Source organism: Peromyscus eremicus, chromosome 3, assembly GCF_949786415.1.
Source record: "Peromyscus eremicus chromosome 3, PerEre_H2_v1, whole genome shotgun sequence".
In the NCBI taxonomy this organism is placed as follows: domain Eukaryota; kingdom Metazoa; phylum Chordata; class Mammalia; order Rodentia; family Cricetidae; genus Peromyscus; species Peromyscus eremicus.
This window is the reverse complement of record NC_081418.1, coordinates 137159183-137302081: the sequence shown is the minus strand read 5'-3', so window position 1 is coordinate 137302081 and position 142899 is coordinate 137159183. Positions and strand designations below refer to the sequence as shown.

Below are 142899 nucleotides of genomic sequence, written 5' to 3'. Positions count from 1 at the left end.
CCTCAATCAATACCTTCTTTCCAGGCCTCCAAGGACCAGGTATCTTTGGTCTTCAACTTTACCTGTATAGTCTTGACACTCTGCAGGCCAGAGATGTGAGCCTTGCATTTATAGGTTTCTATTTTATCACCTGGCTTTAAAACTCAACCACCCAGGGAGGATAATCCAAGGTTTACAAGCCCTGAAGCTTATGTAGTTGGGAGACCATGTACAGCAAAGAAAGAACACAGTTAAGCGAGGGCTTGGAGGAAAGCCCATGGAGTAAGAGTCCTTTGGTTTCACACCATCACAGCAGAAAGGATAAAGCTGTGACTCCCTCTCTATGCATATGAAGATCCAAGTCCGGTCTGGTCACCCCTCTGTAAGTCCATCTGGGCTCGATGTGGAGCGTTCGTTCCACAGGCTTAGCTCCCTTGACTCTCAGGGCATTAGAGTCACGGAGCCTTATCTCCACTGTACATGTCAACTCTGCCCTACTGAATTGTAGGAGGCTTAACTTGTACTTCTTTCAGCACAGGAGTCTTGGCGATGGAACCCAAGACTTTGTGTATGCCAGGTAAGCACTCTTCCACTGAGGTACACCCCCAGCCTAAGAACTCAGCTTTCTATTAAGTGAAAGAACCCCCACTGAGCCCAACCCAATGCTGAGTTTGTGAATGTTTTATGGATGCATAGATGTTTGAACAAATGAATGAATAGAGTGCCCATTCAATTGCTGCTTGTGGAATTTATGGAGAAAATTTAATGGTCCTTATAATGACCATTTATTGGTTGCCTGTTATGATGCAGTCAACCCTCCTGCCTCACTGGTGTTCACAGCAGCCTTGCAGAGTGGGTGTCATTATCTCTAATTGATAGCTGAGGAAATGGAGGCTCTTAATGGTTAAGTCATTTGCCCAAGGTCAAGTAGTCAGTCAGGGGCAGGGCCAGATCCATTCCTTTTCACTTGAAACTCTATCTTAGAGACAAAGAACAGGACCCCCTCCCCAACGGGGGAAATGCAGCCTGGACCTGCTCTCTGCATGCCTCAACTGTGAGTGAGGAGGTGCAGAGAGTCCCTACTGCCTCCACAGGCCTCCTCCTGTCTCCCCTATTCCCAAGGAACTTTAAACATGCCCTATCCATGCAACTCACTAGCCAGATGGGTATGGACAGTCCTTCCAGTGGGTCTGCAGTGGGCAGCAGGATTAGCCAAAAGTCAGCTTGGCAAGTAGGATAAGCTGGCTGAAGGATCTGGAGTGTTGATGGTAACACTTAGGAAGCCTGCCTGGGCCAGAGCAGAGGGAGGAGGCACCTCAGATGCCTTCGCTTTCTACCAGACACTGTTGCAGATAGGGAGAAGAATGATGCCCTTTGTGGTCTCTTTGGACCAACAAGACTCTGTGATCATAGAGGAATGTGAGGATGGATGCCAGCTTCCCACCGAGGGCGCGTAATGACAAAGTCTCTCTTGGGCAATTTTTAGTTGATGAAAATATGATGGTGCTTTAAAGAGGTTTCAAGAGCCTGGGGCGAAAGATGCTTTGATAACAGACGAAAAGGTGCTCAAAGGCCCACACTGCCCGATCTCCTTGAAGTCTGTCAGAGCAATTCCCATTTTACAGAGAGAAAACTGGAGGATGGCATCTTGGATACTAAAAATTCAGGGTTTATTCTGTATTTGGCCTGATATAGGATCTCCCTGAGTATAAGAAGTGTCTAGAAGGCACTCATGTGGAATCTCGCCTTGTGCATTGTAATTCAATTGAGGAGCTGTTTTTTTTTTTTTTTTTTTAGAATGTCTCCTGATCACCTGACATGATAGCATTCAGCCCACTCCCCTTTCCTAAGTCCTTGAATTCTGAGGCTCAAAGACTGTTGAATCAACACAGTGGCAAATCACTTCTAACCTGGGAAGAACAGCAAGATGAAAAGAGTCTTCTGCTCAGGGTAAGCTAGGCACAGCCTCTCTACTCTATTGAGGCTGTGGTTCTGAATTCCAGGGTCTAGAATTCTTCAAGTCAAGCTGTCCTCAGAAGCTAGGCTTGGAGCACTAGACACAAATGCACTTTGAGTTTCTGCTGACACAGGTGGGGAGCAGGTGGGTGGGGAATACCGCCCCTTTGCTCAGATTCCACAGTGCACAGTTAAGAGGCAACTGCCATCACACAGTGCTGAGGGCCTGGTTTCTGACAAACTGATCCAATGGACTACACCATCTATGGCTGCGCAGACAGACACCAGTCCAGGCTTCTGAGAATCACTTGTCTGATCCCTAATACAAAGAGGACCAGGATACCTAAGGACTCTGGCTAATTCTGGCTCATTTCTTGCCCATTCTACTCTTAGCCACATCCTCTTGTGCTCTCCACATTCTTTTTTTCCCCCCAAGAAAGGGCAAAGGTTTCTCTGTGTAGCCCTGGCTGTACCGGAACTCACTCTGTGGATAGGGCTAGCCTCAAACTCATAGATTTACCTGCTTCTGTCTCACAAGTGCTGGGATTAAAGGCATGTGTCACCACCACCCATCTGCCCTCCATGCTCTTCAGAAGACTTTTCTGAACTCTGTGAAAGATCTCAAACATCTCCAAGGTCTGTAGCTTTGGCCTGGACAGGTTTAACTTCTTAAGGCTAGAAAATCTTTACACATCCTTCGATTCATTTCCTTGTCTCTGGGTGGCCACATCTGGAGCCTTCCAGGTTACTCAGCTACTTTCTTGCTTCTGTATCCACATCTGAAAGGCCATGTGAATCTTTCAGTCAAACCAACTAACCATCTCCAAGTCTCATTATATCCCATGGTATTCCATCCCATGGTAGCTTGGAGCAGACATAAGTAGTGACTCAGTGGCTCACATTTTCCTCCCTAGAAGGCTCAAAAAGCTCAATCCTTTTGACTCCAGATGAGCCACTTCTCCTGGTCCCTTGGAGAATTACCTGGGAAGAGTAGCAAGATGAAAAGAGTCTTCTGCTCAGGGTAGGCTAGGCACAGCCTCTCTATTCTATCGAGGCTGTGGTTCTGAATTCCAGGGTCTAGAATTCTTCAAGTCAAGCTATCCTTAGAAGCTAGGCTCCAAGTCCACCAGCCCTGGTTGTATGTTCTGCTCTTTCAACAGTCGCTTCTTGTAAGGTCTTACTAAATCCTCTAAGCAGGTGGTTCATTTTTCCCAACAACGTCTATTCACCTAAAGGAAGAAGGCCAGGCCTTAGTTTCCAGCCATTTGTGATGCCTGCCACTGAGCCCAGCAAACAGTGACAATCCCAACAGCTGAGTTAGGAGTGCCTGCTCAGACCCAGACTCTGTCAAAGGAATCTTAAATACATTCGTTTAGCTTGACAAGAATCCGAGGGGGCAGGGGACAACCCAGGTCTGACTCTGGCTTCATGTAACACCAACACCATGCCAACTTTCCCTCTTAGGCGTGTTCCCACCATGGTTTCCCTGACACTGTTTGATGTAGCCAAGGGGCTTTGTCAGCACCAAGCAGACCTGCATCGTGTTGCCTGAACATTTAGCTTCTGAGCCTGTGAACCGAACAAACTATTTTTTCCTTTATACAGATCCAGCCTTGGGTATTTCCTGCAGGAACAGATGGATGTGTGAACATCTTCAGAATGGGTGGCTGTAGTTGAATTTTTTGGGTCCTGCCTGGCCCACAGTTAGGACAAATCTCTCTCATCTGCCAGTCCCGCAGCCGCTCAGACCCGACCAAGTAAACACATAGAGACTTATATTACTTATGAACTGTATGGCCATGGTAGGCTTTTTGTTATTTAGTTTTTATATTTTAAATTAAGTTATTTTTATTAATCTATAAGTTGTCACGTGGCTTGTGGTTTACCGGTATATTTATATGTTGTTTTTTATCATGGCGGCTGGCAGCTTTTTTTTTTTTTTTTTGACTCAAGTCTTTTACTTTTCGGAATTCTTCTCTCTTTTTGTTCCACTTATACTTTTTGTCTGTCAATCAGTGTTTTATTTATTAACCAATTAGAGCAACACATTTAACCTACAGAACATCCCACAGCAGGTGGCTGTAAGCATTTATACACTCTAAGCAGTAGACAGCTGGCTGGTGAGCCCCAGGAACCCTCTAGTCTCCTTATCCTCAGTGCGGGGATTACAAGCCCACACCACCACACCAGTGCAATTATTGAATACAGTTTCTGCGGACGGAACTCAAATTCCACGCTGATGCAGAAGGCACTTTCCCAGTTACGCCATCCCCCAGCCTTTGGTTTTCTTTTTAACACTTGAACAAACAGAGAAGTCCCTCCTTCTGCCAATCCCGCCATCTCCTTACTCATCCAAGTTACAGACACATGGAGATGGGTTTTGGTTCCCTGTCTTACTCTATTGGTCCATGCATTCACATGATGACATTGCCATGCTGTCTAAATTTCTCAGTGGGTATGACAGTGGTCTTTCCAGTTTCTGCTTGCCCCTCAACCCATCAAGGACACTGTTATGCTCTAGAATCTTGTATACTTGTGATGGGTTTCCTTTCTCCTCAACCTATCCAAGTCAAGGTCTCATACTTGCCTGTCTGTCTGTAGATCTGTCTGTTTTTCAAGACGGTAATCATGCAGCCCATGCTGGCCTCAGACTATGTATCCAAGACTGGACTTAAATTATTATTATTATTATTATTATTATTACTATTATTAGTTTATGTGTATGAATGTTCACCTGCATGTGTGTGTGCATACCACAAGCATGTCTGGTACCCATGGAAATTCATTGGATCTCCTAGAGCTTGAGCTACAGATGGGTGTAAACCACCATGCAGGGGCTTAGAATGGAACCCAGGTATTCTGCAAAAGCAACAAGTACTCTTAGGCACTGAGCAGTCTCTCCAGCCCCAGGCCTTGAACCCTCGACTCTCCTACCTCCACCTCCTCGGTGCTGGGGTGACAGGTATGCACTGCCTTGCTTAGCCACGTTCTGATGCTAGTCACCCTCAGTCTGCACACAGCAGGAGTTGGCAGGCCATGAACTTGATTTCAACAGGTGACACTCATTTTGCCTGGCTTGTTCTCCAGTGGCTGGTGCCCAGGAAACAATACCTGTGTTCCTGCTGCCTGGCACTATCACCAGTGATTTCTGTTGCCTTTGAACACTCTCAATGTGTAGTGTCCCAGCTGTGTAGAGTCTCCTTCTACAGTCTCATTATAACCCAAAGACACATTGCAACAGAAACAGGGGAGCCACAGCCTTCAGGGCATCCCTGACTTGCTGATGCCTCCCTATCTGACCCAGCTCGAGCTATAGAACCGACTCTCAGAGCTATGCTTGGCTCTTTGTATACCCACTGGTAATGTCTGGGCTTAATGAACACTCCCCAGAGGGATTTGGAGATACACATGGGAAACAGAGCTCTGAGTGATGCTAAAGTTAAAAGCTGAGTGGTTTTCTCAGCAACCAAGGTATCTTAAAGTTAATGCAGGGTTGGGACCCATAAAAAGAGGTCATGGGACGAGAGTCTTTAGATAGGGTTCCCAGTTGCCTGGAGGGACTACTACACTCAGGGTAGGGTGGGGGTAACCAGTGAAAACCATTCTATGTCATGGAAGAGCCACGGAGTTTCTAGAAACAGTGGTGTCTGACCTTCGATGTGTTGATTTTTTTTTCCTTTCCTGTGCCACCAGCCAGTTATCCCAACCCTTGGGAAAGTCTGGTGAGCACAATAGCCTTGTGTTAGTGATGCTCTAGGGTGGGGGTTGGGGGCAGCTCTGAACTCCAGACAAGAGAGGGATGGGGAGAAACAGCTGCTCCGGGGCACTGGTGGGGTGGGGAGCGGAGCAAGATGTGAGAATCAAGACTTCTATAAGGGTAAAATTTAGGAGACAAATGTGACCTTGAGAATAGAGAGCCCCAGCGAATTCCTGGGAAGCTGACAGGGCTCCACACACCGCTCTGGGCTTGGCCCTGGGATGATGTTCGGCCTGGATCATCTGACTGTGAAGGCCAGAGAGTGGTACCAGAGGAGTTGCCATGGATGAGGTGACCACAAGCATTTATGATGCCTCCTTGAGTCTGGTCTGAGCCCCCGGGTCCCAGTTGCTTTTTTGAGAGAAGTGGAGGCAGCTGATTTGTTAGATAGATAGATAGATAGCTGGGACTAAAGGCATGTGCCACCACTTCCAGATTGATGGAGACTTTTGTTTGTTTCTGTCTCTCTGCTGTTACACACACACCATAATCAACACTAATGTACGAGGATCTAAGCTCCTGCTTTTGATTAGAAGTGGAACTGGCAGGTCCGTAATAATTGTTACTGTTTGAATGTGAAGTGCATCCCCCTCCAATCATATCTCATGTATTCAGTATGTGCTCCCATGTTGATAATACTCTTTGGAGCGGTTCTGGAAATTTGGAAGGCGGTGAGCTGTCAAGGGTAGACCATCTCCAGTCACTTGCTGGATCACTCTCTCCCTGTCCTGGCCCACCATGACAGAACTGCCCTGCTGCTCTGTCTCCCCCACTACGATGGACTGAACACACTGTTTCTGTGAACCGTAAGAAGCCTTGCCTCCCGTAAGTGATCTGTGCCAGCTAATCTGGTCAAACAGTAGGAAAACAGCACTGCAGGCCCTCGGTATTCTGCTTTTGGGGGAACCATGTAGTGACTTGTCTCCATAGCAACAGTACCATTCTAGTCTAGAGCAGTGCCCAAGTCTCCCAGTTCTCCACCACCTCCAACATCAGTGGTTTTCAGTGTGGGGTTGTTGTTCTCTACAACAGCTGTTACAAGGGGGCAAGGCAGCTCAAGGGCCAGTGCCGTCGAGCATCTTTGCAAGTGTTTGCTGACCCTCTGTCTCTACTGACCTCTGTCTATACTGTCTATATTGATCTCTGTCTATACTGACCTCTGTCTATACTGACCTCTGTCTATACTGACCCTCTGTCTATACTGACCCTCTGTCTATATTGATCCTCTGTCTATACTGACCCTCTGTCTATACTGACCTCTGTCTATACTGACCCTCTGTCTATACTCCTCGGACCCTTGGCTAAGCTTTACATTTGTCTTTACTTACGGTTGTGTGTATGACATTGGGGGTGGTGTATGTCCACGGCACACTTGTAGAAGTCGGAGGACAGCATTGTGGACTCAGGCTCTCCTTCCACCTTTGTGTGGGCTCTGGAGATTGAACTCAGATAGTTAGGGTTGTGTGGCAAGTGCTTTCAGCCGCCTGTGCCAACTTGTTGGCACATTGTCAAGTTTTTGATGGTGCTGTTTGATTGTTTGCCATTGTGCTGTGGGTGTTCTTTACATACTCTAGATATTAAGTCTCTATTGGATGTATAATTTCCTAGTTTTCTCCAATTCTGTGTGATTTTTAAATTTCTCAGAAAGATTTTTAATTATGTGCTTGCAGATGTGACTGTGTGCAGGTGCCTATGGATGCCAGCAGACGGTGCTAGAATCCCCGGAGTTGGAGTTACAGGTAGTTGCGAGCTGCATGATGGGGACACTGGAAACCAAACGTGGGTCCTCTGCAAGAACACAAATGGGCCATTGAGATAGCTCTTAATCACTGGCCATTTTGCCAGCCCTGTGTGTGGTTTTGTTTTGTAGTTTCATCCTCTTGAAAATGTGTTTTGATATACAAAAGCTTTTAATTTGTATATATCAGTTTATCTTTTCTTAAAATTATGCTTTCAGGGAAAAAATCACTGCTAAAACCAATGTCATAGAATGTCCTTTGATGTTTCCTCCAAAAAGATTTTTTATTTTTCACTTTTATGTTTTAGTTGCCTGGGTCCTTACGAGTCAGTCTATAGGGATGTTAGTGAGTTTTCCTACTTTAAAATGGTTACAATCTTAATAGGGCTCACCTGAATCTCTGGTTTGATTTGGGCAATATCTTCATATTAACAATATTATCTCCCAGTCTATAAATGTGGCATGCCTTCCATTTTTCATGTCTTCTTTAAGATGTCAGTGATATTTTCTAGTTTTTTATGTAAAGATCATTCAGATGTTTAAGTGAATTTATCCTTACCTTTCAGTTGCTATGGACTGCTGAATTATCTTGGAAGATTGTTAACTTTATGGAACGGAACTGTTTTTGTGAGTTGGCTAAGTTTGGTTGTTGACTGTAACATTTTCTAGTTGACTATCATACCGTATACAGACAGTGACAAAAAAATTCATCTTTTTTCCCTTTTTTGGGTAGAACTTCCAATACTGTAAAGAGGACATATATGTGTCATGTTCCCAATCCAAAGAATGAATTTCTTGTTTTAGCAGACATAGGATTTTCTTTCCACCCTCCCATCACAAATGGAACTTAAAACTTAAAATTTATCTGGAAAAAAAATTTGGGGTGAAAATTTACAATAACAAGTAAATGACTAATGTTAGATTTTCCCCTTGGGATAATCTTTAGACTGTTAGGTCTTGTAGGAAGCTTGAGAATCATTCCATCTAAAAGCCCAGAAGGTAATGCTGCTTGTTTAAGTACACAAAGCCAACTGGATAAGAAGCCAGGACTAAACCAGAGTTTCATCAAATGATATTTACATTAAAATGCACACACACACACACACACACACACACACACACACACACAAATAAATGAATGTAAAACACAGGACCTTGCAGCTCTGTAGCTGAGAGAAGGTTGTAAGAGAAGGGGAGAAGAACAGAGCAGGGTGACAGAAAGAAGAACTTGACTGGTCCTCACACCTCACAGTTTGGTAAGCCTGCACCCAGAGACGAATTCAAGCACACAATCTCTACCTATAAGATCTCAACTTCATTCATTCATTCATTCACTCAGAAAATATAGAGACCTACTATGTGCCTGGTGCTGGGAACCCAACACAGGGAGACTGGCAAGGCCCCTGCTCTCGGGGGCAGGGGGCTAGCATGCTGGGGCAGCTTACTCCTAACCCCATCTTTGATGCTATTTTTTTAAATTCTCCATGGGATGAAGCTAGACATGAAAAATGGGAATGGTCAGCTGAGGCCAGAGATCCTTGCTAAGGGCAGACCATGGAAAGACAAGCGATGGGAGCTGACAAGGACTCTGGGGAGTCCTTCAGGGATGAAAAGTCTTTGATGTCCCCCAAAGTTAGCAGAGAGTCAGTGCTGAGGAGTGGCTGGGAGGGTGGGAATGGGGTGGGGTGGGGTAGGGGAGCCCTTTGGCTCTGTCTCCACATTAGAAGTGTTACAGATCCTTCTCTAGCCCTGAGCCCTCTGCTAATTTCCAGTCTTGGCTGGAAAACTGGCTTGTTTTTCAGAAAGGCCTAGTATGGCCTGAAGGGCAAGAAAACCAGGCTGGGTTGCAGAGTCCAGTCCTCTGTGAGACAAGCACAGAATCTCAGGCTGGACACAGCCTTGGGTTATGTCTTTCTTATGACTGGAGTGCCCCGCTCTGCCTGCCTCTGCCTCCTACTCTACCCCCAGCCTCAGCCTTGGGAGAGACTTTCCACCTTGGGGTTCAAGGGAAGGCCAGAGGCCAGAGGTAGACGACGTGGGTTTTAGCCTTATCTCTTTGTTTAGCTTATTTTATATCCCTGGGGTGGGGAGGTCACTTCATAGTTCTTTTATTTTTGTTTTTTTGTGTGTGTATGAATGCTTTTCCTGCTCATATGTTTGTCTCGTGTATGCCTGGTGCCTGCTGTGGAGGTCAGAAGAGACATCAGAGTTACAGGAGGTTATCGGCAGCCATATGGATGCCGGGAATTGAACCCGGGTCCTCTGCAGGAGCAGCCAGTGTCCTTAACTGCTGAGCCACTGTTCCAGTCCACTTTATAGTTCTTTATAGTTCCTGCCCTGACCTCTTTTGTATGAAAGAGGGGAAGTGATATTGGTTATGGTGTTTAATTTTGTTTGTCTACTTGGCTGGTTTGAAAGACACCTTGACAAGTCTCTAGGATGTGCTTCTGTATCTATCAGGGTGTTTTCCGAGAGGACTGGTCCATGGGTTGTGGGCTCAGTGAGGGGAGTCTCAACCTAAATATGAGTGGCACCATCTGGATGGCACCAGCAGGAGGGGAAAGGATGCCTACTTGCACCCCAAGCTTGATTCCCCTGGAGCAGGTGTCTTGGCCCCCACCTTCACTCATGGACGTCCCACTTCAGCTTCATCAGCCTTTGAATGTGGTGACTCTCTAGAGAGTGTGGTCTTGTACCCAGTGACTCTCTAGAGAGCTCCTAAGTCTTCAGCCTTAGTCTGAGGTGGCATCCGGTCCCTTTTGTTCTCAGGAGCCCAGCTTCTTGTACAGAACAGTTGGTTTTATTGTTCTGGAGCCTACAGACAGCCATCAGGGGACAGCCCAGCATCTGACTGTGAAAGCCACTCTAGGAAGCTTCTTTACTATGATCCTTATAGTTTGGCCCCCTAGAGAATGGAAGTACTTTACAGTAGGCATCAAAACTCCAAATCTCAGTGGCTTCAGATGAGGGAAATTTTTCATTCAAGTCCACCTGACGTTAATGACGGGAGGTGCTCAAAGGGATGTGCTCACCTGGGAGCTTATCACATTTGTGCTATCCAAGTGGAAACATCCGGAAGGACACGGAAGTATGAACCTGGACTTAGGAGAAACATTGGGTTGGACACTCCGATGGTTAATCTTTTTGTTTGTTTGTTTGTTTGTTTTATTTTGTTTTGAGACAAGGTTTCTCTGTGTAACAGTCCTGGCTGTCTTGGAACCTACTTTGTAAACCAGGTTGGCCTGGAACTCACAAAAATCCACTTGCCTCTGCTTTCCAAATGCTGGGATTAAAGTCATATGCCAATACACCATGCTCTGATTTGTAGCTGAAGTTTTCCTGTGTCCCGGCTGGCTGGCAGCTTGGGACAAATCTCTCACCCGCCAGTCCTGCAGCCACTCAGATCCAAGTAAATGCACAGAGACTTATATTAATTATAACTGATTGGCCGTTAGCTCAGGCCTACCACTGACTAGCTCCTACACTTAAACTCAGCCCATTTCTATTAATCTATATGTCGCCACATTTTCTGTGGCTTTACCTGTGTGCCGTTACATGCTGCTCCCTAGAGGGTGGGCTGGTACCTCCTCACTCAGCCTTCCTCTTCCCAGAATTCTCCTTGTCTGCTTATCCCGCCTATACTTCCTGCCTGGCTACTGGCCAATCAGTGTTTTATTAAACCAGTGTACAAAGGCACTATCCCACAGCATCTGATGGTTAATTTGATTGTCACTTGAGAGGATTTAGACTTACCAGGAGACATCTCTGAATGTGCTTGTGGTGAGGTTTCCAGGGAGGTTTAGCTGAGGAAGGAAAGCACCTGAATACAGGCAGCACCATTCTGTGTGCTGAAGTCCTGGGCTGGAAAAAAAGGGGAACGGGGGTTGATGAGCAGCATCGTCTCTGCTTCTTGACTGTGAATGCAGTGGAACCAGACACTCTCCCACTTCCGTCTTGATGCTTCCTTACCGTGACAGACTGACTGTACCGCTTCAAACCATGAACCAGAAGGAACCCTCCTCCCTCAAGCTGCTTCTGCCAGATGATTTATCAGAGTAATGAGAAAAGTAACCAACACAGAGTCAGACCCAGACAACCTTGGGATCAAACACAACTGCTCACATGCACTGTGGTCACGTCTGCAGAGGCCACCGGATCCTGCCCAGCCCCAGACCACGACCCCCACTAAGACATAAATCTTCATTAGTCCAGGATAATCACAGACAGCCACATTTTTGCCAGTGTTTAAGCACTAGACAGTGACCTGGCAGGAGAAACTAGAAGGATATTCTAAAACAGATGTCTTTACCCTTAAAAAGAGAAGCTTCCTTTGGTCCACTTCTACTCATGGCTCTGTGAGGAGGTATGACCCGAAGTTGTTGCAGCCATCTTGTGACCATGAGACAACAAGCCCAAGAATGAAACCCAAGCTGCTAAAGATGGCAGGAAGGCAGAGTGCAAACCAGGTCACCACAGATACCACCACACCAATTGATGTTCTTGTTTAAGCCATCTTTCTTTCTTTTTCTTCCTTCCTTCCTTCCTTCCTTCCTTCCTTCCTTCCTTCCTTCCTTCCTTCCTTCCTCCCTCCCTCCCTCCCTCCCTCCCTCCCTCCCTCCCTCCCCCCCCCTCTCTCTCTTTCTTTTTTTTTTCAAGACAGGGTTTCTCAGTGTAGCCTTGGCTATACTCTGTAGACCAGGCTGGCCTCAAACTGACTGAGATTCACCTGCCTCTGCCTCCCCAGTGCTGGGATTAAAGGCATGCCCCGAATTTTAGACAATCTTACCCATTACTCTGAGACTTGCTGCAGAACCTACAGTTAGTCTAACTGAGATTTAACTATCTGAGCTTTCTCACAGTACCCAACAGAGATAACATCACCCCCTAAACAGCAGGAAACAATTCTAAGAAAATGATGCCCCTTCTCCCTAAGGTTTCATATTTCTCAGGGTTATGGATGATGGTTATAGGGTTGGGGATGGAAAAAAAATGTTAAACTCAGTATTCTCCTTAAGAGAAGAAAAAGTGTCTCAAAAAAAAAGAGAAAAGAAGAAATGGAATGGATAGGTATAAGATATTATGGTAGATTATTATATATACTAGTAAACAAATTTAGCAAAATAGCAGCCTTAGATAATTTGCACTGTTATGGATTCTTGCATGTTGATACAAATGTAAACTATTTTTATATTCCTGTTTAAGATAATTTGTATATTGATACAAATACAGAAATATATTTTTTATAATGTACATATATTTCTACTCTTATTTGAAATATTTGTATATTGATGCAAATGTAAATTTATATGTCATACTTTATGTATGTTCTACTTCTATTTAGGATATTATGTATATTGATATATATTTAAGATTATTGTCATATTGCATATCACACTATACATTCCTACCTCTGTTATAAATATCTTGTGTATTGTCACAATTTTGAAGTCATCATCCTTTACTGTAAATTTTCTTATAGACTGTTTACCTTATTTACATGAAGCCTTAGTCCTTAGGTTATTTAGGTAGATAAGACTTACAGATTTATAGTCACCTATGCCTGTCATCTCTATAGTTATGTTAGTTAGGTTATCCAGATTTACAGATACATAGGTCTGATGGACAGGTAATCTTCAAACACTTCATAGACCTAGAGAATATGGCGTTTAAATAACTCAGAATTCTGTTGACCTGAGACACAATTGCTCCTGGCAGCACCAATTTGATCCCGAGAGAACATTGGGCTTCTAAGACATTTACATTTGGAAGTTCATCTTCTTGGCACAAAATGGCCTATTGGGCAAAGAACTGCCCTTGCCTCAACTGCTGACAGTATGAATGCTGTCCTTTCTGGACAAGCGAGACACAAGGAAAAGTGACTACTGAACTCTGCCAAGACAGGGTAAGATGGTCTTTCAGAATTCCTGCTTCTGAAAATGGTCTGTCAGATACTCTAGGCCTGTAGCCAATTTGAATGCACCAACAATGCTGAGAAACATTAGGTGACTGTCCAGGCTGCCAGCTGTCTCTGTCTACTCTTGCAAGATTCCCGAAAGTTGCTTGCGTCTATCTACCATTTCTCAGGTATCATTATATTCCTTCTCAGGTCTTTGATGGGATTGAAGACTAGCAGTTATATTTACAACTTAGTAGATAGAACATATTAAGTATCAGATTCAGGTTCTTTAGGATAGGACACCTTTTGGAATGATCTTTGTAACTTGCCATTTACCTACACTCTAGACTTCTCTGGATTTTAGTATGTGTTTCTTGCTTGATATTGTTTGCATTGGTTGTAGTTCCATCTTATCTAGGTCATTATCCCTCATTATTCCTGGACAATATTTGATAACCATTCCTTTGTATATAGTCTTGTATTAGGTTAGAACCTTCTTATTTAGACAAAAGGGGGAGATGTAGTGGGTAGCCATTCCAACCTTGATCTGGAAGTTCCAACCCCCATTGAGGCTTCAGTAACTATCATGCCTACAAGGCGGGGCTGAGAGAGGACCCTGAAGACCCAAGATTCGGATGCGCCCCGCCTCTCTTGGTTCCTGGACCCTGGACACTGGAGGTAGACTGAGCAGAGTTCTCCAGAGAACACTGCTGGACTGCGCTACGTCTTTCCCAGACCCTACAACCTACCTATCCCTTCCTTTGTAAGTTACGCCGCTAAATAAACCTCCCTTTTAAGTACGTGGAGTGGCCTTAATAATTTCACCAATATCCGCCACTGCCCGGCATTTAAGACATTTTCTGCTGCTACAAGTATCTACTCCAGTCACCATTGGATTAGTTACTTCAGCGCTGTGAGGAAACACTGGCTAAAAGTAACTTGGGGGTTACTTGGCTTACAGGTTACAGTCTGTTATCAGGGGAAGCCAAGGCAGGCACCGGGAGGTGGGAACTAGGGCAGAGACTGTGGAGGAGCACGGCTTACTGACTCGCTCTCCAGGCTCACGCCCAAATACCTTTTTCACTCCTTCCAGGGGTGTGATGGTCCACACTGAGGATCCTCCCACACCGATCAAGAAAGTGGCCCCCTAGGACCTGCCCATGAGCCAGTCTTCAGTCAAGGTTCCCTCTTCCCAGGTCACTCTAATTTGTGCCAAGAAGATAAACTCTAACCAGCGACGGTGACTAATAATAACCATGCAGGGGAAGCGTGTAGAATGTACCAGAATGGGCCAACTGAGGTAAGAAGCAGCAGCGAAGCCTAACAGCGTGGAGCGAGAGAAGAAACGGGAAAGAGCGAAGGAGAAAGGCAGGGGCCGGGGAGAGAATTAGAACTGACTGCGTCAGGTAGGGAAGGGAATGAAGCTGGTCAACAAGAAGGGCCTGGAGAGCAGAAGGAAAGTGTGGTGAAATCACACTGAGTTCTGCGACAATGGAGTGGTGCAGGGGCGCGTGTGATGTGACGGCGTTCATTCCTCAGTCCTTTGTGGCCACTCTATGGTCACGAGAATGACCCGAGAGCTGCCCACTTGGTGCTTGCGGGGCGGTGGAGTGCACAGAAGGTGCCCCGTTGTCGGACCCGGTTCCAGACACCTGGTTCTGCCCCTATCTCCTGCAGACAGGGCATGAGACAGCTCCCTTTATCACTTGGAGAAAGCCACTTCACTGTGCTCTTGTTCCCAACCCAGGGCGCAGCCCCAGCTTCCTTCTCTCCCATCGTTCTTCCATGCTCCCGGCTGCTCTGCTATGTCGTTGATGCTGAGCATCCTCACCGTTGACCACAAGGTTCCCTGATCATGGGGGCCCTTCTCCTTCCTCCCGTCATCCCTTCCTACACTTAGAGATGGACACCTCTTCCAGGAAGCCCTCCCCAGCCTGCCAGGCAGAGACTATTGCTAGCCCTTCGCCTCCCGCTGACTTGACTCGAGCAGCTGTTTGTGTGAGCGCTGAGGAGGAAGTGTTGGAGTATGGTCCGGGAAGATGAATCCATGATGAATCCATGAATGGGGCCCAGAGCCTGCAGCACCTGTGAGGCAGACTGCAGAGGCAGGCACGGTGGGAAGAGGACTGAGGTGACCTCCCCTGCACCCCAGCTCAGCTCCTCTTCCTTTCTCCCATGGTTCCAGAGGAAATAACCTTGACAAAGCCGGCTGGGTAAGTCCCAGACACTGTCTGTGCCCGGCCCTCCCAGGTCGAGCTGTGTACTGCCACCTCCTGAGTATGGGTGACCTCACAGATACACACCCCCCCACCAACCACCCTCTGTCACTGTCCCTCCTGCTGGCCTCTGTCCTGGGCTCCAGGCCCAGTGTCTGGCCACTCCATCCTATCTCTCTTTCTCCTGCTCTATCTGCCATTGTTTCTTTCTCTGTCTGTCTGGCTTGCTCAGATGCTGTCCTTGCCCTTTTTGCCTCTCTTCCGCACTCCCAGTCTCCTTGACGAAAGCGAAGAGCCTGCCAAGAACACAGAAGCCTTCCCAGAGCCAAATACCCCCAGAGCAGAAGAGGCTGGAGGGTGCCCTGTTCTGTAGAGAACCCACAAATGGGCTGCAGACCAGGCTAGAACTCGGAGGGAACATCCATCAGGATCAGAGAAACTTGGGCTGGGGTCTTAAACTGGTGGCTTCAATGCTGTGATCATGTACCCCCATCAGTTAAAAAAAAAAAATGACTTAGCTGAGCATGGTGTCTCACATCTTTAATCCCAGTACTCAGCGATGGAAGGTTCGCCACAAGTTCAAAGCCAGCCTGGTCTACATAGAGAGTTCCAGGCCAGTTGGGCCTATGTGGTGAGACCCTATCTCAAAAGAGCAAGTCCAGACCAAACAGACAGACAGAGAACCATCTCAATACATGCATAGCTAGCTACATATTTATAAAACTATCATTGTGGCAGTATGCTAGCTGCCACCCAACGTCCCAATTCCCTTCTTCACATCGTAATTACCCCCAAATGTCACACACAGTGAACAACGCATGTTCCACAGCCTCCACCAGAGGCCATTCGAATGAGGTTCTGGGCGTGAGCAGAAATAGGATGTGAATGCTTGAATCTGCCCTTCTAGCTGGGTCCTGCTTCTGGAGCGTATGCATTGATGACAAGCCACCTCCGACTCTGTAGAGGAGGCCAAATCCAACAACAGAGGGAGAATAAGAGAGGAGGAGCTTGAGTCCCTGGGTGATTGACGGAGCAAAGACGTCACAGTAGCCTGGTAACAGGCCTCTGGACACTTCTGTCTGACTCGGGTCCCGCTTTCACACCCCCAGCCTGTGTTTTAGCTCTTCTGCCTCTTTACAAGAGTATCATCCGCAGCACAGAGCACAGGGAAAGACCGACCATGCCAAAGGCAGCACTGGGCTGTGGACACGGCTCAGTGGTTAAAGCGCTTGCTGAAGTTCAGATCCCTAGAACACACCGAACTGTGGGATGGCCACGACAGCCCACCTGCAACCCCAGTGCTTAGAAGATGGAAATGGGATGCCTGGACAAGTTGGTTCTGGTGAGGTCTGAGTTGGATTGAGGGACCTAACCTCAGTGATTCCTAACATGAACCTTGGGCCTCTACCACACCCATAAGCCTGTGCATGTGCACCCACACAAGTGCAAACGTGCATGCTCACCCACCCACACATGTGACCATGCATACATGTACCTACATCAGACACACACACAGATGAGAGAGATTTAAAAAATAAAGGATGGTATTTTGTGACAGTTTTGTTTTACAGTAAGTTTCTGTTTACAAGGTTTTAAGGATAGTCCAGGGGATTCCCATATGTCCTGAACCCAGTTTTCTCTGTTAATTCCTCCTATAACTGTGGCACATTGTTACGATTAATGAACCAGTGTCGATATACTCATAACTAAAGCCCTGTCTTACGGCTGTATTCTTTAAATAGTTATTTAACTGGACACGGCAGCTCTTCCTTGTAATCCCAGATTTTGGGAGGCTGAGGCAGGACTGCTGTGAGTTCAAGGCCAGCCTGGGTCACAGTGAAATTTGTCTCAAAATCAAATCAAGAAGTAACCAGTAGAAGCTTGCTTTTCCCCCTCCAGCCTCCATGCATGTTGATCACCCTCCATGGCATGTTCGGAGACCATGGTTTTGATGATCAAGCCCTGTACCGAGTCTTATGGTCTGCTTAGAGCCACAGAGCACAAGGTTGAGACACTGTGTGTGTGTGTGTGGGGGGTATGGGGTGAAAGGAGGGTGAACTTCCACATGCCAGTCCAAAGTATCTGATTCCTGAGCAGGTGCAGGGGGCTGGAGTGGCTGGTGTCACCAGGGAGGGCCACAGAAATCTTCTTGGAAGGGATGCTGGGGAAGGCAGGTGTCGCTAAGAGGCAGCTGGTGTGCAGCCTGTCTGGCTTGTCCGAGGTGGAGTCTAGCACATGTACCTAATCGAGGCTGCCAGGAAAGAGGGAAGGCAAGAGGTGGGTGGCAAGACTCGACTCTAAGGGGCCGAGAAGCATCATGGAATAAGGCTCGGGGGCAGGATGATGGGCCCTCAACATCTGCTCTGAGACCTGGGTACTTTCCTAGTGTAGAGCCCTTCTCTGTTCTCAAAGCCGACCATTCTGTCTGCCCTGCGGGACTCTGTGTGGGGTTTTCCTTGACGCCTGGGAGCCTGTGGATCTGGAGGACAGCCATCATGTTGGAGAAAACTCACAAGAACCCTTGTCTTGCCAGGCCGGGCCATGCAGTCAGAGCTCTTGGGAGAATCCAGACCTCCACCGCCCCTTCCTGTTAGCTTCATTCACATCCTGATTCCTGGCAAAGAGCAAGGAGTTCTTGCTGCCCCTGCAGGGGATGCCTGTGGCTGAGTGAGGCCTCTGGAACCGGGCTGGATCTCTAACATCACCTTTGCAGCATCTCTGGAATCCTCACTCTAAGCACACACCACACCCCAAACAGCCGTGGCTTGATACTCTTGGACATGACACTTCTTATTTCCACTCCTGTGCTCAAATCCTGTGCTCAAATCTTCCTATGCATAGGAATGCCATCCTCCTACCTCTCCTCATCAGTGTCTTCATGTCCCCCCAGTTTGGAATCAAGTCTTATCTTCTACAACCATTATTGGCTCCTCCCCACCTGCGCAGAAGTGATGATGATCCCCTATATATTCCCACAGTTGACTCCAATGTCATGTCCTTATTAGTTTTGTATAATTTTGTATGCCCCAGGAGACCTCATGTTGTGAGGGCACCATGGGTGCTGACCTCTGTATTCTCTCTCCTTCAGCCAGGATTCACCTGCCACATCTGATTCCCACGAAACCTGCTGTGACAGGGAAAAATGGTCAGCAGCACTCTGTTGGGGCTGGAAGGGTGGCTGTGTATGGCAGTTCACTTTTGGAATGAAAACAGTTCCAAATGGACATCTTTCCTCTAATTTGATGAGGCCACTGACACACAGGGAAGTGCTGTTGGATCTTGGAAGCCAGGAGACTAAGTAGGGACCATATAAATTAGTTTTTCAGTCTGTGGAAGCTTTTAGATCAAGGAAGAGGGAGCTGCTTAAATATTGGGCTGGTGAGACAGGGCTGAGGTCTCAGAGGCCTAAATGTGAAAACAGAGTAAAGATCTCACAGGTGGCTTTGATGGATGCTGGAGAGAGAGACAGAGACAGAGACAGAGACAGAGACAGAGACAGAGACAGAGACACAGAGACAGAGAGAGACAGAGACAGAGACACAGAGACAGAGACAGAGAGACACAGAGCACAAAGAGAGGCAGAGAGAGAAAGAAAGAGAGAGAGAGAGAGAGAGAGAGAGAGAGAGCGAGCAAGTCATCAGCCTCTTCCCTCTCCCTCTCATTCTGTATGGCACCACCCTGCTTTCTCCTATGCTCACAAAGATAAGTAAGTAGTAATGACAGAGTACAGGGCCTTCCATGGGCATCAGACCTTCCCTTTGTGGAGTCTTTGAAATCCCTTAAAGACAGAGCCCAAGTCTACTGAACTTCATCTTTAATCTAGGTGGGACTAAAACACAGAAAGCCACCACACTTGATAAGGCATCTCTGACAGAACACTGAGTGTCTGGAACTGTTTCCCCCATGGGAAAGTCTCCTTGTAGCAGCAGATCAGGAGGACTTTTGTCACACTCAGGGCCTCAGTCCAAGATCGGTACCTCTCACCTGTTTATCCCTTCTTCCTTGGAATGGTCTCTAGAAATGTTCCCTTGCCCCCTCACCACCCTAGAGAAAGTTTCAGAACTTCAGCAGAGCTCATTCCCATCAACAGCCTTCTCCCACTGTGCTCCATGGTACCCACCCACCCCACCCCCCATTTCCTCAGAATACCACTGGGATCCTGGGATGGAAGGCTCTTGGCAGCTTCCCGGTTTTCCCAGGCAGCCCCTTATCCCCTGACTCTGAGCACTGGCAACCTTTGCCCCATGCAACCATGACCCTTGGGTCTGAAACTAGTCTCTCTCGTTATCCAAAGGGGCGGTGCATAGGCTTCTGGGAAGTGGCTGGGCCCCTCGTTCTTGCTCCCATTCCTATGAATGGCTTCCTGCAGACTTTGGGCAAAAACCATAGATGAACCTGAGTTGGCACTGTGGCTTCCCTGAGAAGATGCTATCACTGCTTCTGACGTCTGCTCACCCACCCTTTCACAAGGAAGAATTGGCTCTCAAAACACAAACTCAGAAAGCACCCCAACCCACTTCTGTTTGTCTTTAGGGGACATGTGGTTTTGCTTTTAACGTATCCTGCGGCTGACTTTAATAGGTACTAAAGCCCACCTATCCCAGGCAGTGATGGAGAGAAGACGGTACTCCCCAAGACCCACTGCAGAGATGTTGGGAAACATATCCCATCCAGGTGTGGTGGTATATGCCTCCAACCCCAGCACATGAGGATGAAAGCGAGGATTAAGAGAGTCATGAGCAGAAGGGCAGCCTAGACTTTACACACACACACACACACACACACGTTGGAAGGGACTTTCCAGGCCCCCTCAGCAGCTCTGAAAGTCCATGTAAGGATGGACTTCTGTGCAGCTTCTGTGCAGCTTCTGTGCAGCACTGACTCAGTGTGTCATCTCTGAATGTATCATTATCATTTTAATAACTCGTTTCCCTCATTGACATAAAAGCTAGAAGAAATGCGGGCCTTTACATCCCTGCTCATAAACTCTGCATTAAAATGACTCACTAGTTAGTTGTACTAACTAATCTGTGATGAATGCCCCAAGGTGAGTAGTTCAGATGATGTCTCCGACCTGGGGTTCAAGTCCTGACTCTCTAGCTGTGTGACCTACCTCCCCCATAGAAGTGGGAGCAAGAGGTGCCTTGCCAAGAGAGGGTCTTTGTGCTTATCCAGAATGATTCCCCCAAATATCCCATGTGTAAAGTCAAAACAAGACATGACCAATCTCAACTTCTGGGCAAAAATCTCCAGGATCCCAGAAACCAGCTCAGAACCTGTCGCCTCTTCCTGCTGAGGAAAGCCAAGTGCATCTACCATCCCACTAGAGTGAGCATCCTCAGCTGGAAAACGAGCCAATAATAACTCAGCATTATTTAAGCTAATAAGGTGTCTGTTTGAAGCCCCCATCCTCTGAAAAATCTATTTGGCACATAGGTGAGCATCCAGTTCTGTAAATGCAGATAATGACAAATAACTTGATCACTGCCCTGGAGAGGCTCACAGATCCACAGAGGAGACAGAGGATGTCATACAAGGACCGTCTGATCCAACTGAAGAGAGGAGAGCATGCAGCGGAGGACAGAGCATTCACTGTGACAGAGGAGGGAATGATGGCCGATGGTCATGCTCTGTTTCAGGGTATCCAGGGCAATTTCAGAGAGGAGCTTGAGCAGGCATGCAGGGTCCGAGTGTATAAGGAGGACCGACGCCTAAGCAGGCATGTGAGAGCCACAGATGGAAGGCTTACTGTGCCGTGGGGGCCAGGGGAAGGAATGGAGCATTGGAACTGTGCCGCACCCTCAAGTTGCAGGAGCAGCTAGGACAGGAAAGTGGGAAACAATAAGCAATGAGGCTGCAAGATCCAGAAAGGCTGTGAGTTCTAGGGTGAGCAAAGCTTGGCTTCTCATCCTGATTCCTGACCAGCTGCTCCAGCAAGTCCCTTGACCTCCTCAAGGACCGCGTGGAAGGAACTTGTCACCATAGAAAGGATCATCCTGGGGCAGCAGCTCAGGCAAACAGTGCAGAGGGGCCCGGCCTCACTTGGAAACAGCAGGAATACAAAGCAAAGGAGAGAGGCCCAGGTCCAGGCTCCTGAGCCTGGGGGCTAAGCAGAGAGTTTCAGCTGGGTGAAGGATGGTGACAGGGATGGACAGTGGAGCCTTTACCTAGTAGAACTGTAAAGGGCTTTGGCGTGAGAGTTAAAAGCAAAGGAGCATGCATAGTTACATACACGACGGAAGCTCACAGTTGGTACTCTGGTTAATACTGAGTTTTCCATTGGGAAGAAACCTCACTCCTCCTCTCTGTCAGGGTGAGGAGGCTGAGGCTCTGGGATGGCACGACTGCGATCACTTCAAACTCATGTGTTGGAGACTTAGCCTCCAAGTTTGTATTTGGGGGTGAGGTCTTGCAGAGGGGATGTGATTAGGATGGGGTGAGGTCCTGAGGGTCATCTCTTTGGCCTGAGCTGGCTAGCTGGCTCTCAAAATAAACCTCCATCCTCTATGAGGTGCCCAGCCTGGGACATTCCATCACAGCACCAGGAAGCAGACTATGAACCAGGTTTGGGGTTCCTGCTTGTAATCTCAGCACTTGGGAGGCCAAAGCAAGAGGAGAGCCGTGCCTCTGAGGCCATCTCGGGTTGTACAAAGTGAGGTCCTGTCGAAGGAAGGAGGCAGAGGGCTAGAATAACACCAACAAAGAGACCAGACTAAACAGTCTTCCAAAACCATGGAAATGGGAAAGAGGTCGAAACAAATACTGGAGTTAGGCATGATGGTATGTGCTGAGGCAGGAGGACTGCAAGTTTGGGGCCCATATGGGCTCCATGGCAAGAGCCTGTCTCAAAGCCACGACAAAAGAAGAAAGGGCCACATGTCCATAGGGAAAAGAAGCCACCGTCGTAGTCCAATAGCTGTGTGTGGACACCTAGTTTTAAAACCATGCTGTGTGGTTGGAACTGGACTTAAAGTGTGTGCTACAGACGGTGACACGGGCCCCTTTATAAAAAGGCCACTCGAGGTTAGAAGCCAGGCCAGAGGGGGACGGGAGTGTCTAAGAGGATAAAGCCTTCCTGAGGGCTAACCGAGAGTGTGAAAGTGGCCACAGTCACCCCCCAAGACTTCTCTGTGGCCTCATTCCTGGTTGCCACCCTTTTGATTCAGGTGGTCAGGAAAAAGGGAGGCCTGAGGGAACAGGACACAGTAGGTGTTCACAGGAGAGACTGGAAAAGTCTCTGGAGAAGGAGCCCCACATGTACATCCAGGGGGCTAGAAGAAGAGGCGCTGTGGGGATGAGAAGACAGGCTGTGGTATGGGTGTGGCTTAACTTGGTACATCAGAAGCGCTGGGGTGACCCATGGTCTTGTCATAGAACGCTAGCAGGGTAAGGGGCCTCCTCCACAGAAGAGGCAGCCAGGGCCTGCCAGGCCCAACCCACTCCCTTCTGGTTTGGGTGGAGGGTGTGTACCTTCTGCCCTGCCTGATGGCCCCAGACCTCTCCGGCATCCCACCCACAGGCTTTCCAAACCTCGTCCAGCCCCCCACGAATTGTCTAAGCCGGGAGCAGGCGGCTGCCCCTGGGTCCAGCGCAGGCTGGCTGGAGCAAGGCTCCGACCACCTCCAGCTCCCTACCCTGCAGCTGTCGCCCCCCCTCCATGCCCATGTGGCCCACACCATGTGGCACAGGGCTGCCCCCACCCCTAGCCAGCCTGGTTCAGTAGGCATGGCTGGCTCCAGTTTCCACAGAAACTCTGCCCTTCCTGGGGCCTGGTGCAGGCCCGCCAAGAGGGTGGTGGGTGGTTTGTGTGGGCCGAAGGCTCAGCCGGCCATGTTCCACTCAGAGTTCCAACTGCTGCTGGCTTTGGAAGCCCCTCTCCTCCCACGCCTTCTGGCAGGGCACTGTCCCGACAACCGCAGAGGCAGAGCCTGGCAGCAGTCACAGCTACGTGTCCCTTTATCCTTGCAAACAACTTTCCAAACTTTATCTCATTTGGTTCTCTATGAAACAGGCAGACTAATTAAGATTAACCTTTTGGGGGCCAAGGTATAGTTCAATGGTAGTGCGCTTGCCTAGCACACATAAGGACCCTCCTCTCTCACCAAGAAAGCCACGGGAGGAGCCAAGAAGGGATGTGGGTGTCCTGTGGTTTGCTCAACTATGGTGGACACCTCAGAAGCTTCCCCCAGCCACACTGTTGCCACTACCACATAACCCTAGCATATGTCCAGAGACTGATGCAAAACACGTCTTTAAGAGGCTGAAGATGGGGTTGGGGATTTAGCTCAGTGGTAGAGTGCTTGCCTAGCAAGCGCAAGGCCCTGGGTTTGATCCTCAGCTCCAGAAAAAAAAAAAAAAAAGATGCTGAACATGTAGCTCAGTGGTAGGGAAATTGCCTACCATGTACACAGCCCCGGGGTCCATCCCCAGCACTGCAAAATTTAAGCAAATAACCAAAAACTGTAATAACAGAAATTCTTTTTTTTTAAAAAAAAAGTCTTCATTATCAACAGGAAAACCCCACAAAGGAAGGTGTTTCATCTGTGACTTTCCACAAAGCCAACAAGAAGCTTCAAAACTAAGGTGAAGGACGGCCACGCATGGCGACACATCCGTAACCCCAGAACTGGGAGGCAGAGATGCGAAGACCAGGAGTTCAAAGACATTTACAGCCATATATTGAGTTCCAGGCTAGCCTCAGCTATATGAGGCTGTGCCTCAAATTAAAAAAAAAAAAAACAACAAGATAAAAATAACCAAGATGAAGAAGAGCTGTCAATACGACTCAGCGGGTAAAGGTGTTTAACCCTCCGAAAGCCTAGTGATGGAGCTCAGTCTCCAGAAACCACGTAAAGGTAGAAGGAGAGGACCAACCCCACAGTCATCCATTGGCCTCCACATATGCTGTGGCAAGCATACACACACACACACACACACACACACACACCACACACACAAAACTAATATAACAATAACAATTTTAAAGAGGATGCAATATTAACAATTTTAAAGAGGATGGAGACATTCAGAAGATGGGGGAAGGTGTGATAGATGTGTGGGTGGTATGGAAGTCTCCAGCTTTTACTCCATAGACCTCTTCATGGTCCTGGTAAAGATTTAGTGACCCTACCCTAGTCTGCTTGCAATGAGAAAATCCTCCTGCACAGCCCATGGCCACCCACCCTGAGTAGACTGGGTACAAACTGTGGAAATGCCACTGCCTCCGTGCAGCCGAGTCCCTAAATTCCCCCAGATACAACCTGTCTGAGTGATCATCTGCAAATCTCTAGGGTGGCTGGTACCTGGGGCATCTCTCCTGTCTCTGGACTCAGGTTGCTTCTCCTCCGGGACGTTTCAAAGGTCTCTTCGTTGGGTATGGGTGAAGGAGGGCAGGCATGGTGCCAATGCGTAGGAAATGAGCCCTGCCCCCATGCCTGTCATTTCCCTTTTCTTCCCTCTCCTCTGCCCCTCCCCATCCTCCCTCCGATGCCCCCACCCTTGAGACTTTGAGTCAGATATTTTCACTGCAGTGAGTATGTGTTTGATTTCTTCTGTGAGCCTCCGAGCTTCTCCGTGAGGTCCCAACAAGGCAAATCCCATAAGGAAGGATTTCATGGAGCTCTGAGGGGCTGAGGGCCAGGGGAAACTTTTCTCCCCTTCTCTCAGCTCTGACCTTTCTGTTCCCACATGAGGCAGAACCACGAAGGGGCTCAAGTCGGACTGAGCTGTCAGCAAACTTTAGCAAGTAGCGTGGGAATCGGATGGCATGAAATCGACACATTCAGAAAAACGTGTTTGCTTCAGGGGTTCACAGAAGGCTGGATGGTAATGAGCAAGTTCTTAAATGAAGCCTCCCCCTGAGCGAGCTGGATGTGGCAGCCCACACCTGTAATACTAGTACCCAAGAGGCTGAAGCAGGAGGATTGCTATGAGTTCTAGTGTGAAACACTGTCTTAAGCAAAAAAAAAAAAAAAAAAAAAAAGTCAGATATGGTTGGACCCCAGCTTGGACCCCAGCTCTCAGGAGGTAGAGGCAAAGGATTACCACAAGTTCAGAGCTAACCTGGTCTACAAACCAAGTTTCAGGCTAGAGAACAGTAGGTTGGGGTTGGGATAGTAAGGTAGCTTAGCAGGTTAAGGTGATTGACTCTAAGTCTGACAACCTGAGTTCATCTTCCAGAACCCGCAAGAGAGAAGGAAAGAACTCTGTCACTCACGTTGGCCCCGGAGACGTAAGCACACGAACACATACTTGAGCATGCACGTGTGCACACACACTTAAAAAGTTAATTTTTAAAATTCAAACGTAAATAAAGGAAAACACAAGGCAAGCTCCATTGGCTTAGGAACTCCTATCTGGAAACTGGGAGGCAGAGAACCAGGAATCCTCTGTGCAGCCCCCTCGCCACGTGCTCAGAGGTTTCGTTTTTTACCCAAGAAGCCAGGGAAGATCCAGACAATGGAGATTTGAGTTCTGACTCCTCCAGTAGTCAACGCGCTGCAGTCACCTTGCACACAGACTTGGGAAGCCACTGCGGGCGAGCACCACGCTGTCTCCAGCTGTTTCTCCACTTGAAAGTCTAGGGTGGTGACACAGACTTTCACAGGACCGTGTTGCAGACAGGGAGCTGGGGACTCTGTCTCAGAGCCTGGGAGACTCCACTTCCAGAGTGGAGGGAGGGAGGCCTCCAGTCTGGGCACTGGCGTCCCTCTGAAGGATGAGGCAAGAGGCAAGAGCCGGCTCCAGTGACACCCTGTGCCCTCCGACCAGGACAAACAGCAGATGGGAAAGCAAGGCAGGGACTTTGATGCCTGCGCAGGGCCATCTTCAGACCAACTTTCCCAGGCCCGGCGAATAGGGAGGCTGAAGAAACAAGCGGGGTCTCCTAGACTCCGAGACAGTCCCCAGCAGGCCCAGCTCAGAAAGGGCACAGCCTTCGAGATTCACAAGGATTGCGATTGTTTGAAATCGTCCTAACATTTCATCTTCCCAAGACCTTGTTCATTTATCAGGGTTCTTAAACCCCTTTTGTCCACAGGCTTGTGTGGAGCACAGAAAAGGGTCTATCTAATATCTGAGCCCAGCTGTTCGGCGACCGAAGGACTTGGGGGGAAGTCCTTTAAAGGGGGGAAGAGGGGAAATACAAGGAGGACGCAGCCTGGGGATGTGGCAGGCGCCACCGCCGCCCGAAGGCCTCACAGGCCCCAGCTGCCTCGCAAGACTGTGCTGTTTGGGGAGTGTGAGAAAAAGAATCAGCTGGCTGACAGCAAGGCCTCTGCCAGGTCCTGCGAATGCACAGCCCAGGCAGGGCCTGAGAGCTGGCCTCCTCCTGACTGTGGGGTTCCTGGCAGTGGTACCCCAGGCCCTGCCAAGCCCCTAAAAATGTCTGAAGTAGGTGTGACGCCTTGAGGAGCTCTTATGAAGAGCTAGTGTGGTGGGAGGTGGGGTGGGAGGGAGGGGGGAGGGTGGGGGGGGTGAGAGTCCAAGGTGGGGTCTAGTGGAAAACTTTGTCCATCCCAGGGCACAGGAGACCAGCAAGCCTTTTCTAAAGAGGGCATTGATTGCTGTGAAAGCATAGGACAGTTTTCAGGGCCAGCAGGGCCCCGCCAACATGGGGACCATGCAGGGCAGGCCACTGGCCGTGAGGGATGAGGACAGACTGATCCAGAGTCTAGCCTGTCTTCTCCGCTCTGGGTTAGACCTGTGGGAGTGCACAGGCACAGGTATAGGAACACACATCTGTGTTTATGAAGTGTCTAAAGTAGAAAAGGCTTTAAATGTCATTTTACGTCACACTTAGAGACAATCTCAAACATCACAATGTCTCGTCAGCAGCGCTTCTGTATTACAGAAATGGTGACCTTCTGAACAAGAAGTGCTTGAGTGTAATACGAGTGCTGTGTGACCTTCAGAGAATTATTCAGCCTCTCTGTGCCAAGGACTTCCCATCAGTGTGATCAGACTAGAGGTCCTTCATAGCAGTGTTATGAAGGCCACATGAGCTGTGATTGATGAAGTATTTCGGAAAGGCTTGGAACTTAACCAGTCCCAAATATTAGAAGCTATAATTTTAAAAGGCGGGGTCCGTAATGAAATTTTGTAGCCATAGAGGAGCCAAGTCAGGAAACTTGGATGGTCTCGGCTTGGCCATGACTGGGTCTTGTAACACCAACTCAGTGTCCTCTGTTAGAGGTAAATGATACTTGTTCCCACTATGAGACATGCACATTCTAGGCAAGGAAACTTTGGAAGTACAGTCACTAAGAAGCCGGCCATGTAAGGGACTCATGTACACGTGCTCACCTGCAGTACCAGAAACCAGAGGCTAAGGCAAAAAGATTGCCTTAGGCTAGAGGCCAGCCTGGGCTACAGTGTGAAACCCTGTCTCAAAAGCAGCAAAGGCACTTCTGAACGCCATCCACAAATATCCTTGATTTGCAGCTCCGTGCATTCGACAGGCATTCTGAGACCAACACTTGGACTTCGAACACCAGCTGCTCCTCCCACTTGGTAAGCTGTGTGTGCAGACAGAGAGGAGAGGAGGGGAGACAGGGAGAGTAGGCGGGAGGCTCCATCAGGGCACGTCAACGAGACTGAAGAACTATTACTGACTTTCTCATTGTAGCCATTGACCCTGCATGTGGAGCAGCCAGAGACAAACTCCAGCGTTTGGATCGGCTTTAAAGGCATCTGGGCTGGAAAGGAACCAGGATTCAGAATAGATGACCTTGGGGGCCAAGTGAGGGAGCATGGATGTGGGGACTCACTCCTGTAATCCTATCCCAGCACTTGGGAGGCTGAGGCAGGAGGACTGCTATAAGTTTGAGGCCAGCCTGGGCTACAAAGTAAGATCTATCCAAAATCAATCAAACAAACAAAAACCCCCACAACAATCGAGACAGAAAAAAAAAAAATGGGGCTGGAGAAATGGTTCAGTGGTTAGAGAGCTGGCTGACAGGACCTAGAGTTGAGTCCCAGCACCCACATATCAAGGTGGGCACCTCAGAAATGTTAGTTCTCTGGCTCCAAGGGATGCCATGCTGCCTTCTGGCCTCTGCCTATGCACCTGAACACACCCACTCACACACAGACACAATCACACAGACACACTCACACACAGACACACACACAGACACACTCACATACAGATACACTCGCACACAGACACACACAGACACACTCACACAGACACACTCGCACACAGACACACTCACACACAGACACACTCACATACAGATATACTCACACACAGACACACTCACACACAGACACACTCACATACAGATATACTCACACACAGACACACTTACATACAGATACATTCACACACAGACTCACACACAGACACACACACTCACACAGACACACACTTACACACAGACACACTCACAGATACACTCACACACAGACACACTTACACATAGATACACTCACAACACTCACATACACAGACACTCTCTCTCTCTCTCTCTCTCTCTCTCTCTCTCTCTCTCTCTCTCTCTCTCTTAAAAATAAAAAAATCTAAATTTTTAATTAAAAAGCACAAAATGGGGGGTGGGTACCAAGTAGGTAGGGAACCTGAGAGTGCAGAGAACATGGAAACTGGACTGTGGGCTGCAGACAAACTGCTCCGGTTCTCCGTGGCATTCCCATCCTTATCTCAAGAAGGTGAGACGCAAATGCCTTTTGACATTCACATGATGTGACGGGGGGGGGGGGGGGGGTTTCCAGGGGCCAAGTGTGTCTTGACAGACTTTCTGGACAGATTATCACTTCTGAGGGACGAACTCATTCCAATGCACCAGCAGTTCACTCTTGTTATGGACCCAGTTGGAGAGAAGCGCCATGCTAAGCAGAATGCCTATCTGAGCTGTGTCTTTCTCCTGCTATTTTTATGGAGCCTCAGATTTTAGTTTTCATGGTAAAAGACCAACCAAGATAAACACATTCAGAGCCTGGAAATTTCTCCCAAACTCTACTCTCATGAACTGTGTGTGGATTTGTGGAGAGCATAACCAGTCCATCATATTTCTTTTAGCCAGGGCAGGAGATTTCTCTTGAAGTAGGAGTCTCTTTAGCACAGAATAAGACAGGCAGCCTTCCTCGGGGTACTGCAGATCTGAGGTCACCAAAGCAATAGCTCTTGCCATTGGGGCTGGAGGTATGGACACAGCTGGAGAAATCAAGTTGAACACTGATGCTTTGGGACCTTCCAGCAATGAAATCTCAGTACCAGTGGGTGCATTGTCCTGTGCATTGAAGGACAGCATAAAGAGGAGCTCCATCAATAATGTTAATGGGCTCCATCAATAAATCACAGTTCCATTGAAATGGGTTGTCTCTCAGTATCCCACAGCACCGACTGCTTCTCAAGACTTGGGGCTGGGCATGAAGACATTCATCCGTAGTCCCAGCTTTCATGAAGAGGTGGCCGGAGGAGCACTTGAACCTGGGAGTTCAAGGCTAGACTGGACATCATAGACTCTGTATGAGAAAAGGGACAGCTGGGAAGATGGCATAGTGGTTCAGTGGGTGAAGTGCCTGCTGCGCAAGCATGAGGACATGAGTTCGGATCCCCAGCCCCCAGGTAAAAGCCAGGGGGACACATCTGTAACACCAGAACTGGGGAGGAGATAGGTGGATGCCCGGGCAGCAAGACAGTCCAAAATGCTGAGTTCCAGTTCTACTAAGAGACCCTGCCTCAGAAAACAAGGTGAAGAGTGACAAAGAATAATGTCTGACCTTGACCTCTGACTACACAGGCACACACACACACACACACACACACACACACAGAGAGAGAGAGAGAGAGAGAGAGAGAGAGAGAGAGAGAGAGAGAGAGAGAGAGAGAGAGAGAGAGAGAGAATGCTATATGTCTCTTGTTTCTTCCCCAGCATACCTGGTTTCTCGGACATCGACTCCACATGACTTTATTGTCTCAAAATCATCCATCCTGCTGACCACCAGAAACATAGACTGGAAATGGTCTTTGAACCATCAGTAAGCCAGTTTTGTATTGAGTGGCTGCTTCACCCAGATACCCTTGTGAGGAGTTATGAGAGATCCAAGGAACTGTGACATTTCTTCTGAGACATAAATCAGAGGCACACTCCCAGACTCTGACACTTGGGGTTTTTAGCATGGTGCCCATCTCAACTTGCTCCTTGGCCCCTTCGCTACTCTGTAATATGGTGGCATAAACTATATTGACTCATGGAGTCAATGAGATGAGGAAGGAAGGAGAAGGGCAGAGGAAAAAGGACAAGGTGGGGGTGAAATGCAACAGAACTCTCCATACATCTAGAATCTGGAAGAAATCTCCAAATACAGCTGGGTGCACCTTTTGTCAAGTCTGCAGGCTCCCCCAGCATGGCTGCCACAGATGGATCACCCTCCACACACATTTGCTGTGCCCATCTGGGGTCTTGCAAGCAGTCACTGAAGCAAAGACAGGGGCTGGTCAGGACATTTCCACATGCCTTCCCACACCCCTAGGGGAATTTACTCTATATACAACACACCAAGTTCACCTAGGGTAGCTTTGGTGGGAATGGCCTGGATCACGTTCACTGATACCCTGGTTGTGTGGCAGAGTGCTTAATAGCCAGGCTTTTGGCTTTGGTAAGACTGTGGTTCACCTCATTCTGTAGTTACTAACTGTAGGATTCATATATATAAATATATATAAATATATATATATTATTCCCATATAGATACATACTCATACATACACACATTACACATAAATGTGTGTGTGTGTGTGTGTGTGTGTGTGTGTGTGTGTGTGTGTGTGTGTTTCTTTGCTTGCTATTTGAGACAGGGTCTCATGTCAGTCTGACTGGCCTTGAACTTGCTACATAGCTGGAAATGACCTTGAACTCTTGCTTCTCCGGCCCCTACCACCCCCAAACTACTGGGATTACAGGTGTGTGTTGCCATGCACCATGCCTGGCTTATTCAGTGCTAAGGGTCCAGCCCAGGGCTCTGTGCACATCAGGTAAGCACATTGCCAACTGAGTCACATCCCAGCCCATTCAGTACATGTCTTATCCCTTCCTAGCCTCAGCAAAAGTAAGAGAGACAGGAGCTAACTCTGTGGCGCAGGCTACCAAAGTCTAAGCCTTGGAGACCCTTCTGCCTCAGCCTCCCTGGTACTGAAATCACAGGCATGTGTCACCACACCCAGCTAGCCTCAGTTTCTTTCTTCATAAAATGGAAGTTGTGATTAAAAAAAAAAAAAGGCCCCACCATAAAGCTGGGAGAATGCAAGGATTGGTGTGAGCTGCTTGCTGTAGCACTAGGGAGGTGGAGGGGTCAATACATTCTGATCATTATCATCCACCTTGGGTCTCCAAGTCTTGATGTACAGCTGATATACATGGGTATTTACCTATTAGTGGTTGGGGGTCAGGAGGAGGGGGAGGTCCTGGTCTGTGTCCTGGAAGGCTTCTGTGCACTGGCCAGCATCATTGACAGGTGCTGTCCTGCTGAGAGGTCTCTGTAGTCCCCAGTTTGCGGGTCACCACGTTCCCCTTGCTATCACCACCCTCCCTCTGCATGCACAGTGAACACTCTGGCGTTGTTGCTCCCAGCCATTGACTTCTCCTTGGCCTGTGATTGGCACCCCGAGATTCCAGAGCAATCCAGGCATCCCAGCTATGTCAGCGTGACTCAGCCAGTGCGTGTCTGACATCCACATGGCCCTGTAGAAGGCTGGCTCCAAAGGAAGGTTATTTGGAACAGGGCTGAATGCTTGATGGCTGCCTGTTCTCTTTCTCGGGTCGAGCTATTAAAGGTGCATCTGATGTTTTGTAGAATTAATGAGATAGAGTGTGGAAATCTGTCAGTTGGTGAGAAGATGCTTATGGACATGGATAAAGTAACCAATGAAAGTAGGAGGGTCCTTCCCACTCCTGCAAAACCTTGCGTTTCTTCCACCCAAATCCAAAACAAAAACAGTTCCCCTAAAAGAAGCCTTGAAGCTGTCCTGGTAACAGCTCCAGCAAAACTTGGGGCTGCTGGGAAACCTCAATGGACTCAAAGCAGGGAGCTGCCCGACCCATCCTTAATTTCTCTACCCCACCTTCAGCACCCATCTCATGGACATTTCTTTTTCAGATAAACCTAAGTCTCTCCAGGGTGCTTTTAAAGTTCAACCTTCCCACATCCCTCTGTTTCCATGGACCTCCAGGTGTTGTGCTGATGAGGTTCTTGGGTGTCTAAGCACACTGTATGCTTTTCCACTTTCGTTCCTGGTCTTGCTCGGCTTTCCCTCAAAGCATCTTCCATTTCTCCCTTCATCCAGCCAAATGGTCCCACTGAGCTCAGTGCAGTGCCAGCACACCGCCATGCAGACAGACAGACAACCTGTCCCCTGAAGTCTAGGCTCAGGTGACACCTCCTTATGCAGGCTTCTTAGTCACCCACTCACTTGGACCCTTCAGCCTCCCTCTTCCTTTCTCCCCACAGTATCTAGTGTGCTGGTCAGTTTTGTGTCAACTTGACACAAGTTAAAGTCATGAGAGGAGGGAGCCTCAATCAAGAAGATGCCTCCATAAGATCAGGCTATAGGCAGGCCTATAGAACATCTTCTTAATTAGTGATTGACTGGCCCATTGAGGTGGTGCCATCCCTGGGCTGGTGGTTCTGGGGTCTAAAAGAAAGCAGGCTGAGCAAGCCATGAGGAACAAGCCAGTAAACAGCACCCCTCCATGGCCTCCGCATTGGCTCCTGCCTCCAGGTTCCTGCCCTGCTTGAGTTCCTGTCCTAACTTCCTTCAATGATGAACAGTAATAATAAAATGTAAGCCAAATAAAAACCTTTCTGTGGTGGTATTTTATTTGTACTGAAATGTGATTTTAATTGTATGTTAATAAATAAAGTTGCCTGGGTGTCAGAGCTGTTAGAGCCATAGCAAGTGCGTGGCGGCGGTGGCGCACGCCTTTAAGGACCTGGAGGGCGGTACATACAGGCAGTGACGAGGCAGTCACATGTTTGGGTTTACAACCAATGAGAAGGCAAAACAGCTATACTATATAAAGACATACACACAGGAAGTAGGCCCTTTTTGGAGAGCTCTCTTGACTGAAGAGGATTGCTAAAGCAAAAAGGGTGAGGCTCTTAGTTCTGACCTCTTGGCTTTCTTCTCTGAATCGGCTCTGTGTTTCTTATTTAATAAGACGGTTGGTTACATCTACACCTTTACTTCCCAACTTACTTTTTGATCATGGTGTTTCATCATAGCAACAGAAACCCTAACTAAGATATCCAGTCACATTCTATTTCCCTCTACATGATACTAAAGTCACAATTATGTATTTGCTATCTTTACTCCCCTATGGACTGTAAAGCTTTTGGAGACATATAGTGATGGCCAATCACGGCCAATTTGACTGGATTTAAAATCAGCTAGGAAACACACTTCCGGTTTGTATCTGTGAGGGTGTTTCCATAAAGGTTTAACTGTGAAGAGAAGACCTGCCCAGAATGTGATGGCCCGTCTCACGGGCTGTGGTCCTGGACCAAATGAAAGGATAAAGCAGAAAGTGGGCTTATGCTAGAGTTCCTGTCTCTGCTTCCTGGTCCTCCAAGAAGTGAGCAAGCAGCCCCACCCTGCTGCCACCATGTTCTTCCAGCCATGATGGACTGTCCCCTCAAACTGTGAGCACAAATTAACTCTGTGATGCTTTAACCAGGCTCTTTATCTAAGCAAAGAGAAAAGTAACTAGTCCACGACCTTAAGGTGTTCACGTTCTCTCTTGGACCATTTAATAAGTTGAATAAGGACCATGAGCTCTTTCTCTACCCACAGACCTTCAGATGCACAAGGAAGCAAGTACTGGAGGCTTGCTGGAATTGTATTTATTAAAAAAAAAAAAATTCAGCGTGAGGGCCCTCAAATGTCTATGAAATCCAAGAAGTTGTTATGTGGGAGGGCCCCCAACTGTCCACCAAGTCCAAGAAGTTGCTATGACACTTTCTCAATATTGAGAAACATCCCACACGGAATGAACGAAACACAGAAAGATGTCAAGAGCTATTGCTCACTTCGAGATGCCAATTTGCAGAATACATTTGGCAAGATCTCCTTTAGGTTTTTAAACTCTTACATTCAAAAACCAAGACCCATAAAGGTCCCTCTGATGTGATTGAGAAAGCAGTGGGTTATCTGAAAATGTCGGGAGAGTAAGATATCATCAAGAGTGAATCACACATACCTTAAGCATTTTATTTGAAGTTAATGTACATTTATTTACCAACTTCTTGATGCTAAGCCAAAGCCTATTTTTAAGTCTGGGCTGACTGATTAGAGCCCTAGATCATCCTTCATGTGTAAGCCACATTCATGGGGCATTGTGTAAGAGTTCTAGTTTAATTTTCTTTAAAGCAGAATTACTTGAATATATGGAGATAACACTTGTTTACTCTTATAACCCAGGCTGGCCTCGAACCCATTACGTAGACAAAGATGACCTTAAACTCATGATGGCACATATGACTGGATCTTATATTACAACATGTGAAAGCTGCATAATCTGCCTAGGTTTAATAACCTCTCTAGATACCAGTCTTAGTTACAGTTTTCCTCACTGTGACCAAAACACCCAAAAGAAATAGCCTAAAGGGGCTGGGCATGGTGACCCAAGCCTTTAATCGCAGCACCCAGATTTCAGACTATCACAGTGGAGAACACGGGGTAAAGTGGTTCTGTCCGTGGCAGCAGCAACACATGGCAGAGGCTGTTCACACAGTGCAAACCAGGAAGCAGTGTGCTCAGGGTGGAACCAGAGCTGAATAAAACCTTCAAAGGCCCTAGTGACCCACTTCCGTCAGCCAGACCCCACCTCAGTGGCTCCATAACCCTCCAAGTAGTGACACAAACTGGGGATCAAGTATTCAGAACGTGTCTGGAGGGGGGGCATTTGAGCCTGAAAGCATAACAACACTGATTCCTAATCCTAGACATGGGGCATAGTAACAGCATTCACAGGGACCAGGGGCTGTTTCTTAATGGGACAACACATACTTAACATGTAGAAGGCTGTAACAAGAATTTTAAAAGGTATTATAATAAAAAACCTAGAACCAGATATTGGGGTGAAAGCTGAAAGATCAGAGAAACAGAACAAGCCAGCCATGTTCTTACCTCTACAAAATCCTCAGCCTCAAAAGAGAGACTTCCTATTTATTCATGCCTTATATGCCTTTCTGTGCCCTGACATCTTACTTCCTGGGATGAAAGGCATCTATGCTTCCCAAGCAAAGGCATGAGATCTCAAGTGCTGGCATTAAAGGTGTGTGCGACCACTGCCTGGCTCTGTTTCTCTCTTATAGCCCAGTGTGGCCTTGTACTCACAAAATTCGTGTTACAGAGATTTGGGGTTCTAATTCCTGGTCCAAAGATATGGTGTGGGGTGGCGGTAGTGGTGGTGGTGGTGGTGGTGGTGGTGGTGGTGGTGTGTGTGTGTGTGTTTACAGTGTGTATGGTGTGTGTATGGAGGGATGTGGGTGGTGTGCAGTGGTGTGTGTGTGTGTGCACACACACACGCACACGCATCTACAGGCATGTCATGCTCACAGGTGACCGAGAGGAGAAAGATGGTGCACACATGCAATGCATGATGTGTCGTAAGGCTGATCTACTGTGGATTTAACTTTGTCACCACAGGACAGTGGGAAGACAAAGCAGCAATCGTGAGCCACCAGAACTCAGGCACCTCCCCTTTCTTCCTCAAGGATGCTCCAACTCCACAGGCTCCAGGGGGAAAGAGCCCTTGCCATACCATCTAAGAACAGGAGAACATGCTGGGCGGTGTGTCTGTAGGCAGGGGCAGAGCATCCCAGCTTAGCTGACTAGTTTCTGCTCCCAAGGCTCTGCATTACCTCTCTTTTTTATTTGTTTTCTGTTTTGGTTTTCCAGAGTTTCTCTGTGTAGCCCTGGCTGCCCTGGAACTCACAGAGATCCTTCTGCTTCTGCCTCCCAAGTGCTGGGATCAAAAACTTGTGCCACTAATGCCCAACTCACGCTGCGTTTCTCTATATAGATTATCACACTGATCACCAAAAGCCTATGCACTGAGAGAGGTGCTACTGAGTGTCTTTTCTTTATGACTGAGGAAACTCTGACCCAGAGAGGTTAAGCAACTTTACTAAGCCTGGCTTTATACCATTTATCCAGATTCAGCCAAGGCCTCGGTCCCAGGGAGGGTCCTGACATATTGAGCAGACTCTGAGGGGCTTGAGTTGGTCCCTGAGCAAGGGAAGCATGAGACCAACGGGGTTCCAAGGAGGGGATCATGGTGCAGCAGAAATGACAACACTGGGAACAGAACATCTACAGATGGCTATTATGGAGGTGAGGCGTTGCCCCCAAAGGCTTGTTGATGATGCTATTTTGAAAGGTTCTGGAAACTTTAGGAGCCGAGGAAGTCACTGGGAGGCATGGTCCCTCTTTGCTTCCTGTGTGCCATGAGGTAGGTCAATAGCCCCCTGCTCCAAAGGCTCCCATCACCCTGATGTTCTCCTGGCCAACCATGAGCCAAAATGAACCTTCCCCTTTTAAGTTATTCCATCCATTTGTTCCCACAGAAACACTAAGTCCAGAGGTGAGTTAAGACATCAGTGGAATGAATCAGAGGCCCGTGGAAGAAACAAAAGAGCAAAATGGGCTGAGGATTGGATCCTGGGGAGCAATAAAAGTTGAACCAAATCCCAGAGAAGTAGGAAATACAAAAAGCAGAGCCATGGATGCTCTAAGATGACACTTTTAGGAAGGATCCTCTGGCTCCTTTCCCACTGACAGTTCCAGAAATGAGAGAGGACTGCTACAGGCTTCCTAAGAACACAACAATAAAGCCGGCTCTTCACTGTTGCCCCCTCCAACTGGATGGGATGGTGGACCCATAATGAGCACCTACAATATTACTTAGATTCCCCTCACACCCTGAGCCTGGGTTCAGTCCCTTTAATGACTCCCATGGCCCTGAAAGGTGTGTGCAGGCAAACAGGGGATGGTGGAGATGCTCACTTGAAGATCTTGCCTTTATTGAAGACTTTGCCACGTGCTGGAAGGTGTTTTCCCAAGAGAAGTGCTCTAGAACCCGGGCCTGGGCTCCTTGCTGCCAGGATCCAGTTTCTGCACGTCTGAGACTTATCTACCTGCCAGTCTGGACTCAGCTGGCAAGGAGGTGTGTGGTCAGATTCCGGCAATTGCTTCACACCTGTGCCATTTCCAGCTCAGACAAATGGCACCAGGCCCCAGGGCTCACACTGTTGTGAACAGAACTTCTTCTGCACAGTCCAGAGGTGGGTCCCATGTCCACTGATCCACCCTAAGACCCAAACCCCTTCCTTGCCCCACCCTCAAGAGATCAGTTATTTCCCCAGTTATCTAGGATCTTTCTTACCGGAAAGACAAGCCTCCTGCTTCAGAAGACTTTCCAAATGAAGCTGCTGTTATTGGTTCCAAAAGGAACACTGGCAATGGTATTATTCCCCAATTGCTAGAACATTCTTGGGAAGAGATAAAGGGAGAATATTTAGTTTCTGGATGAGAGTGTAAATGGACATTTCCTGTCCTGACTGCTTGGTCCCAAATAACCACTCAGAGGCTTAATATTACTTATAAATGCACAGCCGATAGCTCAGGCTTGTTACTAGCTAACTGATACATTTTAAATTAACCCCTATTTCTATTTATGCTTTGCCACATCGTGGTACCTTTATTAGCATGGCACGTTCATGCCCTGCTCTCTTTGCATCTAGCTGACAACTCCTGACTCTGCTCTTCTCCTTTCCATCATCTTTAGTTTGTGTGTCCCACCTATACTTCCTGCCTAGCTACTGGTCAATCAGCATTTTATTAAACCAATTTGAGTGACAAGTCTTTACAGTGTACAAAAGGATTATTCCACAGCATGGGAGTCACCCACCTGATCTCTTTTCCCCTTCCAGAACCTGTATCCCTGGTCTTACCTGTGATGAGAGTACCACTCATGAAGGTCTAGATGGGTGAGTTTTTCAGAAAAGTGGCACTCTGCACACCACAGGGACCAGCCATCCTTATCAAAGTGATCTCCAAATATGCAGCATCCACAGAGATGGTGTGATGGTTTGAATAGAAATGGCCCCCATAGACTCATGTGTTTAAATGTTTGGCCCATAGGGAGTGGCACTATCAGGAGGTGTGGCCTTGTTGGAGGAAGGATGTCACTGTGGGGGTGGGCTCTGAGGTCTCCGATGCTCAAGCTAGGCCTAGTGTGGCATTCACTTCTGCTGCCTGTGGATCAAGATGTAGAACTATCAGTTCCTTCTCTAGCATCTTGTCTAACTGTGCACTGCCATGCTCCCCACTGTGACGATAATGTGCTAAATGTGAACTGTAAGCCAGATCCAGTGAAATGTTTTCTTTTATAAGAGTTGCCATGGTCATGGTGTCTCTTTACAGCAAAGAAATCCTAACCAAGACAGAAGACATCCCCACTGGAACACTTACTCTTAAACTCATCCAACATGAAGGTGAAGAAGGGGTCCAACCCTTTGGCTCAGTAGCCAGTGCCAGCTCACATTCATCGATCTCCTCCTCAGAAACTGGCACATCTGCCCCTTTCTCCTCTTTCTGCTCTGCCTGGGGCTGCTGCTCTTCCTTCTCATGGGGTACCCTTTTTAGACAGGCTTGCTGCAAACTTTTTAGCATCAAGCTGCAAACTTCATGGCATTTTTCTCACTGTTTTCACTTCCTCCAAGATAGCCTTACACCGGAGCTAGTTTGGATAGATGAGGAACCAGAAGTTGAAATTGGGAAACCCTAGTGAAAAAAAAGTCGTATAGGGACTGGAGCGAAGGCTAAGTGGTTAAGAGTGTTGGCTGCTTTTGCTGAGGACCTGAGCTGATTCCCAGCACCTCCATCAAGCAAATTGGCAACCATCTGTAACTCCAGTTCCAGGGGACTCAATGTCTTCTTCTGGCCTTCAGGGGCACACACATTTACATGGACACACCTAAGCACATACACATGATTAAAAAACAAAAATAAAATTAAAAAATAAGAAGGTTCCAAGACTTGTTTATAGACCTGTAACAGGGTGGAGATGGTGTAGTATCAGACAGAGTCATTGTCTGCCTACCAAATAAGTCCTTGTCATCAAGTAAGCATCCACCCAGTAGCCCCCGGATTCCCTTCATTTCCTCCTTTGTATTGCCAGTAGCCTGTTTGTTGTGGTCCATGATGCCCAAGATGGGGAACACCAGAGAACTGAGTCATATCAACAAAGCTCACCCACAGCATCAGCTGAGCTGTGCCCATGGCTCCTCATTCTCATTCACACAATAGGCCATGGCACCACTCTCAAAGACGCAAAATCCAGCATCATCCTTAAATGCTGGAACTCTGCCAACAGAGAATTTGTGGGAAACTTTAGGGGTGAAGCTGGTTTGGTCAAAGTGTAAGTGGGGTGTTGGGGAAAGCATTTAGACCTGAGCCCCACTAGACTTGTACTCAGCAGCGAGGAGATCCTTGAAGGCTCTCTAGTTTTCAGAGTATACATCCCAGCTGCCATGGAGACTGTGCAGGGAAGCTCCAAGTACTCTGGGAGTTAGTTTTTAGCTTGTGACCACAATCTGAGCTAATAACTTAATGGCAGAGTTAAGTTTTGGCTTCTGACTTCAGAGGTGCCTGTTCCTCATGCTAGGCCCGGCAGAGCAGAGCTGGTGACATGATAGTGACAGGGAATCATCGACAAAAGGGATTACAGGGAGGGGTCAGGGCAAGATGACCCACTTCCTCAACTAAGCCTTGCTTCCTACACTTCCCCACTTCCCCATAATGCCATCATTTTAGGAATCTCTGATGGACTCAATCCATTGCTGAGGTCAGAGCCTCTAGGATCATTATCCAAAAGACCATCAGCAGGCATCCAAATCCCCAATCCATCAAACTGTTGGGAAATTTCATAGTCAAAATACACTTACATAGAGAGGTTCATAGGTAACGCATGTAGTACAATACCTCATAGACTCTAGGTGCTCAATAGATAGTATATGGCGTCATGAGTACTACTTCTCACTGTTATTATTATTTGGTCGTGGGGGTGGATCTTGGACCTTTCACATGCTAAGCAAGCGCTCAACCACTGAGCTACATCCCCAAGGAGTCTTATTTTGAAGTGACTTATCCAAGAAGTTGATTACTGGTTCCAAAAGATGATCCAAACTTTCAATGTTCAACACAGCTCTTCTACTACTCTTAGCTTTTCTTATTCTGTGGCAAATTTGAGATAAAGTTGCCAATTCTAGGGCTGGAGAGATGGCTCATCAGTTAGAAGCACCTGCTGCTCTTCCAGAAGACCTGAGCTCAGTTCCCAGCACCCATTAGTTTCCAGTATCCATGTAGGGTGGCTCACAACTGCCTGTAACTCCAGCTCCAGGAGATCTGACATCTTCTCCTAGATCCTCGTGCACATGAACACATGTGGCATGCACTACTTACATGCACACACTCGTAAATAAAAAATAAATCCTAAAGAATGTCAGTGTAACTAAAATTAGGGCTCTCTCTCTCTCTGTCTCTCTCTCCCTCTCCCACCTCCCTTCTTCTCCTCCTAGTAAAATACACAAAAGAAAAAAATCCAGTATCTTTTTCATGGATAAAATCTGGACAAAGATAATGGCCTTTGGCTAAGCAGGAGAATGACTCAGCTAAGTCCCACCAAGCTAAGTATGGGACCCAGCCTGCTCATCCACAAAAGCAGAGATTTGAATAAGATCATCTCAGTTTCTGTCCAGTCCTGAGATTCTGAGTCTCCTCTTCTAATCAATGCCCCAGTAGTTCTCTTCACAGAAAAATGTAATTGTATCTTAGGGAAATGTCCATAGCGCCAGTGTAAGATGAAAATGGGAAGCAAGAAAAGATACGAGAGTTAGCTTCAAGCACATGAAACCCGGCTGGTCATATAGTAGTTGGATTATCTAGTGTAAGTTCCAGAGAATAGAATAAAATCAAGGAACAAAAATAACAGGCAAGATTTTACAATACACAAAAATGTTTTTCCATCTAATTTGTAGCTTTTTGTTCCTGTGTATATATGTTTACAATTGCTGGGTCTTCCAAGAGGATTTACCTTTCTATCATTGTAAAATGTTCTTTCTTATAGGAAAGTCTATTTTGTCTGGCATGAATATAGTCACTCCAGCTCTTCTCTGTTTGTATGTGTATGTTTTTACATCTTTTAACCTTTTTTTAAAAATGATACTGGGAATTGAGCCCACAGTCCCATGAATACATTCTAGCACTGCTGAGCTACATTCCCAGTCTCCAATGTTTTATTTTAAACTTAATTTTCTTCGCGTCTAAAGCATGTCATATATGGAGCATGTTTTCTTTACTTATCTGTTTTGTTTTGACTTGAATATTTAGTCCATTTACAGTTAATGTAATTATTACTAAGGCAGGATTTATGCTTGCCTTTTGTCCTATCATTCTTACAAATATTGAGATTTTTTCTTCTCCCCCACCAGTATTTTATGTTTAACAGATATTATATGGCATTTGAATTATTTTATTGTTTAATTTTGTAAATATATTTTTAATTGTTTTCTTACTGAATATTCTTGGTATTACAATGAAGATCCTTCTAGAGTATAGCGTGAAGTGATTCCAGCTTAACATTAGCATTTAAGAACTTTACACCAGTGCAACATGGTTCCTGTCTCCTCTGTGCTGTTAGTATACAAATTACATCTTTATACACCATACCATCAATGATTTTAAATAATAAGAAAAAGTTACATAAAAGAAAAAGTCTACATATATATCTTACTTTTTAATACCTACATAGTTACATCTTGGTACTTTGATTTATGTGTGTGGATTTGAGTGACTTCTAGTGTCCTTTCATTAAAGACACAAGAGTTCTCAATATTCTCCCCCTTTCCACCTTCCCACCTTCCTGTGCTAGACATTTAACACAGCACTTCTTTGTGTGTCAACTTCGCATATTATCATTGATCCACGCTTCCAGCTTCCAGTCAGTATTTTATGTAGGGAGATCTGCTAGCAACAAAAAATAGAATCTGTCAGTTTTTGTTTATCTGAAAACACCTACTGTCTCCTTTACTCTTTATTTGTATATATGTTTGTGTGTGGTGTGTGAGTTCAGGCACATGAGGGCACAGTTGTATGAGCAAGTGTCTGTTTGTGTATACGTGTGTGGAGACCAGAAATTGCTGTCCATTGTCTTCCTTGATCTCTCCCCACCTTCTATGCTGAGGTGGGATCTCTGACTCGGTACCCCTGCCCACCCTCTCACCTCACCCCCACAACAGGGTACTGTTGGTACTGTGCATTTCCTTAATTGACTTTCCTCTACCGATTGGGTGAAGTCTAGGTTCTTGACCATCTACTCTACTCCGAAGTTCATCTGCTTTCTTTGTGTGCAGGTAACGCTCAGACGGGCCATTCTTTAAAGAGTCTGAGCCAGTATGTCTCCCAACTTTTGCTGAGGGACTTTATGTGTCTGTTGCAGCAGGCCTTAGGCAATCTGTTTAAGGTCCTGGCTTCACAGTCATTGTGTCCTCCGCTGAAAAGTACCTTCTCAAGCTTTGCCACGGCATATATAGAACCATGCCTGATGACCTGAATTTGATCCCAGGACACACACAACGGAAGGTGAGAACCAACTCCCACAAGTTTCCTCCGACATACACACAGATTCCTTGGCATGCACTCCCCCAACACATGCATGCAACAAATGTGAAATATTTTGTAATAAATAAATGTAAAAACAAATAAATAAAATAAAATGTTTAATCTAAACTATAGCAGCTCATCCCACATATTTGCTTTTTAATAATAATAATAATAATAATAATAATAAAGTCTCCCTTCATATCAGTCCTAACTGGTGTTACCTGGGCAGTTGAAATTTTAACATCAGCCAATGACTATTTTGGACAAATGCATTGGTCCAGAGCTGTTTGCAGAGACCAAGAGCTGAATGAGACCAAATAACGAAATCCTCTAGAATGGAGCTCTTCCAGAGAACTGCCAGACAAAGTCAGTGGCTTTAAAACAGTTTGGAGAGGGGACAGGACACAGCACACAGAAAGGCGACAGTCACGGGCAGTGGGGGAAACACTGTGAAAGCAGAAGTGAGCAGCGAGAAGTAGGCACGGTCCACCAGGGAGGGTGACTCATTGGTAGAACAGATGCAGGAAGAAAGGAGAGAGATGAGAAAATTGTGGCAACACTGGTTAAATAAAGATGGCCTCCGTGAAGCCCGAACTTCCGAGTTTTCAGGAGGAGGTGGGCGGCCCTGCCTGCTCTGGTGCTGCTGGGAGGGAAGACATCTGCTGGAGCTGGCCTCCTAAGGGCTAGTGCTTGCTTGGTCTGGATTGTTTGCACACAACCTATCTAATTTTTCTTTTAAAAAATGTTGCTTCTTTGCCTTACATGCTGCAAAACAGATCCTTCTCTAAAAAACGTCAAAACCATAGAAACATCAGTGAAATGTGATGGTATCATCAAATACCATGATTTCTATGAATCATGAGTTTAATATGTTACTCCCCCAAAAAAATTTCATTAAAATAAATATCATGTCATTAAAATACAAAATGTTTCTCCACAAACTACTCACCTTGCTTCTGAGAACACTGGAGTGGGTATGTAAGGTTCTCTACTTCTAGAACGGTGTAGCTGGGTTTTCCCATCCCTTCTACTGAAGATAGGGGGCATCCCTCGGTACCTGTCAGTGAAGAGTGTGTGCTCAAGACTCTGTAAAGGACTAGTTTGAAATTAAACCATGTGGACCGTGGTCACTGGAACTCCCTCCATAGACCAGGCTGGCCTTAAACTCAGAGATCCTCCTGCCTCTGCCTCCTGAGTGCTGGGATTAAAGGCATGTGCCACCACCGCCCAGCAGAAGTATGACCTTTATTTTAAGCTTTAAAACAAATGTATATATTTTTCCCCAACATAATATTTTTATTAATTATTTGCGAATTTCATACAACACACCCCTATCTCACTTGCTTCCCATTCACCCAGGTCAACCCTCCACCCCTATGCCTCCCTCTCTCTGCCCACGCCCAAATAAAAAAACCACCAAGTACAATTTGTGATACCCATATTCTCAGTGGAGCATGGTCAAAGTCCCAGTGGCCAGCTCCTTAAAGAAAACTGAGTCCCTCCCCAGCCCACCCCCACCAGAAGCCGTCGACTGTGAAGAGCTACACCACCATCTTTCTCAATTTCTAAGGACCCTCTTCAGTGACTTCTGTTTGGACTGCTTCTTTGGGGGAGGGGTGTTGTCATGGAAACCTTCAATGTCTCTTATCCTTGGTTATGTATGCAGTCATCGATACCACTACAAAAGAAGCTTCATTGCCCATAGCAGTCAGTAGCAGCACTGATCACGGGCTCCCACATCAACAGGGATGGATCACAGACATCAGCATGGCCTCCAGAGGCAGCATGCATCATAGACATCAGCATGGCCTCCAGAGGCAGCATGCATCACAGATATCAGCATGGCCTCCAGAGGCAGCATGCATCACAGACATCACTACGGACCCCGGACACCAACATGGCCTCCAGCTGCAGCACAGACCACAGAAGTCTTTCAGGGAGACTTAATCCAGAAAATGAGCCATTCCATATCTCAGATATCTTGTTGCTCAGAGTCAGGATAATCATGCTGTTGGGCATCGTGTTTGGGGGCAGGGCCTGCACAAGCTTCAGGCTGCTGCACTCAGGTACTGGCCGCCCTGCCAGCGCCCTGGGTATGACCATTTTGCTCTCAGTTCAGGTATCACTGTGGCCCCTCCTCCCCCAAGCAGGGTGAGCAGAGAGAGTGGCAGCAGCAGCACTGGCTGAGTGCGTGGGGACAGATGAGGTGGGCCCAGTGGGGACCCAGGGCTCCTGGCAGGCCAGGGCTGGTCCTACTTACCAATGGCATGCTCCTTCATCGGCCACAGCAGCACTCCCACAGCTGTAGCCGATGCTGCATCCTTCTAGCTCAGCTTCTCTCTGCCGAGCATGCTGCTCCATCTCTTTTTCCCCCCTTTTTCAAGGCATCTTCCTGTAAGACCCGCCTTATTTTCGTTGTTCTGGAGCACTGCAGCACTCTGCAGTCTCCTCCTCCTCCTCCTCCTCCTCCTCCTCCTCCTCCTCCTCCTCCACGGCGTCTCCCTGCTAAGCCTCCATCAGAAGTATGGCTCTTAACAGGCCCCCAGTTCTGTTCCCTGGGGCAGCTGCACACAGATGATGGAAGACGACGCATAGTTGAGTTTAACCCGTTTATAATGAACAAGTAGGTGCGATCTTAGGTTTCATTTACGAAACCAGCCCGGACAAAATGGCAGAATCATTCCTCTCTTCATAGTAGTGTATTCAGTGGTACTGGAGGCTGAGTTGCTCAAGGAACCCTGGGCCAGGGAGGCAATGATGGCAGCTCATGCTTTTCTACCATTGTCTTCACGGTCTGTGGGTTCCAAGCATTGTCCCAGCTTCCTCCTTTTCACCAGCCACACAGTAGGAAGGGTACACACTAAGAGGACACCAGGGAAGACACAGAATGCTGAGGAGGGCAGCCTTAGGGCAAGGGGCTGATGTCCACAGAAAGAAAAGAAGAGGGCTTGAAGGGACAGACCCACAGGGGAATGTCTTGTTCTGCCATGTTTTCATGACGAAAGGCAGCATCTGGGGATAAAAACTGTCAGGAAGAGCCTGTGGGATGATGACACAGTGAGTGAAGATGCTTTCTGCCAAGTCTGACGGCCTGTGTTCAATCTCCAGGGCTCACATGGGGGAAGGAGAGAGCTGACTCCCACAAGTTGTTCTTGGATCTCCACTCACGTGCCATGGCAAGTGCATGCAGACATACACGCTCACATGTACACACATAAAATAAATAAATAAATAAATAAATAAATAAATAAATAAATAAATAAATAAATAAATAAATAAGTCATGTGTGGTGGTACTTCTTTAATCCCAGCACTTGAGAGGCAGAGGCAGGCTGATCTCTGTGAGTTCGAGGCCAGCCTGGTCTACAGAGTGAGTTCCAGGACAGCCAGAGCTACACAGAGAAACCTTGTCTCGAAAAACAAAGCCAAAAATAAATAAGTAAGTATAATTAAAGCATTTTTCTCGGCCGAGAGGTGGTGGCGCATGCCTTTACTCCCAGCACTCGGGAGGCAGAGACAGGCAGATCTCTGTGAGATCTTGGACAGCCTGGTCTACAGAGCAAGATCCAGGAAAGGCTCCAAAGCTACACAGAGAAACCCTGTCTCAAAAAAACAAAAAACAAAAAACAACAACAACAAAAAAACCAAAACAACAACAACAAAAAAAAGAAAACCAAAACCAAAAACCAAAAACAAAAAAAACATTTTTCTCAATTGTCAGGAAGTTGGAGGTTTCTATCTCTGGATAGCTGTGTGACCTTTAGTGAGTCACTCCCTGTTGGAATGCATGGCCATTGGCCACTCCCCCAGCTACATGCGCTGACAAAAACCATTAGTCATCCCAGGGCCTTACATTCCACGCAATGCGTGAGTTGTGTGATTGAGTATTTGCGCCCAGCGTGATCATGCAATCCATATGCATGTGTGGCATAGGTCCGTAAGCCCATGTGCGCATGTACAGGGGGGAGTCCTTAAAAAGCAAGTCACAGTCTCCTCCCCCTTCTTCTTCTTCCTCTCTCTCTGCACATGTCTTTCAAACAGGCCTGATCACATCTTTCCTGCCCCTCCCTCCTCCTAATAAAACTCTCATAGTGGGTTTTGTTGTACCTTGTGACTTTTCCTTGAAGGGTAAACAGCACCGCTGCATGAAACCAACATTCCCCTGCCTCAGTGTCTGAATGTCACACTGTTCTTGGGAAGAGGCTACAAAGCAAAGAGCTGGGGGTTCATCATGCAGTAAGCAAATGCACACTCGCATTCTAACGCTGGCTTTATAGGAAGTGTCACTGGGAGGCTCAGGCCACTTGGCCAGTGCCACCGCCAGACCCGCTGTGGAGCCTCAGCTGCTGCTGCCATTCACCCTGCTTGTCCTGCTTGGAGGAGGAGAGCATGGGTCCACAGCACTGCCTGCATGATCATGTCCAGGGCACCAAGAGCAGGGTAGGGTACAGCAGCCTGGGGCTTGAACAGGGACTACCCCTCCCCCTGAACAGGCCGTCCAACCACATGATCAAGTTGGTCCCAAGTCGCACAGAGCTGTAGCTTGGGTGAGATCTAAGGCTCCTGAGGCTGAGGCCCCTTTATGACTGAAGTCTTTGTCCCTACATGGGTGAATTACTAGGAGAATTCAGACCAGAAGGATGTTCTTAGATTATTAGGAGCACATCCTCAAAAGAGATTGTGAGGTTCATATTCATATCCTCACATTCCCCCCACCCCCACTTCCTCTAAGCCCTTCCACACACACTAGGCTCCCGAGGCCATGTTGCCACTAGCAAAGGCAATTCCAGTGGGGCTACCTAATCTGGGACTCTGAATGTCCAAAGCCATGCGCTGAACAGCCTCCTTCTCTACGTTCAAAGCAAGCTGCCTCTAGCATTTCGTTACAGTAATGAAGACCGAATTAATTACAGTGGCAGATTGGGAATTAGCTGACCTCTCCTGAACCCCGGGCCAACACTCTTTCCATGATTCTGTGAACTCGAAGAAATTGTATGGAGAACTGTCTAGGAACTATACCAAATGCAATGATTTATCTATCACATGTCTCTCTTTTTTAATAGCCACACTTGGAATGGGACATGGCAACACATAATTTCATAATTCTAGGGACGGGTATCTTTTTGGCTTTCACTAGAGTGCAGAAAACCCAAACAAATGGAGTTTCTGATACAGTCAAAGATTCAAAATGAATGAGGAAACACATGGGAACCAGCAGTTTCCACTGCACGCTGCTAGGTACTAAGGTTTGTCAGAAAGCAAGAAGAATCTGGTCTAAAATTGCAACTTGGAGTGGGGTGGGAGCACGAATCTGTCCATTCTTTTGCAACCAATGGACCTGATGCTATGTGAGTTCCATGCAGTTCAAAATGAGCCTCATTTAAAGAGGCTCACAAGGGTTATGAACTGCTTATGACTTCATCACCTGGAAGAGGATCGTTAGTTCAGAACCCACTTCAAACCAGGTGTGTGTGCTCTGACAGGTTCTGTCTGAATTAGCCAGGATTTCCTTAAACATCCTGGAGTATCATATATTCCATATTCCCATATTCCATATGTCTTTAAACTTTGATTTTATTTATTCTAGTGGACAATTTACACCATTGTCCATCGTCCATCAGCTGACAACAGGTGAAAATGAATTAAAATAGCCCAGATGCCAAATGAAGTAAATGTCTTCTAATTAGCAAGGGAGTGAGAACCTTACTACCATTTAAAATCTTTACATAAAAGATAGAATATACAAAAGATGTGTGTGTATTAGAACCCTGTTTTGACAATGATGATAACAAGTCCAAGGGCACTCCCAGAGATGCAGAACTGAAGAGGAACTTAAAGACCACTTATTATGGTCCACTGATTCTGTGGATGACCGAACTCAGTCTTTTGGGATTATAGACACCAAGCCTGGTCACAGTACTAGTCAAGGGCATACCAGGGACAAGAATAGGAGACCTCTGGCTTTCCAGGCTAGCATGGTTTCATTTGCAACGACAAGGTGCCAATGATAAGGAGCGCATTCTGGTTGCATGCAAGTTACTAAGACTATCTACAGGTCTAGGGAGATGGCTCAGTGGTTAAGAGCACTGGTTGCTCTTCCAGAGGACCCGAGTTCAATTCCCTGCACCTACATGACAGCTTATACAACTGTCTGTAAACTCTGGTTTCAGGGGCTCTGACATCCTCAGACAGACAGACATGCAGGCAAAACACCAATGCATGCGGGGCGGTGGTGGTGTACGCCTTTAATTCCAGCACTCAGGAGGCAGAGCCAAGTGGATCTCTGTGGGTTTGAGACCAGCCTGGGCTACAGAGTGAGTTTTAGGAAAGGCGCCAAAGCTACACAGATAAACCCTGTCTTGAAAAACAAAAACAAAAACACAAAACAAAACCACCAATGCACATGGAATAAAAAATAAATAAACTTCTAAAAAGACTGTCTACTGTAGATTTGGCTGTGTCAGGATAAGCTACTTTAACTTCAAATCATGCCCCCCCCCAAAAAAAAAGAACTGACACACTTATCCCTGTTCTGTCAGCTGCCAAGAGAAGCGGATCCTCTGAGACACACAGCCACTCACAGAAACAGATGCTCACAGAACGAGGGGCCAAGGACAGAGATCTATCTTGAATTAGTTTCAATGGACTCAGAAAACCAACTAGTTTCCAGTCTCCCATTCTGGTCCTTGCTGTCCCCCTAATAGATTACAAATTAAAAGTATAGCTAAGAACAGGTTTCCAGAGTGGAATCTTTTAAAACTCTGTGTAACCCAGGCAATAGTTACTGGACCCAGTCTGAAGAGCAGACGCTACGTCTCCCTGCAATGAGCTACTCAGGTCAGCACAGTATCTCATTCTAAGCCCTTTGACCTACAGTTTCGTTCTTATTTTTTTGTATTTATTTAGAGTCTCATGCATCTCACACTGGCCTGAAACTCCCAATGTAGCCAGGAATAACCATGAACTCCTGGTCCTCCTTCCTATACCTCCCAAGTGCTAGGATTACAGGCATGTACCCTTATGCCTAATTCTGCTGGGTGTTAGGGATTGAACCCAGGGTTCCTGCATGTCAGAAAAACACTCCAGGAAACAGAGCTACCTCCCACCCAGATCTTATTATTTTAGAATGCCAATCATTTATCTCACATATTAATTCTTTCCCACACTTAATCACTAGAGAATGTGCTTCTTGGGATCAGGAGCTCATGAATCAGTTCTTTTTCCTTCATATCTCCCAACACATTTATTGAGTGTCTAGCAGCTAAATGTCTGTTCTGTCACCGAGTTCAGCTTTCTGAAGGACGTAATCATGAGCAAATAAATGAAGTGCAAAAGCCAGATGCATGGAAATTGCAGCACAGTCTACGCATCCACTAAGACCACTCAAGTTTTACCTTACAAATCCAAATCATGCCCCTGACATGCCCCGCTGTATCTACACATAGATGTCGATGCTATCAGTTCAGCATACATGCAATCCCTCAGCATGAATAACCCTGACGGATGCTATATAGAGTTTCAACAGCAAACTCCTGAACACGGAGGCATATTTGATGACTGCCCAAAACCTCAGGAGGTCCAGCCTTAAGAAGATCTCATTTAATCTGTGGTTCAGCACAATGGGTGCCTAAAACTGAATCTTTAGCTGAGTGAAAAACACAGTCTGCAGTCTTTAGTGACTGGAGGGGAGGTCTGACTCTGGTTCCTCAAGGTAAGTATGGTTTTCATTTCAACTGTAGCAAATTTCATGAGCGTTTCATTCCCGACTCAGAGCATTTGCTAGATGACATAAAATCGCTGTTAATGACACTACAAAGAGTGATTATGTGAACGTCTCTTTACCGAAGCAAGTAAATGGGAGCCTTATTCAGTGTTCTGCTAAGGAAATTTTAAATTAAACACACTAGCTTATTCTCCAAAGAAAAGAGAAGAATTTTTTTTTTTTCAGAAGGGCAGAGGGGGTAGGAAAGCCAGTTCTTCATCCGTTTATCATCAGACAACCAGGATCACATGCCGCCCCTGCCAACTAAAGGTCCCCAATCAAATGATGTCATTGAAAGCCCCCACACACAGTGGCCTGCAGATTTGAGTTCTGATGGAAGCCTCTGCCCTCAAAAAACATTGGTTTGGGTTTGTTTGGGTTTTGTTATTATTATTTTTTAAACAATGAGGTTTCACGGTCCTGAAACAATTGGTGGCCATGGGATGCTAAGTGTAAGACATTTCACATGAAGCCTCCTGTAATGAACCCAAACCTTTGCTTCACAACATCCTTTTTGATACCAGGGTAGGGCTTGGGTCCTGATGCTGGCCTTCCCCCATGGTACTGACAGGCTGCTCGCAAGTAAACGGAAACATATATGGGCATGATGAAGGAACAAGGGTCTGGAAACAAGGCAAAGAAATTTTCTTATTCACTTTAAATTCTGTATGGCTTCTTCCTCCACCTCCTGCCCCCCCCCCCCTTTCATCTAGGTAGTGGGTGACTTAGGTTCAAAAAATGTGAGAACGGAATGATTTTAATGTTATGTCCCTGAATAAAAACCTAATCATCTGACAATGATTTTGAAAAAAAAGAAGAAAGTGAGGATTCTCAATGCAATACTGAGACTCACTACTGTCCCTCATCACCATGACTGACAGGAGTGCCACACATGGAGGCTTGGAGAACACCTCAACAAATTACCAAGAGTCATTTGATTGGCAGCTGATGGGACTACCATGAAGAGTGTGATTTGAGACAGCTGAGAGCAGAAACAACTTCGATTTTCTTTTTTCTTTTTTTTTTTTTGCTTTAATTTCATCCTCCATATAAACTCCTCTGCTCCAGAGTTCTTTGTACAGCACACAGACACTCACTGTGTCAAGGGCATGCAAAAGCAGAGTCTCAGACTTCATGCTGAGCAAAGAGGACATACATTCCTCATAGGGGTCCAAGCTAGTGTGGGCTGTTTAGCACCCTGACACAAACTGTACTCCTCCAGGACTGTTCTAAAGCACAGTGTCTCCTCTAAAGGTGCACATTTGAAGAATGTAAAACTTGAAAACAAACAGTTTCACAATGCCAAACTCTTTCTTTTTCTTTTCTTTTTTGCCAGCAAAACCTTATCAAGAAAATAATTTTAGAAATAAATTTCATCCTGCCTCTAGAAAAAAGGAGGAAAAAGTTAAGAGCTAAAGAAAAAAATCATTTCTCCATTTAAAAAAAAATGAATTAATTGTGGAAAATTTGGAGAATGAATCTGGTATGCTGTGGGATTGTGCATAAATCGTGCTAACAAATGCTAACAGTCCTTACATTTAATGACTGAAAAAACATGATAGAAAATAGAGAATATTGATGAGAATGTTTTATAAGGCTGCAACTTGGCTGATACATGACTCACCAAAGCAATCAAATCAAAAGTTTTCAACCACACTAAGAAAGTGTTTTTTAGAGGAGAAAAAAAATGTTTGAATTTGAACAAAAGTAAAAGGTTTTGAAAACAAATACAATTGACTTCTGCTTTAAAAAAAATTCTGGTAGGGGCAGTGTTAAAGCTGTACAGAGAATGCCCACAATTTAAAGTGTCAAATGAAGGTGAAGTAAAGTGTAAAGGATATTTGTCTTTTAGGTTCTTAAAACACTTCCTTCAGCTCTTTTCTTTAAAAATTGTTTAATAATTTATTGCTTTCCTACCTTGTACATACGAGGCAAATGTTCACCACATCAGTCATCTAAAAGAAGCCATTCTGCAATAAAGGTCCCTCACACTGAGCCTCAAAAGCAATTATTAACATTTTTATTAATTATAATTCCACCCCCTCCCCAGAAGAAACAAAACGAAGCTGTTTGGGTCAGACTAGTAATCATTAAACGAAAAAGAACTAAATAATAAGTTAAAAATAGAGAGAATGTGTTCAAACGGAGCAAGAAAGCATTGCTCATAACCACTCTGTCGTCTTCAAAATAGAAACCTTTCCAAGCTTCGCCTCTGATTCAAACTGAAAACTCCCCTACTTTTGAAACAAATAATTCCATATCAAGTCCATTTTAAAGAGGTCCCTGGCTCCTCCCACAAGCCCCTTTACCTCAGTAAAGTTGAAAAAAAAAAAAAAAGTCAGAGCCAGATGGTATTTTTCTCCCCAACACCCCCACTATAGCTCCTTGAATGTGAGCATCAACTCATCCTAATTACTGTGGGTTCAAAAGATAATGACACATTTTAGCTCTCGTGTTTCTAAACTGAAAGATTAGAGAGATTTTGCCTAAATTCAGGGGAAATGAAGGTGCGTGGGCTCACCCTGCAGCTTTCAACCCCTGCAGGTCTCTCTAAAAGGTTCTCCACAAGTACGGATGCCATGTGGGACTCCAGTGAGTGGGCGGGGAGTGGCCCTGCACTTTCGCTCATCTCTCTGTGCTTCTCACGGGCGGGCGTGTTTATAGAGAGGTTAGCTGTGGGTGCAGCAAAATCCGTGGGTGAATGTTTCCACGCTTCCGTGTGCCACCGTCCACAGTAACCAATTCAAAGGATGTTTAAATGGAATGTGGAGTGAGGCAAAGAGGAATCGGTCGCGCGTGGAAAAATCCCGCGTGTGAAAGTAAACACAGGGCTCTGTTCCCAAAGAGTAAAAAGACACAAGTTCGTCTTCCCGGGTGGAGACAGGCTCAGGAAGCCCCGGGCTGGCAATTGCCAGCAGCAATCACGATACTCGGTCGGATCTCAGGGACTAGAAGAACTGGACCGCAAACCAAAGAAACTAGCTTTTTCTGGAGCAAAGATCGGATCTCGATTTCAAAGTAAAAAAAAATAAAAAATAAAAAATAAAAATAAGTGCGGAAGGTGGTGGGGAGAGTCTTTGGGAGTGGAGGATGGCTGGGAGCGTGGAGCCGAGCTTTGCGGCCGGGGTGCAACTCTGACCGCCGCACCCAGCGAGTGCTTAAGGACCTGGGACCCTGTCCGCGGCTGGGCGGCCACCGGGCTACCGGCCGCGCCGCCCCCCTCCCCCGCCGTTTCCTCTCGCTCTCCCAGCCCCTTCCCCCACATGTGGGTGACGTCAAAATTCCGCGAAAAAGCCGCGTGGTGGCTCCCCAACCAGAGGCGTGGTTCCGTCTCCCCGCTGTCCCCTCCCGGGGGCGCCCCGGGGAGGAACCAGGACCCCCGACGCCGCCGACCAGACGCCCCCCCCACCCCCCCTAGGTCTTACTAGCAAATTCACTTTTAAAAAGCAAATGCGTTTCCAGGGCTATTTTCGGCCGGGTGAGGCGTGTCCTGAAGCTGAATCAGACAGGAAGACGGGGAAGTTTGGGTCTTTAATTTTTTTTTTTTTCCTTCCAAAGGAGAGGTGCGAGGTGGGTGAGGCAATTGCAGGCTGGCTTCTGAACCCACTCTCGGCTCATGTACCGCCACAAGGATCCTACCCAGGTCCACGCAGAAACCCACCGGAGGGTCGCTGGAGTGCACAGGACTGGTGACAGTGCTCATCAGGTCTGCTGTCGGGGAGGGTCGGGGTCTGCTTTCACACCTCCAGCCGCTTGGTCTCGGTGTGCGAGCCTCCAGTCCTGGGTCCTTGCACCCTCTTTCCCGGGCTCTCCACTTCCCAACTTTTCCCCACCCACCCCGCTTCTCACGTTTTAAACCTGTTTTTTTTTTTTTATGTCTCCCCCACTCCTCTTACTGAGCCTTTCCTCGCCTAGTTTTACATGAAGCAGCCATCGAGTGATGGAGTTTTGATTGACTGACCACCCATTTGTCGGTGGAGTAACCCAAACACAGCTCTACTCCTTGGGGGAGTCAGGGAGGAGGCGATGACCCCCATTCCTGGACCAGAATGTCGAGGTAGCAGGATTCGAACCAAGGACTCCCCAGCTTGTGGCCGACCACAGGATCACCTGGCTGGCTGGCATCCGCCAGGTGAGCTTATTAGAATGTGTGCCTAGGTGGCAGGTTCCTGCAGAAATATGCCTATAAACACCCAACACCCTGCTGCACCTTACACCTACAGGCTTTGTACACTTTCCAACCGAAACTGCTACATGCAAGAGGGAGGGGGTTGGGGGGGCACGTCCTGGAGGGACTAAAAAGTCCAGTAAAACTCGCGTTTGGTTCAGATTTATCACGATTCCTACCCAGTAAAGGATCTCTCCACCGTCAGGGGCTAAGAAGTGGGAGGAGGTGACCTCTTATTCTTTCTGCACCCCCTCCCAGCAGAGAAACTCGCGCTTCTTCTGCATACTCAAGTCCACATTCAAGAAAAATAGGTACATTTGCCCCTACGGCGGTATGCCCTTTCCCGCGTGTTAGCTGGAGCACTTTTTATACAAACAAACAAACAAAGCCCGCAAAAACAAGAAATTAAGTTGTTTTTTTTTTTTTTTTTTTTTTTTTTTAGCACGTGGTCAGAGTGGCGACCGAAAGAGAGAACGCAGTTTCCAGTCCCAACCTCTCAGAGACACGCTGCCAACCTCCGCACCCTCTCACGCCGCACCCCACGTGCTGGGGACGGATTTGGTGCGAGGTTCACCTTCGGGAACCCTCGGTAGTCGGAGGGGGAGGTGGATGGGGCGCTGAAGGAGAGAGCCTCTCAGGCGGGAAGCACTCTAACTTCCCAGTCTCCAGACGGTGGGGCCTCTGTTCCGAGACCCTCTCCTCCCCTCCTCCGCGGCCCTCCCCGCCGCAGGCCACCTCTCCCACCCCAGGATCCCCTCCCCGCTGGAATTTCACTGCAAAGCCAAGTGTGGGGGAGGGAAGAGGCGAGGGGCCCTCGGCTGGCTCTGGAGACGGGAGGACCCGCCACCCAGACTTTGTCCTCCGGGTGGGCGAGCCCTCGAAGACGACCACCCGCCTCTTCTCCGCCCCCGAGCTCCGGATGCTGTCTTCACTGGAGGGGCAGAGGAGACCCTGCAGGGCTGGCCTTCGAGGGATGTGGAGACACTGGATGTCCTCCAAGTCCTCCATCGGGGTAGATGGATACCTCAGTACACCTATGTCGCCCCGTACTTGGCTCCCCTGTCCGGGAGCTCTGTCAGATCCGTTCCTCCGAGGTGGCCCTGGGGAAGTTTTTAGTCATTGCTTTGTGAGGTCTTAAAATGTAAATTCACGTATCTGTCCGGGATGTCACCATAAACCTTCTATTCGGGAAGCCTGTGATTTAAATCAACAGGTGATGGACAGTGCACACTAGCCAAGTGTCATCTTGGGCGCGGGACCGTTTCATTTTGAGTTTGGGTTTTTCAATGAGGTTTTTTTTTTTTTTTTCCTTCCCGAAAGCTAATGGCTTCCACTGCAATTAGACATTTTCCTCGCCCGCCCCTTCCCTCCCCTTTCTTTACACACAGTAGATTGGATACTAATTCCCGCTGCCATTGATAAGGTCCGAGGCACCCGGGCCCCTCCGCAGCCCCAGCCCGCCCGGGTCCCGGCTCTCTCCGCCCTCCTCGGGCTTCCTTTTGATGTAGCGGGGAAGGCGTCCTACTTAAAAAAAAAAAAAAAGTAATCTGCCCGGTAACAATCAGCGCGCAGTAGCAGGAGCCCCAGAGCTATTGGCTATGCAAATAGAGGGAGGGAGACGGCGCCCCAAACTCTTACTCACCCTTTTAAAGTGATATCCCCCTCCCCCCGCCCACCCCTTCCGCCCCACCCTCGTTTAAAGGGGCTGGCCGGGCGGGAGTTAATCTCTTGCACCTCGGCTTTATTGCCCCCTCCCCTCTTGCGTTCTCCCTTTCACCTCCCTTCTCGGGCCTTTCTGGGAGCCCACGGGTGCAGCGCGCCACCCCCCCTGCCTCCGCTAGCTGTAGGCGCCCCTGCTCGGGCCCCCCGTTCTCAGGGTAGGAGGGACTCAGTGGCTCTCGTTGTGCCCAGAGAGCCGCAACCCACGCCATGCTATCTGCACGTGCCAGCGTGGCCGCCCTGCCGGGGGCCCTGAGTCCTTGCCCCTTCCTCCCCAAGAGGAATATGCTGAAAAGCATAGTGGGAGGAGGAAGGAGGTGAGGAAGCGCCCCCGTGTCCCCTCTACAAACAGCCTTGACCACAGGATGCGCCAGAGCACATGTCAGAGGGGACCCAAAGTCCGGGCTGACGAGTGAGGCGCGAGCCCCCGCGGGGTCTGAGATTGAGGGGTGCAGGACCCAGGAACCCCCGGGGAAAGGAAGGGTGGCCTCGCTGCGCACGGAGAGCCAAACCTAAACCCTCCCTCTTCCCCTCCCTGGCCCCTCCCGAGCCATTTCCTAGAAAGCTGTATCAGTGTGGCCACGCTAGGCGCAGACACCTAGGGCTGGCTCGTCAGCCCCTGCAGGGGCGAGGAAGCGGGTTTTTCCTGCGTGGCCGAGGGCCGTGGAGAACCAGCTGCTACCCTGCCCCCGGCCTGCGGCGGGCCCGAGCGGCTAGCCGCGTCGCCCAATGGCGCCCCCAAGAACACGAGGATTCTGCACGAGGGTCATAGTCTAACCAGGCCTGAGAAGCAGCCCCCTCCTTCCAGCACCCACCCTTTCCTCCTCTTCCTCTCCACAGATGTGGCTCTGGGCCGGGAAACAGCTCGAAAGTTATCAGGAGCCTAAGTTCAGGGGCGTTATAACCTTTATCCCTGGGTACGCAAAGTTGCAATTTTCTCAAATCAGCCTTCTCTTATTCTCCAGTTTGGGGATCTACTTCTAAGTTGTCTGAGCTCATCCACATGTTCACTCAGTCTACCTTCTACCGCTGGGCTGTGAATAGTGGGCAGTATTCCGATCACATTGCAAGCCGCCAAAGTTAGAGGGCAAACCCCCTCCCCATGGTATGGCTACAGAATGTAAGAAAGGATAGAGAATCAATAGGAATCGGTGGGTTTTGTGGGTTCCCCTATCCGGGGCCCCTAGCAGCGGGGCTGGATTGAGGGAGAGGGCCTTGGAGAACTGGGGGTGGGGGGGTGGGGGCGGGGGATCGTGTTTGAAGTTTGGTCGGGCCAGCTGCTGTGTTCCTTAATAACAAGAGGGAAGGGGGGGGGTAGGGAAGGGAAAGAGGGAGGGAGAGATTGAAAGGAGGGGAGGGACGCCAGGGGAGAGGAGGAAAGGGGAGGAGGAACCGGAGAGGGGGAGGAGATCTAACTGCCCTGCCAGCTTGCGTCACTGCCTCAGAGAGAGGAGAGCGAGCTGGGGAGAGCGAGGCAGTTGAGTGAAGGACCGGTGCGAGTCAGACAGCCCTTGAGGCTCTGCTCGCCCACCTTCCACTCTGCCTGCCCCCCCCCCCACCTCACTCTCTCTCTTTTCCTCTCTCTCTTCCACTTTTCCCCTCTGAAATCTCGAATTTAGCCAAAGGAAGGAGGTAAGGGGAGCGCCCCCTCCCTCCAAAATCTAATAAAACTTTCACAGTTGGGACCGAGTGGTCGCCGGCTGGCCATGGAGCTGCTTTGCTGCGAGGTGGACCCGGTCCGCAGGGCTGTGCCGGACCGCAACCTGCTGGAAGACCGCGTCCTGCAGAACCTGTTGACCATCGAGGAGCGCTACCTCCCGCAGTGCTCCTATTTCAAGTGCGTGCAGAAGGACATCCAGCCGTACATGCGCAGGATGGTGGCCACCTGGATGCTAGAGGTAGGTGTGCTGGCGACGCTCTCAGGGAGAAGCAGTCCTACCAGCTTCACCCCCCCCCCCGCATCCCCCAACACGCAGGGATCTTAAAACTGAGAGGGGACTACCCCTGCGCTGGCCTCCCTGCGCTCGTGCGCGAGGTGGCCCCGCACCCCTGAAGGAGACGCAATTCTGCCCCTTGCTATATTAACTGGGGGGAGAAAACGTGGGTGAGGCAACGATCGGGGGGGGGGTGCATCCCGCTAACTTGTGTCTGCATGTGGCTTCCTCGTCTTCCCATCCCCATTCTGACCTGTTTTGTGGAACCGCTGCCTTCAGTGAGGCCCCTCAAGGGTGTAGGGACCTGAAAATCCACACCAACAGTGGAAGACAGACGCCCCCCCCCCCCCCCGCACGCACCCCGAGGCTGGGGCAATGCCACCCTGGCCTCGGGTCCCTTGCGTGTGGTCGGGACTCCGCGTTGGCAGTTTGGAGGGGGAGTAGGGAGGAGAGAAACAGGGAATTCAGGAGAGCCCCGGAAGTCACACAGGGAAAACGTGCGTTTTAGGGGACTCTGAAAGAACCGCTGCTTTAGTCTTGCTTGCAATCTTTGCGGAGAGAGGAGGGTGCCCACGTATGCACAGCTCTGGACCTGCCGCGCTTTCGCCATGTTGCTTTGCAAACTCCAGTTGCAAGGACTGGGAACATTCGCTGGCTCCCCCAAGCACCCCATGATCGTGGTCACCCTCTTTCTGGTCGTGCCCTCTCTCCCAGCCCCCAGATCACCAAGGTTACTTACAGTTTGACTGCTTCTTCAGCGCGCAGATTTGGGTGGGGTAGGAAGCGAGGGAGGAGGTGTGTGTAGAGCGGGCTAGGGGACACCCCCAGATGAGAGATCAGAGTCCCGCGTGCCTCCTGGAGAGGGGTTCCCCGATTCCCTCTCCCCCAGCTCCCGGCTGGGTACAGCCTTCTTAGCTACTGCCCTTGTGGGCCGCAGCCGGACACTCCGCAAGTTTCCGCACGGGGATCCAGAGCCCCTGGGGTGGAGATAATGACCTTAATGACACCCGAAACCTCTATTCCGGGGAGCCTGGAGCCTCTCTGGGGTTTTCAGGCCCAAAGGAAGTTTCTAGGCTTTCCCCTCGATTTTTAATAATTTTTTTCGAAGCGGTCCCCCCTGCTCCGGCTCCAGCTGCGGCGGCTGCGGCGCGCTTCCTCCTCCTCCCTCCCCCTCTCTTCTCCACCCTCCCCCCCAACAGCGGCCCCTGGGCGGCCGAGACCACCCTGGACAATTTTTTCAATTGTCGGGAATGATAGAATAGGGTCTGGGGATCCGAATGAGACCAAGAAGTAGACCCTTGGAGCTTCCAGAATATTTTTATTGATTTTTTGAAAAGATGACGAAATCCAAAAAAGAGAGTGAGTGAGTTAGAGAGCGGAGAAGTGAGGAGGCAGAGGGAGCGGCAGGCGGCGGCCGCTGCTCTGGGCTTTGCCTGGGGGTTTGGGGGGACTTCAGTTAACCACTTTTTTCAGCTCTGGGGGAATATCTGAGGCCCAAGGGCTCTTCGGATTTACTCCAGTGTTCTCACCCCTGTTCTATTTGCCCTTTCTATTCCCCTCCCCCTCTCCACAAAAAAATTTAAAAAAAATTTTTTTTTTTGGTTGCCACGGGTTATACTTTTCTTTTCCTCTGTTTCTGATGCTACTTTTTCACTGTCGTCTCGGACCCTTTCCCACTCCGGTTGTAGGTCTGTGAGGAACAGAAGTGTGAAGAGGAAGTCTTTCCTTTGGCCATGAATTATCTGGACCGCTTCTTGGCCGGAGTCCCGACTCCTAAGACCCATCTTCAGCTCCTGGGCGCAGTGTGCATGTTCCTAGCCTCTAAGCTCAAAGAGACCATCCCGCTGACTGCGGAAAAGCTGTGTATTTACACCGACAACTCCGTGAAGCCCCAGGAGCTGCTGGTAATGCTGCTCTCCTTGCTCCTGACTCTGCCCTCCCCCAACCCCATCCACCAACCCCAGGTCCATCTTAGGATTCGGAATTGCCCAGGACTACTGGATCCTTTACACTAACTAGGTGACTCAGTAAGAGACAGCTAGTCTTCTCATGTCAGGGAGTGAACAAAGCTCAATACCTCGTGGAAATTTGTGAGGATGAAATTCAGTTGAGAATTTGAGTCGGGGGTGGGGGTGGGGGTGGGGAGGTATAGACTATTTTAGTTCATGATTTTAATGAAGGTCTATATTTCCACTGAACCTTGAGAACACAGTCTGATTTCTCACATGCTACCTGTGTTGTGTCTCCTAAGAGCCTGGAGGTGTCGCAGGTAATGTCTTACAGATCAATAAAATCTCACAATATCAACATACATACAAAGCTGATCACTAAGTGTCGATATATCAACTTGGACGCAAAGTCGTGGCCTGCTATTGGCAGCCTCTAGAGCATGAGTCCTTAGCTCCAGAAGGGACTGTGACTGATACAATTCCCAGAGGGCCCTGTCTTGGCTCGAATTTTCTGCCAAAAAGGTTTTCCCCACCACCTATCTTTTTTTTTTTTTTTTTTTTTTTTTTTAAAAAAAAAAAAACCTCCTGCCCCTTCCCTTCACATTGCAGCGACACACTGAAGGTTCTGCAGCTCTGTTTTGCATTTTCTGGGGTCCACCTTCAGTGATTTGCACACCTTTCTCTTGCACTGGTAGAAGAGGACCACCCCCTCTGCCTACTCCCCTTTGCTGGCATGGCCTGGGCCTGCACAAAGTCTTCCAAGGCTGAGAATGGCTTCTTGAACTGAGCCCTTTGTGAGGAGCCCTCCTTTCTGGGCTTGTGCTGCCACCTAGTGGCAGACATGTGCAAGGTTGGGGGAGGAATTGCCGAGAATGCAGAGGGGCATGAATGACTTCACCTTTGAACCACTGCCAGATTTCAGCTGCTTCTGGTTTGGGCTGAGAGGCCCCTAAAGGTGCTTTCTTCTGGAAGATCTGCTTCTTTTAATAATGATGCCAGAGGACGAGTTTATGTTCACATTGCCCTAGAAGAAGGAAGGGCTGGGATTCAAGCCATCTCTGTTTTTTTCGTAGTTAAGCGGGTTTTTATCCCAACTTCCTGCAAAAAGCCAGGGCGGACTTGAAAGCTTATGAATTAAAAAAAAAAAAAAAAAGATTAGAATTGGAGACCAGCTTGTTTTTCTCCCGAAACACATGAAAAAGAATCTTCCATGTGGCTGATGTACTGGAAGATTTGAGGTATTTTTCAAGACACCCTAATATTTCCAGGACCAGTGATGCTAACTTTAAGTCTTTCCAAATGAATAAAGCATGCCAGCTTCCCACCTCCTAGCCAGAAGTCACAGGGTCTGGAAGAGCCTTCCTATGTCATGGATGAAGAGAGCTTGCTCCAGGACACACCATAGCTAGCTGGTGCTTTGTAGCCTGTCCCTGAGCTTTGCAGATGGAGCCGGGTCATGGCCAGGCAATAGCTGTCTCGTGTGTTTCTGAAGAGGACTGGTTGGCAGTGACAGTTCCCTTTTGAATGAACCCCACGTTCAGGGTGGGGGGAAAAGCAAAACAAAAACAAAAGAAAGAAGGTCTTACATAATTTAAGCTCGCCTGAAACCTCCATTCTGCTTCAGAGAGGTGGAATCCCAGACACACACCGCTCAGGTACCCATTTTCTTGTGGTTTTATTTTATTTAGTCCAGTTCATTTGGACAGAATTCCCCTATATATTTCACAAAAAGAGAGACACAAGGCTGTTTACTAGTGTGACTGCAGTGAGAGGCCCATAAAAGAGACGGTTGCAGTGTCCCAGTTATGTGGGCTGAAGGAGTTTTAGGACCCTGTCTCAGCACCTCCACCTCACCTCAAATCACTGTCGGCCACATGGGGTTGCAAGTGACCACCTTGGGCCTCTTAGTCATGAAGACAAAGGCCAGTGAAGCTGAAGTGTCATATCCCCAAGACTTCTCCATGCTGTGTCAAAGGGGAAAGTGTTAGCAGCAGAGAGAAAAATACTTCCTCTCACAAGTAAAGGCCAGCTAATTGGCTGCCAATGAATTGGGCCAAGGAAGCTTATTTCGTTCCTAATCTGCAAGTAACTTTTTTTTTTCATGAGAAGTAAAGAGACTATTAGTCCTATGATAGAGACATATCCAATAAATTATTGCCACAGTGCCACCGTGACCTTGACTAGATCTTGCTATAGGTCCAACTTTCTGGGTGGGCAAGTATCAGCATTTGTGGACATCAGGGTCCTGTGGGTAGGGTTGGGAAGAAAACTGAAGAAAGTCGGATCTTGGCAATGGTTACCTGGCCTCTCATTATCTTCAGTGGAGCCTGACATTTTCATCACAAGAAGAGCTGTCAGCGACTGCAAAGCATGAAGGGCATGGTGACAAATGAGGCCCCCCTTAGGATCATGATCCGACAGCTGAGCCTTAATGAGCATCATTAAAGCTGGTCTGGAAGGCAGCCCCTAGCCCAGACCTGGAGTCAGCCTATGGATGTTTAGTACTCTGCCCTCTTCCTCCCGCCCTTTGCAGGAATGGGAACTGGTGGTGCTGGGCAAGCTGAAGTGGAACCTGGCTGCAGTCACCCCTCATGACTTCATTGAGCACATCCTGCGCAAGCTCCCCCAGCAGAAGGAGAAGCTGTCTCTGATCCGCAAGCATGCGCAGACCTTCATCGCTCTGTGTGCTACCGGTGAGAGGGAGCTCAGGGGCTCACACTAGGGGCGGGAGGAAGTCCTACCAACTCCTGCCACGTTGGGTGTCCTGGGCAAGTGGGCCTGAGTTAGCCAGTCTGGGGGTTCCGTTCTGGCTTGTTCCCTCTTTATCAGAACTCGAATATTTTCTTGCCCTGCTTCACTCATAAATGCTTTATAGGGACAGGTGTGGTCAGGGGAAAGAAATTAGTGCCTGCTAAAATATTGTTTATGATGTCTAAAGTGCTCTTTGAAGATTATATATACCGCTCACTGGTTGTGTCCAGATCTTTAATCTTTTGAGGAAAAGGACAGCTTGGAGATAAGCCTGAGAGGGAACGTAAGGTAGGCAGGGCAAATATAGGTTAAAGGAACGTGACAAGATAAATCCTCGGCCGCCCTGATGAGAGAGAAAGAATTCCTGTTCACTAATTCATTCATTGCCTTCTGGTGGCTCCCTCGGCTGATGAGGGAGCAAACCTTCTGAGCAAAGCCTGGTTTTCCAAGCTCTGGAAAAGATTTTGACACGTAGCTGTCACTGGCCCACAGGTGGGTAGAAGCCACTAGAAGTGTGGTTCTCAATCTGTGGGTCTCAGCTCCCACAGGGGTTGCATATCAGATATCCTGCATGTCAGATATTTACATTACGATTCATAACAGTAGCTAAATTGCAGTTATGAAGTAGCAACAAAATAGTTTTAAGGTTGGGGGGGTCACCACAACATGAGGAACTGTCTTAAAGGATCACAGCATTAGGAAGAAGGTTGAGAACCCTGCTCTAGGAGCTTGGGAATCCAGGGGAGATGTGTCAGGAGTTCATCTCCTCAGGGTCAGAAGGTAAAGAATAACCATGAGCGGGGTGCAGCTCAGTTCACCAGGGGTTCTTGAACTGTGGAGGTGTGATAGGGAGTCGGGGTGGAGTGTAACATTTTACTCCTTGTAATGCGTTAATTATGTGTTTGTGTACTGAACAATAGGGCCCGTGCTTTGTTCGAAGTTAAAAGGTCAGACAGACTTTGTTACTTATCACTGAGTGACCTTGCACAGACCGTTTCACCTCTCTGGAGTTCAACTCCATCTGCAAAACAAGCTTTTGGATACATCATTTCTCTAGCCTTTGCAGAATGCATAGGAAAACTACAACCCACAGCGAGACATGCCCTGGGCTTTATAAGGCTCATGCACAGTACTAATTGTGAAAGTACTCCAACAATAGTGAGCCCCAGTCTGAGACTTGAACTTCTTCACTTAAGGTGGATACGACTTTTCCTGCTACTAGACACGGGCTCCGACTGGCTTGTATGTGGGATTCCACCTCCCACTTTTAGGGGTGTGTGTGTGTGTGTGTGTGTGTGTGTGTGTGTGTGTGTGCATGTGTGTGCGTGTGTGTGCATGTTTCCTGTTGCTGGTTTAGCCCAGCCCTTGGGGACCTGCATCAGCCCTTATGGCACACGTGCCCCAGTTCCTTTGTGTAGTTACCTGTCCTTCCAGCAGCTGGGGGCTGGGGGCAGTGCACACAGAAGCCTCAGTCTTGGCTCCACCTTGGACAACAGTCCTCCTCTGCTCCCTGCTCTTCTCCTGCGGACTGGCCTGGGCTCTAGAGGTCAGCCTCACAGTGACCTGTTCTTTTGTCATCCAGGAACTCAGTCCCTTTCCTCTCTTGCAATGATTCAGTGTGTGTGTGTGTGTGTGTGGGTGAGACAACCTCTTCTCTCTGGCCCTAGGACAGCTGACCCCCCGACCTCAATTCCCCCACCACCCAGCTGCCAATGGCCACAGTCCTACTTTGACCTTGACTAACAGGTCTTTGGGGTGGAGAGTGTCCACCACTTCTTTCTCCCTGATCTTGCACTGGGGTGAGGGGGTGATAGGTGGAATTACCCAGGCTCCGATAGATTCTCCCAATCCTGTATAGACCACAGGCCCATTCTCTATTCTTGGGGATCCCATCCCCCACTCTTGGCTGTCTTGTCCAGATCCTTGGGGCAGCTGCCAACTTTGGGGCCAAAATTGGGATCCTGGGATTCAGGGACTGAGGACAGAGGTCCACTGGGAGGTGGAGGCAGTCAGGAAGACTGCCTTTGGGGGGCCTCAGCCTGGCTTTAGCCAAGAAGTGGGAAGGAAAGGGGAGAGTGTACCTCCAGTCAGGTCAGAGCTGTGTGCCAAGTACCAAGCCTGAGGCGCAGACCTCGTGAAAGTGAAGAAGAGAACCGCAAGCCTCCTGGGTGTGGAAAGGGTAGGCCTGACCACAGGGCCCTCGTCTCTCCCCTGGGCTGCACTTGGACCCCTGCAAGTGGATAAACTTTGGAACCCTGCTGGTGATGGCGGGGTGGGGGGGTGGGGGTGGAGGGCAGCAAGCAGGCCGGCAGTCGGCTGGACAGCCTAAACACCAAGGCCTGCTGCTCTTGAGTGACAGAGCTTCGGGGAGCCACGATCTAGTGGACCCAAGAAATGGCAGGGCCCTCAAATGGCAGACACGGAGTGACTCAAGGACCAAAGACAGGAGGCGCCTGCCCCCTCAGCCACAGCTGGTGCTCCCTGCCACGGTACCTCACAGCCTCACTCTAGCTCCAGCCCTGGAGCGGAGGAAGCGCCTGCAGCCAGGGTCCTGGGGGTTCACCATGGCACAGGAAGGGGGCAGTCCTGAAGAGATGGTAGGTAGCCAGCCCTGGGGCGATGTTGCTAGTTTATGGAAAAACCAGTTATGAAACACAGCTGCTGGCGGTTGCTCTCAGGGATGTACTAAGCGTATGTGTGTGTGAAAGGGGAAGAGAGCGTGGGGAGTCCGGGGGCCGAGGGAGGGAAGAGTGGCTGACCAGCAGCAGTCTGCCTTTATGGGACTCTGGGTTAAGGTTGGTGGCAAGGCAGAGGGGTGCCTTCCTCCCCTGTTCAGTTTACAGTGGCTTCTGGGAGCGAGGCGGCCTGAGACTACCTGGTTATTGCTCTCCCAGTTGGTCTTGGTGGAGGAGTCTGAGTGGTGTGAGAGGTTTTTCATAACTCCAGCTCCTGCCCAGAACGCGTGGCTTCAGGGAAGGCAGAAGTGGGCTCCGCAGCAGGGGCAAGAAGGCCCCCCTGAGATGACCAGGATCTCACTTGGGCACCAGCAACCTTGGCATGCTTAGCATGTAACATCGGTGGCATTGAGTTTAAACTTGGTACAGGTACCCCAGATTCCCTGCATCCGCTTCTTTTGGCACTGGGAGCCCACCTGTGACTGCTGTACCCAATTGCCCGTGTTAACCCCACCTCCACCCCAAGGCTTTCGCCTAGAGTTCACCCAGTCTTCTCCTAAAGGCGCTTATTGATTCCAGCCCCAAGTTGTAGCCAGACTGTGGCGGCTCTGAAAAGTCTGGGGACTTGACTCTTGTTCTAGAATGCAATCCAAGCCTCTCTGGTAGCCAGGAAGGAAGAGTGAAACCCACATATCCACCCGGGGGCCTCTGAACTGCCCTCAGAGGGCAGTCATGGGGCCAAAAGGAGGAAGTAGCATGTTGAACTGGAGTTCTGTGAGTGATACTGGTTATCTCACATCCCATCTGGCCGTGAGATGAATGGGTGCTTTTCTCCTCCCACCCAAGCTAGCAAGTCAGTAGCTAACTGTTACTGCCCTTGCACCTTAAGGACCGGTTGTGCTGAATCCTTTCTGGGGGTGGCAGATGAGTGTGTGCCGAATGACATCACGGGTGTCACTGACTGGCCAGTGAGCACCCTGGGTCTGAACTTGCACCACGCTCACTACAGGTTAAGGAAGAGGAAGAAGCAGAGAAAACAGTTTTTCTGGGTTTCCTCAGCCTCAATTTAAAAAAAAAAAAAAAAAAAAAAAAATCAACGCCGCTCCCCCTAGTGGTGAGTGAGAGTAGAGCAGCCCCGGGAGGCTTTGGTAGTCAGCACTGCTCAGGCTCCTACTTTGACTCGGCGTCAGGCTGTTTGAGCAGGACCACTCACAACCTCCCAGATTTAGACTCCGTTAGCGTAGAACAGTCTGGCCAGTGAAATCTCATCAAAAAGTGCAGATTCCACGTTGCTGGGTACCGAGTGCTTCCCCGGGTCCTTGCTCGGGTTCGGGAGCCACTCCTGACACCACCCAGCTGCTTCTGCGGCGTCCTTGGGATCTGGTACCACAGTCTCCGGCTGACCCTGCGGAGGGGGGGCCCGTGGAGTTGGGCTTCTGATGAAGAGCCCTGCTTTTGTGTTTTCCTTCACCGTGTGGGAGGTAACTCTGAGGGTTGTTCCAAACCCAGACTGGGTCGGAGTGCAAAGGCGTCCCTAGTCAGAGGTCCAACACCCCTAGTGAGTGACACTGAACGAATCACCTGACACCTCAAGATTTCCATTCGCCTGGTATGTGTCCTTGGCCTGCACCCACCAGGAGGGAGTGAGGAGGCCAGGCCTGGGGCTCCCCACATGGGCGTTGCTCCTGGGCTCTAGGTGAACCACATCAGAATAAATGTGGACTGCATGGGCAAAGATAACTACTGACTCAACAGCTGACAGGCAGTCCCAGGGGGGAGAGCAGTGGAGGGTGAGGACTAGGATCGAGAGTGACTGACGTCTGTCTTTGGTGGTTTACTAGGAGCCAGGTTCCATGCCTGGGTTAACAGCATCGGCTATTATAGTCAGTCCTCAGAATAGCACTGTGAAGAAGCTAAATTAGTACTTAAACTTTCTTTTTCTTTTTCAAGACAGGGTTTCTCTGAGTAACCCTGGCTGTCCTGGAACTGGCTCTGTAGACCAGGCAGGCTTTGAACTCAGAATTCTAGCTGCTTCTGCCTCCCAAGTGCTGGGATGAAAGGTGTGCACCACCACTTTGCCGAGCAAATGACTAACCCTTCTTAGGTCAGAAAAGTTTCCTTTGAAGATATCCGTGTAGTATATGTGAAGCCAAGCATAAGATACCAACTGGTGCCGGGCGGTGGTGGCGCACACCTTTCATCCCAGCACTTGGGAGGCAGAGCCAGACAGATTTCTGTGAGTTCAAGGCCAGCCTGGTCTACAGAGCGAGATCCAGGACAGGCTCCAAAACTACACAGAGAAACCTTATCTCGAAAAACCAAAAAAAAAAAAAAAGAAAAAGAAAAAAGAAAGAAAGAAAAGAAAAAAAAGACACCATACTAGGATGTATTGCTGTGTAATAAATTGGCTACCTAGCCATACGAAACTGCTGCTTCTTGGGAACACCTGTTTTACCACAGTGTGGGGTATGGGGTGACTAGTCGTGCATGTTGGAGCACGGTATAAAGAGTCAGTCAGACTCTGCCCAAGGAGGACTCCCTTCAGTACTTTTTTAGGGAAAGGGAAAAGGTAGAACCTTCCCTCATAAAGGTCTTGTACCTGTACCCCAGGTCAAGTCATATATCCCTTCTGGCTCCACGTGCTAACATTGAGTTGGTTTTGTTAGCAGTGTGGCTGCGAAGGTCTACGGGGATGATGCACATGCCTCCTGATCTGGAGCCTGGGCACAAGAAAAGGAACATTGAGGACAATTCCCTGCCCTGTCACTGCCAGGTGCTCTCACCCAGGGCCTCGATGGGCCCAGGGCCATGGGCTGACTGCCTCTTCTGTACTGTGAATGTCACAGAGAGGAGCTAACAAGGTGACTGGACAGAGAAACAGTCTCCTGTGGCCCGTATGGGAGAGACCTACAGCAGAGCAAGAGGCGAGGAGGTTGGCTCCGTCACTCCAGTTAGGCAGATAGAGAAAACCCAGGCAGGGCTTGGCGGCCAGCGGGAGTTGGGTGAAACCCCATAATATATGGGCCTCAGGGAGAAAATGGTGAATGGAAGAAAGCCAAGGAGAGAGACAGACAGACGGCCAGGCCTACCCAGTGTTCCTGGGATTGAGCCCAGGAGGGAGGGGACGCGTGCACGGTTCGCTGATTCGTAGAGTGTCTAAGAACAGTGGGGATTCAATGCTGAGGCACCGTGTTCTGTTGAAAAAGCCTCACAGTGCCACGCTGCTGCAGGAGGGCATTGCATTGGGAGAAGGGAAGAGCCTAGATTGCTCTGAGCGTTCATGTTCAGCCCAGTAGTCCCATATGATCTGAAGTGGGACTCATCTGTCCCTCTGTGCTCTGCCTTCTGTCCCCACTGGATGTATTGTGTCCTTGCTGCAACTGGTGATCATACACTGGAAAGTGGGCCCCATTTCACAACTGCTACTAGACTGAGTGATGGCGCTGTTACCTCTTTAGTTTGGGAGCCCAAGGCAGGGGCAAGGACAAGATCAACTTGACAATTCCCAGGTGTCCTTCCACCCATAAGGTCATTTTCCATGGTCGATATGTGTGTTAAACAGACATCATGTTCATGTTCAATGCATGCATGTTAGCAGTTGGCAGGTCCGGCAGTTAATGGATCATAGTCAGGAAGCCCCTTAGAGAATCACTCAGAAGGAACTAAATTTAGGGTCCCAAGCTGCCACTACTACTTATGGTGAATAACAGTATGATTGGAACGCAAATATTAGTCTTTGGTATTTGAGTAAAGTTCTGTCCTAATGTTCTGAAGATCCTTAACATATGGTTAGAAGTTGAGAATTAAGGGAATTTGGGCCAACTCACCTCATCTCCTACATTACTGCTTCTGTATTTTGTTTACATGCACACACATGTGAGCATGCACTCACACACACACACACACACACTCACACACAGGAGTGTTTTGCCTGCATGTATGTATGTGTGCTGTGCACATGCCTGGGGCCTGTGGAAGTCAGAAGAAGACATCAGATTCCTTGGGACTGGAGATACAGAGAGTTCATGTGGATGCTGAAATTGAACTTGGGTCTTCTGCGGGAGCAATAAGCTGAGTCAACTCTCCAGCCCCTCCGTAGTATTTCTTTATGCTTAGCCATAGACTAGGGCAAGGTCCTGTTGGGAATATCATTCTTCACCGAAGTCCTCATGATTGCCCATCTCCTTGTGCTTTGCCCTCCCTCCTTCAAATGTCAAAAGCCCGTAGTTATCCGACCTGCAGGGTAGATGGAGTACTGACCTGTACAATTACATGCCTCCTTGACTCTGTTCCACTATCTCCTGGGGAAGATGCCACATTTTATTCACCTCACTGGCCAGGCCAGAGCAAAGAACATGGTACCTGGCATGTACTGACTTCTTGAACGATTGTGGGGCATAGACTCCCCAGGACGTGGAGCCTTTGGTGACTTGCTGTGTTCACTCAGATAAGTGACCTTGCTCTCTGGCCTTGGTGTCCCTTTTAAGATTGAGAATGCCCATAGTTGGCAAAAGAGCTTCCTGTGGAAGGAGTCAAGGGAGAGAGTGGCTGTGGAGCCAGGGATCCCAGGCCAGTGGCCTCACACCTTCTGATGTGTGAGCATCTGCAGGCTGGCAAGCTCGGGCCCCATTTGGCTTCTGTGATTAACTTTCAGCCTCTTGTTCTTTCCAGACTTCAAGTTTGCCATGTACCCACCATCGATGATCGCAACCGGAAGTGTGGGAGCAGCCATCTGTGGGCTTCAGCAGGATGAAGAAGCAAACACACTCACGTGTGATGCACTGACCGAACTGCTGGCCAAGATCACCCACACTGATGTGGTAGGTACCCACCACCTTGGCTGAAACCTGATGTCTCTCCTCAAGTCCCGGGAAAAATGCTTGGTTTATGATGGTGGGTCAAAGTTTTTGTTGTTGTTTTCTTTTTTTCTTTTCTTCTTGGTGTTTGTCTTTGAAGATCAGCATTTAAGGCGGTGTAAGCTCTAGCAGAGTGACACCTCCCCATCAAGGTGTGTGTGTGTGTGTGTGTGTGTGTGTGTGTGTTACTGAGGATTGGGCTCTGGGCATGCCAGGCCATCACTCTACCACTGAGTCATGTCATCATCTCTTCTCTAACTTTCATTGAGAGACAATCTCACAAAGTTTCCAGGCTGGCCTTGAACTTGTGATCCTCCTCCCTCCACCTCCCTGGTAGCTGCAATGGCAGGTGTGCACCACTAACTACCTTCTGCTTCCTCTTGTGGGTTTGAAGGCCTGTGTGTGCCTTAAAATACAGACGGACCTCAGCAGACTGATGGGAGGGGAGGGCCGTTGACTGGTTTTCCTCTGTGGTATGGGGTTCATGTCCATTTATGTACACGTTGTCAGGCCTCTGCTCTGCCATGGAGAGCCTCCAGTTCTGCTACTCCCCTCTGAGGAGGTAAGGCTCAAAGGGGGCAGCTAAAGCTGGGCCGTGGCCGCAGTGGAGAGAGCACATTCAAGATGTGGCCCTGCGTGCATGCTGTCAAGCTTTCCACCATCCTGTCTCTGGCTTTGCTTTTGATCAAAGCGGTGACGGATGACCAGGCACACAAAGATCAAGTACGACACAAATTCAAGGAACTATTATTAGCTTTAGACTTTTTCCATTCTCTGTGGATGGCCCCAAGTCTGCTGCTGGCTGCCAGAATTCAGAGCTCTTAAACAAGAGAGGTTTTGAGATGGACCAGGATTCCATAAGGTCCTGGTTTCAGTGCCTAGGACATAGTAGTTGGAGAGGGTTCCATCTGGGATGGTTCACAGAGCCCAGATAGACAGTTCCCTGCGTTTCCCCAGGCAACAGAGAGGGTAAAGGAGGCAACCTGGAGGTAAGACAGGTAGTAGTGGAGCTGGGTCTTCACGCCTCTGAGCTCTGACTCCACCCTGGAGACTGTTCACCGCTGGGGCTCCCGGGAACCTGGTATTTGCAAAAGGCATTTGGTTGAAAGGCCGGGCTGGCTCTCAGGTCCTGGCGCTTCACCATGGAGAGGCTCAGGAATTAGAGTGCCCTGTGAAGGAATTTACTGGGTTCAAGGGTCATGTCATGTGATACACAGGCCTGTGGCTGGTGTCTCCCCAGGGTATGCTGAGCAGCGGCTGTTTAAACTCAGGGAGCTCAAGGCCACCCATCAACTCACCTGTATCGGGCCTTGACCACTAGCTCAGAGAGCTGGCAGGCCTTGAAGAGCTTGATACAACTAAGCCTAGGCTCTTCTCTGAACCAGTTTTCAGATGGGCTATGTTAAATGTTGGTGCCAAAATGTATGCTTTTCAGGAAGGGTTCCAAAATATAGATTGCAAAGCTCTCTGTCTCTAACCCCAGCACAGTGTGAAGAATACCTTTCTAATTCTCCAAGAGAAGTGTGTGTGTGTGGAGGGGCTCACCCCTTTCTTTCCTCTTCCTAATGTCTCCTGTTAAGGTTCCCTTTATAGATAGGATGCTAGCTAATTGCAAACAAGCCTTTCTTCAACTTCTGAACACACACAGAAAATGCCTACAACAGGGGATGGGGATTTAGCTCAGTGGTAGAGCGCTTGCCTAGCAAGCGCAAGGCCCTGGGTTCGGTCCTCAGCTCCGGGGGGGGGGGGGGGGGGGGGATGCCTACAATAGCGGTTTGACCCTCAGATGTCACTGCATTTTCAACATGATTTGCCTCCCTCTGTCTTGCCCCGCTCCTTACTGTTAATTATGGACAGAAACTGCTCGTATGGGCTACCACTGAGACTCTCTGTCTGTGCCCTGATTTACATGACTGCACACCAACCTGTCATTTCATACTGGAGATGCCACCTTCCCCTCTCAGAAAGCATGTAGCTAGTCAAGAAGTCCAAGTTTGCATGCATGCATGTGTGTATGTGTGTATGTGTGTGTGTGTGTGTGTGTGTGTGTGTGTGTGTGTGTGTAACACATGCCACAACTCGCATGTGGAGGCCAAAGAACAACCTGCTTTGGTAGTTGGCTCTTCTTCCACCATGTGGGTCCTGGGCATTGAACTTGGGGTCACTAGGTTTGGTGATAAGCACCTTTACCCACTGAGCCATCTCACTGACCCTGGCACTTTGTTTCTGCAAGGGACCAGTGTTTTGTCTTAATTTGGGGGTACAAGTCCATGCTTGATGCTCACAGTAGGCCCAAGAACAGACCTTGCAGTATTCAGATCCAAGCATGGACATAGGAACTAACGAGATCGACCTCACCTGTCCAGGTAAATGGCTGGTGCCTCAGTAAGTTCCATGTGATGTGTACCACTGACCCCTGAAGCTCACTCATCTGCTTCCCAGAAGTGTTTTCAGTGGAAAGGTTGGTGTGCCCGCAGCTTCCCAGTGCTGAATGTCCTCCCCCCATCAGCATGTGCTCTCTCTGAAGAGCTGAATTCCAGAGTGAAGGTCGATAAGGCTGCCATTTGGAATGCACTGGTGTTCAGAAGGAGAATTCTGCTTTCACGACCTCTGTTCACCATTTTGTAAATGAAGAAGTGGTGTGCTTGGATCACTCCCCGCCCCCCCCCCCCCACTCATTTCTGGAAGCACTTAGAATGCCCAGTTGTTGCAGACTGCTGCATTAGAAAGTAGAAATGGGCAAGACCTGGTCCCTAGGCACCATGCTAGAAGCTGGAATAGGCAGATGGAGCATAGAAAATCACTTGGCGATTAATCAAGAAATGTAAAGTAAGGGCTGGAGATGATTCAGTCATTAAGAGCACTGGCTGCTCTTCCAGAGCACCAGGATTTGATTCCCAGCTCCCATGGACAGCTCACAACAGTTTGTAACTCACACATGTGGTGCACAGACACATAGGCAGGCAAAACTCCGATGCACATAAAATAGATGAATTCAGTTTAAAAAGAGGAAAGTAAACCATGGAGAATCCTCACAAGATCTTGGATTAACAAATGCTAGCATGTTCCGAACTTTAAATGACAGAACTCATGAGACCGATTGTAATTTGAGCCAAATAACGTTTGTAAAACATGTCCTTGGACTAGAGAAACAAAATGTCATATGACCATGTGATGGGATATTGTGGACCCCTTCAAAAGAAACATCAGCCTGGGGTTAAGCTTAAAAACACTGTGCTAAGTAAAATAAGCCAGACACAGGTCGTATATGAAGAAGCTGGAGAGGTCAAATTGATAGAAACAAAAAGAGTAACTGAGGTTCCCAGGACCTGGGACGAGGAAAGAAAAGGGAGTCAATGGTAAATGCATATAGAGCTTCAGATTGGAGATGCAGCATCCTGGGCATCACACACAGTATGGATGTGCATAGCACTAAAATACACTAAAAGTGACTGATTTTATGTCATAATACTTTATCCATATATTTGGGTATATATATATATATATATATACATATATATATATATATACACATATATGAATATAAACACATATGCATTTTATATACATATATGGATATATATACACATGCATTATGTGTACAAATACATATGAAACATCCGGGACTACCCCTGTGAAATGCCAGCAGGTGTATTGGACTGTCCCATGGATAAGTTAAACCAACACCCAGGACCACATTCACCCCTTGTGACAGATAGCTGACCAGATAGTTCCTGAGTTCACCTTGTTCGTTACAATCTGTTCAGACCTACCATGTTCTACTCTCACCGTAAGTGGAAACTCACGGATGGTCTGAGGTCAAGGTTGAAAGTAGGTCCTCTTACTCATCGGCCACCTCTGGACTGCATTCCACACAGCTCACTGGCAGCAGATAGCTGGGATTGCAGGGACCCACTCAGCTCTGAGAAAATGGGTCTTTGTTTTTCCATCTTGTTGCCAAAATAAACCGGAACGCTTCATTCCAAAGAGAAATCTGAGTGAGAAGCCTGACAGACAGTTTTACAGGGAGAGAAGTCTCAGAGGGTGGTGTATTTTCGGTACTTTTTACTTCAGCTACAAGTTAAGAGTTGCTAAAAACAGCCCCTAGCCAGGGGGGCAGGCTCGCTCTCAGGGAACTTCTACCTACCCAGGCTTCTGTTGCCAAGGGTAAGTCTGAGAGCAGGGATGTGCCATCCCAGGTCCCTGGAGAATCGGGTTCCTTTTCCGTCCCCTCCACAGTGTGATCATGCTTTGGTCCAGCGTTTACCTCACTGTTCAGTTGACTGTGCGGTCTCTTGAATACGACCCAACTAGACTTGGCTTTTTATCCCAAGCCTCTGGCAGTCACGGGGTAGTGAGGCTGGGGAAAGGGAGGGAAGGAAGGAGGAAGGAAGGAAGGAAGGAAGGACAAAGGACAAGCAGATGGGTTTCAAGTGTGTCTCTCATTCATTCAGGACTTTTGGAAAGGTTTACCATCTATCTAGATCTACCTGTCTATATGTATGTGTGTAATTAAACGTTAGTTACATGTCAGAAGATTTATCTTAGTGCAAGCCATTTAATCTTCACACTCAGTCACACACTTCACGAATTATAGAGCGGAATTTAGGGCTGGTATGAAGCTCAGTGGTAGGATACTTGCCTAACATGGGCAAGGCTCTGGGTTCAATCTCCAACATTGTCAGAAAGGAAAAAAAATTGAATTGAGGCTTCCATGCTCTAAAGATATAAGGAAGTTTCTAGAAGATATTTAATAGAACAAATACAGGCTCTAGTAGCACAGCCAGCTCTACCTGGGTTACATCAGAACTCCTTGCCATGTTTTCAAGAACTGCCCAGAGTAAATTCTAGAATTTAGGGTTGTCTTGGCATTTTATGATACTGCTTGTAATTGTAAAACTGTATAACTTCAGTGCAAACGGCTCGTTTGGGGCCCCAGGTTTTCTGTGGGGTCCCTGGCATCTCTTCTGTTCCCCCGAGTGTTTTCTCAAGCGATCTCTGTGACCCATGCCATCTTCAGTGGGCTTCATAGGGTCAGGAATTCTGGGAAGCATGGCTGGAAGGCGGGCTGGGGGCGGGGGAGGGGGGGCTAGAGCCGGGGGCTGCCTGACTCCCTCCCTCCTCATTTCTTGTCAGCCTCATTTGGTATGCAAGGAAACGGGCCAAACAGCCTGCGAAGAAAGGAAGCATGAGATAGTTTCCTAAGTTGTCTCTGCCTGAGTTGGCCGCGGGTCTGGGGCTCATTCAGCCCTTTGTCCCCCTGTTGAGTGCAGTGCGTGTGTAGTGACAATGGATTGATGCAGTAACACTGAGGGCTGATGGTTGGAGTTCCGTGGGCCCATTCATGGAGGCGGTGGAGGGTGCAGGGCAGGGAGCTCGAGCCAGCAAGTGGAGGAAGTCGGGGCCGAGTAACGAGCTGGAGATCACAGCCGCTGCTGTCAGGGCTCTGAAGATGGGGGGCCGGGGCAGAGCAGGGAGGGGGCTGTCATCAGAGGAGTTGGAGGGGTGCCCGACCTCCAGCGCAGTGGAGTGCCACCTGTCCGGCTGACAGACTAGCATTATAGCTTTCCTTTTAATCAGCTTAATTTGGGGCATCTTAACACAATGCCTGCTGCTTTGGGAGGCTGCCGCAAAGCCGAGGTCCTGGAGTTCCCGCTTGTCACAGGGATGTAGCATCTTTTCATCAGGGGCCTTGTTGTCATCACCCCTACACACGCGCGCACACGCACACTCGGCCTGAGTCTTCCTTTCTGGAGGCTCTCTGTCCATTATGCCCTTCCGTGCATCCTGAAAGAAGCAGGGCCGTTGGAAAGAGGGAGTTCTCAAACTGGCGACTTGTGTGGATTTTCGGCAGTCATTCAGGGACAAGCCACACCATTCCCCAGCTCCAGTTCCCAGTTTGGTCTCTGTAGGCCTCTTACAGCTCCACATTTGCTGATACTCTGATTATTTATGAAGATATCATTTGTGAGTCCTGTCCCTTTGGAATTGCTCTGAACTCCACACTTCTCTCCTGCGGCCTCCTGGCACAAGCTGTGTGGCTGGGTTGGAGGCGGGGCTCTTCTGTCTTTCTAAGTCACCACCTACCCCCACCCCGGCAGCTAATAATCTGCTTATTGTAGATCACGACTCCCCTGTGTCTTCTTTGCTTTCCGCCAGCTCATAGGAAGCTCATTTGCCCTGTGAGGCCCAAGAAGGGCTCCTACAAAGAAGCGGAGGGAGGATCTTCCTATACCAGGACTGTTGACGTTGGAAGGGTACAGTGCAGATTTCTCCACCTGCAGGAAGTGGTGTATTCTCCATGGTTTCTGCAGGGCAGGCTCTTGCCCTTGAGATTTTCACCTGCCTGAGCCAGGACTGAGGGACCCTACCTAGTTAAAAGTAGAAATGGTAACGGACAACTTTGCAGGGGAGTGGAAACTGATGGCTAGTTGAGCAGAGAGCTCAGACTGGGTGAGCGAGCAGTCTACTGTGTGAGCAGCAGGTGGAGTTTCAGCTGTCCTTCCTCGGTTAACCACATTAGTCCTTGTTCTCTTCTCCAAGTGAAAGGGATCAAAGGTCAGGGGTCACCTAGTCGGTAATGATTTGGTTTTCAATTAACATTGGAAAGGGGAGTGTACATTTTATATGAAAATCTTGGCATCTTCATCCATTGCTTAGACTAGCCTGTGAGCCTGCCCTTGGCTGAAAGGTGTGTCACATCACACTTGAATCATTTTGAGCCTTTGGCTCTGAAAGTCCTGTAGAAGTGCCTGCCAGATGTCCTGTCTTCCCTGTAGGGGTTTCTCTACAGGGTTTTAAAGGGTTGTCCCTTTAAAGTCTCAGGCAGCTAGAAGGGAAGGCTTAGTAGGAAGAGTCGGGAAACTGCCCATCCTAAAGCCAAGTCCTTAAGCTCTCTGCGGGCTGATCTCCTCGGAGGACCATCTGGTGTGATTCATACACTGGTACCATGGAGATGTACATTGGTCATAATGATAGGGTAGATGTGCCAACCCAGATGATCTTGCCCACAGATCAGGATGATCCTCGGCATATGAGTTCCTCATTTGGCATTGTTGAAATTGGCTTGGTGACTCCCGGTGCTGGGCCACACTATCTCTAGGACCAAACCTGTGGCACATCCTTGTCTTAAACAATTGCTGATCCATACCTTCCTTTAAAGAAATCTAAGATGGGCATGTTTGTGTGCCTGCAGTCCCAGCTACTCAGAAGGCTGAGGCAGGAGGATCGCTTGATTAAAGCCGGCCTGAGAAACATCCAATCTCAAAGTCCAAAGGATTCTTTCAGGTTTCAGGACAGATAGAGCCATTATCACACACACACATAGTAAACAATGATGGTTTATTGATCTGCTGCTTAGCAGTTCATTTTTGCAGATGGAGAGACAGAGATCGGAGTTGACTAACAGAGCTGTGCCCTGCCAGTATGGAGTGAGGAGCAAACCCCACACTCCTTTTTCCCATCATGCTCAGGTTCAGGGAACATTTCACCTCTGACCTTTGCTCTTGGTCTGCTGTCGCTCCTCATCTCCAAGCTATAGTTTGAAATGTGGAGCAGATGAGAGATAGGAAAGGAAAAATGGATGGAGGTGGGAGGGAATGGAAACTTCGCTCCTTGGTAGCTAATGCCAACTTTATTTTAGGTCTTTGGAAAATAAAGATAATGCCTCTGTGCTTGGAAAAATAGCAGCCTCTAGGTGGTGAGATTTGCACAGTGAAATAAACAGAGGGGAAGTGTGTATTAAGCTGTGGGCAGGCAGGAGGAGCCTCAGGTTAGCACAGTTTCTATATGCATAGACTGCTCCGTAGCACAGGGAGGCAGAGCCAAGAGGCTAAGGGGGAAATCCCTGCTAGGAGCAGTTTCCTTAGCTTGCCCTGCACTCCCCCAAGCTTCTGGCTTGGGCCATAGTCCCATCCCAGTGACAGCATGACTTGCCCTCACATTCCATGTCTCCCAGCTAATAGAAGCTTCTGCCTGGGGCAGCTCGCTCTGGACTTTCCCTACCAAATATAGACTAATAAAGGCAGCAGTGCAAAATCTTGCTTATTCCCAAATTGGACAAGCTTAAGCGTCCCGAGGTTTGTAAACATTCTGCATTGTGTTTCTGTGAAAAGAGTTCAAGGGTGGTAAATGAGCGGAAAATGCGGAGAGTTTTAGTTTCTGAACACTTTGAACGGTTAGGCATCCCCCTTGTTACCTATTCATTGGTTGCTGGCTTGGTTAACAGTGTGGCACCTTGCAGGAACCAGGTCCTTCTGCGCCACCTCCAACCTTTCCCAGACAGAAAACCTCCAATTGGCCCCTTGATGTCCAGGCAAGGGCTTTTTTTTTTTTTTTTCTAAGCTGGATCACTCTCCGGTCCATATGTTTTAGGATAAGAAATGCCCAGGTTTCAGCTGAAATGTCAGCTCCTATTGGCTCGCTCTGGGATGGACTTCTAGCTCGTTGCCAGATGGTGCTGATGCTGCTGGCTCACATACCCCACTTCGTGTACTGAGCTTCCATGGCATTTGAGAGCATCTCTCCTCTCCTTCGTATTTACTTCTACAGAGAAATGAGTACAGGGTGATGTGAGTTGGATTGTGTCTGTCTCTGGGAGACGTTTTGTTGCAAGTGCAGTGCATATGCTAATAGCTCCCGTCTGGACATCCCTCCTCCAGGATTGTCTCAAAGCCTGCCAGGAGCAGATCGAGGCTGTGCTGCTCAACAGCCTGCAGCATTTCCGTCAAGAGCAGCACAATGGATCCAAGTCTGTGGAAGATCTGGACCAAGCCACCACACCTACAGATGTTCGGGATGTTGACCTGTGAGGATGCCGTTCGGGGCCTGCAAGAGAGAGGCGTGTTTTGTCATCTGCTCGCTCCTTCTCTCTCTAGTTATGTTTTGTTCTTTGTGTTTTAGGATGAAACTTTAAAAAAAAAAAATTCTGCCCCCACCTAGATCATATTTAAAGATCGTTTAGAAGTGAGAGGAAAAGGCCCTATAATTGAAATGCATGTGGTGCCTGCTCAAAGTACAGCGAAGTACCCTTGTATATGCAAACAGCTGTTGTTTGATGATGTAAAAGTCATAGTCAGATGCTTACAGGAAAACTCGCAGACTAGCTCGAGATTATGTACACCTGCAATATGGGAACAAATTAGAGGAGACTGTCTTTTGTGCTTGTGAACTAGTGCGTATGCCCCTTTTCGTAGAATTGGAAGGAGTTGTGGGTGCCAGAAAGGCATGACTAGATTGCAATGCCGTGAACCCAAGAAGGAATCAGAAGCAAGCAGGGACATGCTGGAGAGGTTGTACAGAACAACCTGTCCACGTGACTGAACCATTTTGGATGTAAGAAGCGCCTTGACGCCTCACCATGTGTTACCAAGACTTAGCATGGCGAGGTCTCTACGTTGTATACTCTCACTGTCTACAGTAGCTGCTATCTAAGGGATATGTCTTTTGCCAGTTGGACACAGGTGATTGGTTCCTAAGTCTCATATTTGGTGAGTTTGTGCTTCTTCCTCCAAACATGGTTCACTGTAGATGTATCCTACTGTTACCTAATGGAGGGAATTAGCTATGGGCCATGACCAAAATTCATCTAAATGGGAGCAGATGGAGACCACAAGCAGAATCCAAAACTAAGCTTTCCTATGTAACAGAAGAGGCCGAGGTGATCTTTAATCCCTTATTAGGAAAAAACGACAACTTAGCTTCTGGTGCTGACTGGCATGTCTGGTCCACAGTTTGATGCTGTTATAAACCATTCCATTAGAAAAGCACTTTGAAAAATTGTTCCGGGGTGAGGTGGGGTGGGGTGGGGTGGGGGTGGGGTAGATGGGATGGTTTATGCAATCGTGTTGAATACTCCTTCCTTCTTTGCCCCTCCTCTTCCTGTCCCCTTCCGGTTACTGCTCATTTCTGGAGTCTGATGTTCTGGTACCTAGCTCTGGTGTCCCTACCAGGACTAAGAGATCCTTCTGCTGACATTCCCATCCCAGCCTAAAAACAAAGGTCTAAACCATTCTGATGGCATAGAAGGATTGATCCCCGTCTGTATTTTTCTACTTTGAACATGGAAAAACATCAGGGTGTGGCATTTTATTCCCTTTTCCATTTTTCTGTTTGTTTGTTAATTTTACTGCCAAGTTATAGTATTCATTGTACTTGAATTTTTCCTCTCCCACTTCTTTGAGGCAGTCAGTAAACAGAAGTTGGAGCCACAGCTGTTGATTGACAGGTAATGAAGCTATTTGTTAGAATACTTGCCTTTTTTTTTTTTTTTTTTTTTTTGAGAAAAGATCAGAACAGGGCTGCTTTGAAGAATTAAGTTCATACACAGGCTCCGCCTTGTTTCATAGTATGAGGGTTGAAGATGGAGAAACATCTAAGGGTCTCTTATCTTTTGTTTTTCTTTTGTTCTGTTTATTATTATTTTTCGCTGCTAAGCTGAGGTCGTTCATTCTCTATTCACATTAACAGTACCTAGCTGTAATGTTTCACGGTGTGCTGCTATTTTAGAAACATTGTTATAATATATTATTTTACTGCTTAAATTTCAAGTCCTGAAGTAGACGGTTGAGATGAGTTCTTTGTACTGGAAAAGCTTTTCCTCAGTTCGTTTTCTTCTGGTAGTGTATTGAGTTCTATTTCATTTTGTTTGGTTCCTTTCTTTCATGGTTCTTCCCCCCCACACCTCCTCTGATCACATTCTTCAAAGTATTCTTTACCTCAGGTTTACTGGACAAAATCAATAATGATAACAATGTACGTTTTTGTTTTCATAATACCTCACAGCTATACAGTTTCTGTTGGGATGGCCGCTAGCAGGAGGCACAGGGCGGAGGGAGGGCAGAGGGCAGGCAGAAGCTGGGCAGCCTTACAGATAGAAGGCGGAAGGGATCTGACCCCAGGGTCTCAGGCACAGGGATCTTTCCTGTCTTGAAGGTCACCGGGCTCCCCCTACACCCAGGCTCCCTCCCCGTGATAAAACAGCACGTGGAAGGGCCCCTCCACACAAGGCAGACACAGGCAGTGGACTAGGTAAGCCTGATTTGCATGCAGTCACCAGGATCAGTAATCAAGAATTCTGGCAGACAGTTAGGAGACACCTACCCCCACCCCCATCTTGTAGCGCATTCAGAAACAGGACTTTCTTCTTCATAGGGTCCCTTCATCATGAAAGTTGACCAGTTTACTTCTCCTTGGCACTGACACCCCAACTTAGGATGGTCTTTGAAGTTTTCCTAGGACCGAGTCTTGGGTGCTGAGTCTGCAGCATACATTTCTCACCCCTGTCCTCCACAGTGGCAGGCAAGTGTTGTGCAGGGCCAGGGTGTCTGTTGGTGGCATTGAATGGCTTCAGGTTTTAAATCCCATTGAGTGGGCCAGATAGAAAGCACAGGTTGAATGAGTTTGGGACGCATGTTGAAAGGGAGTGAGAGGCCGTTCCTCTGGTCTCAAGTGTATTTAGGAAGGATCAGGACTCGGTGAGTTAGCAGGACCCTAAAATTCTAGGGAGTTTGTGGTGGGATGGTGGGTGATGACTTGGGAAGTATGAGGGGGGAAAAAGAGCAGCCTGCATCTAGCCAGTGTTTATCCAGCACTCACAATGCACAGCACACTCTGCTGGTCTTTAAGAGCCTGACAGACACAGTCCCTTGAGTTCTTGGGCAACTGGGGTGCCTGATGAGTTACCCAAGGCACACGTGACCTTGGAGTTTAACAGAAACACAGAATGAAGGAAGCGGACGCACCAGGGAAGAAGCAGGCTACTGTCTGCCTCGAGTCCTCTTGTCTCAGATGGAGAAGACACTTCCTGACTGCCATCCTCAGAGCCTGCGTGATGAGGTATGCGGAGTGGCTCTTCTGCCTGCTCTTTGCTTACACGAGGAAAGGGAGCCTGGATCCCTTGGTGCCCAATACCCTCTGCTTAGATCTGAGTCTCCTTGGTAGTATTTTTGTCCCAGAGGGGTATAAATCACCCCGTGGATTCCAGCTTGCTCCCCGTGTCCCCTTCACATCCTACAAAAGGGATTGCAGACTCTGGTCTTTTCCTGCCTTGTTAATGAACTTTTCTTTGTTTTTTTTTTTTTTTTTTTTCTTTGTCATCATTGTTGTTTGTACTTTCTCCATCCGTGGGGGCTAAGATGTTCCCCCAGCTTGCCAAATTTTGATCCTTCCCTGTTTTGACCAAATCCTAGCGGGGAGGAAACCCTAGTATGCCAAAAATGATATGTAAGCATTAGATTCAGAACAGTTCCTAATAGCCAGGCAGCCGGCGAGGGGATGAAGGCTGACCATCTGCCAGTGCTATGTAGCGAGCTCCTTCTAGAAGGGACAGCTTTTAGAGGTTGCTTTGGTTTGACAGGATGCCATCGAAGAGCAGGGCACATCTGGGAGGCAGCCAGCCTTGAGGTGTGTGCCTCCCAAGACAGACTCCTCTCTCGCAGCTAGCCAGGTTGGGGGTATATGTAGCTGCCTTGGATCCCATCCTGTTGCTAGTAAGATAAGCGACCCCTCAGAGGGAGCTTAGTAGCTTTCTTATAGTCTAGCTCTTTGGGGACCTGCCAATCTGTGCCTTGAGAGCTGTAGTACCAACAGACTAGGATTGGATGGCTTTCACAAAGAGGGCAGATGAGCTTTCTCTGCATGGGCTATGGGGACAGGACTGGGAAGATCACGCTTGTGCCTTATGTCCTGCAAACACCGATTGTCTAGTTCAAGAGGGTATACTGGTGGTGTGGAAACTGGAGGTAGCAATAAGAAGTCTAAGTAAGCCAGCTGACGTCAAAGCCCAAAGGATTCCTCTTTGCTTATCTTAGACAGTCCAACCTTGGGAATAGCTTTAAAAGGGAAATTAATATCGAGACAGTGAAGTCCCCTTAAGTCAACAAGGCCCTCCATAGGTACACATTGCACACAGGCTTTTGTCGGTGCAGACTCCGGGGGTGGGGGGTTGTGAACAGCTGCAGCACACTCATCCATTTGTACTCAATCGGGTAGGAAGATCCAGGAGGTGTGACTTCCTTACCCCACGTGGCCTTTGACGATTCTAGAGTCTCAACAGCACAGAAGAGGCGCTTGGAGCCGGAACCTGTGCCCCTCTGCCTTTAAACCTGGCTGGGCTATCAGACCCATTCTTGGCTCTAGTTTGAAGACGCCAACAACAAATACACACACTTGATGGAGCTGCAGATCCACCACTTGGCCTGCAGCCCACTTGTGGGGGAGAAGTGCCTTACTGACCGTAGCCGTTACAGTAGCCACTCGATTTCAACAGGTGCCTATCTTTGCAAACACACACACACACACACACACACACACACACACACACACACACACACACACATTAAAAGGGTCTCTTAATTTTTGTTGGCTGTCATTTTTTTTCCGAGACAGGGTTTCTTTATGTAGCTTTGGAGCCTGCCCTGGATCTCACTCTGTAGCCCAGGCTGGCCTCAAACTCACAGAGACCCACCTGCCTCTGCCTCCCGAGTGCTGGGATCAAAGGCGTGCGCCACCACCACCCGGCTGGCTGTCATTCTTATGCTGATCATCTTGTATGTCCCCAGCAAGTCACCAGGCCGTCGAATTGTCTCCATTATGTTTATTATCCTTCTGCCGTGTACCTCAGATCTATCAGTTATGATCTCTTGTCTTGGATTATTTTTTTCTTTTTTCTTTTTTAATTTGCTTTAAGAGTGTGATGCCATATCAAATCAATGTTATTCTCTCACAGTGTACTCTATAACAGGTGTGGGTGGTTTTTATGGTTGGGATACTAGAATATGCTAAAGTAGCATGATCAGTGTGAACAAAAAAAAGGTCTGTAGGAAATTTTGGGGAAACACATTGTATTGACTATGACGGTGGTGACATAGTCAGCTGTTAAGTTTTAAGTGATTTAAAAAAATAACTTGTTCTTCTGACTAGTTTGAAGTTGGATTTGAGGATGGAGTTGTAAGTGGTTTTGAATGCAATTAGGTTATGCTATTTGGACAATAAACTCACCTTGACCTAAAATGTCTGGCCATTGTTGACTTATTTCCAGACTGGTGGTCCTGAGACTGGAATACACCTGTCCTGACTCAGAACTCTGCTGGCAACAGTTGGTAACGATATAAAATACAAATCATAAGCCAGAAGTGAAACCACATCTTTACAATGCAGAATTGCTGACCCCCGCCCTCCTTTGGACCACAAATATAACCGGATACAAGTAGAAATATCCCAGTCTCTTCATGAGGTGGCCGAGTCACTCCTGTTAAGATTTTGCTAAATACTCACTCCTCACTCTCTTGGCTATGAGTGAGTGTCTTATGGTGTGGGTGCCAGAAACCCACAGTGCCATCTCCAAATTTTGGGGTGTCTCCATGGATCCCCACCCTCAGCCAGGTGACTTTCGCCTCATGTTCCTAGAAGTTCCCATACAAAACCTGACCCTCTCTGCATATCATGCGAGTCCCAGTCCTTAAATGCCCCAGTGAAGGCTGGTGAGGTAAGGGCCTGGCAGATGGGACAGCCAGTTATCACCTTAACACAAATGATTTCTAGGTCCTGGTCCTCACCACTCTTGGGTATCACGGTACTCTCCAAGCCAGCTAGGAGAGTAACGTCCTAGGAACGATGGGCATGTAGAGCACAAAGCCTTAACAACTATTTTGATGTTACCATAGGAATTCATTTTCCCTTTCATTGCCGCCTCTTTCAAAGGAAGAGGATTTCCCAGTTTCTTTCTGACCTGAGTTGTAAACAGTAAGATTAAAACTGGTCATTGGACAAGTCCTGGTTCAGATGTTCCTTACTGATGTCTAGAACTTACATTTACATGTGGTCTAGCCCAGATCCCACTGCTATAACAAAAGACTTGAGTCTGGGTTCTGAAGAAGAGAAAATGGACCTCTGTGAGTATGTGCTCACCACTGGCTGAGGGCTGCCTTTGCTGTCAGGTACCACATGGTAAGACAGCAAGCCGTCCAGTTTGGGCCTCCTGAAGAGCCCTACACTCAGGATTTAATTAGATTCCAAAATTTCCCCATGGCCCACATCTCCAAATAGCACACATGTATCAGTTTGGGAATTTAAGCTTTTGACCCAGGAATTTTATGGAGACACACTAAACTCACAACAGTGGGATGGCTGCAAGGGTGCTCCAAGTCCTCTTCTGTCCCATTTCCCTTGACACATACTCTTTTCTAGAGATACGCAGGGATAATGGTCTTAGGTCTGTTGACATCTGGGGGTTTCTACAGTCTTATGTTAGCACTCATAACCATCCTTGGAATTCACTTCTGCATGCCCCATGGTGAGGTGATTTCCCCCTCTCGCCTCTCCCGTCTGCTGCTCAGAGGTCCTGGTGTGGTGTCTGCCCATGGCTCTCTATTCTATGGGCCATCCAGTAGCATAGTTGGCTTTCTTTCAGAACAACAGGTGTGTAGAGAGAGACAAGAGCCAACAAAGCAAGTGCAACGTTCTGCATAGCTCTTGGGAATGAGCTACGAACCACCCACTGTCACGAACACTCCACACAGCTGCTAGGGAAGCCTCCCATTGCCCCAGACAAGTTCGTTGCAGCCAAACGACTGGAAAACCTCAGGCTTATGACCGAGGTGAAGACTAGAATCTCCATTCTTATCAGCAAGTGCTCTTGCATTCTTTCTTTAAAAAAAAATTGCCAGGAGGTGGTGGTGCATGCTTTTAATCCCAGCGCTTGGGAGGCAGAGCCAGGCGTATCTCTGTGAGTTCGAGGCCAGCCTGGTCTACAGAGCAAGATCCAGGACAGGCACCAAAACTACACTGAGAAACCCTGTCTCGAAAAACAAAAACAAAAACAAACAAAAAAATTAATTTATATTAATGTATATGGGGTTTTGTTTGCACCACATACATGCAGTGCCTACAGAGGCCAGAAGAGGGCATATGATCCCCTGGAGTTGGAGTTGCAGATGGTTGTGAGCCACCATGTGTGAGCTGAGAACCTAACCCAGGTCCTCTGGAAGAGAAACCAGTGCAATCAACCACTGAGCCATCTCTTCAGCCCCACACTTTTGTATTTCTTTTTTGTTTTGTGTGTGTGTTTGTTTTTGAGTCAGGACCTTTATTATTTATCCCTGACTGTCCTGAAACTCACAATGTAGACCAGGTTGGCTTCAAACTCACAGCTTTGCCTGCTTCTGCCTCCTGGTACCGTGATGAAAGGTGTGTGCTACTACACAAGGCTTGCTTTTGTATTTCAAAAACCTTTCTGGAGACCTGAAACTTTCATGAGTACATAGGGGTAGCAGCAAAATAAGAACTACAGTCCGCTTAGCAGTGGTCTTCCCCACATCCTTTCATGAAGCCGGTGTCCCAAAGCTTCATACTAGGCCATGATTTTCCTTCTGGGGCTGTGGGGTGGACAATGGCAAAAATGCTGCTGAGGGTGCTGGAGAGATGGCTCAGCAGTTAGGAGCGCTTGCTGCTCCTATGAAAGATCAGGTTTGGTCACTTGCACCCAGATTGGGTGGCTCACAACTGTTCTGGGGATACAACGCCCTCTTCTGGCTTCTGCAGGCACTGCACACATGGTGCACATACATACATACATGCATGCAGGCACATATATACACACAAATAAGATAAGTAATAATAATAATAATAATAATAATAATAAAATAAGCCAAGCAGTGGTGGCACATGCCTTTAATCCCAGCACTCGGAAGGCAGAGGCAGGTGAATCTCTGAGTTTGAGGCCAGCCTGGTCTACAGAGTGAGTTCCAGGACAGCCAGGGCTGTAGAAGTAACTGTCTTATTCAATAAAAAACACAGAACCAATGCAAAGATGAAAGCCCAAGAGGTCAGACCTAAGAGCCTTACCCTTCACTGCTGCAGCTAGCCTCTTCAGCCAAGAGAGCTACTTCCTGTGTGTTTGTCTTTATATAGACTTTCTGTTCTGCCTTCTCATTGGTTGTAAACCCAACCACATGACCTCCTCGTCACTGCCTGTCTGTACAGACCTCCAGGTCTTCTATGGTTGGTATTGAGATTAAAGGCGTGTGTCTCCATGCTGGCTGTATCCTTGAACACACAAAGATCAGCCTGGCTCTGCCTCCCAAGAACTGGGATTAAAGGCGTGCACCACCACCGCCCAGCTTCTGCAATGGCTTGCTATTAGCTCTGACCCCCAGGCAACTTTATTTATTAACATACAAATAAAATCACATTTCAGTACAAATAAAATATCACCACAGGGCTACATAGAAAAACCCTGTCTCAAAAAACAAACAACAGCAAAAAAAAAAAAAAAACACCAACCAGCATGTATATATTTTCAGTGGACATGAGGGTTCAAGGCACCAACGAGTTGAATGTTCATGGCCAGCACATGTGTAAGGCCTACACCTGGCCTTCAGGAAGCCCCGTGAAGCCCTCCCAGGCTGTGTGACTTAAGAAGTTCTCTTTGGAGACAAAGTGCGCAGGCCTGCATGTGACTAGGAGGTGGGTGGGTCAGCAACTGGGCTCGAATGTGGCACTGCCTGGTGCTGGCAGGGGAGCCGGGCTGAGACCCGAGGGGTTTTCTCAGAGCTGTGAATAATAGAAGAAAACACTCGTTAGAATGTCTGTGATGCTTTCGAAACAGTAGAAGTGGACCTTGACTTTTTCCAAAAATAAAGGGATGGGAAGTGATTTTTTTTCTTTTCAGCGAAGGAGGAGATACTCACTCAAACAGGCAGCTTTCAGAGCACACAGCACAACGGACTTTAAACCCCATAAATGAGCGTGGCCCTGGAAAGTGGGATAAATTCAGCCACAAACACGGACTGAACAACCACCTGCCTGATTTCTCAGGAGGCCTGAAGGCCTAGGGTTGGAAGTTTCCAGATAAAAGACTGGCCGCTCGTGCATTCTGGGCTTTGAGGGCTTTTCTGGAGGTGGTAACCACAGGCTTGAGCCACCAGAATTGACTGCCAGAGAGAAGAGTGTGACAAAGCCCACCTTACCTTCCTTCCCCCTCTACCTCGTTATTGCCACCTCGTTACCCCTTCAAGGCTTTGCTCACTGTCAACACCACTTCTGTCTCACTAGGAATGGCAGTTACCCGCAGCTCCCATCACTTGGTAGATTTGCAGGTATCACTTGTTTAAGTATGAGGCCCTTCCCATATTGTACACAAGGGGGTGCTGGTGTCACAGATAGAACCAATTTACAAAAGCCACCCAGCATGGGTCTCTATAGAGACTAGGCTTTTAGAGACTAGACTTGGCCCAGGAGAGGGCAGCCTGCAGAGACCAACCTCAGGCCTGTCCCACACACACAGGGCCTCACAGGCCCATGGACCAGTCTCTCCCTTTGGACCAGCTGGGACCAGATTTGTCATGCTCTTCAGTGCCTAGGCCAGAGGTGGCAACCTGGCAGACCGAATCTGGCCTGCACGTACAGTGAGACCGACTCCCACAGGCACTAAAATAAGACAAAAGATCTCTCTGGTGAAAGTCAAGGTCTTTGCTACTCTTTGGAAATCTAGGTCTTGGAGACCACAGGCCTGCAAGGCATGCAGGGCTGTAGGGGGAGTCTGCTCAGCCCCTTCTCCCTCTTCTTACTGCCCCCAATCTGAGAAACCGTTTCTCTGTGGCTTAGGCTCTGCCCTTCCGTGGATGTGCAGCAGCATGGCCCAAGGTCTGATGAAGCATTCTGAAGCCTTCTCAGAACATGCTTCTAGTACCCACCCCCGCCACGTCGAGCACCAGCTCTCCTTCGCAGAAGACAAGAGGCCCCTGGATGAAGCTTTGCTCACCTCCCTTCTGCCTTTGGGTTTTAGTCATCAGATAACCCAGAAGCAGGGCCAGAGTTTAGAAATTCTTTACAGACCCCAGGACGAGAGCAGGGCAATCCAAGCCAATGTGCACTAAGTACGAGCTTTTCCCATTTTGATTTGGTGGGGGAGGGTCATTTTAATTTTATGTGTATGAGGGCTTTGTCTGCATGTATGTATGTTAACCACATGCATGCCTGGTGCCCGAGGAGGTAAGAAGAGGCCATCAGATCCCCTGGGACTGGAGTTACAGATGGTTGTAAGCCACCAAGTGGGTCCTGGGAATTGAACTCAGGTCCTCTGCAAGAGCAACAAATGCTCTTAACATCTGAGCCAACTCTCCAGGGCCTTGAAAGTCATTTCCCTTTTGTGTATATGATTTTTGGGTTTGTTTATTTGTTTGTTTGCTTTGTTTTGACTGCAAATCTGCTGGATATGGTAGCTTATGGAGGCAGTAGAGGCCGATCCCTGAGAGTTAGAGGCCAACCTGGTCTTCATAGGGAGCTCTAGGCTAGCCAGGGCTGAATAGTGAGATGCTGACTAAAACTAAGTAAGTAAGTAAGTAAATAATAATAATAATAATAATAATAATAATAATAATAATAATAATGCCATTTGGCCATTGAGATGGTTCAGCAACAAAATCACAACTCTCCAAGCCCTTTCACAGAGGTCTTTCTTGGTACTGCTGGTCCACTGCACAGATGAGGGCTGGTTACAGTAAGGGATGGCAGGGAACTCCTCCATCAACAAGTGCGTGATTGGTGGCTCCTTTGCCAGTGACCAGGTCCCTGTATACATTGATCTTTGTGGCTAGTGGCAGAGCCATATGGGGAGTCCCAGTCCAACTGTGTTGGTAGAGAACACATAAGCTCCAGTGTACTGCCTGCCCTGAAATCCCCGCCAGTCCTCCGCTAGCCAGGGAACCATGGGGACAGTTGTGTGGTAATTTGCAGTAAACTCAGCTCATTTTTTTTTTCCACCTGTGAAACCAAGCTTCGTAATAACAGTGCCTTCCTTGAAGAGTGCGGTCTGAATGGGGTTGACCCAATGTAAAGCTCAGAGTCTGCTCAGCCAGCATGTGAGCCGTGTTCGCTATCACCCTAGGCTAGAACAGCATGCAAAACAAGCCAACTAATGCAGTCTTTTTTAAAAAGACCATTTTGGGACTGACCTAGGTGCTCTGCGTATGTTACAGCTGTGTAGCTTGGTCCTCTTGGGCAACTCCTAACAGTGGGAGCAGGGTGTAAAAGGTCTTATAATAAAAAACAACCCAGAGCCAGATATTGAGATGAAAGCTAAAGATCAGAGAGCAAGCCACAGCCAACCTCACCTCGCCAACTCCTCAGCCGATCCTGTTTCCATGAATCCTCAGACTGAAAGCCTCTGAGTCCTCACCCCTGAGGGTCTCAGTTGAACTGCTGCTTGGTTCCTGTCTCCTCATGCTGTATATACCGTTCTCCACACAGCCATGTCACTTCCTGGGATTAAAGGCGTGTGGGCTTTCCAAGCAAAGGCATGAGATCTCAAGTGCTGGGATTAAAGGTGTGTGTCACCACTGCCTGTCTCTCTTCCCAGTGTGACCTGAAACTCACAGAGATCCAGATGGATTTCTGTCTCCCGAATGATAGGATTAAAGGTGTGTGCCACCACTGTCTGGCCTCTATGTCTAATCTAGTGGCTGGCTCTGTCCTCTGATCCCCAGATAAGTTTATTAGGGTACACAATATATTGGAGTACACAATATATCACCACACTCTTTTACAGGCTTTTGGGATCCTACTCCTCATACAGGTTGCCTTGCCCAGCCTTAATACATGAGGAGGTGCTCAGTCTTACTACAACTTGATATGCCATGCTTTGTTGATATCCATGGGAGACCTGCCCCTTTCCTGAACAGAAACCGAGGAGGAGTGGGTTGGGGGTTGGGTGCTGTGGGATGTATGGCAAATGTGTTGCTGATTAATCAATAAAACACTGATTGGCCGTTGGCTAGGCAGGAAGTGTAGGCGGGGCAAGGAGGAGAATAAAGCTCATAAGTGGAAGGCTGAGTCAGAGAGACACTGCCAGCCGCCACGATGAGAAACAGCATGTGAAGATGCCGGTAAGCCACGAGCCATGTGGCAAGGCATAGATTAATGGAAATGGATTAATTTAAGCTGTAAGAACAGTTAGCAAGAAGCCTGCCACAGCCATACAGTTTGTAAGCAATATAAGTCTCTGTGTTTACTTGGTCGGGTCTGAGTGGCTGTGGGACTGATGGGTGACAGAGATTTGCCCTGACTGTGGGCCAGGCAGGAAAACTGTAGCTACAGTTGGGTATGGGGGGCAGGGGTCTGGGAGGAGAAGAGGGAGTCAAAGCTTTGGATGGGATGTAAAATAGATGAATAAATAGAAAAAGATCATTCCACAGACAGGTACTTAGGTTTCCAACACATGTCACTGAGATAAGGGACTTTGAGACAATCACCATCTGAGTGTCTTGAGGACCTATAGGAACTTACTTTCACAAGTGGAAAGTGCAGCTCAGTGGTAGAGCACATTCCTGGTGTGCACAAGGCTCCGGGTTCCAGGCCCACCACTTAACAGGGAAGGTTGGGCATGGTGTCATCTTTAACCCCCAGACTTTGAAGTCAGAGGCAGGAAAGTCTCTGTGAATTCAAGGCCAGCTGGGTCTACATAGTGAGTTCCAGGCCAGCCAGGGCTACACAGAAAAAACCTATCTCAGAAACAAAGAAGGAGGAATTACCCTGTTCACAGCCTAAGATTCTTTTGGTGAATTGGACTTCGTTTTGGAGCTAAATTAAGAGTCATATTGTTCACTCACCTAAATATAATGGACCCCTACTAGTTGCTATCCTTGTCATGCCATGGAGGAGGGATTTATTGGAGCTTGTGGTGAGGGTGCCATCAGGGCCAGGAGGAGCCTGCAGAGTATGGGTGGTTTATATATAGCTTGGTGAATCAGGGAACTCCTTCAAGGCCCATCCCCGACAACCCCCTTCTGCTAGCTAGGGCACATTTCCCAAAGGTTCCATAACTGCCCAAAGAGCATCACCAGCTGGGGACCCAGTCTTCAGACACACAAACCTGTAGGGGACATTTTAAATTTAGCTAAGACAGTCTCTGCTTGGAGTCAGAAAAACAGATGTGGCCAACTTAAAATATCACACACACTGCACTATACAGGCTACTTGATTTAGATTTTGCCTGAGGATTGAGAGGAGTGAGAATTTTAGTGCAGTGGATTGAATAGGCTAATATCTCCTGCTGAAGTCTATGGTAGATAGAATGTCACCTTTCACAGGAACGACATCTAAGAACAAAGAAAGAACCTTCCAATTGAAAACACCTTCATAGGATATTCTTGAGAAGTAGTAGCCTTTCCCAGCAGGTGTGCCTTGTACCCCAGTTCATTGTCACAGTGATTCTGTCTAGGTTCCTCCAGGATATGTGGTTTGCAAATGTGTGGCCACCATGCTCCCAAATTTCTTAACTTGGATTAACTTTGCAATAATCTATTCTTTTCTTCAAACATTACCTTTTGGCCTAGGGAAGCTGCCTTTCTGCTCATTCAATTCTATCCTCCTTTGCCAGTTCAGGCTTGCTCAGCTCTGGCAATCTGGGTGGAGACGATGGCCCAGGGTGGGAATGGAGGCCGTAGGATTCCACTTGGTGCCTACAAAATCCCTATAGGATCAAAGAAATTTACATACCTTATTGGCATAAGAAAATTCTTTAATTCTTTTGGCTGATATTTGTAGCCACTAGAGATGTTAACATGTGGGCTGGAGAGATGACTCTGCTGTTAAAGGCTAGGCTCACAACCCCAAATATAAGAGATGTTAACATCGATGGATTTTGGCCACTCTCCTCCAGCTTGGGCATCAGCTTACTTAAAAAGCAAGCCTTAAACTAAGGTGTGCAGCACACCTATGGAGACACAGCAGAGCCTAAGCACCATCTGTCTGGGAGCCTGGGACGTTGAATGCTCTGCATCCAGTACCACCTTGCAAAAAAGCTCCCCTCTTTCAGACAGATGTTCCCAAGGCAACAGTGTCTTCCTGCCACAGTAAGCAACAACCATCCAGAAGCTGATCTTGTGGCCATGTATGGGAAAGAAGGTTTAGACTCATCAGCAGGACTAAAACACAGCCCGCAGACTCAGCTCAAGTGACACAAGCCACAGTCTGCTCGCCTTCTTCATTCTGGTCCCTCAAAAGTGAGACTTGTCCCAAAGCTGCCAAGTGAGACAACCTACCCACCTTTCAATGAGGCCAGTCACTGTCCTCAAGAAAACTCTGATTTTCAGATATTTAAGATACAAGTTAATAAGCAGGGCATAGTGCCACATGTCTTTAATCCCAGCACTCAGGAGGCAGAGACAGGCAGACCTCTGAGTTCCAGGCCAGCCTGGTCTACAGAGTAAGTTCTGGGACAACCAGAGCTACACAGAGAAATTACCTCAAAAAACAAAACAAAATAAAACAAAGGTAACAGTTAATAAAGCATTAATTACTGACCAAGATACAGCTGACATTGTATGGACTGTAGCCTCCAGTTAATAAAGCATTAATTATTGACCAAGATACAGCTGACATTGTATGGACTGTAGCCTCCAGTTGAAAATCAGTTGACTATTGGAGACAGTGCATCTTCTTGTTCTTTCCTTCTTTGTTGTTTTGCTCTGAGATAGGCTACTGCTGTGTAGCCCAAGCTAGCCTGGAACTATGTAGCCGAGGCCAGCCTTGAGTTCATGATTGTCTTGCCTCAGCCTCTCAAGTGGGATTACAGGCACACACCACAACCATGCCTGGCTTCTTAGACTGTGCACTTTTGGATGGACTATGTTGTGTCCCCCTTCCAAAATTCTTACGTTGAGATCTTTGCATTTAGTGTAAGGCCTTTGAATGGCAGTTGGGTTAAGAGGGTAGCAGCCTCATGAATGGGATCAGGGCCTTCATTAGGGAACCCCAGAGAGTCCTTCTGTTGGGAGATATTTGTACACTGTGTGAAGATGTATTGTTGTGAGTGGTGTAATTAAAAAGCTGAACTGTCAATAGCTAGGCAGGAGAGTAGAGGTGGGACTTCTGGACAGAGAGAGGACTCTGGGAAGAAGAAAGGTGGAGTTGCCAGCCAGACGAGGAGGAAGCAGGATGGGCAGTGCAGAGAGATTCAGTAACGAACCTCATGGGAGAGCATAGACTAAAAAATATGGGTTAATGTAAGTTATAAGAACTAGTTAGAAACAAGCCTAAGCCAAGGCCAAGCTTGTATAATTAATAATAAGTCTCCATGTCATTATTTGCAAGCTGGTGGTCCCGATGAGAAAGTACTGCTACATCCTTCCTGCCCCTTTCCATCCATGTGAGAGTACGGGCAGAAGCTGTCCTGCCTAGAATCCCACCAGTGCCGACTCCTTAATCTCAGACAGGAGCCCTCCTGAATTGTGAGAAATGAATGTGGATTGTGGAAGCCACCCGCCTAGCTGATAACCAGAGCTGATCAAGATTCACTGCTTGTGGAATCTGTATGCTAATTTATCGATATCTATATCATACGCACACTGATCCTGAACATGGTAAAAATGCTTCAGAGAAAATCGCAGACCTTGGGACTGCAGCTCTCTCTGTGACGCTGTTGCTACTCTTGAATGCAAAAGAAACATTCCACCACCCCCCAACACTACTCGGGAGCTAGGGATCAAACTGCCGTCCCAAGTCCCAAGTATCCTGCACTGTCACACATCTCTAGAATCTTGCTGACTCCCAGGGCTCTGTCTGGGGAAAGGCAATGGTTATTGCTTTACTCCCAAACACCCAAATTTTGTTACCTTTAAAATGTCACATCTTGGGGTTAGAGAGATGGTTCCAGGGTTCTGCTCCTTCAGAGGACCCAAGTTCAATCCCAAGCATCCACATGACAGTTCTCAACTGTCTCTAACTCCAGCTCCAGGGGATCCAATGTCCTCTTCTGGCTTCTTCTGGCCACTACACATGTGTAGCATATACTCATGTAAACATGTGGAAAATGAGTATGGTGGCAAACACCTTTAATCTTAGCGCTCACAGACAAAGGCAGGTAGATCTCTCTGAGTTTCCTGCCAGCCAGGGCTACATAGTGAGATTCTGCCAAAAATTTTAAAATAAAATTTTTTCAAAAAATAAAAATCAACCAATAATTAATTATTTTAAAAAACCTCACATCTCTGAGCTGGAAAGATGCCTCAGTTAGTAAAATGTTTGCCCCCCAACCATAAGGACCTGAGTTTGATCCATGGATCCCATGTTAAGAAAAAAAGAAATCTGGGCATAGTGGTACACATTTGTAATCCACACGTTGTGGAGGCAGAGGCTTTAGAGCTCACTGGCCAGCCAAACTAGTCTAGTTGATGAGCTTCAGGCCAGGGACATGCCCTGTCTCAAAAACAAACAAGTGTCTGGAGAAATGGCTCAGTGGTTAAGAGCACTGGCTGCTCTTCTGGAAGATGATCTGTAACTCCAGTCCAGGGTTTCTGACACCCTCTTCTGTCCCCTTCAGGCACCAGGTACAAAAATGATCCACAGACATATCTACAGGCAAACACATATGTAAAATAAAATAATAATTTTTTTTAACAGACAGAAGGCTCCTGGGGAATGACACTCAGAGTTGACCTGGTCTCCACATGCATGCTCTCACATGTACACACACACACACACACACACACACACACACACCTGCCCATACACAGCCAGTCACACTCCCCACTCTGTCCCTGTTCCTCAGTGACCCACCAAAGTACATGCTTTTTTCCTCTTTCCTCCAGCATTCTCTTCCTCCCTCACTTAGCCTGGGAACTCTCACAGAGTATACAGATACTCCTCACTGTATCTGTAAACCCAGATTCTGTCACCCCCCTTTTTTGGGGTCTCTCTACATAGCTCTGGCTGTCCTGGAACTCATTCTGTAGACCAGGCTGGCCTCGAACTCAGAGATCCACCTGCCTCTGCTTCCCAAGAGCTGGGATCAAGGGCATGTGCCACCACTGCCAGGCTAGGATTCCTTCTTATCTCCAACCGGCAGCAGAAAGACCGATTCTTTTCCTGAATCTTCTGTGCTCCTTTCCCTGCCTGCAAATCAAACACGGAGATGAAGGTCCCCAGATGTTGGGAACATTGCCTTCTCTAACGGACACACCGGACTAAGGACTGGTGATGGTGACTGTGTTACAACCACCCAGCAATGTAGGTGGGACTAAAAGGTGAGCTCTGGGTTTACACACATTTCCATTTGTGGTCAGGCATTGTAAGGAGACCAGGGTTGTGCTTAAGCTGTAAGAGCCGGGTTAGGCCCCACAGCTAACACACACTGTTTGAGCTTTGAATTTCTTCTTGTGCCTTTTAAGGTAGGAGAACTTGCTTGATTATCGGGAGGATTAAAGGAGGTAGTCTTTCTAAAGTTGGGGACATAAAAAACTTCCCCAGGAATCCAGATATGCTATCACACGCATTTAATTCCACTACTCAGGAGGCAGAAGTAGGCAGATCTCTGTGAGTTCAAGGCCAGCCTGGTCTACATAAGAAAGAGATCTACGACAGCCAGAGCTACACAAAGAAACCCTGTCTCAGGGGGAAAAAAAAAAAAAGGACTCAGCTAATCTTGAACATAAATAAACCCATGAAGCACGGGCTTACTTTTCTTCAACAGTGTCATAAACACAAATGTTATTTCCCCCAAAGATGAGGCCAGGCGGGGAATGAAGAAGATGTTTCTGAGGCCCTTTGGCAGAAACTCCTAATAACGTCAGCCATGCCCCTCAGCACTATGACTTTCATAATATCCTTTCATGCGGCTGCCATTCTTCCAGACAGCAGTGAACTTGGCTTCGGAGAGAGTTCTTTCCCCCATGAAGCGACAGGCTAAACGGCAAGGCATGAAAAGGGATTACCGGATGCGTGTCTTCAAATAACAGTGAGGTCCCCAGAAGCATGTCAGGCTGAGAAGGCGTCCTTCGAGCGGCCGTCGGTGAAAAGGCTGGCAGATAGGAGCATCACTGGGAGCTCCTGGTGACAGATGTCAGGTGTTGGCAGACCAACTGCCAAAACCAATCTTCCTCCACCCCCAGATATCAAGCTGATGGAGAGCCGGGCACAGTGGGTCTGGCAGGCCCCTCATGCTTGGATCATTGGTCGCATTATTATTTCTCAATGGCTGGATAAAACAGATGGTTTACCGTGTAGTCCTGATTCTCCGTTGGTTTCAGGATCTTATTCTTCCCTCAGGGTCCGGCATGCAATCAGTTATGACAGTGATGGAGCAAGAAGGTTCCTGCCAGTAAATCCCAGCATCCCTCTTTATTATGCTGGGATAAACCATTGCAAGCTCCAACTTCAAAACCCTGAAAACATCTAGCAGTGCAACACAGTCGAAGATGCTTGTCCTATCACAGAACTGCAGTTCTCTGGCCCCCCAAAACCCCCACTCCCTACTTGAATGTCAATTGCCTGTTTGTTATGCTTTTTGTTTTGGAGAGTGTCTTCCTAGCTACCCCAGGCCTGGAACTCTGAACCCATGTGTGTGCCCCGGGTTGGTCTCCAATCTGAGACTCCCCACCTCACACTCTGGAGCACTAGGATTATCTGTGGGTGTCACTGTGCCCAGCCTGGTCTTTTTCAGTCATAGACTTACCATCCTGCTTGTACTCGGATGAGTCCTTTAATGTAACAGATTGTTTTATAATTGGTATATAAAAACTGCACAGAGTGCCAGGTGTGGTGGCACATGCCTTTAATCTCAGCACTCAGGAGGCAGAGGCAGGTGGATCTCTGTGAGTTCCAGGCCAGCCTGGTCTACAGAGTGAGTTCCAGGACAGCTAGTGCTGTTACATAGAGATACCTTGTCTCAAAAAAATAAAAAAACACTCACCCAAAACAACAACAAAAACAAACCTGCACATATTTATGGGGTAATAGTTTTGTCTTCATTCACTGTGTAAGGACATGTCATGATAATTAGCCTGAAATTTGTATTTCTATCCATCAGTTACTTTAGATTCTACATGTTTCAGTGAATCTTCAGTAAGTCTCTGTTTAGATTAATAAAATGACTTCATTTAAAAGCTGTGAAGTGCTTGCCACACAAACATGAGTACCAGAGTTTGGTCCCTAGCACCTACGTGAAAAGCCACTGAAGCGTGTGAATCCCAGGGCTGGGGAGTGCGTGCGGGTGGAGACAGGAGGATCCTGGGGCCTGTGGCCAGCCGGTCTAGATGAACCAGGGAGTTTCAAGTTCACTGAGAAATATTGGTTGTAGTATTAAGGCCACTCCACGTAGTTAAAAGGGAGGTTTATTTCGTGGGGTAACTCACAAGTAAAGGGATAGGTTACAGGGTCTGGGAAAGGGGTAGCACAGTCCAGCGGTGTTCTCTGGAGAACTCTGCTCTATCTCCTCCAGCATCCAGGATCCAGGAACCAAGAGAGCTGGCACATCCAGATCTTGGGTCTTAAGGGCTCCTCTCTCGGCCCCACCTTGTAGGTGCGACAGTTACTAAAGCCTCAATGGGGGTGGTACTTCCAGATCAAAGCTGGAACAGCTACCCACTACAGAGAAACACATAAACAAAGTGGAGGGGCAGGTGGGGTGGCTTATGCTTTATTCCAGCACTCCAGAGGCTGAGGCAGGTGGATTTCTAAGTTTGAGGCCAGCCTGGTCTACAGAGCGAGTTCCAGGACAGGGCTACACAGAGAAACCCTGTCTCAAAACAACAACAACAACAAAATCTAAAAATAAGTAAATAAAATGGAGGGTCATGAAAGTAAGAGAAGAAACCTTTTGGGAAGAAAAGGGTTTCAAGCAGCTAGCTCTCCAGACCTCAAATAACGGGATATTACAAACACTAGTGCCTCAAGCTTTCCCTCACAGGTTCAGCCGGATTTAGTTTCCTGGAGCCCAGCCTGGCACTGGAAAGGCCTCAGGGGGATCCACTGGGAATGAAGTTTGAGGGTCTGAGCTAGTCCTGTGATGACTAGCTCTATGAGCCTAGACAAACCGCCTTAGCTCCTTGCGAGGCCACATTTCTATCGCTGTACTGAAGATCAGGAAGCCTACCTGTCCTGTCTTCCTCCCAGTTGCTACAAGGTCAAAGGCCATGATACATGGGGTGCAGTTTTAAATCAGTTTCATACATTTCTTATCTAAAATATAACTGGGGAATCACCCCAACACCTGGACTGTCAAATGCAAGGATTTAGCTAAGAATGCAAGAAGACAACACAATCCAGCGTTAACACTGACCTGTGACATGTTTGAGTCTATAGTTAACCAGCCTGCCTGGCAAAAATAAGTAGATTATTATTACTATCATTAGTCTCAGTTAGGGTTCATATTGCTGTGATGAAACACCATGACCAAAAGCAAATTGGGGAGGAAAGGGTTTATTTGGCTTTCACTTCCACATCTTAGTCCATCATTGAAGGAAGTCAGAGCAGGAACTCAAACAGGGAAGGAACCTGAAGGCAGGAGCTGAGGCAGAGGCCGTGGAGGAGTGCTGCTTACAGGCTTGCTCATCTTGGCTTGCTCAGCCCAAGGATAGCACCACCCCTCTAATAGGCTGGGCCCTCCTCCATCAACCACCAATTAAGAAAATGTCATAAAGCCAAATTTTATGGAGGCATTTTCTTTTTTTTATTATTTTATTTTTTTTATTTTTTATTTATTTTTTTTGGAGGCATTTTCTTAACTGATGTCCCCTCCTTTCAGACAACAATAACTTGTGTCAAGTTGACATAAAACTACCCATTACATTATTATTATCCATTATTATTTATTATTATTTCTTTGAGGTAGGGGATAATTGTGTAGCCCCAGTGTAGACCAGGCTGTCCTCAAACTCAAAAGATTCTCCTGCCTCTGCTTCCTGAGTGCTGGGGTTAATGTTGTGTGCCTCCACACTTGGCAAGAATGAATATATTCTAAAGAGACTCTGTGCCCTTCTCTTTGGTTATGAGATGGTTGAAACAATAGATCCCAAGAAAATAGGAATCTTCTCAGAAATCCCCTGCTGGAGGAAAAGAAGGCAGTCTGGGGAGGAACTTTCTCCGGGAGGAAAATTACTTTTTAGAGACACTCAGAGCTGAGACAATTCTCTGGGGGTGACTGGTCTTGGCTGTATAGGCTTGGTTGTGCTTATCTCTTAACTTTCACTTATAGGGAAATTTTAGGATCCCACAGATGGACTGAGGTGAGGAAGGTGGCTACATTGAATATCTCATTTCTCTGCCTTTGTATTTATTTGGCTCTTTCAATTGACGTATAGAGTCTGGCTGTTTGGGGCACAGACTCTAACCCTCAACTCCGGTCACACCGTTATCCCCATTTTCCTATCACTTGGCTGAAGACTATAGGCTTCAGTCTCAGGGTTTTGAAAACTTTCGTTTTTTTAGATTTATTTTTATTTTATGTGTATAGATGTTTTGCCTGCATGTATGTCTGTGCAAAACATGAGCAGGAGACCAGGAGAGGGCGCCAGACACCCTGGAACTGGAGTTGCAGCTGCTCGGTAGCCTCCGTGAGGGTACTGAGAATCTGGATGCTCTAGGTGAGCGAGCAATCAGTGCTCTTAACTGGCTGAGTGATGTCTCCAGTCGCTCTTGGAGGTTTTTATACAGAATCTAGGTAGCTACATTTGTTTGCAAGGAAAGGACTTTATTCTAGTCACTGCAATAGAGACCACATTCATCACAATAGGGACTATCTTAAGGAGTGGTTGAATTCAACTCTTATTACAACGGATATCAGTGGTGACTTCTGGAGGACTGGATGGAAGAGTGACTTGATTATGAATGGAAGCAGCACTAGCGATTAACTGGCTTGGTAAGATCAGACTCAGCAAAGCAGAAGGCAAGAAAGGGGCCTGAGTGAAGTTTTGGGTTAAGAAGTTGAGAGCGAAACTGGGTTGCCGGGTTGGTCTAGATCTACACACCCAACCTGATTTTATTTGCCAGGTAAAGGATTACAGCTAACCCTCACAGGATGCAACCCCTGGCTCTGTACACCGTGAGAGAGTCATCGCTTTGGCACGCTATAATCCCTATACACCTTGCACGCCTTCCTCAAATCAGTTGTAGCAAAAAAAAAAAAAAAAAAATCAAAGCGTCCTTATCTGCCCCTGGCGCAGACGGCGGTCTGGAGCTGGCAGGACTCCCAGGGCGTTATCCTAGGGCGGGGCCCCGCGCACCTGCCAGGCGCCAATCACAGGCAGGCTTACAGGGGCGCAAGCGCCACTGGCCTGGGCGGGGTCTCGTCGGGTTCCAATCTCCGCTCCTATTGGTAGACTTGTAATGACGTTAGTGACTGCTTCGACCAATGGCTACGGAGCCGGTCCGCAGGGCAGACGGAAGTAGTGCCGGCAAGGCGGCCCCGCAGTGCGGGCGCAGAGTGGTGCAGGCGAGCGGGGTCGTGGCTCCTGCGCCTTGGGTTCCTAGCCAAGATGCCGCGCTTCGCCTTGACCATCATCCGCCAGTGAGTATCGCAGTCCCCAGGAGCTTCTTGGCCTGGGTCTCTTCTGGTCCCTGCGTGCTCCAAGCCCAGGAGGGTGGGCTTCCCATGTACTTAACCTTTGCGACCGCTCAGGTCCACTTCCCTTCCTTTTCTCCGCACCACCCTGAGTGAGGAAGGCAGGTCTTAAATGTCAGCAGCCCTGCGTTTTCCCGGGAAAACTAGTGTGGAGAAGCACATGATCAAGGTTCCCAGCCACTGAGTGAGGACAGGACCCCGTCTACCGACTTCTCAGCATGACCTTTCTGCTCCCTAAAAGGTCGCAGAGTTTGCGAAATTGCTGGCCCACGCCTCATCTTTCCAATGCTGGTGGCCTTCTTCCCCACCCCACCCCTGTTTCTCTTCGCATCGGGGATACTTTTGAAATTTACTTCCCTTCGAAGGTTACAGTTCTGAGAGAGAAGAGAGGGCCCCAGCCCTCTTCTCTGTCGACGGCACCACCCTGAACAAACGATTTTTTTTTTTTTTTGGTTTTTTAAAATCTTGACAGATTACATGGAACAGAATCTGGCTTTAGGTCACTTACGGTTTTCCTTCTCCGCACGTGTTTGCCCCGTGAAGATGGGAGGTGCCTTCGGGGTGGATAACGGGAGGGAATTTTCAGGGCAAAGAGACGTTGGTTAGGATTGGGGCTGGGGCTCCAGCTAGGAGCAGCCTCGTAGCCTAGGCATCTGAGGACAGATTTAATCTTTCTGACCTGTGTCAGGATAAGCAGATTGGTGATTGCAGTCTCTCTAATCGCGCTGGGTTACCGCGAGAATTAAATGGAGAAGATGGAGCGCCTGGCAGCAGAGAGGAAGAAATATACCCGAGAATTAATAACTTGTTCTTCTGTAAGCAAAGCCCAGCTAAAATGCAGTTGATTCTCACCCGTGTAGGCCAGGCTTATCAGAACTGTCTTCTGGGTGAGCTCTGTGTTTGTCAAGGGACTAGGTTACCCCTTGCCTTCATAGGACTCATAAGAGCGCGCTCACAGCATCTGAACCTCGTCAGACGCCTTCCTCTTCTTCAATGACGCCTTCTCTGCCCAGTTCCTCCTTTATAGGGAAATAATCTCGGGCATCATGTGGAGCTGGCCTTTAGGATTCAGGGATTTTAATGACCAAATTAGAAATCTTCTTCCTCCATCTCTTCTGCATCACCATCTGTTTTCTAGAATGTTCTGGGAGGGTTCTTAACTTTCTTAGGGTAAAACAGCTTTATTGGGAGCACTGTCGGAACTTGAGCCCCCATTGCCCTCTTTTCAACCCGAGGAAGGCCCTTTGAAGTCATAGGAAGTCTGTGCTGGAGAAACCCCTCAGAAAGTAAGGTGACCCCTATTTAAAACTCTCACTGGGCAGTCTTTGTGTGAATAGGGAGCTTCTTATTTTGACATCTGTGATTCACAGGTGAGTAAGGGGAGGCAGACTCCAAGTAATTTGCTTAAGGTCATGTGGCAAGTTGGCTAGGTGAGATTTGAACCAGAGCAAATTAAAGTGCTGTTCTCTGCCTCTCACTTACATTAAAGCCTGGTGTTTGAGTGTCATTTGAATATCACCAGCTTTGGGGCTATTTTTTATCCTCCTGATAGAATTTTAAGGGGTGGTAAGAGTAGTTTTATTTGAGAGCCGTGGTGGTACATGCCTGTAATCCCAGCAGTCAGGAGGCGGAGGCATTCAAGGCCAACCTTATGTACATAGCAGTGCCTGGCCAGCCAGAGGTACATAGTGAGGTCCTGTCTCAAAAAAAGGAAAAAAAAATTTTATTCTCCTTTAGACACAGGAAGATGGACATGTCAAAATAAAGACAGGGCTGTGATTAGCTGCTTTCCTGTCATGGCCATCCCAGCTGTCCTCTCTCTGGTATAGTTGTGACAGCTAGAAGCCTTGTGGTTCAGGAACAGACATGCTTTCAAATTTGACTTCTAGTCGCCAGAGAGTTGCCTAACTATATTGAACTGTACTATAATGCACGAGAAATTTAAAGCAGTTTCCTTGTGACTAACCAAACCCTTCATGAAATTTTATGTGTTTATGTTAATTCATTATGTTTTTAATTTTTTATTAATTAATTTATCTTATGTGTATAGGTGTTTTGTCTATGTGTAAGTCTGTGTAGCATGTGTGCACTTGGAGCCCACAGAGGCCAAAAGACAGCATCAGATCCTCTGGAATTGGAATTATGGACAGTTGTTAGTTAGCCCTGCCTTGTGGATGCGCGGAATTGAACCTGGGTCCTCTGGAAGAGCAGACAGTGCTCTTAGGCCCCGAGTCATCTCACCAGCTTCCAATTTTCTTCATATTTAGAAATGGAAATGTGTTGTTTTGGACTAGAACACCCTGGGTTCCAAACTTCACATCTCTCATTTGTATTGAACTGTAATTTCTCAGGACAGTTAGAACATTGTAACCCCAGCATGAGGAGGCTGGTGTCAGTCTTCCTACACCATGGCCTCAGAGCCTACCTTGATTCCCTTCAGCATCGTTTGTGTTGACAGTCACATGCAAAACCATTTCACTTCCTTTTTGAGCCAGCTCTTACAACTTTCAATATATTTTTACAAACTGAATTTAATTTACTTCTTGTATTTTTTCCTCTCAAGCTAGCCTTTCAAATCTGTATTTGCAAATGAATTAATTGGTAAAAGGGAGTTAGGATCGAGTTACATTCATGACTGAGCATCAGGTGACATCAGGTGAGGCTGTAATTTACATTCTCATACACGTGGGAGTAAACGTGTTGTGAAAACTCTGTATGTGTGCTAATTTCCCACAACGATTGGCTTCTCTGTTGTGGCCAGCTGGCAGCTGTCTGTTGAATCTGAATCCTTTATAAGGGTCTAACAAGGGATTGAGCATGAAAACTTGTGCTAAGGAACTCACTTTTAAGTAAGAGCAAGTGGTACAGCCTGAGTGGGGCCTGTGTGGGGCCCATCATGTCCCATGCAACCCCTACCTCCCCACCCCCACCCCCCGCGTGCACACCCACGGAGCCTATAAATGGCTGGTCATGAGACTACAGTTCTTGGCATAAGTGTCTAGACTCGTGTGGAGCCGAGTGTTCTGTTTTAGAAATGGCTCACCCTGCAGAAGTTGAAAATGAGTGCTGTACTCCTGACTCCTTCCAAATACATCCATCCCTCTGACCTTTCCGCAGCCTCTGCCTTCTCTCTGTCACAAGCCAAAATCTGGGTTAGGGAAGGGTATCCCTAGCAAAGGGCTTGCTTAGCCTTGCCCACCCCATAAACTAACTTTAAACACCTGTCTCAAGGATTTATAGAAACCCTTTAAAGCTGCTAAAAGCTATAATACTAAATATTTACACAGGTTTTGGGGAGGCATTTCTATTTTGGGATACCTGGTCTTGGAATATTTATACAGTGGCTTGAGTACAAAACTGCTGTCTAGCAACTAAAAGGGACCTGTGTGTGTGTGTGTGTGTGTGTGTGTGTGTGTGTGTGTGTGTCGGGGCATATGCACATTTGGAGGGTGGGACACTAAAAGAGACTTCAGTAACTGAACCTGGAGCTAAGCTGGCAGCCAGCAAACTCCGGGGAATCCTCCTGTCTCTCCCCCACCCCCCAGCACTTGGGTTACAGGCACATACTCTGCTGTTTATGTGAGTGCCAGGACCTAAACTCAGTTCTTTCTGCTTACAAAGCACACACTCTTTCCTACTGAGCATCTCTCTCCAGCCCCAGCAGAGATCTTGATCAACCCACAGCTAAAGGAAGTGATTCACTATACCACAGCTATGTTTTTTCTTTTTCCTGAAAAAAAAAAAAATCACTAGATGAGGGGCAGTGCCTTTGCAAAACTATAAAGTCACTGGGAGTGTTTTCAGTGAGTGTTCAAAAGAATGGCCGCTGCCATTGACTATAGAAAGACCTCAGACTCTCGGTGCCACTCCCGATTTTGGAGTGGCCAAACTAGCAGATTTCTCTCTCTCTCTCTCTCTCTCTCTCTCTCTCTCTCTCTCTCTCTCTCTCTCTCCTGCATTTGTGTGTGTGTGTGTGTGTGTGTGTGTGTGTGTGTGTGTGTGAGTGTGATCACTCTCCGTCTTTTTAAAAAAACAAAGATTTTCTTATTTTTATTTCATGTGTTCTGCCTGTCTGAATGTCTGGGCACCATGTGCATGCAGTTCCCACAGAGGCCAGAAGAGGGCAGCAGACACCCTCCCCCCCCCCCCCCCCCCCAACTGGAGTTACAGCTGGTTATGAGTCATTGTAGGTCTTCTGGAAAAGCAGACAGTGCTCTTAACCACTGAGCCACTTCTCTGGCCCCTCCACCTAATTTTTTAAGACAGGGTCTTTCATTGATCCTGGAGTTTTTCTGATTGTGTTAGATTGGCTGGTCAGGGAGCCCCAGGAATCCTCCTGTCTCTAGCTCCCCAGTGCTGGGATTATGGGCCCACCCAGTTTTTTACAGGTATGGAGCTTAGGTGCTCATGTTTGTATGGGGAGCAGTTTACTTATCATCTGAGTCGTCTCCTTTGCCCCATCCTTGATTTTAAATGTATGCAGTGAGGGTGCTTCTTTGGCTCTTGCTGGGAGTAATTGGGAAGATGGTACTTCGATTTAAAAGCAGTTCTGTTTTATTTCTTTAAGTTTTTGAGACAGGTCTTCTGTAGCCCAGGCTGGCCTCAGAGGAAATGAATAACTTTGGATGACCTCGAACTCCTGACCCTCCAATTACAGGCTTGTGTCACCGAACCCAGCTTTTGGTTCTTTGAGAGTTTTGCTTTGTATCCTGAGATAGCCTGGAACTCAATATTTAGCCCAGGCTGGCCTTGAGCTCAAGCAGTCTTCTTTCCATACCCTCTCAAGTGCTGGAATTAAAGGCATAAGTCACTAGGAGGCAGTTTCCCATGACCTCAGAAGGATTATTGGTCTGAGAGAGGAAGTGAGCTAGGCCACAGTTCCTTTTTCTAGATTAGGAACGACAGTGTGCCCAGTCCTGCCTTTGTGCTCCTGAACTGTCAGCGTGTTAGAGGGTAATGTCCTTTTCTGTGGCCATTTCTTAAGATGCTGCAAGAACTTGGACTCTAGGACGTCCTCCGTTAATAGTAGTCCCTCAATAGTGGCAAACCAAGACCTGGATAGTTCTATACACAGTCATTTCATTTAGGTAGTCGTGCATTTCTTTTTGTGTCTACATGTTTAGGAACCAAACCAGTTCTCTGTTCTTATTCCTCTGCCCACATGAGACCACACTGATTTACCTATTTATATTGTAGTTACTTATTAATTTTGCAGTTCTGGGTATTGAACCCGAGGCCTTGCATGGTAAGCAAGTATTCTACCACTGAGGTACATCCCTTACACTTTTCTTTTTGCTTAAAAAGCAAAACAAAACTTTATTTTTGAGACAGATACTCACTGTGTAGCCCTGGCTGGAACTCACTATGTAGTCCAGGCTGGCCTTGAACTCACAAAGTTCCTCTTGCCTCTGCCTCCTGAGTGCTGGAATTAAAGGCGTGCGCCACCGTGTCTGGATCTATTACTTTTTTAATGTATTCTTTCAGTGTTTGTTTATGTGAATCCAGGTATTAACCATTTCTCTCATTTCTGAGAAGTTGGCACTTTACTATTATTTCAGCCTTGCCCTGTAGTCCTTTACTGTGGAGGTTCTCTTCCCATACAAGTTGTGTGGGTTTTGTTTTTTTTTATAATGTATGTGAGTGTTTTGCCTGTATATATGTACGTATCATATGTGTGCCTGATAACTGTTGAGGTCAGAAGAGAGGGAATTGGATCCTCTGGGACTGAGTTTTTGAGAGCCACCATGTGGGTGCTGGGGATGGAACCCTGGTCCTCTGCAAGAGCATCAACTCCTTTTATCCCCTGAGTCATCTCTCTAGTTCCTCTTGAAGTCTTGCAGACAGAATCTATGTTCTGTGTTTGTTTGTAAGGAATGAACTTTGCTCAAGGTCACTGCGTGATGTGGAGGCCAGAGATGGATGTTAGGTGTCTTTGACTATTGCTCTCCACACTTAAGTTTTGAGGCAGGGTCTCTTCTGACTTGGCCAGCAAGCCCCCTGGATCCCTCAGTCTCCACTCTCCAGTATGCATGTCACCATGCCCAACTTTTTCTGTAGTGCAAGGGCCCCACCTCAGTCCTTATGCTTGTGTGGTAATTAATCACTTTACCAGCCGAGCCATCCCCCAGCCTCACTTGGTGACTTTTGTTGTAAGTCTACTTTGCCATCTAGGCTTGCCCTGTGGCTCCCTCTCACCTCCCTCTGCCAGCCTCAGTTTACCCAGTTATTTCCTGGAAATGGTTCCATCCCTGTTGGTCTTCTGATTGCTTTCAGATTGGGATTGTTTTGAGTTTTTAATTCCTAAAAGTGTAGCCATGCCTCAGTCGGGTGCACCGTCCATAGGCAAGGTGGCTCTAGCTCCCTCACAATGTGACTGCCTCAGCTCGGGAGCCTGAGTCAATTCTGTGTATGTGACAAGGGCCCTAGAATTTCTTTCTCTTCCCATTGTCACACCCAGTCATGTGCTCCTTCAGGACAGCAACCTACAGACTGCCATCCTGGTGGCAGGCAGTCCTGCTGCCCTGACGTTTTGATCAATCAATATACTTACTTTTAACAAGGATACCTTCTAAAACTAATGTGTATACACCTGCCCTTTGAATAGCTTTTTCTTCCAGCAGTTCATTTAACATTGGTCTCCTGATCCATGTACATTTGCTTTAAGGGATGTCTTGACTTGGAATTCCTGAGTTGGGATAGATGATTGGAAAGAAAATATTTAGATTTGAAAGTTTAAGATTTGTTATGAACATCATTACAAAATTTGTTGTTCTCTTTCCCGTTTTCAAAAATAATTTGGTAATGGTATTTTCTTTCTTTTTTATTTTAGTGGCGAAACAAGATTTAATAAGGAGAAAATCATTCAAGGTTAGTCTAATCAGATTGTTGCCTACATAGCTCCCTTTCAGTGTTAATGTGATGTGTGAACTAATCAGATTTATTAGGGGAGGACCAGGCAGGGGTTAAACTGGACTGGGGTTAGGGATGAGAGTACCATGGTAACCACAGACTTGGACCAAAACAGTAGGTCACCAGGAGGAACAGAAGTCTCTGAAGTGGACATGGTATGCAGGGGGTTCTCCAGTAGTCTATGCAGAACTCCAAGGGGCCCAGTCACTGATTGAAAAGTCATGTTGAAATACCACAGTTGAGATTTAAAGCCAGGTGACGAGTGCCAGTAATCCCTGCAGGTAGGTGCCTGAAGCAGGAGGATCTCTGTGAGTTTGAGGAGTTCAAGACTGGCTTAGGCAGTAAAAAATTATTTCATATTAGGAAATGACATTTACAAACTAGTATTAACAGTTTCTAAACAGTTCACTGATTTCTGTACTAACAGTGAAGTTCACCATGTTCTGCCATGGTCCTTGTCTTCTTATTGCGTGCTGGGCTCTTGTATTCTGTGCTAAGATCCAATAGTCTAGCCTTTTAAGGAGCATCTTGGCAAATTTCTAGGCAGATACTCTTTCTATGCTGTGGTTGATTCTAAAAGCTTTTGGGTTTAGTTTTGGGGTAGGAACTTCTGGGCTGTGCAGAAGTTGGTTTTCCTTCTCAGTGTGTCTGGCTCCCTTCTGGAGATGAACTAGTTGTGTGTCTTTGCTTCTAAGTGCAGTGTGTGCCCGCCTGAGTTGTCCTTGGGCCTGGGTCTCTCACTACCCTGACCCTTGCCACCCTGGCTGCTCATTTGCTCAAAGCTGAGCCCTCCAAAACATGAATAACCATGATTGCATTCACATTCACTTTTAGGCTGTCTGTTTCCTCCCGACTTTGTGAGTTGGATGCTCAGTTTTCTCCCCCTCCTCCCCCTTTTAAAAATAAACAAAGCCCCACACAGTCCTTGTGGGGCTGATGAGATAGCTTAGTGGTTGAGAGTGGGTATTGCTTTTTTCAGAGAACTCCAATTTGGTTCCCAGCACCCATAGTGGGTGCCTTACAACCACCTTTAACTCTAGCTCCAGGGGATCTGACACCCTCTTCTGGCCTCTACAGGCACTGCAGTCACATGCACATACCCCCACACAGACCCACATCATTTACAAAAATAGTAAAAAGAAGTCTTTAAACACAGTCTTTCTCCGCAGCAGTCTGTGAACCTTTACCCTGCCTCCTGGTGTGTTTAGACTTTTTATTGTTTTTCCTTCTGCTCCTGCTTCCCCCTCTTTTTCTAGTCTGTCTTCTTCTTTGCTTTACTTTTTCTTCTTCCTGACTGCATCAGTTCGTCCCTAACCTCCTCCTACCCTCGTGCTGTGTATCATCTCATATCTTCTCATACAGACCTTTGAATTTTTTGTGCTTCTGACCTCTGTGTTCAGCCTAGGCTGCTGTAACAGGTTACCGTAGACTGGGTGGCTCAAAACACATTCTCTCTCTCTTTCTCTTTTTTCTCTTCACACACTTCTGAAGGTCACAAGTCCAGTCTAAGATCAGGGTGCCTGTGCCAGTTTTTTGTTGCCAATGTGACATAAACTAGAGTCATCTGGGAAGAGACACCCTCAGTCGAGATTGCCACCCTCAGGTTGACCTGTGGGCATGTCCGTGGGGGCATTTTCTTGATTAATGATTGATGTGGAGGGCCCAACCCACTATGGGTGGAGCCTTCATGGAGCAGGCGGGCCTGAGTGGTATAAGGAAGCAGGCTGAGCAAGCCGGGAAGCAGCATTCTTTTTGTGGCCTCTGATTCAGTTCCCGCCTCCAGGTTTCTGCTTCCAGGGCCTGCCCTGACTTTCCTCAGTGATAGTCTGTAACCTGGGGGCTATAAGAGGAAATAAACTCTTCGCCCCACCCCAAGTTGCTTTTGGTCAGTGTTTTGTCTCAGCAGTAGAAACCTAACTAAGACAGTACCTCAGTTAGTCTGGAACAGCCCGCCTCCCACTTCGCAGACTGTGGTCCTCTGGGTGTGTTGTCCAGTGGAGAGAGAGTAGAACCTTGTCTCATCTCATAGTCACTGGGACCATATCACGGGGCCCACCCTAACATCCTGCCATCATCACTTTGGGGGTTAGGGTTTCAACAGACCACCTTTAGAGGGACAAAAACATCCCTTCTAGCATCTAGTGTCATAGTAACATCTCCTCCATCTTGGAAAAATGCATTGCATTTAGGGTGATCTGGTAACTTAGTCCTCCTTAATTTTTTTTTTTTTTTTTTACATTATTGTATTTATTTGTTCGGTTCCATTTACATGTGTGTTTAGTTTCCTTGGTGCTCATTCCTTTTTCACGTCAGATCTTCCTTCATTCTGAGGCACATTCTCTGAGAGGCCCTGTAGTGTGCGTAGGTGGCCGACGGATGGAAAAGACAGTCTCAGTCAGCGCACACTTGGACTGACAGTTCCCTCAGCGCCCAGAGGATACCCTCTCTCGGCTTTGTCTTGTTGAGCTGAGCTCGTAGCTCAGGAGCAAGGCTCTTAGGCTGGCAGGTGCCGGAGCCTGGTCTCATTCCCAGCACTGGAGGATCGGCACAGTTGGTAAAGGGGGTTTTTCATCGGTTGTGGATGTTAACATGGATTATCATCTTGACAGGATCTAAAATTGTGGAGCTGACCGTCAGGGAACCCCTGATTGCCTGGAAGGGATTATCTGGTTGGGAAGACCCATCCTGAAAGTGGGCAGCTCCATTCCATGTCCCCTGATGACGGGAGCAACTCCTAATTGGTCACAGTGTAACCAGCTGCTTCCTCGGTTCTTCCGCATGGCTCCCCTACCATTGTGGACTATCCTCTTGAACTCTGAGCCAGAATAACCCCCCTTTATTGTTTTATTTTATGTGTGGGAGTGGCTTACCTACACATAAGTCTATTAAGCACATTTTTAGTGCCCTTGGAGACCAGAAGAGGGCATTGGATTCTCTGGAGCTATAGTTACAGATGGTTGCCTGGAAGAGTGACGGATTCTCTTACCTGCTTAGCCATCTCTCCAGCCCCTCCCTCCCTTCCTTAAATTGCTTTGTCAGAGCGTTGAGGTAAGTGGCCAACATCTCCCATCTCATGCTAGGCTGGCTGTTTAGATCTTCTTATTGATTCTGCTGTTCTTCATTTTCTCTCAGTGTATCTAGAAGGACTTTTTAAAGATTTATTTGCTTTTGTTTATACATATACGTAAGTGTTTTGCCTACATGTATGTACGTGCACCACATTCAGGGCCCCAGAAGGCCAGAAGAAGGAGTCGGGACCTATAAAGCAGGTAGCTAGCTCTTGGTCACCAGCCAGTGCTAACCACTGAGTGATCTCCAGCCCAGGAGTTTCCGTTTTTCATTTATCCGGCTTCCTGTCCACTGTGTTTTCCTCATCTCTAGATTTGCCCTTCCCCCCAGCTTCAGAAAGCAATCTGTCTCAGTCTCTTCATGTTTACACCCCCCCAACCCCCAACCCCCGCCCCTACCCCCCCCCCCCCCTGCTTCCTGCCGCCCACACACACACTTTCGCTACTCATCCTCTGGAATTCCAGTTACGTGTATGCTGTAGACTAATGCTTGTGTCCCTCCAAATCCCTGTGTTGAAATTCTGAACGCCAGGGTCTTTGGGAGATGATTAGGTCACAAGGGACATCTCTCACAAAGGCGTGATACCCCAGAGAGTTCTGTTCTCTTTCTGTAATTTGAACTTTACCCTGGCAGAAGACATCCCTAGAAAGAACCCCAGCTGGCGTCTTGACACGGAACTTCGGCCTCCAGAGCAGTGAGAAATAGGTGTCTGCGGTTTATGAGCCGTCTTTTCCGGGGTGCTTTGTCATAGTAGCTTAAACTAGGAGATGCACGTTGGGAATTCTCTTTTCCTTTCTATCCACAACACGCCTGTGGAATGGTCCGGCTCCACCCAGGGCCCGTGTTACCTTCTGAATCGTGTCTTCAGCTCTGTGTCTGTGTCCTCACACCTCCTCCTGCCAAATTGCTGCCCAGGGAGGGATTTTCCTCATTTAAAAAAAGAAAAGATTTGATTCTTTAGAAGACTGTCATATTATTTTTGTTTATCAGTTATTCTGAATCTATTTTCCTTTCTAATCTCTACTGCTGATTTTAACATCTGAAGTCTCAGTGGTTCTAAATCCCTTAGAGGGTGTTCCTCCTAGCCTTCATTCATGAGGGGTATGTATGTGTGTGTGTGTGTGTGTGTGTGTGTGTGTGTGTGTGAGAGAGAGAGAGAGAGAGAGAAAGAGAGAGAGAAAGAGAGAGCGCTTGAGCATGTTGAATCTTTGTGTTGACCTTTCGTTTGCTTTAAGTGAGTGAGAGCTTGTTACCCCTTATTGAGAGTGATTTTCTTTGAAGGGATGTTTGTGTTTGATTTTCCTCCTGACCTGAGACTCCATTAGCCTCCCTCCAGGGTCTGTTTGGTTTTCCAGCTCTCGGTTGCACACGGCAGCTCCCATCCCCTGCCTGCCAGCATGTGCTGATAACATCATGCTTCCATCTTCTCCTCAGAGGTTTAGCTCGGAGGCTTGCTTCACCTCCTGGAGGCCAGCAATGGACAGCATGTGCGTGTAGTTCCCTGTAGGAGGACGATGGTCCTCCACCGCCTGCTTGGCTGCCCCGGCTTCGTAGGGTTTCAATTTAAAAATCGGTTATAGTCTGTTTTAGCTTTCCTTTTCTTTTTTTTTTTTTTTTTTTTTTTTTTGGTTTTTCGAGGCAGGGTTTCTCTGTATAGCTTTGCGCCTTTCCTGGAACTCACTTTGGAGACCAGGCTGGCCTTGAACTCACAGAGATCCACCTGCCTCTGCCTCCCGAGTGCTGGGATTAAAGGCATGCGCCGCCGCCGCCGCCGCCGCCGCCGCCGCCGCCGCCACCACCACCACCACCACCACCCCCCGGCTAGCTTTTCTTTTTTGAGACAGCACTGCCCTGTAGTGCCCTGTAGGCCAGGCTGGCCTGCAGCTTACTGTGTAGGCCAGGAAGGCCTCTAATTCACTGCAGTCCTCCTGCCTCAGCCTCACAAGTGCTGAGGTGGTAGGTGTGAGGCATCCTGTCTGGTTTTCCACCATTTCCCCCCAGGGGTGAGACAGAAAGAAAAGGAGAGAGGAAGAGAAGTCACATCCATCAGTGCCGACCCTTTAGACGACACCGTCGCCTGACGCAGCCCGCAGGAGCACAGCCTGCTTGGGTGCAGGACATCCGGTGGAGAAATGGACAGGCATAAAAGAGGGAGGAGTCCAGATGGCTCAGAACCAGATGGCTCAGTACCCCAGATGATGGCTCAGTACCCCCAGATGGCTCAGTACCCCAGATGATGGCTCAGTACCCCAGATGATGGCTCAGTACCCCAGATGATGGCTCAGTACCCCAGATGATGGCTCAGTACCCCAGATGATGGCTCAGTACCCCAGATGGCTCAGTACCCCAGATGGCTCAGTACTCCAGATGGCTCAGAACCAGATGGCTCAGTACCCCAGATGATGGCTCAGTACCCCAGATGATGGCTCAGTACTCCAGATGGCTCAGTACCCCAGATGATGGCTCAGTACCCCAGATGGCTCAGTACTCCAGATGATGGCTCAGTACCCCAGATGGCTCAGTACTCCAGATGGCTCAGTACCCCAGATGATGGCTCAGTACCCCAGATGATGGCTCAGTACCCCAGATGATGGCTCAGTACCCCAGATGGCTCAGTACCCCAGATGATGGCTCAGTACCCCAGATGGCTCAGTACCCCAAATGGCTCAGTACCCCAGATGATGGCTCAGTACCCCAGATGGCTCAGTATCCCAGATGGCTCAGTACCCCAGATGATGGCTCAGTACCCCAGATGGCTCAGTATCCCAGATGGCTCAGTACCCCAGATGATGGCTCAGTACCCCAGATGATGGCTCAGTACTCCAGATGGCTCAGTACTCCAGATGGCTCAGTACCCCAGATGGCTCAGTACCCCAGATGATGGCTCAGTACCCCAGATGGCTCAGTACCCCAGATGGCTCAGTACCCCAGATGATGGCTCAGTACCCCAGATGATGGCTCAGTACTCCAGATGGCTCAGTACCCCAGATGGCTCAGTACCCCAGATGATGGCTCAGTACCCCAGATGATGGCTCAGTACTCCAGATGGCTCAGTACCCCAGATGGCTCAGTACTCCAGATGGCTCAGTACCCCAGATGGCTCAGTACCCCAGATGATGGCTCAGTACTCCAGATGGCTCAGTACCCCAGATGGCTCAGTACCCCAGATGATGGCTCAGTACCCCAGATGATGGCTCAGTACCCCAGATGGCTCAGTACTCCAGATGGCTCAGTACCCCAGATGGCTCAGTACCCCAGATGATGGCTCAGTACCCCAGATGATGGCTCAGTACCCCAGATGATGGCTCAGTACTCCAGATGGCTCAGTACCCCAGATGGCTCAGTACCCCAGATGATGGCTCAGTACCCCAGATGATGGCTCAGTACCCCAGATGGCTCAGTACTCCAGATGGCTCAGTACCCCAGATGGCTCAGTACCCCAGATGATGGTTCAGTACCCCAGATAATGGCTCAGTACCCCAGATGATGGCTCAGTACCCCAGATGGCTCAGTACCCCAGATGATGGCTCAGTACCCCAGATGGCTCAGTACAATGGAATTCCCATGAGACCAGCAGCCTTGGGGAAACATATGAGTAGGCGCGTCTTTGTCGAGTTATGGCTCCATGTCATGGTGTTTAGAATCAGTTTTCTAAGAAGTCAGGTGGTCTGGTACCCAAGGAAATGACATAGTGTCACAGTAATCACCGTAGCTTCTGTCTCTTCCCTGTGACTTCACTTAGGTATGTTTTTTGTGGTTCTGTCCCACCACAGGCCAAGGAGTAGACGAGCCCCTTTCGGAGACTGGGTTTAGGCAAGCAGCCACCACTGGTCGGTTTCTGAACAACGTGCAGTTTACGCACGCTTTCTCCAGCGATCTCACGAGGACTAAGCAGGTGAGTTCAGGCTCAGTGTCTAGGCCAGAAGCTCAGCGACAGTGAGCTTCAAAAACCCGCTTCCAAAGCCCGGTGAGAGGGCTCAGTGGGTACAGGTTCCTGCTACCAAGCCTGATGACCAGTTCAGTTCCTGGGACCCACGTGAGAGAAGGCACAAACTGACTCTTTCAGGTTGTGCTCTGACCTCCACATGCATGTCACAATGCACACATGCCCATACACACTCACACAAAACACATGAAACACCAAAACCACAAGGCATATGGAGGGGAGAAGGGAGGTCTTCAACGATTTTTGGTATCTCATGTCCATCAAAACCAGTTAGACATGAAAAAGGAAATGAACAAAATCGAGCAAAATAACACAGCCCAGCCAGCCTCAGGAGTTAGCAGATACAGACTTCATTATTTTTATGTTTTGAAACAGTGTATTGTTGTGTAGCCCAGACTAGCCTTGAACTTGCCATTCCCCTGCCTCGGCTTCCTAAGTGCTCAGATATCAAGCCTGGGTTACCATGTCCATCATCAGCTATAGAACGTCAAATATTCCCTTATGCCTTGGGGGAAGAGAACTGAGAGATAGAGCAGAGAACCCGACACAGATAAACAGGAATGGGTGCAAATGGGCGAGACTGAGGCTTAAGGAATCCGTGACAGCTTCTCGGAGAGTTAGAACCGGAGTGGGGAGTGAGAAGATGGCTCAGTGGGTCAAGGGCTTGCCAGGTAAAAGATGGGTATGTGCAGCAGCCACCAGCAATCCCAGCAACTGGGAGATGGGGAGAACCCTGGAGCAGGCTGGCTAACTAGGTCAGTCAGAACTGGTGAACTCTGGGGCTAGCAAGAGACTGACTCTGTAAGTAAAGTGCAGAGTGATCCAGAAGCATACTCCAGGTCAACTCAGAGCCTCCAGGAGCACACTAGCCCAAATGTGCATACACACATGCATATCACACACACACACACACACACACACACACACACACACACACACACACATGAAGAGCCATGATGAAGGTTGGCATATCTTTTCTGTAAGGAACTTGATAATGTCTGTGACAGCTCTTTATTTCTGTTCAGACTGATATGGTATGAATGCAGTTGCACAGGAAATGGTCATGTGGTTGGGTTCTAATAAATCTTTATTTATAAAAACAGGTGATAGTCTGAATTGGCCCTGTGGACTAGATGTACATAGCAATAAACACCAGAGTCAGGCGTGAAGAGAACCCCGGGTGTCAATGTGTGCTGGGCAGGTGCTCTGGGCAGCCAGAGAAACAGTTTTTGCACAGGAAAACTATAGCTAGTAATTTATAAAAACTAAGTGGCATGCTTTTGAAACTTCATGGTAACCCATTCTTATTAAAAGGAAGAAGAAAGAAAGAAACATTTTTCTTTTGGTTTTCAGACCATACATGGCATTTTGGAGCAAAGCAGATTTTGCAAAGACATGACTGTGAAGTATGACTCCAGACTTCGAGAAAGGGTAACTTGCTTTACCTTCTGCAAATTTCAGTGAGCTACAGCACAGATGCTGTCCTCTTGGGAAGTTATTTTTAATTGATATATTGTATGTATGGATGTCTTACCTGCATATATATATATATCTGTGTACACAGGCATGCCTGGTTTTCAAGGAGACTAGAAAAGGATGTTGGATCTCCTGAGACTAGAGTTGTGAGCTGCCATGTGGGTGCTGGGAATTGAACCAGGGTCCTCTGGAAGAGCAGCCAGTGCTCTTCACCTCTGAGCCACCTCTCTAGCTCTTTCATGGGAATTTAGAATCAACTAATGTATGTTAAGGATCCGTGTAGCTAGGCATGGTAACACACATCTGTAATCCCATCACTTGGAAAGTGAAGGCAGGAGGATGATGCGCTTGAGGCCAGCCTGAGCTACACAGACCCTATCTAAAAAAAAAAGAGCCAAGATGTAGAGATGATAGGTCAGTGGTAGAGTACTTGGCTAGAATGTTTGAGGTCCTGGGTTTAATTCTCAGACGGGGGGAGGAACGAGGAGAAGGTGAATGGGGGTCTGCTCAGCTGTCATGTCATGCTGCGTATTACATAGAGCACCTTATTGAACTGTGTGAGGTGAGTGTCTTGAGTTACAGAAGAAAATCACACTGGGGAAGTTTAAGGGCACAGTGTTCTCCCTCCCTCTCCTACCCAGTGTGTATACCAGAAACGGGTCTTTGTAAAGCTGAGATTTAAATTTAGGGCAAGGCACATGGAGATTTCCAATCTGAGATCCGAACCCAGGTCTCGTGGAGTGTTGGTATTTTTTTATGCCCTACAATACCGACTCCAAGCTTGGTAACATCCCTCTCAGCTCTGGCTCCTTCTGATCCTGGGTAGAAACGGGACAGAATGGTGAGAGCATTCCAAAAGACCTGCCTCTCTCAGCTTGCGGGCGTTCTCTGTGGTTCAAGATCCATACCAAGTTCTACCAGAAGAAAGTTCCTGCTCTGTGCCTGAGAACTGGTGCTGAAAACGTGGTCAGGCGTGACTCTGGTGGGTAGGCAGAGTGGTAGGGGTGGGTAGCCCTGCACACATTTTTCTCCCTTCTCAGAATTGAGCAAATCTCCCATTTGTCTGGTAAAGCCCCACCATCTGCTTGGGCTAGCCTTGAGACATTCTTCCCCACGGCTGCTTGGACAGAGTACCCCAGCTTGAGAATTCTACTATGTTCTAGGGCGTGGGCCTCTGCTAGATGCAATCCTACTAGCAAATCAGAGGAGATGGGGTCATAAATAAGTGAAGGAAGCTGAGCTTCTTCCTGGACAGTTTTAAAATTTCCACAGGCCTTTCCTGTTATGTGTAAGCAGCACTTTTGTCTAACTGGACTATTGCAGAAGTATGGGGTCATAGAAGGCAAGCCGCTAAGCGAGATGCGGGCCATGGCCAAAGCCGCTGGCGAAGAGTGTCCCATGTTTACTCCACCCGGAGGAGAGACATTAGAGCAGGTATGTAGCCTGCATCTGGGTTGCCACACCGCTGGCACGTCAGTGAACTTGCCAGTGACCGAGTCACTGAATTCTGACAGATTTTGTACCCTAGCTGTTTGTGACTGACAGCCAAGTGGTTTGCAAGCTTTGAAGACAACTGTTTGTCTTCCCCCTCCCCCTTTTCCGAGTTACCCTGTCTGTCCGAGCCACTGTGAGCCAGCAGCCATCACTGGTGATAGAGACAGCCTCTTAAGTGATACTAAGAAAAACTTAGCATGAGGTGGTGGTGTAGGCAGTGTTGTCACAGACAGGGAGGGCACCATTGACTCAAACTCTGCCTCTGGACTCCAGGAGTTCTGGTCTCCATGCTGTGTGGCCAGCGCTTTGCCCGCTGAGGCATTCCCCAGCCCTCCTCTTCCCTTTCTCTTAATGTCTTCAGCAACTAGTGATTTTTTTTTTTTTTTTTTTTTGCAAGTCCCATAGAAACATTAGGATTAGCCGGGCGGTGGTGGCGCACGCCTTTAATCCCAGCACTCGGGAGGTAGAGTAGAGGCAGGCGGATCTCTGTGAGTTCGAGGCCAGCCTGGGCTACCAAGTGAGTTCCAGGAAAGGCGCAAAGCTACACAGAGAAACCCTGTCTCGAAAAACCAAAAAAAAAAAAAAAAAAAAAGAAACCTTAGGATTTTATCGGCAAGCTGTGTTTCAGGCTCCTGTGTTAAGGACACCGTTAACGTCACTTTATTTCCTCTTTTACTTCTTCCCTTGTAGGTGAAAATGCGTGCAAAGGATTTCTTTGATTTTATTTGTCAGCTGATCCTGGGCGAGACAGGCCAGAGAGGGGGCTGCTTCCCCGGAGCTCCAGGCAGCCTTCTGGAGAGCTGCTTGGCGGAGGTCTTCCCCGTAGGAAAACGTGGCAGTTTGGAGTTGTGTCCTGATGGTGGCACCTCTGGTTTAGTGGCCAGCCTCTTAGTTGTGAGCCATGGCGCTTACATGAGAAGCCTCTTTGGATACCTTCTGAGTGACCTCAAATGCTCATTGCCAGCAACACTAGGCAAATTGGAACTCTCGTCGGTCACGCCCAATACTGGGATTAGTGTCTTTTTCGTAGACTGTGAGGAAGGATGTGAACCAGCAATTCAGTGTATTTGCATGAACTTCCATGAGCATCTAAACGGAGTGACCGAGAAGCGTTAACCTACACTCGGAAGCCTCTGCAGGGAGTGCCTTGGACTTTGCATTTATGTCCTCTGCTCCTGCTGTTTTAGAAGCAGTTAAGAATCCATGTGATAAAGCCCCACTGGGGCCCTGGCTGTATCAGATGGTACCACTACCCAAATCCACCCAAAATCAACCTGGGTTTTTTTTTTCTGAATGCACTCGCCATTTTCTACAGTATTTTGCCACTCTGTTCCATTGTGTTTCTTAATTATTAACGGTATGGGGACATTCAGCATTGCACATTAGGGGATTAGTAGCCTTCTTCCCACAGTCCGTATTTCATTGATCTTTTTGATGTCTAGATGATGGCGTTGGCTTTTGAAGATAACTGTGTGCTTTTTCAGTAGCGTATCAAGTGCTGGCAGGAAAGAACGGTTTGTATAATTCACTGTATTTGCAGTGACTGTGTTGGAGTCCAGAGTCCTTTAAACTGAAACTTCTGTCTTCAGTGTGTGTAACATGACATGACAAAACACTAAAGCATCTTTCATAGAAATCAGACCTTGGGTTTTTTTGTTTTTTGGTTTTTGTTTTTTATTTTTCATTTTTAAAGGCTCAAAATAAAGATGAAGGACTGGAGGGACGGGCCAATGGTTAAGAGTACTTCCTGTTCTCCCAGAGGACCCCAGTTCAGATCTCATTACTCATATTAGGCAGCTCACAATTGCCTATAACTCCAGCACCAGGAGATCAATGCCCCATCCTGGCCTCTGTGAGCACCAGCACACACACACACACACACACACACACACACACACACACACACACACACAAAGACAATAAAAAAAACACAGATTAGGGAGCCTCTGGGCAGAAGACAAAAGCAACTTTCCAGGCAAACCAGGAAAAAAAAATAGATTATCCCTTGCTTTACATCCACTCTGCATGTGCAGACTTTCCAGTTAAGGAATGATCTAAAGAAAATAAACCCAGACTAGTATTGAGAAGAGGTGCTGAAAAACGGTGTCCAGAAGGAACAGATGAGGTGGCCTCCCTTCCCCCAGATGGCGCTATAGGAAAGGGATTTTGCTTGCCCTTCAGGAGTCCTTATCGGAGGAAATGATTAGCCGCTGAAAATTTGAGGCTCAAGTCATAATATCAGGGAGAGGAATTAGGTGGGGAAATGTAATTGTAATTCTGGACTCTGCTCCAGAGGAATCTGACCAGAAACAGCTAGTGGGATTGAGTGCTTAATGAACAGTAGGTATCAAACATGAGATGCTTAGGAAAAACAAAGTTCCCCTGCAAAAGAACTCACGAGTCAAGGCTGGCCACAACCTGATTGTAAAGCACTAGATCCTTTCCCTGTCTGGATACTTTGTAGAGCTGGTGCCAACACTATAGATACTGGTGACCAAAAACTAAGGGTTTATTTGGGACTCCAAATGCGTGTGTACCCCGAACAAAAGCATTCCTGACATCATGAGTCCAGAATGTGGCCCTGTTCCAAGAAACTCAAGGAGTGATTCAGGAGGGTGCAGAAAGGTTGCCCTATTGGTGACAACGAACTTCAGCTTAAAAGTCACCTTAGCATTTGGGGCCAGAATTGCCTTAAGAGACTTTAGTCAAGCCCAAGGCTGTGGGGTTTGGTTCTATACCCACTCCTGGAGAGGTTGTTTGTTTGTTTGTTTGTTTGTTTTTGTTTTGGCCTCGAGCATCCAGTGTCAGGTATGTGGTTCAGGGAGCAGTTCTGACAGCAAGTGTGGTGGGCTGGGTTCATCCACAGTTTTACCCAAGACCGACCTGAGTCCCTGATGCTGCCCCAACAGTTATAGAAATAACTTCCTCTTACCAGGCTGTATTTTCCCACCCCTAAGTCTAGAAGATAACGTGTTACATCTTGAACATGCTAAAAGGAATAATAATAAAACTATAAAAATTGACAGAAAAAATGCACAATGGATAAGCTACCCCAAAGCAGTATTAAAATGTTTTGATCTGAAATCAGATGAGAAGACACCGAGAACCTCAGTATTAGCCAAAAAACGGGACAATTTTCAAAGCTCATTCTTACCACCCTCCCACCCCCAGAGACGAATTGCACATCTTGATACTTGCTGAGCTGTGTCCTAGCCACCTCCAGTGCCTTGAGACCCAGCCCTATTCAGCTATATAGTTTTGTTACAAGGATTCTTTTTTAGCAATTTCAGGTTTATGGAGACATCAGGCAAAAAGTAGGAAGTTCACCTACACATCCTTCGTCCAGTTTATTACCAAAGTCTTACACACCTAGTGTGTGTAAAGAGGTCTGTGTCTGAATGAAGTGTTCTGCATGTCAGTGTTGACTTACCAGGTCGATGGCTGCATGGCTCTCATGTCACAGGAGGAGTGCTGAGTGTCCAGTGAAGGCTGGCCTTCCCATTCCTTTGTCCTCTGCCTTGCACTCAAGTTCAGTGTTCACACAATCCTGGGTGTGCCCAGCACTACCCGAGTTTTCTGCCCGTGTTGGGCCTGGCGTGAATTTGAGAACTAGAGGAAAATGTTATAAAAACCCGAGGGATTCGGAAGTGTCGTGTGGGCCTAGGTTCCATCCTCAGCCCTGGGAAAGGAAGAACACACAGGTGGCTGGGACCCTGCCCTTTAAGAAAGAGAAGCCCAATGGTCAGTGAGTAGAGACCCCCTAGCCTGCTCCAGTGCTGTGCAGGCACAGGGTACCCAGTGTCCAATGTACTTGAGTTATAGTTTTATGCCAACACTTGATGCTGTTCCCCTTAGTTTTAGTAATTCAACAACTGAAAACCAGGGTTGCATGCTAAGAAATTCCTCCAGCTGCTGAGAAGCCCACACACTTCGTTTTTTCCTCACACATGTATGGACAATTCCCCTCAATGATGACCCTCTGCTTTATAGTCTCTGCTTGGTTTTCTCGGCTGTCTCAATGAGTTACAGAAGTAACTTGATGACCCTGTTACAGACACACAAATCTTCCAGTTGCTTGTGCATTTTTTTCTTTTAAAAAAAGTTTGTTTTTTTAATGTTATGTGAGTGTTTTGCCTTCACGTGTGTATGCGCACCACGTGCATGTCTGGTGTCCATGGAGGTTAGAAGATGTCCTCTGGAACTGGAGTTAAGGACAACTGTGAGTCTCCATGTGGGTGCTGGGAGCCAAACTTGGGTCTTCTACAAGAGCAGTGCATGCTCTTAACTGGTGTGCCGTCTTCCCCCCCCCTTGTTTGTTCAAAGATTTATTTTATGTGTATGAGTGTTTGCCTGCATGTATGTGTACTGTGTGTGTTCCTAGTCCTCACAGAGGCCAGAAGGGGGCTCCAGATCCCCGCCCCCACCCCCAGGAACTGGAGTTAAGGATGGTCGTTAGTCACCTTGTGGGTGCTGGAAACAAAACCCAGCACAGTTAAGAACAAGTGCTCTTAGCTGCTGAGCCATCTCTCCAGCCCCCTGTGCATTTTTTAATGTAAGTGTAATTTTCAAGTTAGTCCAAAATGTTTGGTCTTTGTTTTAGAAGAGGCTAATATATTTTGTATTACGTACATTTGCATATATGCACATTTACATGTACACATGATCAAATCTGTAAGTTAAATGCCTTTTTTGTGTCTCTCCACTCTGTTAATGTAAGTTATTGGTGAAATTATTTAGGCCACTCCACATAGTTAAAAGGAGATTTATTTAATGGCGTAACTTACAAATTAAGGGATAGGTAGGTCGCGGGGTCTGGGGAAGGTGTATCACAGTCCAGCGGTGTTCTCTGGAGCTCTGCTTTGTCCACCTCCACCATCCAGGGTCCTGGAACCAAGAGAGCGTTCGCCGATCCAGATCTCGGGTCCCCAGGCGCCTCCCTTGGCCCCGCCTTGTAGGCGTGACAGTTGCCGAAGTCTCAATGGGGGTTGGAACTTCCAGAACAAAGCTGGAATGGCTACCCACTACATCTCCCCCTTTTTGTCTAAATAAGAAAGTTCTAACCTAATACAAGACTATATACAAAGGAATGGTTATCAAATATTGTCCAGGAATAATGAGGGATAATGACCTAGATAAGATGGAACTACAACCAATGCAAACAATATCAAGCAAGAAACACATATTAAAATCCAGAGAAGTATAGAGCATAGGTAAATGGCATGTTACAAAGATCATTCCAAAAGGTGTCCTATCCTAAAGAACCTGAATCTAATACTTAATATGTTCTATCTACTAAGTTGTAACTATAACTGCTAGTCTTCAATCCCATCAAAGACCTGAGAAGGAATATAATGGTACCTGAGAAATGGTAGATGGATGCAAGCAACTTTCGGGAATCTTGTGAGAGTAGACCGAGACAGCTGGCAGCCTGGACAGTCACCTAATGTTTCTCAGTATTGTTGGTGCATTCAAATTGGCTACAGGCCTAAAGTATCTGACAGACCATTTTCAGAAGCAGGAATTCTGAAAGACCATCTTACCCTGTCTTGGCAGAGTACCGTGGTCGCTTTCCTTGTGTCTCGCTTGTCCAGAAAGGATAGCATTGCATTTGTACTGTCAGCCATCGAGGCAAGGGCAGTTCTTTGCCCAGTAGGCCATTTTGTGCCAAGAAGACAAACTTCCAAATGGAAATGTCTAGAAGCCCCACATTCTCTCGGGATCAAATTGGTGCAGCCAGGAGCAATTGTGTCTCACATCGACAGAATTCTAAGTTATTTAAATGCCATATTCTCTAGGTCTATGAAGTGTTTGAAGATTACCTGTCCATCTGACCTATGTATCTGTAAATCTGTATAACCTAACTAACGTAACTATAGAGATGACAAGCATAGGTAACTATAAATCTATAAGTCTTATCTACTGAAATAACCTAAGGACTAAGGCTTCACGTAAACAAGGTAGACAGTCTATAAGCAAGTGTATGGTAAAGAACGATGACTTCAAAATTGTGACAATACACAAGATGTTATAACAGAGGTAGGAGTGTATAGTGTGATATACAATATGACAATAATCTTAAATATATATCAATATTTATAACAGAGGTAGGAGTATGTAGTGGGATATGCAATATGACAATAATCTTAAATATATATCAATATACCGAATATCCTAAACAGAAGTAGAACATACATAAAGTATGACAGATATAAATTTACATTTGTATCAATATACAAATATTTTAAATAAGAGTAGAAATATATGTACATTATATCAAGTATAGTTCTGTATTTGTATCAATATACAAATTATCTTAAACAGGAATATAAAAATAGTTTACATTTGTATCAACATATAAGAATCCATAACAGTGCAAATTACAGTGCAAATTATTTAAGGCTGCTATTTTACTAAATTTGTTTACTAGTATACACAATAATCTACCATAATGTCTTATACCTATCCATTCCATTTTTTTCTTTTTTTTTAAGAGTACTGAGTTTAATATTTCCTTCTACCCCCAACCCTATAACCATCATCCATAACCCTGAGAATTATGAAACCTAAGGGAGAAGGGGCGTTGTTTTCTTAGAATTGCTTCCTGCTGTTTAGGGGGTGATGTTATCTCTGTTGGGTACTGTGAGAAAGCGCAGATAGTTAAATTTCAGTTAGACTAACTGTAGGTTCTGCAGCAAGTCTTAGAGTAATGGGTAAGATTGTCTGAAATTCTGGTAAGAAGTGTAGTATGATGATGATTACCATGGCATCATTCTGGATTGGGTAGAGTTGTTGTTGGGGCCCCATCTTCTTTCTGGAGACTTCTGAGACTGCTATTAGAAAAACTTATTTGTTATCAAAATGGAAGATTTGGATTTAAAGAGGACATAGCATGTAAGAAAGGATTCTGAGAAATCAAGAGTAAGCATGGAGAGAATTAGAATCTAGAAGACAATGGTCCCTAGGATATCATCCATATAGTGATAAATTATGGATTGTGGAAACTTTACACGAATTATCTCCAATGGTTTCTGCACAAAGTATTGGCACAAAGTAGGGCTGTTTAACATTCCCTGTGGGAGGACCTTCCATTGATATCTCTTGACTGGCTGAGAATTGTTATAATTAGGTACTGTGAAGGCAAATTTTTTTCTATCATTTTCTTGTAAGGATATGGTAAAGAAACAGTCTTTTAAGTCAATAACTATTATAGGCCATTCTTTAGGTAGCAGAGAGGGCAAGGGCATCCCAGTCTGTAGGGAGCCCACTGGCTGAATTACTTTATTAATAGCTCTCAGATCTGTCAGCATTCTCCAATTACCAGACTTTTTTTTTAATAACAAATACAGGAGAATTCCAAGGGCTGGTAGATTCTTTAATGTGTTGAGCATTTAACTGCTCTTGAACCAGCTGTTCTAAAGCTTGTAGCTTTTCTTTTGTCAAAGGCCATTGTTCAACCCAGACAGGTTTATTAGTTAGCCATTTTAAAGGTAAGGCAGTTGGTACTTCTGAGAGTTTAACAGCAGTTGTGCTCTGTTTGTGAACAGCCTGAATGGTTGGTGCCTGATTTTTATAGTATATGATGATATTATTCCTAGAAACATATATTGGTCTGTATTCTTTTTCTGAAAGTGTAGGAATTTTAATCTGGGTATTCCACTGTTGTAACAGATCTCGGCCCCAAAGATTTACTGCTACATTTGTTACATATGGCTTCAGTCTTCCTCTCTGTCCTTCTGGCCCTATGCATTTAACCCATCTCGAACTCTGTTTTATCTGAGATAGGGTGCCAATCCCTAAAAGTTGGACATCTACCTCTTGAAGAGGCCAATTCGGATGCCATGATTTTGGTGTAATTATAGTCACATCTGCACCTGTGTCTACCAGTCCCTCCATAACCAGGCCATTAATTTGAATTCTAAGCTTTGGTCTTTGATCATTTATGGAAGTCTGCCAAAATATTTGTTTTATAGTGTTCTTTGTAAACTGTGATCCATCCATCAGAGCTGTTTTATCATCCATTGCAGTATCGGTTTTTACATTAGGCAGTGGTTTATTCAGTTGTCCTGGAGAGGAATTTTTTCCACAGTGGCTGGGAATGTTCGTACTACATTTGATTTGGGGGCCTGCAAGAGGCCCCCTGAGGTGTTTCCCGCCAGTAAAGGGTTACCTCGTATATCTATTTTTGATCTGCACTCACTGGTCCAATGTCGGCCTTTGTCACACCTTCTACATAATCCGGGAGGTGGTTGGGGTCTCCTGTTTAGGCTATTCCTAAAAGGAGTATTACTCCTAGGAGTACCCCACGTACAGTTTTTACTTATATGACCTGGTGTACCACATTTAAAACATTTGGTAACACGGGGCCTTCTTTCACCTCTGGGATTTGTCTCTCCTATCCAAGCCTCATTACTGTAGTTACGAGACTCAACACCATTAGTATACTGAATCCATTCTTCCAAAGGAGCTGATCTGATCTTTAATGGTGTAAGTATTCTTCTGCGTTCTGCATTAGCATTGTCGAACGCCAAGGACTCAATTAATACTTTTCTTAATTCTTTATCTGATACAGCTCTTGTTATAGCTGTGTTCAGTCTTTGTAAAAAATCAGTGAAGGGTTCGTGCGGTCCCTGAAGTATCTTTGTGTATACCTCAGTTGGTTTTCCAGGTTCTGGAATTTTTTCCCAAGCATTTAGAGCTGCTGTACGGCATAGGGATATTGTATGTTCATCATAAATGGCTTGTACATTCCTGTCAGCAAAACATCCCTCACCAAGTATTTGATCTTGGGAGATCACAAAACCTCTGAGTTTACCTTGTTGTTCTAAATTTTTTGCCTCTTCTCTCAACCAGCTTTTCCACTGTAGCTGTTGGCTATATTCTAGAACAGCTGAAATTAACTGATGCCAGTCATCTGGGATGATTCTATGTGAGGTAGACCATGAATTTAACAATTGTTTTACGTATGTGGAGTGTATCCCATACGTAACTACTGCTTCCTTTATATTTTTAAAGTCCCTTGTTGAAATTGGTTGTAATGTATATGTATTATATGGCTCGGGGTGTGTGTCATCCGCTGGCTTCTCATGGATGATAACAGGATAAGCCATTGTGTGAGAGCCATTTGGAGATGTTACAACCTCTATGGTCTTGCCCTTCTGTTTATTAGGTCCCTTGTCATGTTTACTGAGAGTTTCTTCTAAGGCCTGCAAACGAGCACCTAGGGTCTGTTCTAGAGAGTGAACCTCCTCTCTGGCAAGGGACTCCAGATTTCTCATGGAATCATAGAAGTTTTTATGTTCCTCAGAAACACATGATTCCATGGACCTTATCTTATCAATTAATGATAATCTTTCTTCCTTATATAGTGTCTGGAGAGTTAGTGTTCTGTCCATTAAATATTCACATTTATTATCAATAAGATCAATTTTTGGTACAAGCCTGTTTTGTAAATCCTGATTAGCAGATTCCAGAGAAAGAATCTTTTTCTCTAAGGTCTCATTGCTATCCATTAAAGCAGATTCCAGAGATAGAATCTTTTTCTGTAAGCCTTCATTGTTAGTTTTGAAAGCCTGTAAATCCTGGTTAGCAGATTCCAGAGAAAGAATCTTTTTCTCTAAGGTCTCATTGCTATCCATTAAAGCAGATTCCAGAGATAGAATCTTTTTCTGTAAGCCGTCATTGCTCTCGCTTAAAGCCTGTATCAGTCCCAATAATGACTCATCTTTGTTCTTGTTTTTAAACCAGTGTTTGAACACTGCGTGGATTATTACAATGAATGCCAAAATGGTACAGGCCAGATATGCCTTAGGAAGGTCGTATATTTCCAGGAAGATGTCATTCATCATACAGGCAAAAAGGTTTTCAAATTCTTGTGAGGTAATGTTGTCAGCCATATTACAAGAATTACTCAAAATTTGTTAGTCAATTTTAAGGTGTAAAATTATCAGGTACTTTTACTTACCTTTCGTGGTTTTGGGGGGTGTAGTAGCACTTTTCAGCCAGCAGGTGGCGATGGTACAGCTCCAAAGCAGGGCCTGCTGGTGATCTCGGCTGACTGCAGCTCGCTGGAGTCAAGATGGCGGGAGCCGGAGCTGGCGCCGGCACGGAGGAAGCTGGGGAGTGCCTCTTTCGCTGGTCTCGGGGCTAAGCTAGGGAGCTGAGACCGGACTAGCTGCTCCCTTTTTCGGGAATGGAACCGTGTAGGCATTCCCTGGTTATATGGAACTTTGCAGGCGGGTTTAGGTACCCGCTAGCCAGGGAGGAGGCTGAGGGCAGGAGCCACCCAGGCTTTTGGAATTTGCCCCATGTGAGCGCCAGATATTGGTGAAATTATTTAGGCCACTCCACGTAGTTAAAAGGAGATTTATTTAATGGCGTAACTTACAAATTAAGGGATAGGTAGGTCGCGGGGTCTGGGGAAGGTGTATCACAGTCCAGAGGTGTTCTCTGGAGCTCTGCTTTGTCCACCTCCACCATCCAGGGTCCTGGAACCAAGAGAGCATTCGCCGATCCAGATCTCGGGTCCCCAGGCGCCTCCCTTGGCCCCGCCTTGTAGGCGTGACAGTTGCCGAAGTCTCAATGGGGGTTGGAACTTCCAGAACAAAGCTGGAATGGCTACCCACTACAGTAAGTCATAGCTTAAGTGAAGGGTCTTCCTAGGTGAGTGTCCCCAGGTTTAATGATGGAGCTAGCTACATGAGGACAGATGGGACACTCACCAGTCTGAAAAATGGATAGGACTCTGCTGGTTTTGTGTTAATGTGACAGAATACCCGAACCAATCAACTTAGAAAGAAAAAAAGCTCCTTTTGGCTTATCCATTTAATCCATGGCCAGGTAGCCCTACAGTTTGGAGCCTATAGTGAGGCAACAGTTCATGGCAGGGAATGGGCAGAGTGGAACTTCTGTCCTCAAGCTGAGAAGTCAAACATGAAAGCAAGGCCCTGGAGTCCACCATCCTTTCAAAGACACCCCTCCAATGACCTAAAACCTCCTAAAGTCTTGCCACCTCCTACTAGGGGCTTCAGAGATGTTGAAATCTAAACTATAGCAGACTCCAGCAACCTTTCCTGTTTCATGCAAGGATTGCATAAAAATATCCCATCACTGTAAGGATGGCACTTGGATAAAGCACAGTTTATGAGATGCCACATACTCTGTCTTCCTGAAGGATCTCCAAGCAGCTCACTAACAAGTCCCCAGGCTCAAAAACCAGAGCAGCTGGGCTGCCTGGAAGAGGCACTCTCCAAACCGATGAGCGGCCTGGAAGAGGCACTCTCCAAACCAATGAGCTGCCTGGAAGAGGCAGAGGCACTCTCCAAACCGATGAGCGGCCTGGAAGAGGCACTCTCCAAACCGATGAGCTGCCTGGAAGAGGCAGAGGCACTCTCCAAACCGATGAGCGGCCTGGAAGAGGCACTCTCCAAACCGATGAGCTGCCTGGAAGAGGCACTCTCCAAACCAATGAGCTGCCTGGAAGAGGCACTCTCCAAACCGATGAGCTGCCTGCAGGCTGTGCAGTGAGCTCCAGGTTTCCAGCTTTCCATGCTGGCTTTGATGACAAGCTGTCTAAGCCATTTCTACTCCTGTAAGGAACCCTAGTAAACTCATCGGTTCACCAAGCTGGACTTTGAACTGCTGTGAACTCCCTTTCCCTATCTGGAGTGGATAGACATTTGTTCACGTCTCCCCAGGAGAAGTGTCACCCAGCAGTCCCACTGTCACACCTCACAGGACAGTAACTGTGTTAAGAACGTATACTCTTGGTTTATTTTATAGCTTAAACATAGCCCCTCCCCCCCTCCCCCCCATGCATTGAAGGCCTGGTCAGTGGTACTAGTGGAAGGTGGCGCCATTTCAGGGGCAGGGCTTAATGAGATGTCCTTAGGTAACTGGGGATGTGCAGACTAGTCAGGCCTCGGCCTCTTTTCCCTTACCAGCCCGAAAGTAAGTGGTTTTGCTCTGCCATGAGTTCCCACTACAATGTGCTGACTTGTCTACCATAAAAGAAGTGGTTCTCCGGGTTGTGGACTAGAACTTCCAAAGTATGGTTCCAGCCTTTTATCTTCATAAATAATCATGCTCCGTATTTGTTAATAGTGATGAAAAACTCATATGATATAGGATCTGGTTAATGAGATTTCAGTGTGGTTATGCCAGTGTGTCTTTTTCAAACTAAAAATCTTCCAAGGAATCACTTGCTTCATCAGAAACCCAATATTGATATAATTTCATCATTTTTGGTCCATTAAAATTGTTGAATATGCTTATAAATGGAAGAAATTTTGACTCTGAAAATCTTTTTCCATTCCCCATTCTGTTCTCTCCAGATTTTCCAAATGCCTCCCTTTTATTCTCCCATCTCAACACACAGGCACAGTCATACAGAGGGGTTCAGAAACGGAAGCTGAAAGAAATTTTATTTTTATTTAAAACAGAAGGAAAGAAGTGGGCGTTACATTTTATAAATAACTATAAATATAGAGTGATAGGCAAAAAATCTTCCAAATAAATAAATAAATATGGCCACATGCAAAGGGACCTAAGAAATTACAAGGTTACCTGGGCTCTGTGAAAAAGAAAGCCCCATGGTGCTTGCTGCTGAGCTTGTGAGCTCACGACCAGTTTGCTTCTCAAGTTCTTTCAGGGTTTTTCCATGTAATTGCCTCAGTGGGAGGCCTTCTGGTGGCTACTGTACAGACCAATATTCCCAACAGGAAATGAGAGCCAGTGGAGAAAAGGTTTGGGGTACATGGCATCTACCACTATGAACGACGGTTTTAGTATTTCAGAGTGGGAGCCGGTCCTTCACATTGCCTGACGTTCCTCTGACAAGCAAAAATCAATGGATTCATTTCTAAGTCTGTGTACATGAAGACAGTGGAAACCACGAAGTTGTGTGAATGAGCACTCATCAGGTGCTCCTTTAAATAGAGGGAGGAAGGGGCGCCCTTTGTTGAAGTCTATCACCAGCTAAGGCTGCTTTCTTGCTGTTCATGGTGAGGATATGCTCGCCCCAGGACAGCCCCGGGTTTTCTGGGATGACTGAAAAGTGTCTTCATTTAATGCCCTAAGAGTTCCCAAGAGTAGCCTCCATTTCTGGGTTAGCCCCTGCTAGAGACCTCTCCTGCTAGCTAGACCCATTGGATCCCATTTCATTTAGAAGAAAGAAGAAAAAAAGGACACCTCTCACTCCCTCTCCCCCAGTCCACAGAAAACCTAACCTAGAGCAGCCCCACGTCTCAAGGACTCTTCCTTTCCTGGCACGTTTTCACAATTCACCTAGAATACATCACAACTCAGCCTGGTGGTGGAGGCGTTCACTAAAATGCGTCTTCAGAAAGAGTTCGTGCATTTGCATTTCGCAAACCTCCCCAGCAAGGTGGACTTTGCTAAACCAGGGCTATCTGTGTCCTGTCATAGAGAGCGGGGGACGGAGCGGGGTCAGCACTAGTTGTGCGAATCTGGCAGAGTGTTCAATCTGCGGGAGACTGAGCTTTGCGGAACATGTTTCAGTTCACCGCGTGTTTGGATCTGTTTGTCAGCCTCCTGCCAATCTTTTTTGAAAGCTCTTCCAGAAAGAAGAGATCAGTGTTTTTGTTTTTTTCCGACTTGCCCAGTGAAGCCATTAAGGTGCTCAACTAAAAAACCCATGTGGGTCCCAGAACAATAACAAAAAGCTGTAGAGATAGCCTCTTCCCTGTGTTCAAGGTGTGAACTCTGAACCACTGTTTCTTAATGCTAATTGATCGACGAGAATGCTAGGCAAGAGACAGGCTGATAAAAGCCAAGTGTCTAGTATACCTGTTAGTTAAAAATAAAATAAAAGCCAGGTGTCTAGTTTACTGCTAGGGTCTTTAAAACAGATTAACATTATAAATTACGTGTATGTGGGTATGTGCATGTGAGTGCAGGTGCCCAAACAGGCTAGACGCATCAGATTCCCCTGGAGCTAGAATTACAGGTAGTTGAGGGTGCTGAGAACTGTCCTGTGCGTGAGCAGCACAAGCTCTTAACCTCTGAGCCGTTTCTCCCACCTCCCACTGTTGGGTCTCATTCCAAACGGTGGTGCCCAGCTGGGACCTCGCAGCTGACTCTCAGGCCCAAAGGGAAGGGAGAGAAGCAGACACCCCAACCTTCCAACCTTGCACGATTGGAGGATGGAGGCTGAGGCCGCCGGGGCTGGTGGCCTAGGAGAACCTGGGAAAGGGGCGGCAGCGGTCCGCGCCCCCGACACCCCCGCGCGCGTCCCCGCGGCCTCTGCGCAGTACGCCCAGTGGGTCACTGGCGGCGGGGCCACCTTCCTCGGCGCTCGGCAGCTCCCGGGAGCAGGATACGGGCACGGGCGTGGCACGGGGCCGCGGCTTGAGCACGTTCAGGGGGTCGCGCTCGGGAGGGTCCTCGGCGCTGCGCGTGTGGCGCCGTGGCCGCGCGGTGTGGAAGCGCAGCAGCGGGACCTCGTTCCTGCGCGCCAGGAACTGCGAGAAGGGCGGCGGGTTGGTGCCGGGCTGGAAGAGGCCCTTGGCGCGGCCCAGGCTCACCAGGTAGTGATGCTGCGGCGACAGGTAGACATCGTAGCCGTTCTCCAGAGTCCTCTGACGGAACCTGCAGTTCTCCGGGCTGAAATGATGCTGGAAGGGAAGGGGAGCACGAGGGGGTGAAGGCCACCGCTCCGTTAAGGGGTGCTGCTCAACCCAGTCCCTCACCTCCCTCTTAAGAAAGGCTGTCTGAGTGCTGAACTTGGCTCCAGCTTTAGGAGAGTGGCTGCTGTGAGGACCCTGGGGGGCACTGTCTAGAGGACCTTGGTCTGGAGTCCAGCTTGCGGGAGCAGGGCCCAGAAAGAGCTGGTGACACTCCTCTTGTTCAGGGTCGGCTAGGAGAACTAAGCATTCACGTTCTCATTCATTCATTCTGTTCAGTCCCTGTCTCTCTTGACTGTCGGCAGGGGGCACTAGGCTAACATTCACAGTCTCCTGCCCCTCTCCCTTAGCCCCCTACCCCCCCTCCATTCCCAGGAATGAACTAGAGTTTCATGCATGGCAGGCAAGGGCTTTACCACTGAACAAGAGGCCCAGCCCCTTTTCTATTTTTTCGTTTTGAGGCAGAGTCTCATTGAGTTACCCAGGCTGGCCTTGGAACTCTGCAGTGTACCCCAGGGAGACCTTGAACTTTCAATCTTCCTGCCTCAGCCAACCGAGTAGCTTTGCTGGACGGCGTGTGCTACTGGGCCTGGATTGTATAGCTTTTAAAGCTCTGCTGGCTGTGAGGAGGTTGTGGTTTGTCTCGTTGCCTAGAGACTGGAACTGGGATGGACTTTGACTGGGGTCAAATGTAAGTTGAGGGTACTGACACCAAGACATAATGTAGATTGAAGATCAGGAACGTGAACTTGCTAACAGGTATTCTGGGTTTGATCTTCATTCTCCCATTTGTACTGAGTTTTATTGAGTGCCTACCTGGACCTTTACATGTTTCCCAACAGATGAGGGCTTACTGTGTGCATAGGTATCTATCTGCTCTGGACAGATGGTATTGTAGGTTCCGGGACGTGCACAGCAGTAACTAAACAGAAAGCTTTTTCTTCAGGAACTTTGTACCAGACATTGATAAGAGACTCCTGAGTCAATCGGTCCTTCTTCATTTCCACCTCAAAATTATTGGGACTATGCTTTAGTCTTTAGTTTAGAAAACCCTTGATTTACAATCTGAAGGACCTGCCATCACCCCAAGGGCACAGGTAATTATTTGGAGGTCATTAGCAGGAGGGACAGTTCAAGTCACACGGTCCATTTCACTTCACTTTTTCTAAGGGAAGAGACCAAAGTTGGGAGGATTGAGAGAACTTCCCCAAGGCCACAGTTGGTAACAGAACTGTGAAGACACCAAGGGTTACTCACCCTTTCTAGTGTATAAATTAAAAGCACAAATTGACGTGGCTTTAGGACCTACAACAGGGACTGTGTGCCTTGCAAGAATGGGGACCAGGGGACAGTGCAGACTGGAGGTCTAAAGGCTCGTTCCAAACCCCAGCTGTGTAAACTGGAGCATTTCCTCCTGAGACTGAGTGAAGTACTTAGTGACAGCAAGTAGTGACCAAGGGACACGCTAAGTGGGATCTCTAAAGTTGGAAATACCACAGCCCTGACGAGAAATACAGTAAGAGCTGGAGAGATGGCTCGGTGATTCAGAGTGCGTACATGCTCCTTTCCCAGAGTTTAGTTCCCACACAGACACAGGATCTTAAAAATCAAATCTTAGAAGAAGAGATAAAGTCATTATAAAGTGGTGGCCAACACAAAAAGAAACTCACTGATCCAAAAATGTTGCCTCTGAGATCCATACAAAGGAACCTTCTAGTCATGGCTCCGGTTATGACCACGAGGCCGGCATCCTCTGATCTAATCATCAAGGCACCTGCAAGAAAAACTCTCAGGTTAAAATATGCAATTACCCCTTCCTTGAAACATTCTCTGAAAATCACCCCAAGACACCTCTCTGTTGGGGATGGCATCACACAACTCTCCATGTCTAATTGTTCCTCAAACTTCCCGTGACTCCCAACTCCGACATCAACACTCATGTGCCTCCTGCTTTATTCTCCTTCATGCATGGGGATCTCCCAACAGGCCCACATCTGTGCGGCACACCGATTTCCCTCCGTCTGGATGCTGCTCCTCTCTTTGCCTGGCTACTATCTTTTCGTGCTTGGGGCCGGGGATCCTGTCCCTCTGAGATGGCTGCTTCTATGATTTTAAAATCTATGTTGAAATGTCATTCCATGACCCAGCTTGTGTAGAGCCTGGTTCTCCCTCACTACAGGTCCCATGCTCAGAGTTGATCTCTGGTCCCTGCCTGATAAGGCGCTTCCCCTTCAAGGCCAGCTGTAGGCATCTCTGTGCCTTCTTACCTCCTAGTCAGAACTGGCTGCTCTTCCGCATAGTGCCCCTGCTGTTACTACAGCGTGTCCTCACCTGGTTCGACCATATTCACGTGTCTGAAATCTTTACCAGAGAAGCGGAGAGCTCCACCCCCAGACATTTAATAGACCCCAGGATGGCCAGAATTTGCCTCTTGGACCCGGTCTTTTGTGCTTTTCTCACTTGGAGATGCTTTTTGTAGATGCTGAACTTGGACCACTCTAATAGCCTCACTTAAAAACTTGCCTTTGACTAAGGCCTGAAGCATGTGTATATCATCCACATCTTAAACAGTGGGTCCATACCTTTAAACGGGCATTCTGTAATAAAGATAAGATTGAGCCACACTGTGCTGTAAAATGAATGGTGATTCAGCAAGACTTGGCATTTTCTGTTGAAAGTAATTTCCTTAGATCTTTGAGGATACTTTCAACTGCCTGCTGTGGAGCATCACTTCAAGACCCCAAGGAGGCTGCTCAGACAGAACTTCTGATCCCTCTTCAGAAAGGTCTGTGCCTACCTAGCATGTGGGAGAACATCATGGGACGATTTGAAGCCTGAGGCCTCTTTCCTACCCTACATAGGCTCAGAACAAAGACCTTTAAGGGGAGTGAACAGGCAAAGGTCAGGTATCCCCTAACGCCAAAGCCTGGTACACGCTGAAGCGGGCATGATGTGGACAGAGCCTGGTACACGCTGAAGCGGGGACGATGTGGACAGAGCCTGGTACACGCTGAAGCGGGCATGATGTGGACAGAGCCTGGTACACGCTGAAGCGGGGACGATGTGGACAGAGCCTGGTACACGCTGAAGCGGGCATGATGTGGACAGAGCCTGGTACACGCTGAAGCGGGCATGATGTGGACAGAGCCTGGTACACGCTGAAGCGGGCATGATGTGGACAGAGCCTGGTACACGCTGAAGCGGGGACGATGTGGACAGAGGGAATGTAAGCAGACCTGAGCCCAGGAAGGTGACAGCAGAAGAGGACAATTCATTTGTTTCAAGTGTCTCAAAGTTTGGCCACAGGTTAGCGTTCAGGAAAACTGCCAAGTGGGGAGAGGTACCACACGTGTTCTTCAAAAATGATGTCTGACTATGTATCTCAAGTATATAGCTGATTTTATGCATACTCAGACATACATAAGAAATACATAAGAATTTCTGTCCTGAGGGCTTTTTGGTCCAAATCAAGGCGGGGTTGGGGGGGTTGGGGGGTGGGGGTGGGGTGAGGCGAAGGATTACATTTAGTGAGTGTATTTTTTCCTTTTCTTTCCCTCCCTTCTTCCTTCCTTCCTTCCTTCCTTCCTTCCTTCCTTCCTTCTTTCCTTCCTTCCTTCCTTCCTTTCCTCTCTCTCTCTCTCTCTCTCTCTCTCTCTCTCTCTCTCTCTCTTTCTGAGTGGGTGCACTCTTAAGCATTCTATATTTTAAATTCTCAAAACAACTATTATATTGTTAAAATAAACATCATTATCATATTAGTAGTTGCTGGAGCATCTTGAAGAGACAAAGCAGGATTCGAACTCAGGTCCGTGACATCTTCCTGCCCTGCAGCTGTAGCCTCCAACAGAAAAAGTGATAAAATGCCACTAGGACATCAAATTTCTGTGCCCATGAGGGATGCTGGTCCCAATCTGGCTCCTTAAGAAACTTGTAGCCATGGGAATTTCGCTGCTGCAGCCCCAGCCTCAGAAGCAGTCTGTGGAGTGAGTACAGCGTAGCCGTTCCTGCCTGCTTCCTAGGGTTACCACCAATCAAACGGGATAATGGCTGCAAAAATGACTTGACAGCTGACCCCTTCCCCACCCTGACATCTTGCCAGCCTGTCTGATGGTTGCAGGCAGTGACACAGTGTACATGCCCTCACTCCAGGGCCAGTCCTAACAGAAAACACCCTGCAGAGTACATGAGTGGCTACCAGGGATGGGCACCTTTGAATGGGCTTTTTTTTTTTTTTTTGGTTTTTCGAGACAGGGTTTCTCTGTGTAGTTTTGGTGCCTGTCCTGAATCTTGCTCTGTAGACCAGGCTGGCCTTGAACTCACAGAGCTCCGCCTTGGCTCTGCCTCCCAAGTGCTAGGATCAAAAGTGTGTGCCACTGCCACCTGGCTTTAATGAGCTTTTGAATGAAACCAACAGAAGCCAGCAGAAAAGTTCACTTGGCCAAGTACATGCTAAGCCACACACCAAAAGAAAAGAGTGGACTATTAAGCAAGGGTGGTAAGCAACTCTTTTCTGCCATTTCCAAAAGTGAGCACAATGGGGAGTGGGAAGCTGGCCTTGTTCATATTAGAAAAAACTTACCAACCCTGGAGAGGCCCCAAGAGCCTTCTGAGTTCAGGGGAGCTTGGGCATCTTGGGGGCAGAGGATTCCATCTTGTTAAGACCAATGACCCAAACAGGAGTTGGAAACTCCACTCTTAACCAAGAACTTAATAAAGCAAAACTTTAACATGAGACAGTAGGAACTTCTGCCTCATTTTGTCATCGTGAAGATGCAATGAGATGTCCTGACCCCCAGCGGCACCGCATGCATGTGGTGGTGTACAGGCATACATGCAAACAAGACTGTATACAAATGAAATAAAATAGACAAATGGGATCATAATAGAACCAAGATCTGCTGTGAATATGTAGTCAGGGGGAAGATTACACTAATAAAATGTAAAGATAAGAACAAAATAGAGAAATGCACATGATAACTGAGTAGTGCTTTAGGTTCAATGTTACTCCCCTCCCCCAAAGGCAAAGCTTACACAAGATAAAAATCACACACAAAAACTAAAGTCAGGTCAGTTCACTTTACTGCTCCTCGGCCACATTCATTGCATCTCCCAGCCCCGTGTCTGTCAGCACCCAGGGAAAAAGGCCTGCCATTCAGACTTTCAAAGCAGGCTGACCTCATACATCCTCCCCACACCTGGCCCAAACTATTCCAGACTGACTTCTTGGTATCTGCAGAGAGGCTGCCTTTCAGCGAAGGGATTCTGTGATTCTAGGAACGTTCCATATGTATTCTCTAATTATAAGCAAATTTCCAATCTCTAAAACCAAAATAGTTTCCGCTTATCCACTGTCCAGCGTTTGAAATTACATGTGGTCTTGCAGCGGAAGTCAGGCAGTCTTCCATGGGAGGAATACAATGGTGTTTCCTACAAGATTGATAATGTTCTGGGAGATAAGAGGTCTGTGAAGAACTGTGTCACTTTTCCAGTGACAGAGGGGTGTGTGGTGTTGGGCACCTTGTCCCATTCCACAGAACACAAGCAGGGCTGGGGACCCATGAAGTGTACCCAGATTTATTTTGGATTCTCCCCATCTGGCCCAACCCTCACTTCCAAGAAGTAACTCCAGCATCCTACTTTCTCCCCTTGAGTTCTGGAGGATACTTGGTATTTGGAGAGAGCCTCTCTTCTCCTCACATCTCCTGTCAATGTAGCCCTTGGACAGGTGTAAGCTGCTGGCTTTGTACATGACTGTATGTGGTTTAAGGTCATAGCAGAGAGAATGTCATGCATGCAGCCAGGCCACATCCAGAAACCTGGGTTCACCTATTACAACAGCAAAGAAATCACAATCCCCATAGACAGTTCTTTAGTGAAATGAAAACGCTAATGCTCTGGATGCTCTACATGGCACTGAACCCAGTTGCCTCCTCTGCACACTCTTCCAGTAACTTTTTAGATTTGGGTTTTTACTTCATGTGTATGGCTGTCTTGTCTGCACGGATGTCTGTGCACCACATTTGTGCAATGCCATTGGAGGTCAGAAGAGGACATTGGATCTCCTGGATCTCCTGGAACTGGAGCTATGGACCACTGGAAGCCACAACTTGGTGCCGGACTGAACCTGGGTCCTCCGCAAGAGCAGCAAGTGCTCTTAGCTGCTCAGCCACCTCTCCAGTCCTACTTAGAATACTTTTTACACACCTGCTAAAATAGAAACTGTGTTTTCCAATTCCCATCTCTCTCATCTCTCCATTTTCTATGTATTATCCCTTATGCTGGGAAGGGCTCTCATTTGAAGACATTTAATTGATTGACAGTTATGGCTTGCGATCCAATTTTCCATAGAATCCAACTTTAAGAATATTCCAGGTGTCTCACAGCACCAGGGAGTTCACAACCAGTTCAGTTTGTTAGCAATTAAACACATTTCAGCTTCTCAGAGAGCCACCAACTCCTACAGGGAGCCTCGGAAGCAAACCCAGCACACCTGTTGGGTAGATGCATTCAGTCACACTTGCCAAGACAACATATCCTGGTCGCCTGGTGGTCTGTCTTGAACACATGTCTCTTGAGAAGGTTTTGCTCTGTTTTGAGACAGAGTCTTACTATGTAGCCCTGACTAGCGTGGAGCTCACTATGTATACCAGGCTAACCTTGTATTGTATTAAGGGTATGCCCGGCTCTTGAGAATTTTTACAAAGCCAGAATACTAGGAATTTGGAGTTGAAAAGAGCCCCCTGTTTCATTTATTCTAAATCTTGGGATCCGAGAATCTCCCCCATTGTCTCCCCCAGTTAGATTTCACCATCTGTGGTTCGGTCTGGGTTATTCTCCTCTTTGAGTCCATCTTTCTATCCATTTTTCCTCCAGTTCTTGGACAGAAGGAAAGAAAATTGTCTCTCATTATTGGAAATGGCTTATGGCAGTGATTATTCAGGTTGAGAAAAACCTGTAGGTCCAATTAAGGAGGAGGAAAATCTTCCTCTTAGGTTCATCTCTCTCTCTCTCTCTCTCTCTCTCTCTCTCTCTCTCTCTCTCTCTCTCTCTCACACACACACACACACACACACACACACACACACACACACACGAGAGAGAGAGAGAGAGAGAGAGAGAGAGAGAGAGAGAGAGAGAGAGAGAGAGAGAGAGAGAGCACCATGCACACAAGAGGCTGGAAATTTAGGTTCTCCCTCCCTCTTATCTCCTCAGCACCCCTGGAGGTCAACAACAGGGCGTAACCCCTCTTCCCAACCTGGAGCCAGTACTCACTGTAGATGGTCTGATGGGGTGTGCCATCTACATGGCCATCCTTGTGGATCTGGAGGTGATAACTGTTCCTGGCTGTAGCTGTGTACAGATGGGTCAGACTGCCCCAGCTGGAGCCAAGCAGTGGGGAGGTGTCCAGGTAGGCTCCAACAGTGCCCCAGCTGCAGGCGCTCCACAGAGCACCCACCAGCAGTCTGAGGCAGGTCCCCAGCATTGCACTGCTCTCTGAGTGGCTAATGCTGAGCTTGAAATCTGATACTCCCAGACAGGCCGGGACCTTGCTGGCCTTCCTCTCTTCCCAGGAAGAAACTGAGAACTGAGGTGGGGAGCCAGGGCTAAATTCCCTCCTTTTTGCCCTGGGACTTTTAAAGGGTAGTGGTATGACATCAAACAGGAAAAACAATGCTGCCACATCCTCTGTGTTGTAATCACCCATTCGAAGAAAAAGCCCAGACTTCTTAGGCTTGCGGAAGGCACGTCGGTTCCAGGCACACACATACACGCACGCACACACCCCTCCGTTTCAAGCCAGTGCTCCCAAAAGTGAATAAAGCGTGGGCAAAAGTTATCTATGACCGTGGGTCATCCGTTGACCTGTCCCACTTCCATCAGGAAATGTGAAGGCAGCCAACAGCCTTTAAAAAAAAATAGCAACACATCAGTCACCCGCCTCCTCAGCACTCCTCTCTCTTCAGGGCTCTCGTTTTTTGGTTTGCTCAGGCCTTTCACCTCCAAGTATGTGCCCAGAGCTACTCCTGGCTGCTGCATTAGGCAGGTGTCCTGATTGATACAGAGATATATGACACCACCAGACAAATGAGACCCTCCACGCACACCTCAGGAAGGGTGTGTGAGGTAGAGGCAAGAGCTCAGCACCCCCCCCCCATTCCCTTTTGCAAAGACTTCAAGACAAGAAGAAAGGAAACAAGGTCTTGAGGTCAGCAAAAATGGCAAGGTCTGGCTTCTCAGTTTCCCTCGTTTGGGTGATGCAAGGAACCAAACTGGCAATTATGGCTTTGCCGATGGGAAGGAGACTCATTCGGAGGATTGGAACGGCACTGCTGGCTGAGCAGAGGGGTCAGAGGGCAGGAAGCCTCCAGGAGCTGCAGGACAGGGCATCTCCACAGCCAGGGTCTGCGTACTGGGACCCTGTTGTGTGAGCAGATGGATGCCTCAGTGCAGAAACTGCTCTCTGCACACCTCTGTGGAGGTGCATCTGATGGGGGGGCGCGGGGTGTGTGTGTTAGGACTAACACATACAGTCCATTGGAGGGCAGGCTGCTGTAACAAACACCACAGGGGGAGTGCTGCTCACTCAGTGTCTCAGTTTACTGAGTCCCTACTATGGATAGGTATACCACATCAAAGTGGATGTCAGAGAGAGCAAGATGGGAGCAGTCCAGTTGGGGAAGCAGGTAAAGACAGGGAGCCATTGTGTAAAGCACTGGTTGAGGTGAGCGGAGATGCCGATCCCACCTCTAGTTCTCTGAACTCCACTGCAACTCTGTAAGACACGCACACCAGGCTATTAGTATTTTTTATATATGTATTTATTATTAATTTCCTTATTTACCAAGACTGAGTCTCGGTATGTAGCGCTGGCTGGCCTCAAACTCACAGAGATCTGCCTGCTTCTATCTTCTGATTGCTGGGATTAAAGACGTGTTCACCATAGCTGGCCCTCAATTTCTTTTTAAAAATGTGTAAGTGGGTGTGTTGCCGTG

The 142899-nt window shown here is 47.6% G+C and overlaps 3 protein-coding genes and 1 pseudogene across 3 annotated transcripts; 2 read left to right on the top strand and 2 right to left on the bottom strand.

The window, feature by feature from the left end:
• Positions 1–36273: 36273 nt before the first annotated feature.
• Positions 36274–45588, bottom strand: LOC131906507 (elongation factor 1-gamma-like; annotated as a pseudogene).
• A 12737-nt stretch (positions 45589–58325) lies between these two features.
• Positions 58326–80842, top strand: Ccnd2 (cyclin D2). Its single transcript, XM_059258654.1, has 5 exons — positions 58326–58773; positions 60498–60713; positions 63292–63451; positions 70856–71004; positions 79701–80842. Exons 1-5 carry the CDS (start codon positions 58582–58584, stop codon positions 79848–79850), a joined length of 867 nt encoding a protein of 288 aa, XP_059114637.1. The 5' UTR covers positions 58326–58581; the 3' UTR covers positions 79851–80842.
• Positions 80843–102153: 21311 nt separating this feature from the next.
• Tigar (TP53 induced glycolysis regulatory phosphatase) lies at positions 102154–120906 on the top strand. Its single transcript, XM_059258653.1, has 6 exons — positions 102154–102319; positions 109203–109240; positions 116125–116246; positions 117651–117728; positions 119097–119207; positions 119958–120906. Exons 1-6 carry the CDS (start codon positions 102288–102290, stop codon positions 120381–120383), a joined length of 807 nt encoding a protein of 268 aa, XP_059114636.1. The 5' UTR covers positions 102154–102287; the 3' UTR covers positions 120384–120906.
• A 12550-nt stretch (positions 120907–133456) lies between these two features.
• On the bottom strand, positions 133457–141389 carry Fgf23 (fibroblast growth factor 23). Its single transcript, XM_059257123.1, has 3 exons — positions 141179–141389; positions 135577–135680; positions 133457–133897 (listed from the first exon to the last, which is right to left on the bottom strand). The coding sequence occupies exons 1-3, from the start codon at positions 141387–141389 to the stop codon at positions 133457–133459; spliced, it is 756 nt and encodes a 251-aa protein (XP_059113106.1).
• Between the last annotated feature and the right edge of the window lie 1510 nt (positions 141390–142899).

Excerpts from the sequence above, each read along its gene's own strand:
- Ccnd2 (XM_059258654.1), top strand. The coding sequence starts at position 58,582 with ATGGAGCTGCTTTGCTGCGAGGTGGACCCGGTCCGCAGGGCTGTGCCG. Across the intron at positions 60,714-63,291 it reads TGAAGCCCCAGGAGCTGCTG|GAATGGGAACTGGTGGTGCT; the intron begins GTAATGCTGCTC and ends CGCCCTTTGCAG. Across the intron at positions 71,005-79,700 it reads AGATCACCCACACTGATGTG|GATTGTCTCAAAGCCTGCCA; the intron begins GTAGGTACCCAC and ends TCCCTCCTCCAG.
- Tigar (XM_059258653.1), top strand. The coding sequence starts at position 102,288 with ATGCCGCGCTTCGCCTTGACCATCATCCGCCA. Across the intron at positions 109,241-116,124 it reads TAAGGAGAAAATCATTCAAG|GCCAAGGAGTAGACGAGCCC; the intron begins GTTAGTCTAATC and ends GTCCCACCACAG. Across the intron at positions 119,208-119,957 it reads GAGGAGAGACATTAGAGCAG|GTGAAAATGCGTGCAAAGGA; the intron begins GTATGTAGCCTG and ends CTTCCCTTGTAG.
- Fgf23 (XM_059257123.1), bottom strand. The coding sequence starts at position 141,389 with ATGCTGGGGACCTGCCTCAGACTGCTGGTGGGTGCTCTGTGGAGCGCC. Across the intron at positions 135,681-141,178 it reads ACCCCATCAGACCATCTACA|GTGCCTTGATGATTAGATCA; the intron begins GTGAGTACTGGC and ends TTTTTCTTGCAG. Across the intron at positions 133,898-135,576 it reads GAGGCAACATTTTTGGATCA|CATCATTTCAGCCCGGAGAA; the intron begins GTGAGTTTCTTT and ends CTTCCCTTCCAG.